Source organism: Haliotis asinina, chromosome 12 (genome assembly GCF_037392515.1).
Source record: "Haliotis asinina isolate JCU_RB_2024 chromosome 12, JCU_Hal_asi_v2, whole genome shotgun sequence".
NCBI lineage: Eukaryota > Metazoa > Mollusca > Gastropoda > Lepetellida > Haliotidae > Haliotis > Haliotis asinina.
In genome coordinates, this window is record NC_090291.1 from 14758825 (window position 1) to 14868919 (window position 110095).

The 110095-nt window shown below is 40.3% G+C and overlaps 1 protein-coding gene and 1 pseudogene across 1 annotated transcript; one reads left to right on the forward strand and one right to left on the reverse strand.

The window, feature by feature from the left end:
* The first annotated feature begins 17753 nt into the window (after positions 1–17753).
* On the forward strand, positions 17754–37630 carry LOC137258413 (alpha-protein kinase 1-like). Its single transcript, XM_067796087.1, has 2 exons — positions 17754–17856; positions 32983–37630. The coding sequence occupies exon 2, from the start codon at positions 32995–32997 to the stop codon at positions 33964–33966; it is 972 nt and encodes a 323-aa protein (XP_067652188.1). The 5' UTR covers positions 17754–17856; positions 32983–32994; the 3' UTR covers positions 33967–37630.
* An 18200-nt stretch (positions 37631–55830) lies between these two features.
* Positions 55831–70553, reverse strand: LOC137257390 (protein wech-like; annotated as a pseudogene).
* Positions 70554–110095: the final 39542 nt, after the last annotated feature.

A 110095-nucleotide genomic window follows, 5' to 3' on the forward strand; every position in this document is an offset into this window, starting at 1 on the left:
TGCCCAGCAAGAAAGCAGGTCATGCTTACCTAGAGCTCTTTAATGTACGACTGTTATCAAATGGGCTTTCGATGAATAAAGTAAGCGTCACACACTCATGCAAAATTGCAAACACGCATGTATGCACATACACACTATCATATTCACACACGCACGGTCGCATACACACACACAGACACGAACATGAACACACACAAGCACATCGCTACAAGTGTAATAACCCTGGACGCGATTTCAAAGAGTATTTCTCTCTCGTCTACATAACCTGTCATTATTTTTATCTTTGCATAAACATGCATTCTAAAACAGTTTCTGAGTTGGTTGTCACAGACTTTAATTAGTACACATTACGATAACTCATGCCTCACTCAATAATAGATACCTTACGCCCGCATCACCAGGGATCTGGTGACATCGTCTCGGAAACACCCAGGACCGCTTTCCCGGGAAACGAAATATGATATTCTGTGTTCTCCTTATCATGTGCCCTTCTCAATTCACCGCCCCACCTAAAAGAAATGTCAAAACTTGTACATTTCGTACAAAACTTGTACATGTATGTGTATAAACATGAAGACTAAAGTTGTGAAAGAACATTTACGACTTACATAGAACGTATATAGGTGTCCGTATCAAACTTTGTTTAGGCTCTGCTTTGAGTGTTTCTTAATAGCAATAAAAGGAAAGTTCAGCATGACAAATCTCGGATAAGTGAGTTTTGAATTTCCTCAAAGCCGCATTTTCAAACAGAATATCCAGAATATCATATGTCAACCTTTACATGACCTTGTTGCTTTGACATGAACGACAACCCTCCACCTTCATTCATTAAAAAGACAAGATGAACTTTAATATCCTCTTCGCCTCACTTCATGGGCTACAAACAACGGCCTATGAAATACAGCTTGTCCCAACTAGATTGTCAAACGCGTTAATGGTAATAATATCTCCCATAACATTCTAAGAATATCAACGTCCCAACTGAGAAGGTAAATAAAGATACTGAAGAGAGATTTATCCTACTATAGGAACTTTCTATGGCGGTTTAAATCAACCCCTGCTACAAGGCATTAGCATCCATATACCATCTAAAAGCTTAGATGTCAGGATGGTATATCAAACACAGGCCATGCGTATTTCATGCGTTTCCACTTTGAAGCAGCAAGAGAGGTGAGGTCGACCTCCACAAACATAAACATTTAATATAAACTGTTTTACTTGCCGTTTGGCTAATTTACGAAACTTTAAAATTTGGACCGTTTGGTAATAGCTTTTTCTGATTACATTATGCAACACTTCACAATTTATTTAAAGAAATTTATTAAAGAAACTACTTACAGTACAGAACTGTGGCCAGTTTTTACTAGGGATTTGACAAAATTCAACGTGTAGTTTTCATGAATATATGCTAAGGATGAAGAACATAAATTCAAAGTAGCTCGGCCATCGTCCGGAACATGGCCGAGAATATTTACTTTTGCTCAGTTTGAAGATTTGTTCGTGTTTTCACGTTGTACACGATCAAGATGTGAAGATCGAGTCGATGAACATTTTTTTATCTAGATAAAAGATCTCAAGCTGACATTTATTTTTTTAGTGTGCAATGGGACATTTTAATAGTTTGCAAGGGGGCATTGATTTATACGGTGGCGGGGAAAACCTTGTACTCGTAGTGAAAACCCAGGGCAGGCGGAAATGAGAAACAAAGAAACAAATACGGACGGTGTATCACTTTACATTTTTTGGCAGTCAGGTGACATTCTGAAAATTGTAAAGTGGGTACAGTTACTTTCCGGTACAGCACTTGCCCTTCAGACGGCGCTTGATGCATGGCAGCATGTCGAAAGTGTCGGTTAATGAGTGGGTATACTAAGCGTCATTAGCAACGGGTCACATTGGTATATTGGGTGTCACACCTGTGCGCATGCCATATAGGACCTCTGAGTATATCCGCAACCCGATATACTTCTCAGAACATGTTGTGTATACACTTTCATACTGACTGGATGCCTTCAAACTACAACGACTATCAAATTCAACAAAACCTTTGTTTGCCAATATTTTAGGTGAGGGATAAAGTTACCATATACACAAGCCATAACCTATGACGGTGTTGTACTCTAGAAGACCCCGGTTGGAATTGATCTTCAACAACCATGCTTGTCGTAAAAGATGACTAATGGGATAGGATGGTCTGGCTCGCAAACTTGATTGACATCGTATCTCAATTGCGTAGATCGATGCTCATTATGTTGATCACTGGTTGGTCCGGATTCGTTATTTCCAGACCGCCACCATACAGATGGAATATTGCTGAGTGCGGCGTTGGACAACAAACCAACCGACTAATAAGTTTTCGAATCCATGCGTATGTAATTCATGACAAGTACGCGTCCATGTGGATATGAAATAGTTCAATCCAGACTCATATGAGCCCCACTCACGGAGATGAAGTTACGACGTTTGATCTCTGATCATGTGCGTGTTCCCACTATAATAACCCTGAGTATATGATCAAGAATGCGTCTAAGATATGATCAGTGTGTTCAGTTATGGTTGTTCTTATCGGCAATCTGCGTGTGCTTGAAAGAGAAGGGACGCCTTGGTTTTCTGTAACCTGCACCTCGATGGATAAAATCACGTCATCAGGAACTTCAAACACCTACATATATTTCGACGTCAGTAAGAAGTTTTTATTTGTTTCTGACTGTGAATCAGCTGTGATGATGATGGGACATTGTTAAAAGCGGCGTAAAAATAAACTCACTCACTAGACTTTGACGCTTTTGCTTTAAGGTAAGCCATTGCAGCAAACAACCTTTGCAACAAACTCTCTTAAAATGAACTGACGGATATAAGGAACTGTTTGGATCCCGTTCACTTGCTGTTAATTTTATTTGAAACGCTTGTGACAAACTACGTGTATTACGACGAAAAAAAAGGTCCCTTGCTCCTTTGAGTTCGTTATAAGCGTAGTGTACTGTGTGTTAACATTGATGGAATACACCGAAGAAGAGGATCATAACGGGAATACACAAATGCGTTTCAGTCAGTTATCTCCTTATGTGAGTTTGTATCACTAGTTGTCCACACAGGGACGGTGGGTTAGTCTAGTGATTCAAGCGTTCGCTCGTCACGCTGAAGACGCAGGTTCGATTTTCCACATGGGTTCAACGTGAGAAGCCCGTCATGATATTGCTGGAATATTGCAAAGACGGCTTAAAACTAAACTCACTCACAGTTTACACCGGTAAGGTCTCAAGTAACTGTACTATGCATGAACTCATCACTACAGCAACTGTTTAAAGGGGAATACTAACGTAAAACAACTTTTTGACATATTGAGAAAGGCACCCTAAAGACCACTTTCCGTATCAAAATTTCACAAAATTTTGTAAAATCGCAATAAAAACGAGAAAAACGTCCTCGGATTTTCGTTTATTAGGGAAACACTCGACAGTTAATGAGCAGAGGCGGTATCACGTGACATGACGTCCAATGTGACCATAGTCGATGGCTTCCTCTTTGTTTGTATTTGACAACTTGACAGTAAGCTGTAATATATGTTCCCGACGTCATGTTTTACCTTGAAGTTAGACCGTACCAATGCACGCTGATTTTTCATCGTGGAGCAGAAACTACCAATGAAGACGCATTACAACATACATACATAGTGCATACAGGAATGCTTTCATTGGTACAATGTTCTTTTTCTCATTAAATCAACTTTGAACTAAAGCAATTCAATAGTTTACGTAATTTACAGAATGCACAAATCAATGTGTTATCACTTTGTACTGAAAGGTATATTTCAGGCTGTAATCATGATTTAAAAGTCGAGTAATTCCTTAAAACTGTGGATATACAAAGCGAGTCATGCCAAATCTGGGAATATATATCACGGATTCTTTGTACAAAAGTGCTGTTATTTGTATTTTTCCTGCATCTTGCTCTATCCGAACATATAAAACACCAGTTGTGAAAAATAAGTGACGGACATCTGAATCCCATGTATGCCTACCATTTCCAGCAAGTTTTTATAGGAACAGATAGCACTGGTGAGGAAGGCGGTGTGATTCCATTCTTTACCAAAACGTTATAACACGCCTTTGAGTAGAAACGTACACGTATCTACCCACCCCCAACCCTTGAAAGTAAAAGGCTCCTGACTCGGAATGATCGGAACATCTGAACATTTCTCTTGCTTAAATCTGTCTTTATACATAGAATGGTGGCTCTTTTCATTGTTCGATCCCGCTGGTCGCCTCTTACGACAAGCATAGTCGTCTTTTATGGCAAGTATGGGTTGCTGAAGGCCTATTCTTCACGGGTAGGTTTTTAGAATAAAAATGCACACCTTTGAGAACGGGGAGGGGAGGGGGATGTAGGGGTTTACAAGTCAATTTCACGAGCGTTTCAATGGTCATGTAATAATCTTTCAGGACAAAAGTGGGGTTGGGGGTGCGGGTAGGGGGTTGCGCACTCCTGCGCCCTCCTCTAGATCCTCCTATAACTAACTTATCAAATAATGACACGGAGAAACTCTGGAGGTTGAGTGGGGAGGGCATAGCAATCCGCACAAAGAGAGCTACAAACATTGATGGGACCATTGCCTGTACCCCCAATCTGTGTCTCAAAGGTTTTTTTCATAATCCATCGTCTTTCAAGAAAAGACCCTTCTTTATAATAATATAAGGTATCGGAGACATTTGCAATTTATGACATGGGTTCTCTCCAACGTTTGATATTTTTAAACTCCATTCTCATCACTGTTTGAAAGAGAACTGTAACACTGTAAAAAAATCATTGAATGAACACCACTTTTAAGAGTGAGTGAGTGACGTTTACGCCACACTCAGCAATATTACAGCAATATTACAATATTAATATGGCGGCGGTCTGTAAATAATCGAGTCTGGACCATACAATCAAGTGATCAACTACATGAGCATCGATCTGCGCAATTGGCACCCGATGACATGTGCCAACGAAGTAAGCAAGTCTGACCACCCGATCCCGTTAGTCGCCACTAGTAGAGCGTTCTGCTAGTAATGGTAATGGTTTTGTTTCTTTTAATCATTACACTCTAGCCAATATATCCGTCATTTCATGCTGAAGACGACATTTTACAAACTCTACACCTATCGGGAAACGAACTTGGATCATTAAGCCTGACAACACAATTTCTGTTACCTCTGTTTTGCTTGAGATATGTGTTCATATAACCCTTGAGCAATTGCTCAAAGGAGAAGGACTCTGATATATTGGATTTTTTGAGCATGCTAAATACCCCTTACATATAAGTACCGTGATCGGAGAAAGCGCTGGCATTGTTACGATTACCTGCTACAAATTGAGCTTGGTTGCGTAGGTATTCTGAAGAACGAACTTAATGTTAATCTATACCTGGAGACTTGTTTAAACGAGACAAAGAAGCCCATGTTTATTTTATAATCTAAATCAAGCTATTTTATATATGAACGAGTGTAGATAACACTAATTCCAAACGCCTATTATAACATTTTCTTTCGTGCACTATTTACGTTACTTTCATCTCTGTACGTACCGCTCTAGACTGCTTTAATTTCAATATCTCATGCCACAGATGAAACTTTTGTGTAAATACACGGGTTTTTTTCTAATTAGTCAGCGGTTATATCGATTTCTTTTCTTGACTATATACTTACATCGTATTTGAAATGTGTGCTCGAATAGTGTTTAAATAATAATTTTGACGAGGAGGGTCACTGAGTACTAAAAGTACATATTTTTGGACCCAAATCGATTTATAACTAACCAGTAGTAGTAGGGGTTTTATGTAGTAGTTTGTGGAATTAAGGAATAGTAGCGGCAGAAGACTTAATAGTAGCCATAGCAGGTGCAAAACGGGACGGCGAGTACAACAGAAGCAGGACTCGTTGATGTAGGAAAACCAATAGTGTAAGGAGAAGTAGTACAAGTACATAAGATACAGAAAAAGAGGAGAAATGGTAGAGATTAGAGGAGGAATTGTAGAAGATAGAGGCGGAAAAGCAGGTGTAAGCTAAAGAGGAGATACAGTAGTCAAAGAAGAAATAAGAGGAGAACTAGATGTTGAAGAAGATACAGAAGTAGGGAGAGGAATAGTAGAAGCTAGAGGAGTAATAGTAAGGGGAAGAATACTCGAACTTAGAAGAATAGAACCATTTAGAGGAGGATTGCTAGAAGTGAGTATGTTTAGTTTTACGCCGCACTCAGCAATATTCCAGCTATATGGCGACGGTCTGAAAATATTCAAGTCTGGACCAGACAATCCAATGATCAACAGCATGAACATCGGTCATTGGGAATCGAGAACATGTGTCAACCATTTCAGCGAGCCTGACCACCTGATTCCGTTAGTCGCCTCTTACGACAAGGGTGAGTTACTGAAGAACAGTTGTAATCCGTGTACCTTCCGCGTAATTCGTTATAGTAGTAGCAGTAGTAGTAGTAGTACTAGTAGTAGTTGTAGTACTAGTTGTAGTACTACTACTAGTAGTAGTAGTTATTGCTGTTGAAGTAGTAGTAGTAGCAGTAGTAGTAGTAGCAGAATTAGAAGTAGAAATAGTACTCCGAATAGTCAACGCTGATCAACGCATGTCACGTGCTTATACACGTGACTCTAACTAACAATATTACCAAATGTTATAACCATTTTCAGAGCCTTACTCGATCTTAACTGAATACACCAAAAAGACCAATTGCTAGTTTGCGTGGAGGAAGCTACAAAACATATGTAAGGGTTTACGAGTGTGTAGAACTAAAAAATACTTCTAATCCTAACTTGTTATGAATTCGAAAACAATGGTATTTCAGTCTAGAATGACGGATAACGTGGCCTTTCTTTGTCATTGATGCAGCATCACAAATCTTTCTAATTCCTTGTTGCTCCTAATTTATACAGACCAAACAATAGATAGGGAAGAAGGACGATTTGGAATGATTTGGGTTAATTCATTCATGATGTCAGCGTTATTGCCAATAAAGAGAATTTCCGTCACCAACTGGTCAATCCTTAAACGCTTATACTAGCAGGAACATATGACATCAGGAAATATTTTTGGTAATGATGGTTTCGTTAGTGTATCTGATACCCTTTACTGTGGATTAAGGGCTGTGGGGTAGCCTTGTGGTTAAAGCATTTGCACGTCACGCCAAAGACCCGAGTTTCATTCCCTAAATGGATACATTGCGTGAAGCCCATTTCTGATGTCCCCGCAGTGATATTGGTGGGCTATTGCTAAAAGCGACGTAAAACCACACTCTCTCGGGACAATGTGTTGAAGGTCCACTCACATGTACGACATAACGACAGTTTTACTCTGCCGGAAAAGAAATAGTGTGAATAATGCTAGGGCACCATGGAGGTAACAGGGTACCTCTCTTCATCCTCATTCGAACAATGGCCAGGATCCCGATCTATTTTATCAAAAGCTAACGAATGTCATAACGCTATGAACGCTTTGTGGATCGGTTGGTTTCTGGCGAACAATGGCCATGGTCCCGATCTACGAAGAGTTCGATTGCATAATTTGTGTTGACGTTCATGTTACACAAGAAACATCCAGCCCCTCCACCTGAGTGAGATGTGCAAGTTAGCAACAACCCAGTGATCAATGACATGAACATCTATCTATATAACTGGGATACGATGACATGTTAACCAAGTCAGCGAACCTAACCACCTGATCCCGTTGGTCACCTCTCACGACAAGCACGAGTTGCTGAAGACAGCATCCATGTAGATGCGGGTTAGAATAAATGTTGATCTTCAGTATCCGATGTTTGTTGTAAAAGACTACGAACGGAATCGGGTGGTCAGGCTCGCTCAATGACACGTATCATCGTATCCTTTTAGCGTAGATTGATGTTCATGCTGTTGATCATTGTCTGGTCCAGACTCGATTATTTCCACACAGACGCTGAATACTGCTAAATGCTGCGTTGAACTCACTCAGTCACTCACTCACTCACTCACTCACTACTTCAAGGGTTCCGTGTTGTACAGTCATCTAGTTATAGGAGGGCGTAGGATTTTGATGTCACTGGAAAATCCTATGCTACAAGTGGAGGAAGTAAACTTCACTCATGGAGGAAGTAAATATGGACGATGTCAGGAGGAAGTAAGTGTTGAGGAAGGGAAATACAACGTACTCTCTCAATGAAGGCTGCAGCATTTCGTTCGACTGGCAGTATATTGGGGTGGTGGGGTAGCGTAGTGGTTAAGGTGTTCACTTGTCACGCCGAAGACCCGGGTTCGATTCCCCACATGGATATAATGTGTGAAACCCATTTTCTGGTGTCCCCCGACGTGATATTGCTGGAATATTGCTAAATGCGGCGTAAAACGTAACTCACTCACTCACTCGACTAGCAGTATAAGTAAAGCAGACCCTGTTCAATGAGTCATGTGCTAGCACACATTTGAAATCCAATCAGTTGAAATTATGTTTATTACAGATTGAGTATTTAATCATCAAAATTTAGTAAGTAGCGTGGGTGTGAACAGCAATGATTGAATGAGTTAGCAAGTGAGTTTAGTTTTACGCCGCGTAAGCAATATTCCAGCAATATCATGGCGGTGGACACCAGAAATCGTCTTCACAGACTGTATCCATTTGGGGAATCAAACCCAGGTCTGCGGCGAACGAGCAAATGCTTTAACCACTAGGCTACCCCACAATTAACATAAATATCTATGATAAATATGTAATTGTAATAACGTGTATAATATGTGCCCAAAGAGCTACAACATTAAAATCATAAGTGATTCAAGACAGTTTCCAGAGCATCAAAGAATCAAGTGGCTAAAGATTTAGATAGACTTTAATATTTTCTAAAAAGGAATGCTATAGAAGATTTTAAATAAACTGCAAATGTTAGAGCTCTTAGGACGTCGAAGGGTGAACGAATTTTGTTCGACTCCCTTCTGAAAAAAGGATGGTGTGTGCATGTGTGTGGTGTGTGCATGAGTGTGTGTGGGTGTGTGTGTGTATGAATGTGTGAATGTGTGCATGTGTGTATGTGTGTGTCTGTGTGTGTGTGTCTGTGTGTGTGTGTGTGTGTGTGGCTATGTGTGTCTGTGGTGGTGGTGGGAGGAGGAGGGGGTGGGGGTGATGGATGGGGCGGGTTAGGGTCGCTGTCTGGCGTACATTAGTCAATAAGAGCACCAACATTGAATTCAAAGGCTCATACGATATTAATAGTTAAGAACTTAAGGTATTAAGATACAAATTCATATAGCTGTATGTCATGAATTGCCCATCAGGTTTCAACAGTATTACCACCTAAAGCTATTACATGGAGCAGATTTGACAACACATTGATAATAGTGTACATCGGAGATACCCCACGCCCCTGTCTAATCGCTACACTTACCACATGTGCCGATAGTCGATATGAACAAACATGTATTTCATTCACACCTTACACGCTTTGAAATTGACATCGAACAAACCCAGGCAACGCATCTCCACCTCTTGATCACACATAGCGTTTTGTGTTATCAAGAGGCTAAAAGTTCACCAACAGGTTCTCATTCAAATCTTCAAATCTTTGGCATTAAATGAAACCCGTTTCATCAAACCAGTAAACCTGCTGTGCGCGGGTTGCGTGTGTAGCAACGAAGAAGCAGAGATAAGTGTTGACACATCGTAAGTCATATAAAAGGGCGATTTGTTGGTGTGAGCGTGTGAACCAGCGTTATTGCGTCCGGGTTGCCAGGCCACACGGAAGTGGTCAGCAATTAATTTGACCATTTCTATCTAATTTGACTGATTTTAAAAACAGGGTGAAAGTATGTGTGAACGATGCTAGTTTCATAGCATCCTCTTTTATCTCATTCAACCCTCTTCCCTTGTACCTCGTCTCTGCCTTCCAACAAAGACAGTCCACCAACGGGTTAGGGGGGTGGGTCGAGGGGTAGGGGAGGAGGTCGAGGGGTAGGGGAGGGGGTTGTGGGTAGGAGAGGGGATGGAAAGGTGGGGCGAGTGGGGAACATTTTAGCATGTATGCATTTTAACAGAATCTTTAATATGCTAATCTGCGGTGTGGGGGTTCTGTTGGTAGTGTTGTCACAGGCGTGCCAGTCTGCCGTTTCCAGGGAGTCCATTAATCTTGTGATAGTTGGATTAAAAGTGTAATGGATCCCTCGCATAGATTTTTTATATCTGGCTACATGCATACTACAAACGCTACACTGGTGCATGGGAACGGTGCAAGTACAGATCGATTCTCTGTTGTCTTTTTGCTGTGCAAAGGGACGCTGGGCTCTATTAAAGACGAAGCTTGAAAATAACAACAAAAACATGAAAGTCTTTGTAGAGGTAAAGTCACATGAGTGGTAACGCTCTACTGCGCCACAAGAACGTCCTTGATAAAATGAGTGAGTTTAGTTTTACGCCGCTTTTAGCAATATTCCAACAATGTCACAGCGGGGTGCATCAGAAATGGCATTCACACATTGTACCCATGTGGGAATTTTTGGCAGTGGGACGAGTCAACGCTTTAACCACTAAACTACCGTCCATTGATACAATAGCAGTGCACAATACTATTGTGTGGATGTGACGAATTATGCTTATAAATGACTGACGCTCAACAACTCTCTCAACAGCGTCAGCTTGAAAATTCTGGCCATGTTCAGGTGTCTTCGAGGGTTTGAACGGGTGGATATATTTGCGAAATGCTGGTCATATCCATTTTAATTTTGTTGTGAAGTTAGGATGCTTTGCAATTCTTTTGTGCCCACAGATACCCATCGATGTATGAATGCTGTATTCCCCCTAATGCAAGTTCCAGTAGCTCAGAAATCAGTGCCGCTTAGAGTACTGAAAAGGAGGGTCGCCGAAAACTAGGAGGGAGCCTATAACATTCATTGAGAGTATCGCTTAGAACATTTATAAAGAGGACCGATTGGACAAGTGATAATGAGGACCGCTTAGAGTGTTACTATAGAGGTACTCTAAGAATTTTGATAAAGAGGTGGAAACTTAGAAACTCGATAATGAGGTTCGCTTGTCAATACCATGCAGGTATATTTAGTTTCAAAGGTAGTTTAGTAAACAAACAGTTCGAAAGTCCTTGAATATACCACCTATCCGATAATAGCTACGTTGCCGCATTTACCCCGTTAAATTTGCATTGGTTTCAATTCTGTGTCAGTTGATCCTCAAAGGGAGAACATCAACCATAAAGATTTCTTATATCTTATCTGATCGTTCCGTTACACAAAGCGGGGGATAGACAGGATCCCAATAACTACAGGGGTATTGCCCAACTTGATATACTTAGCAAAGTATTCACAAGTATTCTAGACACACGTATAAAACTCTGGGCTGCAACACAGGACATAATCTCCGAATCTCAAGCAGGCTTTAGAGACTACAGTACCATTGACCAAATATTCGTATTAAATGGGATTGTCCATAAGTATATAAGGAAAAAACGCGGAAAATTTTATTGTATTTTCGTTGACTTTAAGAAAGCCTTCGACACTGTTGACAGAAATAAGCTTTTATACATACTCCTCAATAATGGATTACATGGTAAAATTAGCTCTCTTTTACATTCTATGTATACTTGCACAAAAGCAGCGGTTAGATGTACGAAGTACAGTATGTCTGAAATATTTAACCCAACGACTGGAGTACGACAATGATGTATCTTATCACCAATTCTATTTAATATGTACATTGATGAATTAGTCAACGACATCATAAATAGCGAGTACAGCGGAGCTTTTATTGATGAGACCATAAATGCACTATCAATCCTTCTGTTTGCGGATGATGTAGCTATATTTGGTGACAGCGTTGTGAACCTGCAGAAAAAGATTGATGTCCTAGAAAAGTATTGTACTAAATGGGGACTGGAAATTAACACAAATAAGACAAAGGTTATAGTCTCCAAAAAAGGTGGCAGAATAGCTAAAACAGAAAAATGGTCAATTGGAACAGAGAAACTAGAAACTGTCTCCTATTTTAAGTATCTGGGATTAACGCTGTCTAGTAGAAATGTATTCACAAAAGCTTGCGATGTTTTATGTAAGCAAGCAGAGAAAGCATTGTTTCCTATTAAGAAATTCATGTACAGATACAAATGAATACCGTTTGATCTTCTCTTCAAAATCTTTGATTGTAAAATCCAACCTATATTATTGTATGGAGCAGAAATTTGGGGAACTGTTATCCGCCATGAAATAGAAAAAGTACACTCAAAATTCTGTGAAAACGTACTACACGTGGGTTATCATACACCGAACAAGGCGGCTTTAGCCGAATGTGGGAGACATCCTCTGCGTGTAAACTACATGTCACGAGTTGTTTCATTTTGGGTACGTCTGCTCCGGCAACCGGATTCACGTTACTCGCGTCGCGTGTACGATATGCTTAAACGTTTAGACGATAACGGGGATGGCAACTGGGCTTCGGCAGTACGGTCAATACTATTTCAACATGGCTTTGGTTATGTTTGGCTATAACAAAACGTTGGGAATTGTGAACTGTTTCTAAATATTTTCAAACAACGTTGTAAAGACATATACTACCAGAAATGGGCACAGGATATAAGGGACTCCAAATCACTGCACATGTACTCTACTTTCAAATTAGACATTGCTCCAGAACTGTATTTGACTGCACTCTCTTCTCAACATCTGCGCAGAGCTTCAACAAAATTTAGATGCGGCTCCACTAATCTGAAAGTAGTTGGGTATAAAAGATCTAAAGACACTGACCTGAGTTTAGCCATGTGTGACTAATGCAAATATACACCAGAGGATGAGTGTCATGTGCTGATGAAATGTCCTCTTTATGCAGCAGAAAGAACCGGCTATATACCAAGTATCTATTCCATGAACCCGGATATACATAAATTTATACATCTTCTAAATACTAAGAACCATAACATTATGCTCCGTCTTGCAATTTTTGTAAATAAAATCTTGTCCAGGCGCTCTGCAGTAATTTAACACAAGATGTCATTTTGTACTATTGGCCTCATGGCCATATCTACGAAATAATATGTCTGTCTGTCTGTCTTATATTCTAAGTCAGGTCGTTTATTAGAACAAATATGGTAACATATTTAAGTGTATAAATGCATCATCGTAACTTTATTAGCATAACAGCCCAAACGTAAGGTACCTTTGGCTTTGACTAGATGTTGATAATAAATCGCAATACTTTCATTTCAAAGGTTGTATTTCTACCATGTATGTTTACATGTTCAGAGCATAATCTCTTTCCTTGTCATGACGTCAGAAGTGTACTTCCGGGTAATCCCACACGTTATCGGGTCTTCTTTCCTTTCACATGCAGTGCCATATTTATCCTGGTCACGTGTCTCACTGCCATGTCGGTGTGGTATACAAGGGGTTGCGATCTTACACCTAGAACACTCATATCTACATAAAGTGAAATACTACCAAGATTGTGTCAAAATCTCGCTTAAATCCATTTTTTTCACTCACCAACGCAGTCACTCATCTAGGACTCATCAACCTGATCACGACTCAGTTCCTCACGGATCATCCGTCTACATACTCACTCTCTCTCACTCCTACCCATCTCCTCGCTCGACCCAACCAAACATCCGTCCTCTCCCTTCCATCGCCTCTCTCTCTCACTCAAACGCTCTCCCGTCCACTTACGTCCACACCGGTCCTTCCAACCAAACACCTGTCCTCTCCCTTCCATTGCCTCTCTCTCTCACTCACACGCTCTCCCGTCCACACCGATCCTCCCAATCCAACCAAACACCCGTCCTCTCCCTTCCATCGCCTCTCTCTCTCTCTCTGTGTGTCTCTCTCTCTCTCTCACTCACACACTCACCCGTCCACTTACGTCCACACCGGTCCTCCCAATCCAACCAAACACCCGTCCTCTCCCTTCCATCGCCCCTCATCTTTCTCTCTCTCTCTCTCTCTCTGTCTCTCTCTCTGTCTCCCTCTCCCTGTCGCTCTCTCCCAATCTCTCTTTCTCTCTCTCTCTGTCTCTCTCTCCCCTCTCTGTCGCTCTCTCCCTATCTCTCTCTTTCTCTCTCCCTCTTTCTCTCTCCCTTTTTCTCTCACCCCTCTCTTTCTCTCTCACCCCTCTCTTTCTCTCTCTGCCAACTCTCTGTCTCTCTCTCATTCCCTCTCTTCCCTCTGTCTCTTTCTCTCTGTGTCTCTCTCTCCCTCTCTCCCTCTCTCTCTCTCTCTCTCTCTCTCTCTCTCTCTCTCTCCTGCTTACCTTCTTATCCCATCCCTGGTTTCCCCACTGATCGAGATCGATGCTCAAATGCTCATGTTGTTAACTGCTAGACTGTCTGGTCCAGATTCCAATACGTATAACATATAGTTATACGGCAACATATGACAACAACCAACATTCACGCATACTCACTACATTGTTTTCTTGTACCTGTTTTATAGCTGCTACTTTAACAACAGTGTCCTATGAATAAGGAAAACATTTTATCGGTTTAAATAACAAGAAATTCCAGGGCAGATTACAGAAATTTGATCTTGGCGTGTGTTATGTACACCGCTTTCCTGACTCTATTCAGACGACCATTTCATGGACTGTGGTAATAGGTGCACAGTCAGCTTTGTCCATGGGCTGAGCAGGCCCTACAGCGTTGTGATCGATATCCCGCCTTCAGACGTTTACAGCCGCTTGATAGAAAAACCTTAACTGTGAATCATTAATACAAGATTCATGGAAAAATCAGCAGCTGGTGCACGTAATGGATGTGTGTGAGTGAGTGAGTGAGTGAGTGAGTGCATGTATGTGTGTGTGTGTGTCTGTGTGTGTGTCTGTGTGTGTTTCACAGTAACACTGTATGCTTCTAGTTATGCTTCTAGTATAGCGCTGCACTCAGCAATATTCCAGCTCTATAACGGCGGTGTTGTTAGTTTGCTTTTTAGCGGGGGTGAGTGGTGGGGGTGCGGGTTTAAGAGGGAAGGAGGAGAAGGGGGTAGGAGAGGAGTGGGGATAGCGTTGTTTATACTTATTGCCGTTATGTTCTGGGCTTTTGTTTTGTTTCTTTCTTTCTTTCTTTGAGGGTGGGTTGGGGGGGTCTGATAATGATTTAGTCTCCACTACACAATGACCAACGCAATCAGCATCTACGTGAGTGATTCTTTTTTGACTTGTATCAACCAAGTCCGCGAGCCTGTAACATTATATTACATGCTCGTGCATTCACGTCTTACATACAGACTGAAAGGTCTTACATCACCCAGCCACCCATAGTGTCACCGCTGTTTCTGTTTCACCTTATATCATTATACGTTCACCTCATATACTCATCAACGTATCACATAACAAGTTCGGTATGTGGCCTGCCTGTATCATACTTGTAAATTGTTACTCTTCATTATGAATCTGTTCCTCTATCGCCTCTCTCGTGACATTTTCCGGATCATATGATCCCAAGTAATATATCCTATGGTCGTCATTCATACCACGTACATGGCGTGGCTTAAGTGTAAGCGGGCATTCACTCGTGCACAAATACTCCATTATGACTCAACACAGTTGTTGAAATGAACAACACCAAATGTCACTCATGTGTCGCCATGGATGCATGTGTATACTATATTACATACTTGCTGGTAGTTCATTCATGTCTTAAACCTCGGTTTTGTAGTATTAGCTGGGCGCTTTAGGATAGGCAATTTGTGAAAACGGTCGATCATTTACAGGGACTTGTTTACTTCTGGTATGTTTTAACATAGAGTTTGACTTTTATGACGTGCGAAGTTCACTTGATGTGATATTGCTGAGATATTTCTTTACGCGGCGTTAACAGTCCTTCATAAGAACAAAAACACAATACGGAAATACATACATATAATGACAAACATACAAACGCACACAATCATGAGATCAAATACATGTCACACATACGCACAATAAAACAAAAACAACCCATTTCTACGCCTCACGAATATGCACACAAATGTGTTTAAACATGCTGTGCATCACGCATACACTGAACATCTACCCATCAAAAAATAACTATCGCCCTTATCACGATGGGTAAGTCAAAATGTTAAAGAGTTTGCTTTGCACAAACATCTTTACGTGAAACCCGTGATGCGTGAAACCCGTGATACGTGAAACCCGTGGTGCGTGAAACTGGTGATTTGTGAAATCTGCGATCTTCTTTGGTTATTGCTCAAAATGGTTTAACATTAGTATAACTCGCTTCCACAAGGATAGAAATGTACATTTATGCTGTCCTATCCCGTTTCACATCTAGCTTTACTGGTTAACTTTCCTCCAGTTTCGCAAATGTTGACAATTTCTTCACTTATACAATGTCCTTAAAAATCATTGTTGGGGGGGGGGGGGTTTAACTTTCACGACATTCTCAGCCTTTGCTAGATACTGACCACGACATTCTGTAAAATAAAAGTACCAAAGCTGATGTTCATCTTCAAAATACGATTGAAAGCGACTTTTTGTGATAAATAGAATATCAAATATATCGACACTCGTTGTTAGTCTACCCATGTCCCTGAAGTACTTAATGTTCCCTTCCACCCAGCCCTTCCTTTCTGCGATGTTCGAGCCCCAAATGATGCAAGCAGAGGTTTCATCTGGTTCAGGCTCAGCGTCTCCCATCTTACTGGGGCTAATTGTCATTTTAAGTGGAATTATTTGTTTTAGCAAAATTGTATATATTTATAGACTAACGGTCAGTCCAATAGTGTTGGCGTACATTTGTTCGCAGACTAACAACTAGTCTCCAAAATGAGCACAATTTACAGGGGGGAAATAATATAATGAAAAGGAGCCCTGAAACTTTTTTCATTTCAGCTTGAAGCTGTGGAAATCTAGACTTGCCACATTTTCTAGTCTCGCGTGGGCTTTTTGGATATATTTGCTTCGGAGTCTAGATGACAGATTAGGCGCACTAGGCTACACCATTGTGTTCCCGCTCTTTTGCACCCCACCCCCTCCACCACCCCACCAATCCCTTTTACACTCCCATTAATTCCTTGTTACGGAAAATTCTCAGACTGACCATTGCCGACTGATGCGCCGCCACGTTTAAATTTAGTAAAAGTCCCAGATGCCCTGAACTGTGGAGGTTTTCATTGGTCCTTGCCAGTTCTAGGAACACACACACACACACACACACACACACACACACACACACACACACACACACACACACACACACACCACATACACACACCACACACACACACACCACACACACACACACACCACACACACACGTGTGTGTGTGTGTATATACCTGTGTGTGTGTATGTGTGTGTGTATGTGTGTTCCCAGAACTGGCAAGGACCAATGAAAACCTCCACAGTTGAGGGCATCTGGGACTTTTCCTAAATTTAAATATATATATATGCGTCACAATGTCCAGCTACCAGCTTCGGTTAAAGCTTTCAAGTTCCTGATATATGATTCCTGATACTCGTCATGCATATATATAAGCATTGTCTTAATCGGTCGACACGTGTACATATTCTCCCAGCGCACGTACATATTTTAATAATATACACACGATTTTTAGAAAATGATGTGGCATAGCCTCATTACACTGAAATATAAGCCATCCGATCTCTTCACATGACACTAACCCAAGGGAAACGTGGTCCTGTTTCAACTTTCAAATCAAAGCGTACTTTCGCGAGTTGACGCTCCACGCGAGAACCGGTATTCCCGAATCACGTGACAGACGCGCACATAACAAAGCCCGTCACTGAAGGGAATCCCTGTACTATTTTTGTCCCCATGTGATCGCGACTCGTCTCAGCTCTCTCCGAGAAGAATTGAGGAAAGTACTTCATTTCAGTCAAGTTCAACGCCGAGAGAGGTAAGTGAAGATATTTTTAAGATAAACGCACGTTCATAATGTGGACTGACGAAAGAAAATCTAATCTGGAAGTAGCAAGTAACAGATGTGTTTTTCCTTGTAACGGCTGATGGCTTCGAATCCGCCGCCTCGCGTGTCCTGCTCTACTTCAGCCCAGAGGCAGCAGAGCGTTTTATTTTAAAATTCAGGACATTTCAACATTCTCTTAAATCTCCCAGGTTGTGTTTAAACTAGCTGAATTACAATTTCTTATGATGAATATCCATTCTCTCTTTCCCGCGTTCACAGATAAGACAAAGCGTGGTTTGGTTGTTTGTTTTGATCGTTTGAAACGCTTCAGCAAACGACTGGGGGCAGACGACATGTTATTTTGCGAATTTATGACTTATTATTTGGAGAAACGTCATCAGTGAACATCATATTAATGAACATTGATGAAAATTACATCGATTAACATCTTCTTTCGGCTTGTTCTACTTTCCGAATTTGAATAACCCGGTATTTACTTTGTTGAGAGCCGGTTACCCTTCTTGACATAATAGTTAGTTCCGCTGACCTAAAATGTTGACTCAAAGCAAACGTGAATGGGTTAGTCCGGAGGGGTGTTGGGTTGTCGTGTCGCTGGCAGATTTTCAGTACAATGCCATTGTGAGACTATGAAAAGGACAGTGAAAGTCAGTGTTTTGTATAAATGAGATTTACAAACCATTCGCTGATGACTAGATGACTAATGTAGTCAGTGTTACTGCTGTCATTTACGCCTGTTGGGTTCTGGTAGTTTCTATTTCTTCAGAGACATCTGAATTTTTTAAGCAGCTGTCCGCAAATTCCAGACTGACAGTATATCAATCGTGTGACATAAAGTTTTGCCGGGTTTTTTTTCAAAAGTACAAAACAATTTTCAAGTATATGATGAGGTCTTAACTACATATGATCCCACAATAAATCAAATTGCATCTTGCATGTACAGATATGGTAATAGCTAATTTATGTCCCAGTAACTGTTTTGCCTTGACCTTATCTTCCTGAAAGCCACCCAACAGGAAAAGCAGTGATTATCATGAAATAGCATAGGGCAGAGAGTATATCCTTGCATTATCCTACTCAGTTTTATGTGCGTACTTTGAATGTGCGCTTCAGTTTTCATGTAAGATTTCATACACGGGTGATTTCGTTTAGTTTCATGAATAGATAGATTCCTTATGAAAGCGTGTTCTTAGACTCCAACTCACACTGGGATTGTCATTGACTTGCGCTGTCATTACGTTCTCGGAGACTGTAACCAAATTGTTTTGTTAAGCTCATGTTTTGAATGCGTTTTGGTTGAATACTGAGCAAGTAAGCGCAGCAGGGGTTATATGCATTTATAAAAGTCACTGCGTCGATTGCCACGCCGAACATCAAGAAACACTTTACAGCATATATGTCCACGTGTTACAAAATTGAGTAAACAATTTTTTTTAAGTAGGCGTTTGTGTTTGCAAGGTTTTGATAGCCCCGTTTCATCTAACTGATTTTCACAAGTATTTGGCCTCCAAACCGCAAGAAATGCAAATTAATTCCAACACCTGAAGCAAATTTACGTACATGCTGCTCAACTTAAAGTGTTAAAAGGACACCATGATACCATCGGTCCTCAATCCGTGATGTAAAATGAAACCAGTGCATCGATCAAAGGCACTTATAACAAAAGTGTGTACACAGAAATTGAGCTATTTCCCGACAATGTCACATAACCAAGGGTAATTTCGTAAGCAGCTGTTAAAATACATTAATTTTGTAACTTATAAATGATCATATCAACATAGAGTAAAAGTCTTAAAGAGACATTACGCGTTGACCTGGTGTGGCTTTACACCAGCTAATGTGTTGAAGGTCGAGTCGTCTTTGATTGTGGATGCACGGAACCAGCCACGTGTTAGATGATACTGCTAGAACATTGCTATCAAAGTATGGTTTTAGAAAATATTCAAGCAATGTCACGGCGGGGGACACCAGAAATGGGCTTCACACATTGTACCCATGTGGGGATTTGAACCCGGGCCTTGGGCGTGACGAGCGAACGTTTTAACCACTATTCTGTCCCACCGCCTCGTCCATTTGAGTTAGTCCAAAGGACAATAGTCTGATCATCGCGTTTGTTCACAGTTGATACCCTGGTCTGTAAGTAAAGAAAGGGCTGACACTGAGATTCGACAAGCGGTAGTGGGTGGTCGGGCTCCCTAGCTTGATCATAACCGAATTGCGTAGATCCAACGAATCCTTGATGCCGCCCACCATGATACTCTTGAATTACCGATAAAAGAATGTCCTTCGGTCGGTTCAGTGGACTTTTCAATTCAAAGTACAAATACATTGTCTGGCACCGGTTAAAGAGCATCACCTGAACCCTTCACATAAAACTGAAAACTCAACTTTCCCAAAGAGAAACCGTGCCCAAAGAGCCGTGAAACATCGGTCTATAGCTCTCAAGCAGTAACTACATAACAGAGTCTGGATAAGACTTTAACAAGATATTTAATACCTTCGACAATTTACGTCTCTCCCTGGCCTATAATCACAGTTGTTGTATATACTATAATTGCACGAAGCGTATAGAATGATCAAAAGGGTATTACCAGACCGTCTTCATCAACGGCACTGTCGTGGTTGTCATAATATGACATGAGATGAAGATGACCTACACTGACCCCACCTTGCCTTTCAGTCCGAAACATCTAAGATTACTCTCACCTACAAAATCCTGTCAAAATGCCCTATAATGATTTTTTTCAATTTTTTGAAAGTAAGTCTAGATGCTCTGTCAGATAATTCTTCGTATCAGTGTGTACAATGAACAGTTTGAATGTTATTCTACGTACACCCCAAGGTGGATGTATTTTTTTTCCCTGTGTGCTTTAATGTCTGTGAAATATTTCAGATGCATTGTATGCTTGGATCGTAAACACCAGGTGGTAGAATAGGAGCCTATATGTCTAAGAATTTTAAAACTTAAAATTGCAGGGTAGTTCTTTTTGGGCTCACAAAGGGAGAGATTTATGGCGACCCCTGTTCAAGTAGACAAGCTGTTTATACATAGTTCTTACTCATGGACAGAGAAATAGATGTCATTTTGACAATTTTGTCATTTTAACTACATTTGATAAAATATTCGACTTACTACTATCAATTTAGTTTGATTGAATGTAGTTTAATACCGCACTTGGCAATATTCCAGCTTTAAGGCGACTATACGCTATTGGAGACATTCGAAATTCAAAAGACATTTTCAAAACAATCGAAAGTCGAAACATCAATAACATAAACCAAGGAACGGCAAGAAAATCGAAATTTCCCAAAAATATCTGAAATATCAAAACAACGAAAATGAACTTGAAATAAAGAGAAAATGGTAACTAGGAACGTAGGCGCGGAGCTAAGAAGACAAGGTCGTAACTGGACGAACAACTAGTCTCTTAAATGAACATATTTTACTGAAAAAAAGTTCAGGGTGAAAATACAATAATATGATGAAACGGAGCCCCGAGACTGTCCTCATTTTCAGAAGCTAAGGAAATCTAGACTTGTGTGGGTTTTCTTGGATACATTTGTTTGGCTTTCATGGATACGACAGACTAGGTCGTAACTTAGAAATACTCGTACGAACTATAACGTACGAAATACTCGTAATTTCTTAAAAAAAAGTTAAGTTATTTGAAATAAAGAAACTTCGGTCCAAAATATAACATCTGTTACCAAAGAAACACTATCAAGCTTTTGCAGGAAGCATTACACAGATATTCGTCAGGTAACAGGTTGTTTGCTAAGAAGACGGGAAAATAGTCCACCTCCCCAAAGTTCCATATGACTTCCCAACTTTTGTAACACACTTTCGTCAAGACACCGCACATAATATAAAATAACATAATAAACAATACATAGGGCAGTGTAAACGTCCTGTACACGTCGCTTCTTAACATAAACACGCTGCGATTTAAACAACGAAATGCATGAAGGACAAACTATATTTGACGCCATAAGCAAATACAGCAAGATAGTGTTTAGGAATATAACAGGCCTGAAGTATCGTTATGTAAATGTCTGACATTCGCTGTTCACCTCATTCGGATGACGTCGTGCGTAACGCCATTCTAAGTCATAGTTAAAGCTTCGAAAACCCAAAGGCTTTTTATGACTGAATTCATCGGCTAGGACTTGTTGAGAAATATAAAAAGCTTTTTCTTCACAAGTGCATCCTAAAATTATGGTAGGAATGTTTAACAAGACTTTCGTCGATATGCTGGCGTAGAAAAGAAAGTACTCAGCTGAGGTTATGGCAGGTTTGCAGTTGGATCCCCCAGGATAGAGGAGAAATCAATCTTCGACTTAACCGTGTGTGTGTGTGTGTGTGTGTGTGTGTGTGTGTGTGTGTGTGTGTGTGTGTGTGTGTGTGTGTGTGTGTGTGTGTGTGTGTGTGTGTGTGAGTGTGACATGTAATGAATGTTTTTACTGAGTGTGTACTTTTGAAAGTAAGTAAACTGCATGTTGACTTATGTCAGACGCTTTGTCAAAAACTGGCCACAGTGCGACGAATTTATGGACTCTGGGTTTCCAGGACTATGTTGTAACCCTGTTACTTTCTTTTGTGTGTCAGTATATATCCCGAATCAAAAACCCCTTTTTGAAGTACTGCATATCACGGAAACTAAGGCAGCCAATCGGACGGTGAAGTCTTATCATATAACGATGGCGTGAATAATTGTTTTCCATAAAGAAAATATTTGTCAGTTATTGGCGTTATCAAGAGTAATGAAATAGAGAGGCTCCGAAACATAACAACAGTCACCCTTCACTCACGATATTCACAACGTAACAATGAAAAAGAAACTGTTTTAGTCATGGATACAAAGGATAGTACAGTAAGTGACATTTATTACGAGCACGCATATAACGAGCATACATATATTTCGAACTGTTTTACCCCACCACTTTCTGTATATATTACTCGAAGTATATACCCAACGAACTATGACTATACTGAGCTGAATTTTGTCTCTTCCAGTGTAAATGCATTTGTTTACGGGTGTATTATACGGTGTGGTTAAAGAGCAGACAAATATCAGAAGGTATCCTTAGGTCATACACGTTCAGATTATATGGAAAAGAGAGTCTCACATGCGTCATTTGAGGTAAGGGCTAAAAATAGAACTGACGCATCTGGAATCAAGCAACACTATCGTGTAATAATGAAGTTCATGATAACGGTAACTGTTCAAAGCGGTGTCACAGAAGCTCAAAGGTCACTGAATTGTCTCTTTGTGTGACTTTCTGAATCATAGTCGGCCTCGTGTTACACACCCACCCGTTCTTCTTCCATTGATCCTCTTTGTTCGTGAGAGCCTAGCAACCGATTGCTATTTCTAGCATTCCAATTTCATTAACGGCTTTGCAACCTGATATTCAAGACTACACAAGTGCCGTATTCCCCGTCAAAGGGCAGATAATTTATAGTGGTGTGATCCACTTTTTAGTGCCAGTATAGGCGCCTTAATACCACGTGCGTTGTCTCTATATCGTTGGTAGAACCATTTCCTATCAAATCCACAAAACTTTAAACATTACATGACATGTCACTTCGTTATTATGGATGTTCTTCCCTCGTTATCCCGAATGGTCGGATAATTTACGTTTCTACATCTTCATGGCCGCGAGATTCGAGATAATCGTTCATCGATAATCGTTTGATCGTTCATCGTCACTTGTGTCATCGTATCCCAACTGCTTAGATCGATGCTCATGCTGTTAATCGCTGTCTGGTCCATACTCGAATGTTTACAGACCACCGCCACACAACTTGATTATTACTAAGTACGGCGTAAAACTAAACTCACACACCGTAAAATATGAACTGAAAACTGACATGAAAGTGGGTTTTTTTCGAACTTGATTCTAATTTACTGGTATAAATAGATAGATTAATGTTTGTGCATTGTTTAACACGGTCAAGTTCAACTGTATGACACACGGCGGTCTGTCAGCTTTCGAGTCTGGACCAGACAGACCAATGTCATACATCATAAGAATCGATCTCTGGGATACTCTGTATAGGCCGAGAGAGCCGATCGCAGCTAATCTCTTCTTAGCACAATCATGGACTGACAATCAATTCTAAACGGTTCACCGGTGACAAAATCATATATGTGAAACACCATAGATGGAAAACAGAGCATATATGAACGATGTGACTGAGGCAGTATTCCAGCAGTCTCACGCTGTGTGGACACCAGAAATGAGCTTCCCACTGAACTCACATATGTTGACGTGAAAATGGTCACGTTTTTTTCTTTATTCTTTTGTTCGATAATCATATTAAAACAAAGAAAGTATTGTTATCTCTGTTTACTTTCATAAATCACCATAATCCCTTGTTATTTCACCCCCGTAAACCCTATGCCCACAGCAGTAATCAACACGGCAATATGACACTACCTTGCCGGACACCAGTCTCTAAACTATATATTATCATTAAGCAGATAATCCTCTCGAGCACTGCAATTCTAATATTCCCTCCCGCTGTATATTCGGCACGTGTTTTTATCAAGCGTGAACTTTGTCATACGAGAGCATTAGCCCGTCCGTCTCCCAAATGCGACCGCTTCGCCTTGAAAGCTTTGTTCCGTCTTCGATAGCGACGGCTGGGTAAAACCAGCGTCGTCAAACACAAGCCTGCTCGGCGTCGGGGCTCGCTGGGAGCAGCTGTTCGATTTCTTTGTCAAGTATTTTGAGTATAAAATAGGGGTATGACACACAGATTGCATAGGGGGATGTTAGTGGAGATAAACAAGACGCTACTAAAACGTTTCTTATCAGGAACGCTGAAAATAGATATGATGAAAGGTGCTACGGATGTGACTTCTCAAATTTTAAGATTTTGCATGATGCGGAATATTCATGAATTTCATTACTTGATTTCAAGATAATTTTTGTGTTTGTACATATTTTAAGTGTGAAAAATATTCACATTTTGTTTTTCAAACATTATGCATGTTCAATGATAAACGCCCTGTGTATAACAAAATCGAGACAATAGTTTAACAGGATGTAACATATTTCCCTCAGTGTGACTGAGGAAGAGTGAGTGAGTGAGTTTAGTTTTACGCCGCGTTTAGCAATATTTCAGTATTGTCAGGGCCAGAAAACCAGAAATGGGCTTCACACATTGTACCCATGTGAGGAATCGAACCCGGGTCTTCGGTGTGAGGAGCGAACGCATTAACCACTAGGGTATCCCACTGCCACTTTCTGACTGAGACGAGGGACGTATATATCTATGCTCAATGACCCGTAATTGTTAGCACAAATATTGCTCACAGTATCAGTGGCATTGCAAGCAGCGTGTTGTTTTGTTAAATGCTTTCAACATTCCTTTGACTTTTCACAACCTGCCAAAAGGTGAATATGAAAAAACACATCTCTTATCCACCGTACCGACTCTGCAAAAGATATACCCCTAAAGACTGACGTGATATCACTTAAATATTTTTACAGGGGTGACGCTCCTTATAATTACCCTGGTTCACAAACGTATCTGACCCCAGTTTGAAAAGGAAATCCTAACCTCATTTAGAAATTGAAAAGGAAACGTGTCCTATTTAAGGCATTGTATCTTGGGGATGGTCGCGAGAACCTTGACACAAAATGTTTAAATGTATAACCTACGCTTCACCGTTGGGAGGCGGACATACGGGTTAGTAAACTACAGACACTGACATGAAGTGCATGTTTCAAATTTATATGGGAGGCGTGGGATCAGTATCGTAGCAGCATGTGAAAATGTCAGCCGCTCGGTCCCGAAAGGAAGGTACATATGTGTTGCTCACAAATCTTTAATACAAAAGTTACTTATAATAGCTTAACGATATACATAAGGATTATTACAGGAAGCTTAGGTTTCTTTCCATTACGATTAACACAATTGATATGAGTTGTGTCAGCTGCGCTTAATCTCTAAGGTAATATTTTATACTTCAAATGATAATGTCTTAAAAAATAATAAATGTCAGAGTGAGCTCCATTGCTAATCTAGGTATGCCTCTTCGAAGGGCAGAATTGCTCACCATCCATGTGCTCAGCATTCAGTACAGCCTTGGAGCAAGACTAAGCTTTTGGGTGATTTTAGCACTATTCCTGAATTATCACTAGAAATTAGTTTCACAAATTCTGCCCATCAGGACTCGAACCCGTGTCTCCGGCGTAACGCGCCATTGTTTTCACCACTACACTACCTCGTCACCCATAAAATATATGTGACTATTACAGCAAAAGAAACGCAAGTCTCGAACAAAAACAAATGAAATGTTTGAAACTAGGCATTCATGTTCGAATTCACGTCCTCTACTGAAAACCTTTATTTAAAAAGTTTCGTTTCTTTTGCTGTTCAGTATACTACGTTAGGATACGCTTTTTGGTTTCCCGGAGGTTGTAGCGTTGGTTCACCTACCAAGGACCGGGTTCGGTGTGACACGCTAGTGCTAGAAAAACGATAGCGGTGTCCACCTTTCTAATATGGCTGCCAAATTGGCCTTAAATTTCTGTTTGTGGCTCTTACCTGACTATCTTGTCTTAAGAGATGGTTAGTCATTAATGACTGTGGAAAATGGGCATCTATAGACATTACCAAGGGGATGCCATCATCACATGCACAAGTTGTGTTTAGTTCCTAGGCAGTTGCAGTAGCAAACTGCATTCCCAGTGAGTAGTAATACAACATGGCCGTAACGGTGGCCATCTTGATATTCGTGCACTAATCGTGACAGATCTTGTTCACCATACACCATCGACTACGGTACTCTACAGCTAGGTTCGTTGATGGGAACATGCATGGAACTATAAAATGTGCAAAATGATATTAGATACAGTCTTTCTGTAAAGTAGTGATGCTACCCAAGACATCTTCGTTCTAGCCAATGAGACATGCCCGAATTCGTCAACTTGTGACGTGGAACTGATTGTCGACTATTCACCGCAAGAACCCAGTCAACCATGGTTGATTTATTGCATGTATGATAAATATGAACAGCAAAAACCGCAAGTTTCGGAAAATCAAATCTCATAAAAGTAAGCGCTCATATTTGTCGTCTATTTAAAATCTTGACAAAAAGACACAGTTGCGTTTCTTTTTCTGTTCAGAATATATTCGTTTATAGTCGCAGCGGGCGTATTCTAATATGATGGGGCGGTGAGGTAGCCTGGTGGATTAAGCGTTCACTCATCACGCAGAAGACCTAGGTTCGATTCCCTCATGGGCACAATGTGTGGTGTCCATTTCTGGTGGCACAGTTGGAATGCTGCTACAAACAGCCTAAAACTAAACTCTTTTACTCTGTATGGACATGCCTATGTGTTCCGTCTGTTGTGACTGCTCAATACACTCGCATCGTATCATTTAGTCTGTAAATATTTTTGTCTGTGAGTCCTATGTCCACCCCCCCCCCCCCCCCCGCCCTGAATTTTTACTCCAACGTAAAATAATAAAATCGTTTTCTCGTTAAAACTATCACAGCGTTTGTAGAAATACACACCCTCATTTGATTTAAAAAAACACATTTACACCTGCAAAGACTTTAAGTCAAAGGGGAAAACGTAAGAAGCCTGATCTTTCTTCATCTTAATTTTCTGTAAAAAAATCCGAATAATATTATCAGCAGCACAGCAAGTCGATCTGCATCATAAATTAGTCATTGACTATTTTTAAACGATTTCACAATTATTAAAAAAGCATAATTTTCGTTTACTGGTAATTAAAAAAAGTCAACATGCGGGACATTCATGTCTACTTCATTGCAACTGAAATTTTTAAAATTAAATGATCATTGATTTTAATATACTGTAATAGCATGAGATTAACAAACCACTTCGACTCAACCGAAGTTTCTCTGCCATACCATTATCCGATATTTCGATTTATCCTGCATCTTAATCATTTCTATAACAATAATCCCAATCTACTCGGATTTTCCTAAACCATAACCCTCATCTATCTAAATTACTGTCACGACCCTCTTTGTGCAACCCCGAATAAACGACGACCAAATCCCGAGTTAAGATTTTGCAACTTAAATCAAGTTACCAACTTCAGCCCCGAGAATTACCGAGACCCGTATTTTTTGTAATTAATGGCGTCGGGCGACAGTACCCTACCACCATAAGGGACGGCTGTTAATCCCCTAGCTAGCTCCTTTAAGGGGCACAGAAGTAACTCAAACACCCCGAGAGCACAGACTATCTTGTTATCAAAGCAGTACCCCCAGGGTTGCGACATTGCACGCAATGCGAGGCATTATTTGCCTCCACACAGCGTTATCGCTGTTTACCAGATTTGGCTATTGTGCACAGCTTCCCTTGCAGTAAATCTCGTGGTGTCAAGGTCGCGCGTGTACAAAGACTTATTTCCGTTTCATTTAGACCCGCGTGTAACTCGGAGCATCGTCCTCTCCTTCCTGAATGCTTACTTGGGCATTTCATGAGACAAAGCATTCGTCATCGCTCGTCTCTTTCCGTAAATTGTTAACCTGCCGTTGGGTTGTTCCGGAATGACACGAGTTGTCACGATCGAGTTTGATGATTACAGTATATTGTGTAATGGTGACAGACTTAGTTTAATAATGTTAATATAGAGACAGTAAAAGAACAGACTGTTGTAATATTAAACAAAGAATAGGGGAGGTTCATTTTCCGCTGCATTGTTATACTTGACACTTAGAGAGTGTTTTGGCAGCCTTTTTAGAAGTAAAGGGTTCGCGCCAGACAGCTGGCCTGAGTTCGATTCCTTACGTGGTCGTAATGTTAAAAAGAGGTATTAAGTTCTCCGTGTTTTACTTGTCTTCGGTTTGTACCAAATCATTGTATTTGTTATATTTTTCTATTAAAGAAAACTATTTCTGTTTATTCAGGGAAAGAAACCTTTCAAAATTTCCCAATTAGACCACAAGACCAGTGAGTGAACAGTACTTAGTATTCCTGTCAGTATTTCACTGGTTCAAATAATATTCATCGATTTACAACAAAACTATCAATACAGAACAATGTGACCACCAGGGCCAGTGCAAAGGTATCATTTAGTGGTTCTGATTCTGTTTTCCTAGCCGGGGACCTCAGGGCCAGTGTAAATTTCGCAAACTGTTTATTTTGTGGTTTTCTCACCTGACGCCCAGCAATGTTCCAGGTATATAAGCGAGGTTTGTCGTTATCGTAGACTAACATTTACAAATTACTAATTTTAAAGTCGGATTAAATGAAATTAAAGTAAATGACGTAATATCAGCACTTGCTTCGTGTACGGTTTTTTGTGTTACTGATAGGGCTCATTAGGAGACATTACCGTTTTCTGTCTCCCTGTATTTTCCCCTCTGCCCAGAACCTTCCACTATGCGTTTTACGCCTCACTAAGCATATATGGCTTCTGTCAGTAAATAAAGCATCAATTTAAGCGGGGGCGGTGGGGTAGCCAAGTGGTTAAAGCGTTCGCTCGTCACGCCGGAGACCCGAGTTCGATTCCCCACGTGGGTACAATGTGTGAAGCCCATTTTCTGGTGTCCCCCGCCGTGATATTGCTGGGATATTGCTAAAAGCGGCGTAGAACTAAACTCACTCTCTCTCACTCAATTTACGAAACTGGGATACGATGACGTGTCATCCAAGCAAGCCTGGCCACCCAGTCCAGCTAGTCGCCTCTTACAAGCATGGTTACTGAAGATCAATTCAGATTTGAAACCTAAATGAACCGTAGTGTGTGAGTTTTGTTTTACACCGCAATATTCCAGATATATGGCGGCGGTCTGTAAATAATCGAGTCTGGACCAGACAATCCAGTGAGCAACACCGTGAGCATCGATCTGTGGAATTCGGAACCGATGACATGTCTCAACCAAGTTAGCGAGCCGGACCACCCAATCTAATTAATGGGTTACTGGAGATTCTATGACCCTAAATGAAGCCTGAAGTCCTAAGTGAAGTTTTACTAGGGTTCTCCCATTTCACTGGGGCTCCTTTTAAGTTTTTAAGGAGTTGTTTACTTCTATAGAAATTGCATATATTCAGAGACAAAGCGTTACTCTACTGTGGCTGTTGAACTCCATCCGAACTTAGAGTACGCCATCGTTATTCGTGCATTATGTTACCCTATATCATTTCAAAGTTTACCGCCACACGCATATCGAGTCACAGAAACTTGCGTAATCTGAAAACCAGAGCTCTAAGGGGTCAGACGTCTGTGTTTACACACCACCCCCACCTATCAAAACCGTATCCCACGAAGCCTCCTGCGTTCATCTCCCCCCTCGCCAAACCCCGGGATTGCACCACGCAACTTCAATATTATTTGTCATTTTGTCAAGCTGTATTTCAATGATAACGATTCAGGCAGGCTCCTTTTGGACGAATCTTCCAACCTACCCTTGACATTCTCTCACCTGACACACCCAAGCAGCGTCGATATGCACCTGCAGGTTAACCCCGACTAGCCCCCTACCCGGATCACCGAGAACAGTCGGGTAGATTTAGGAAAACAGGGTACAGTATCCTATGATATCGACTTCGCTTGACATCTGGGAATGTTTAGCAAATTTGTCTTCCCTCGCACGGTGAAATGTTCACCTTGAGGTCGGCATCATTCTTTTAAATACGCGAACTCTATTTTTTTCTTGCTAATCCCGAAAGCGAACGACTGAAATATTATTTATCAAACCCTTGATCACTTGAATCCCATGTGAATTTGACAAATGGATTTTGCGAGTTTGATACTTTGGCAACAGCTGTCAGTGATGTGGCAAGTCTGAACAATACATGCAGATGTTCAATCGCAACTGCTGGGAGTCCTTGTTGGTAGCTAATACTAGTTACCACGAGTGAGTCAGTTGCATTTAACTCCCCTTTGAACAGTACTTAGTACCTGCGGCAGTTTGAGGTGGGGAGATCGGAGCCACGCAAGTCTCTTAGTCTCTTTAGTGAATGAATTTATTTTTGCGCTCAACAATATCTCAGGTATACCTCTGAGTTTGAGGTATTCATGCCTAACTGCGCATCTCATCTCAGTTAGCTTGGGCTTTATAAACCAACTTAAGTAAACTAACTGCTAGTACCAGCAGCCATGCATACACATGCAAGCCCGTCATCATTTGAAAGAAATAATCTGAACCGCGACGTACACTACATTTCACCTCACCTCACCACTCACCACACCACACCTCACCTCACCTCACCTCACACCACACCTCATCTCACCACGCCTTGCCTCACCTCACCTCACCACACCTCATCTCACCACGCCTAGCCTCATCTCACCACACCTCACCTCACCTCACACCACACCTCATCTCACCACGCCTTTCCTCACCTCACCTCACCACGCCTCGCCTCATCTCACCACGCCTCACCTCACTTCACCACACCTCACCTCACACCACACCTCATCTCACCACGCCTTGCCTCACCTCACCTCACCTCATCTCAACACGCCTCGCCTCATCTCACCACGCCTCGCCTCACCTCACCACACCACACCTCACCTCACACCACACCTCATCTCACCACGCCTTGCCTCACCTCACCTCACCTCATCTCAACACGCCTCGCCTCATCTCACCACGCCTCACCTCACCTCACCACACCTCATCTCACCTCACCACGCCTCGCCTCACCTCACCTCACCTCACCTCACAAGTATTGGAGCATTCTTGTTCCGATCAAGGGTCGTATCTACAAACAACACAACTTATTACACACGTTCGTTGGGTCAGAAATTATTCCAAATGTCAAAAGCATTTTTTTCGTTTTGCATAGGTTGGGGGACGGAGTATTCTGTCGACCATGAACATTAAAAACGTTTTCAAGAGACTCTGTTACTGTTTATATAAAATATTGATGCATAATTTAAAATAATCTGGTTATAAAGTATTGAAATATATTGTTTACATTTCCAAAACAAGTAATTACAGAAACCTCTCGAAACCTCTGAAAGATCTCGGTCGATGAAGGAAGGGAGGTAACACGGAATTTGATTCGTTCCCAGTGCCCCTTTACTCGATTGGCACGCGACCTACTTTCTTTCTGTTCGAGATTAATGGACCAGCTTCATATTTATTTATTTATTTATTTATTTATTTATTTATTTATTTATTTATTTATTTATTTATTTATTTATTTATTTATTTATTTATTTATTTATTTATTTATTTATTTATTTATTTATTTATTTATTTATTTATTTATTTATTTATTTGCTAGTATGTCGTCGTGTCGGGACAGAGTGGCTCGTCGCTGAGACATTCAATAACCAAGCTTCCCTGTCTCGATTCAACTCCGCGCGGTAATAAACAACATTCACTCTCGTAACCAACAGCCTCGACCTTCCACCCTGACCCCAATCAGTCGCTAGTTACCATACAGGGAAAGAGGAAGTTTGTCCAAATCTTTTTTGATACGTTGTCATGTTTATAGAGATATCTGTGTCTTTGTTTAAAATGTCCACCAGTCTCAGTAAGATCCTTGTTTTTCCTTCGTGTAGACAGAGGGACGAGTGGGGACATTCTAATGTAGTTATCACTGAATGTATTTCCTCGTGACTTTGTCGAAATCCCTAAACTTCCTGATGTGGAAATGGTTTGAACAGTATTTTCTTTGTGAGACACGACCCCTTGTGGCTGACAACGTCCCCATTAGCTTTCTCCAGGCACCCAGACTTCCTTGTTTACCCACTTCTAATCAAAGATCAAAGAAATAGTTTATTTTCCTGACAATGGCATATATGAATTGTTGATAATCCATTCTTATTCCCCCTTTTATAAGATGTAACTAAAACTACATATATTTATCATAATGTTTTGTACTTATTACTCTCAATCATATTGTCAGAAGATATTATCACAACAATACTACAACGTTTTAGTGGAGCTAGAAAATAATCTGAATTAAAAGGAAGATATATTTTTCTGAAATTTGGTCCAATTACAAATGAACCACGCTGCGTGGAGAAACTTTTCTTCCTGAAGAGAACATATTGACTTACTTGTGGAGATGAACTTTGTTTATCCTTAACGTTGCTCTCATCTGATTTCTTCCTTACGTTAATGTTCGTTTCTTTCGTTGCAGTTGAGGACTTTAATGAGTTGCACTTCTCGCCTGACTGACGTGAGCTGTCCACAAGGATACGCCATGTTTGCCAACACCACGCTGTCATCTAGCCCGGATGAGAACGGCTGCTGCTATTGGTCCAGCTTCGACCTGACGTCATTTGCCAAAGGTCAACGTCTGAAGGCATACGTTGGCCTTCTGAACGGCAAAGGACCTCGGAGTGGGGACCACACCGTCATTAAAATCTTTCGGGATGAAGCCGGGACGGAAGCAATGTGCAATACTGAAATCAAGAAATCCAAAACAGCGCAGTGGTTTGCAGTGCCATTCTCGGGCATGATCTGTCAAGAGTCCCCAATTCACTTTACTAGTCTCCTGAAGGCATGCATGGATGATGTATGCCTAATGAAGAACGCCTTGTCCAGCGGCAGGAAGCTATGTAAGCAGGAATGGGTTTTGATCGAGGAGAAAATTGGCAAGAACTTTCAAAACTTCGTTAGCCATTCCGGAAAAGCCAATCCGACAACTGCTACCAGAATCCTTGAAGCGTTTGTTCACTTCACGTACCACCATTCCGGCGGGAAACTTGTCGTCTGCGGATTGGAAGGGAGCTCCGAAGGGGGCAAGACGTATCTGAAGACTCCGACCATCCATTCGGTTACCAAAGAATATGGTGGATGGGATCTGGGAGAAAAGGGAATTAAGATGGTATTTGGAAATCATGTCTGTAACGACCTGTGCAGGGGATTCATCACGCCACGACACTTCTCAGATCGCGCGGAGCCTTCCGCCCCGTTCGACCCCGATCTTGTCAATGGCAGCGAGTTTGAAGCATCCCAGACGCCAAGATACGACCAGTTTTCTCCCTACACATTCGGGCAGTATTTCAACTTCCCTTCCCCTCCGCCCTACCAAATGTATCCTGATCTCCGCCTCGCCTGTGCTTTCAACCAAAACGCCACACCCTATCAACCAAAATACCACCATCCAATATCAGCCTGAAAATTCATCCGACACATGTAATCGCCTCATGAACATCTCCAGAGACACGAACTGCAACGACAAAACCCGAAAACAGAATATGACACCGCATCGCACCACTACATCACCTTCGCAAAGTACTGGACAGTTCCGGAGAAGACGCGAGGTTTTGCGACGTTACCAGAACATGAACGGTGACCAGCGCTTGCGTTCAACCACTATATGCGATCATATCATGTAAGACATATCATGTATATTTCAAGATTCTTATACGTATAGGCATAAACAAGACGCAGCTACTACCGAAGCACAATATATATATTTTATATAGAATTCAACTATGCAAGATATCAAAATCACCGCTCTTCATTTGTGCGTGCTCAGCGTGAATTTCTCATAAGCATTTCAAACCCTGTTCGGTGCTTCTCTTGAGAAGTACTCATTGCCATTGTTTATCCGACGTGGAAGTCTGTGGGACCTTCGTATAAATCATCACCGTCAATGTTTATAGGTCCCTTTCGTCTCGTTTAGATTGGTCTATATTTTCAGAGTAACAACCTCTATTGAGGGAAACTTTCTTGTCACATTGGCAGCAACGTATATTGGTTTGTAAACAACTCTTAATACTTCAGTCTTCACATGATGTATGTGTTTGTCTCAAATGAGTAAAACTTAGCGATAGGGAATCGCTTCAATGAGGCATGCTAATATTCAGTAACTGATGCAGATCTTATTGTCAGCTCCGATTGTCATAATCATTACCATATGCATTATTTCAGAAATTTCTTTCGGGTTCGAACCCGGTTTTTAGGTTTGACAGCAAAGGATTAATAGGATGTAACAAAATGAACTTCTGAAATTGGTATTCTTTCGGATTTTTCTCCCAAATTAAGCAGATATGTCGTGAGTAAACTGGAGCGGCGTCACATTGCTTTAATATTTTGAAGGCGACAGAAAAAATTCAGAGTGGCTACTCAGTAAACAAGCGTTTCAATGAATCCAAAACTTCTCGCAAAATTTGCACGCCGTGGGACATTTCTATGCTTACATTCTCGAATTCATTTTGATTATAATGTATTGTATTCCATAATGTTTTAAAGTAAGTCAACATTTCCATGTTCTTTTTTCAAGTGACCTACAATTGGTCACTTGTGGCCTGCAGTTGGTCAAATGTAAATGTCTTTAAACGTTTCAGCGTGGTAAAACCAATTGTGTCTCGCGATACGGCAAAAATAGTTGGCTATTATTCGCCAACATCACTGTGACGATCTCAGAGGTGTTTTGTCATGGACATGTCCGAAACTATTCACTCAAACAACACAGAACCTTTTGTAGTCAAGAATCGTGACGCTTAATTTGAAGCTGGACAATTTACCCAAATCAGAGATAATACGCCAGGATGAAAACGTTTTTCAAGTGTTCCGCTTCTTGTTAACGTCAAATGTGTATATTTGGCAGCGTAAGATCTAATTTTGTATTAAGATCCAAATGACGTTGTGTATTTTATTGTTATACTTTTTGCTTTATTTACCAACATAAATGTGTTTCATGAATTATGTCCATGACATTTCGATATGTCATTCACGACGTTTAAACCGTGTCTCATCTTTAACATATTAACTATTCTAACCGAGGATTGGATCTCAGGCCTTGAGAATAGGCAGTTGGAAGAAATCTCTATCTTGTATTACGAGATGTATGATGTCATTTACACGTGTATGTGCCCGCATGTTCATGTAATTTGTTAATACTTCGTTTGAATGCGATTGATAAGTTTAAAATTCGTCATCGTCGCGGTATACAAAGACTTACTAACAGCAAACCCTCGATAATCTGAAACTCGTTTAACCGGTAAAACATGGAGTGTAATAAGCATGTTCTCTGTAATCCAACGTTTGATAAGGGTGTCATAACGTGGACACTAGTACTAGACCGAATAATTCGAAGCTCAATGAGACCTTTTTTCACAATAAATCTGCTAACATGAGATGAGTATCATTATTTAGTTTCGTCTCGCTTCCGCAGCGTTGATGCTACCAACCGTCATAGTTATTACTGAATTGTTGAAAAATGTCTTATGACCGTTGTTTTGTCCTGACCTTGTTTAATCTGGCTACAGTAAGACTCCATTATTCTGGAAAATATGGGCACTTCAAGTTAAGGCTCTTTTCGTACTTTAATCCAGGCACTGCAAAATCCAAAAGTTTGCAGATCCGTGCACTTTATTGTCTTGATTAATTTGTTTCAATATAACATTGTCTTGATATCAGCTATTTGATTAGACAATGTGGTAAACCAGTTGAGCAATAGTTCACTTATGTGATCAAGATGATTATGATAATAATTGCTGTGGACCATAATATGTAAATGTGATTCAAATTATGGTTATTCAGAAATGATGGCATTGACATATATAGATTTTTATGTTTTAATTTTGTGATAAAGTGACAGATCAGTTCTTCATTGAAAAGTAATTGATTTTTAGCTTCATAATGGCAGAAGGTATAATTTTATCAAAAAATCAAAATAGTGCTATTTTATCTGTGATTTTATGTCATTTGTATTGTCTTACTTCGCTAGTTCAGCATTTCATATATATTTAATTGAAAATAAATAATGCAACTTTCAAAACCAAATAATGCTGGTAAATCGTCGAGCCAGCAGTAAAGGGAGATAAATCCTTGAACGATTTGATCAGCTAAAACATACACAATTACCTCCCATGCACAATATTCGGTTGTCCTTTTTCAATGTGCAATTGTTTAAAGTCTTTTATTTCTGTAATGTTTAGCAAACTATCATGTCCGTGGATTGATACCTTAGTAGAGTTTGTTGTATTTGTGTGGTTTGTGCGATGTTAATGATTCTACAGATTGTGCCAAATAATCCTTAATTTTGTCATTCATATCATATATATACTTTTGTGACAGTACTTACACTTCCTGTTTTTGCAGAGATTGCGGTAGAAATCCATTTATATTTTATCACTTTGTTTACATTTCCAGATGAGGACAATGATCCTTCCATAGAGCAGCTAGTGAAAATGAGAAACTGTTTTGATCATTCTGGCATGTTTAATAGGAGATCAAAATAAGAGCCTACTTTACCATTCTCTGTTTTCCTATCAATTTAGTCATGTCTGTTGGTATCCATGGATCCCCTTTAGGTAATTGTTACTAGAAAAATCGTTAGCTTATGATACAGTAATTAGATATGGTTATGGTGTGGCCTAACCTCCATTTGAGACGCGGCAATTCTTTGGCAAGATGGATGAACTATTTGCTTGACATGCCACTAAGCAGAACTGACTCCTTAAAGTCTTGAATTCATTCATGAAGAATATTCACAAATCTGTTTCCACATATCATTGTTTTAATGAATCCAATGGTTACGGGCACATCGGCACAATTGTCATGTTTTACTGTTATTTCATTTAACATCATTTTTAGTAAATATTACAGTTAGAATTTTAATCTGACCTGTGTTTTTGTCAGTGATGTTTTCACCTTGCTCATGTGAATTCAAAGTGTTGTGTACTTCATATCATTCCGTGTTGTCACGTGATCACTCACGTGTAGTGTGTTGTGTTGGACATGCTTTCACTGCCTTGACTACCAATGCAATGTCAGCTTCTGATTACTGGTGCTCAAACTGTACATAACAGTAAAATAAAGACTGGCTTCTACTGCACTCCTCTTTGTCGTATTTCGTCCTGTTTTAAAAACAAAAAAGTTCCCGATTGCAGCTTGCAAATACTTACTGAACCTGACAAACCCATGATTGATATAATGAACAAGGATTCATGCCCCCTGTGTAAGATGCAGTGGTGATAACGTTAGGACGCTTGGTCCCCTGGTCCTTTGTGATCTGCATAACTTGTTCCAGGGATAACCATGAACGACCGGGGTAGATTAGACCTTTAGCAACCCATGCTTGCCATAAAAGGCGACTCTGTTTGTCTTAAGAGGCGACTAACGGGATCGGGTGGTAGAGACTCGCTGACTTGTTGACACATGTCATTGGTGCCCAATTGCACAAATCGATGCTTATGCTGTTGGTGACTGGAGTGTCTGGTCCAGACTCGATTATTTACAGACCGTTGCCATATAGCTGGAATATTGCTGAGTGTGGCGTAAAACTAAACTCATTCACTCACTGTTTCTCGGAACCGATCAACGTTGTCTGTGAATCTGTATGTGGATGGATCAACGTTTGCAATGACAATCCACAGCCTTTAGCAGCATTGGACTGGACACAGCAAATAGAGGTTGAAGCAGGAACATCCGGGTCATCATGTCCAGGCTTGACCACTGAATTCCATGCAAAGTAAGATACAGAGTGACAACTTACACCAATCTTCACACGAATACATTGGCTTAACCTTCATATACGCTTACTGCTTCGCTCACACAGCAGCATTTCAGCTGTGGGGCACCGCCTATAACTGGCCCAATGAAGCCTTGGTTAATTTATAAGGTACTATGACACACGCTATCAACAGTCATCGTGCATGAGCTACCCTACAGCTTGTTCAGCCTGACCTCAGCTACTCTACTCTAGGTCAGTTGGAGCAAACGACAGGTCGAGTTAACTTCATTAAATAGTGGTCAGAGAATGTTAAACGGCGACCTTGTCTCGGCTGTTCGGACATGTTGATAATCAACTGGCAAAGTTGCACCCCTTAACAATAATAGACCCTACCAGCTCTGACATGGTCACGCAATGCTTTAGTATTCAGTTGATCAGGTCAAATTGGTAGTCATGCTTCTTGTTGTTGTTAAAATGTCATAAGTTGTAAATACTCACGAAAGCGGTCTGATATAATTCAGTCAAGTGATCAAGAACATGAGCATCGTTCTACGTTACTGGGATACGATGACATACAGCAGTCAAGTCAGCCAGTCTGACCCCCGACACCGTCAGTCGTTTAATACGACACCCAAGTTGCTGAAATATAAATCCGACCTTCGGTCAGTTGCTGCAACTGCTAAATGAGTTTAAGGACTTCTAGGTAAGGTAGCACTCAAGCACCATATGTAAAAGTGGTCGATGATCGAATCTGTATCAGACAAACCAACGGTTGATGTCGTGAGCAATGACATCCTCGATATCTCCAGGGCTGGCTTTTAATCCAATCAGGTGTCTACGCTGGGAAGTTGAGCGGACTAATCACAACTCACTTTCCCTTTTTCTAACCGATTAATCTACGCTGCTCAAACCATACAGAGGTTCTCTGAAAGAGGTAAAAAGGAGTTCGTACATACATTTTGTTTAAAGTCTCTGATCTTTCAGTTTGTCTGTATGATTTCCCACAAGTCTGAGTCGCACAGCAACAAACCTTCGCAACTGAGATCGCTACCTTTGTTCACACTGGCACCTCGGTTGTAACGGCGGCTAAGCGGATTGGCTACTATCGGGTAGATGCATCCAGGGTATAGTGGAGACTTATCAGAACGTATGCCCTGGAGATATCGAGGATGGAGCAATGAAGGAGTTAGGTTTGTTACTTGGGGTGTCTAGACCTTCAGCTGATCGATCAAGCGCGGTTTTGAACATAATTAAGTCATTGCATGTCAGTTTCAAGTGTGTGAATCCGCCGTCACATAGCTGGTATAATGCTGAATGTGACATTAACAACAGACAAACAAAAACGTGTGTGTGAAAAGCACTTTGTGAACCTCACATGCGCTCCATATGCACAACTCCTGACGAACAAGCAAACAATTACCAAAAATAGGGGATCAAACTCATCATAGGATCCTGGTACATCTAGGTTACGCAACTCTACACGATGTATTCCTTTGGCTTACACGACTGGGCTACACCATCAGCATGAAATACACGATAACTTTAGTGTGTCAAAGTTACACAAAGTAGTCTCAGTCAAGTGAACATAATATTTTTTATTTTACAAATTGGTCGGGAAAATATAGCCCTCTCAAAAAGGTGATGAGTAAAGTTTTCTTTAAAAAAAGCTTAACAAGATTAACAAGAGCACAGTAGCCACGTGCACAGTCTTCTGCAGGAATGTGACCTACCATAAATGCAATAACCACACTGGTCAAGGACGTATTGAGAGAAATGACAAATTAGGAGTTTATCGATCGATCGATCGATCGATCCACCAAATCAGCTTGCCTGACCATCCGAACCAGTTTTTCGCTTCTTACTACAAGTATGCGTTGCTGGAGGCCAATTCAAACCCGAATCTTCAGTGGGTGTGCATCCGGTCGTTTTGATATATGCCTATTTCACTAAAACACCATGGGGACAACTTGCCAAAAAATGACATTACCGACCTTTTGAAAGCTCAGTTTCAGCAACTTTGTCATGCCCAATATTCCTGCTTATCACACGTACCAATCAGGCCTCAGGTAGTAGCTTATCTAAACGGACATCGTCCCTCTGCGACATGGGCTTTATTCATGACATCATCGCCTTGCCGTCTCGCAGCTGAATTTATTGTCTGGTTGAATATAGACTAGTGTCCAAAAGAAACGATACCATATGTTTGCAATGACAGGAAATAAAACCACAACAATGCAGCAATTTTAAAGTTGTACAAAACTTCATTTCAATCAAATCTTTAAAATCATTAGCACAAGCCTGCAAAGATGAACATCTCATTAAATTATTGATCAAAAAGATAAGGGGAATTGTCTCAAAATCACGTCAGTAACGGGTATGTCCACCATGTGCATCTATACACGCCGAACCACGCCTACGGCCTGACGACGTCAAACGTCTGATGATGTTCGGGGTGATGCTTTGCCATTCCTCGAAGAGGCATCGTTCCAATTCTTGGAGGATGACCGGAGGCACAGGACGACGTCTGATTTGCCGATCTAGAAGGTGCGTAAAAGCTCGGTGGGGTTCACATCCGGTGAACATGCGGGCCATGGCAAAACCTGAACGTTGGCGGTGGCGAGGAAGTTCAATCTTCCTGTGTGTGGCCTTGCATTATCATGCTGAAAAGTGATTCCACGAGATCTTTGTCGAAGAACAATCAACCACAACTGACTGTAAAATGCCATCACGAAAACGCTGTGCATTCAAGTCTCCTCGAATTACGACAAGCCTCGTTTTGACGTCACCACATATCTCACCCCAAAACCACTAGCCCACTGCCTCCAAAAGGTCGGACATGGTGGACACACTTGGGAGCCACACGTTCACCAAATCGTCAGTACACAAGCTGCCGACCATCGTTCCTCAAGATGCAGAATCTGCACTTGTCAGAGAAAAGAACATGAGCCCACTCCCGCTGTTGCCAACGTCGAACTCGCCTGGACCATATCAGTCTGTTGGTCCGGTGTCGAAGTGTCAGGAGCGGTCCGCGGCAGGGATGACGTTACCGGATGTCGGAGTCTTCTGTACAAGGTCTGTCGACTGATCCTGTGACCCAGTGCTGTAGCCGCCATAGACGTCGCTGATGGGCCTGTCTGATAATGTTTGATTTAACATGATACTGTTTATCGACGCAATATTAACGACATCGTTTAATTATATTTTCCATGTCTATTTCAATTACACTAAAGCGTGGAGCATATTTTAGTTATTCTTATAACGTATGAACACATAAGTGTGTCACTGTTTATGTCCTGTTTGTAGGTGTTATAAACGCGTGATAGATACAAAATTATTAATACGGTTTCATTGCCAACCTATTCTAAATTTATGTCAGGATAAATTAAGATTTTCTACATACTGCCTACTACTCTTTTGAAATGCAAGTGATCTGTATGTTGACTCTACCGCAAAAATACGTTGGTTATTGAAAGTATGATGCAAAATATTCCAGCTACACTCAAACAGTCGTCCTGTAATGTACTTTTACGGATATTGGCAGTCACTCGAAACGGACTTGTATTTTACCTTTACAGATGCAGCAACATGGACGGTCACTTGGGACAGATTGATTTCCACTTCCTGGTTGACGCCTCCAAGGGGATGATAACCTGACATGATCTGTCCAGTGTGAAACAATTCGATCACATGACACATGATATAAATGTCAGCTGTGAGCTGTCAGCAGTTTTTGGCAGCATATTTTGAGAGTTTATTTTAAAAACAGCATTCACCAGAGATGTACATTGTCTTCATGTATGAAATTTACCATACGTTACACTGTACTAGGTGTGGGACACAAAAGGTTATACAAGAAAAAAGTGGTGATTTCCAAAAATTTACAATTGGGAAATATCTTATTTCGAAAAATTTCAAAACTTGGAAATATCATATTTACAAGGCTTGGAAAATCTTTGGAAATTTAGGAAGTATTTTACAGCTGGGTTTTTTTCAGTTTCTCCTTTACCCAATGATACCCATAAGCGTATAGACTTAATTACTAATATTCCATTCATCATTTTTTCTGTTAGAGTTCTTACAGGATAATGTACATAGGTGATCATGCATTTGACATATTTATTCATGAGAATGTACTATGTGTGGGATACAAGAGGTTATCTGTACCATGTCGGATCCAAGCAGAAACATGTCTCCCTTAATATTATCAAATATACATTAGTGATCCGATTTTTCGATAGGATTGGAAACTTATATACTCCTAAATGTCGAGTTAGATTATTAATGCTTGTATATTGTTTCTTTATAGCATAGACATCATGATAATTTACATCAGCTGGGCTTTGAAGATATAGTGTATGCTGTCTGTTTGGTTTGTTGTCTTGTCCTGCCGCCTTTTTTTGCGATAGCATTTTAAATGTACATGGCAGGGTGAGTGAGTGAGTGAGTGAGTGTTTAAGTGAGTATTTTTTTACGCCGCTTATAGCAATATTTAAAAAATATTCACCTGAAATGCGTTGAATCCATGTTAGGTATGGAATCTTTGTCTTCTTGGTGACGTAACCACTAGCCCACTCCACCGCCAACTCATGGTAGAGAATATGAAAACATTCGCTGGAACAGTTAAAGCATTACCCCGTGTTCAGTTGGGACTACATTCAGTGCCATAATTATTATTAATATTAATATACAAACTGTATAATGTCTTCATTATGTCTTTTTGAATAAGCTTTTAATTAAAATTGCTTTTGTAGCTCCCGTTTGATCTACACATAAGACAATCATACTATTATCATAACCATTAAAATCTAACATGGATACTTGCACTTTAATGATTAGTTTCACAGCTGACAGTTAACTACCAAATGGCATGCGGAGTTTGCCAACGTTTCACATCTGTAACTGGAGTAGTCGTCATTTCTCTATAACATAACACTGGCATTCATCTCTGACCAGTTTGGTGTTTAATTGCTTGAAATAGATTCAGTTTCAGAGTCTCCAAAATGCATACGGCTGCTACACCAGAGTGGTCAGTGCATATACAACCAAATTCTTTCAACCAGTTCAAGATTTGATCTTTGTTCAACTGCATGTTTTAGATATTTTCTTCTTTCTGGCTGCCGCTTCCTTTTACCCACTTTCACTATCTTACTGTTCTCTGTCCACACCTGGTGCTTCCACTGAGAGCCCTGTCTGTGTCATTATTGTGAATGACACCAGGTGTGCGCGAACAAAGTGGGTTTTCCCCGAAATCATCACGGAGTTTACGGGCGATTCTCTGTTGGAATAGGAGGAAATATGCCTGCGTTAGACGTGTGTAGTTGTTATAAATCTTTACCGATTGCATCAGTGATTGCAACGCCTAGTTTACGCCCATTTCGTAAATGTCTACAATATTTCCTCATCAGACATCTTGATATCTCTCGATAGTCAGGTGGGGAAACAGCGTCCTTTACATATACTGAACAGCAAAGGAAACGCTATTCTGGCTTTTTGAAATGTTTAGGGAACCGAAGAAATAAACATTTCATGAGATTTCATTTTTTCGAAACCACTTTTGTTCATCAGTCATCTTTGTATGAGTATGAGCCTGGCCTCAAACAACAATAGCCTATATATGCATGTAAGTTCTGTTTCATGAGGTCTCTAAATAACAGCGTGAGTATAACATTCTTATGTATACAAATGTGTTTTCCGACTTTTTGAGCAACCTGTGGAAATTATTTTGAAATTAAAACTATCCTCAAAGTTACACATGGTGATCACTCACGTCTTTACTAAAGAGACGAAATTACGTCCCCTTTCAGTAAATCATTGCTGCCTGTTTTAACAAGGCGTGTATCACTGTATGGAATACCATACTCGTGGACATTACTCATGGCTAAGTCCATGATGTTAGGTCCATGCTGGTCCCAAGCTGCATCTATAGAGACACAACATTCACAACAATAAGGACGAGCGCCAGCGGATTGTGTTTATTATTCAATGCAATTCATACTTGATTCTCTGCTAATGGTGATCTTATTTCTGCATGGATATGTCTAACCTCATGGTATGAATGAGAGAAAAATACATACTTACGAAGTTTCTCCACATATTATCACCACTAGTTGTGATAATTGTAATTGTATTTTTCAAGATATTAAGGATACTTCGTCTCTACTTGGCATTGAAGAAGGTGAAGTGGTGACGCATGCTTTTTCATGGATATAAACGTCTTTTATTCTGAGAAAGGTAACTTTTTGACATTGGTATTGACAGTAATGAAAGACAAGGGAGACATCAAGCAAGCCAAGTATTTCTTGCTTAAACTAATGCACCCCTGACAGGAAGCCATCTTTATGAACATATCTAGCACGTTTTGCACTGTCATGTTAAATATAGGTTATCACGCTTGTGTGTTTTGGGGATGTTAATATCCTGCATTAGCAATACACCTCATCGTTTCCTTGTTTAATTTGTCTTGTTCACAATTAGTATCCAATCAGTATCCGGACGATGGTAGAGTCACCAGACCCAGATGTCCTGCTCAAATTCTCCTGGCGATGAACCAGATGTCTCAAGTCTCCAGGACCATTTGTGGCTCAAGCGTTAGATCTGTCTCTGATGACAGGCTGGCTACTGGTGAGTCAGGGAACTTCACATTTGTTCGAGCCACTCTCAGGATGATGTACTTCATTGGTGTCGCAATTCTTCTCCAAGGAGAGGTCTAACTGCACAGTAGTTGTTTGTATCACTTATGTCCTTAGCCATTGGCAAATGTTTGCTCCTCCTTTTGAGGGACTGATGTCATACTTACCCCATGCCAAGGGTATTGATGAAATCTTACTCTTTCCGAGATCCAACCAAACATGGTATAGGGCTATTACAAAGGAAACATACATGTTAAACCCAATATAAACAAAGAACTTCTTTCTTTAATTTGGAGATGCAAAAAGAAATGTCCCTCCTAAAATATACATTGGAGAGAAAGAAATACCTTCCAATACAATTACAATTTGCTAATCGCCAACTCTATTCATCTGTTGGCACAATAAAACATATGCAGTTTGTATGTGAAAGGCTTTGGTGGACCAAACCCACTCTGGTGTGTCCACATTTGTTCGTATAATAATGGCATCATCGGAGAAGATGTGACTGACGAACAAGGGACATGTTTAACCAGAGGTATTATTAATAGACAGGTTTCCATTGTTGGGGTTAATGTAGGTAATGTTAGTCTTAGGAATATGTAAAGCTGTGCTGTTGAGACAAACGAACCTGGCTTAAATCATTCTGTTACCCCTCATGTTGATGAAGTTCAACAACAGCATCCACCTGCTCTCCCTAAGCACTTACTGGAATTGTCTGAAAGAAGCCTAACCTTTCCCCAAGCAAAGTCAGATGCCTTATCAGAGTTACTTACTAAGGTGCAAGCTGTCTTTCCAAAATTATCCAAGGATTGTGGCAGACCAGTCTAGCTGAATACCATATTCACAGATGCAATGCAAGGCCCATCAAATAGTATCCAGGGTGTAAAACCATTTGGCAAAAGGTAGACTGAAGAAAATGTTCAAGATATTGGAACATGGAGTTATCAAACCACCAAACAGTCCTTATGTAAGCGTTATAGGTTTACGTGAGGACGTCTGATGATACCTTGAGGTTTTGCATGACTACAGGTGTTTGAATGAAGAACCAGTAAAAGATGCATGTTCCTATACCAAGGATAGATGAATGTCTCAGTGCTCTTTTGCCTAAATGCTGTCTAATTACATGCATCTAAACTCTGACTCTGGCAGCTGGACGTTGTGGAAAGTGACAACAAATTGGTCTGTATCACTTTACAGTAGTGCCTTTTTGTCTAATAAATCCTCCATCAACACTTCAAAGAATAATTGGAAATCGTTGACATGCAGTGCGTTGAATGTTTAAATCATATAGATCATGTAGCTGTTCCATGCAATGGTGCAGCACAGTGATAATGAAGCTGATTCTGCGCAAGGCAGCATCAAGTTGGTGTGGACATTTCCAAAATGGTAACTCAAGCAGCAACGTTTTTGCTTCATGAACTATTGCACGACAAATATCTCCAGAGAATGAATGCCTCACCAAATCCGGTATTTGTCTGCTCTGTGGATGGAAAACTGAGAAAAGGGCATCTGCTGGACAAAAACATAGGCATTCTTCGCACCGCTTGTCAAGACCCAAGTGGGATAAAATTTCTCATCTGAACTCTTCCCTGAAAACTCTGTTGAGGCAGTGGGAAAGATAATCATATGGGTACACTGTATCGTTAATGAATACGACTAGGACCAAGTTCTGCAGCTCAGATTTAAAGAGGGATACTGTCCTCAGACGCTGCCATGGTATTTCCTCCTCTGAAACGACTTTGGGTAAAGTCAGACAATCGTTGTATTGGCCATACAGGATGATATATATTAACATACTGCTCCCTCTCTCTGTGATAGATAACCTGCTAGAAAGTCTCCTACCATCCAGAGTTCACCACTGGGTTACTACTACTAATGAGTAGCTACTGGTGTTGTTGACTCTCCACAAATTCCAAAATGGTAACAAAAAGTCATTCTGGCGACGGTAGGCCATTTTACAAAGTGGGTAGAAACCACATTACCTGATCAAGAGGCACAGACAGCCGCCAATGCCTTCACTGACACCTTTATTTGTCGGTATGGATACCACTGCAAGTGCACTCTGATCATGGTCCGAATTTTGAACCTGCTGTGTTCAATGAATGTGTGACCTGTTCCACATTAATTAAACAAGGCCTGCAAGCCTGAAATAGAAAAGAATATGTTTTTCGCATTAATATCTACAATTTATGCAGTTAATATATAAAATGTTAAATTTCTGTTAAACCCAGTTCGGCCTAACTGCAGTATTAGTGGGAGGAACATGGAAATGTAGAAAAGGGACTTTACTGAAGAGAGATTAGTGCAGATAATAGCACTGGAACAGAATATGGCTTTATCCAAATTAATATCTAAAGAAATTGTATTACAAAGGAAAAATTTTAAATGCCCATTTTTAAATTAAACTCAAATAAACTTAATCAAAACTACTTAAAAAATAAATAAATTTAAGATTGAAACTATTAAGGATGTAGATACCGTGTGGTCTCGCTATCAGTAAGAAACAGGTATGAAGGCTCGTCTTAGTAGCAAATCCTTTTGGCTAATTTGCCTGGGAAAGCAAACGACATATCATAACAATTTACAGATAATATCCAGTCTTGTGATCTTCGAGTAGTCAGGACACCTATATATTTTGAGACATTTAATACAGCTGAAAATTTGGCTGAAAGCATATTTTCTATTTCTGACTGCACTTTAGGCTCATGGCTGCTTGTTGTAAGCACTTCTTCAGTAAACATTATTTCTGCTTGATGAAAGTCTCGAGTCCCTTATTTAACTCCCCCTTGATTATTTCATGATCTGGTTGTTAACATATCTGAAAGACGTATGTTGACACTAAGATGAGCTGGATATTAAATCGTCATATGTTCCTGTCCGAGACGTTGACTGAACTGGAGAAGCAACGTTTCTGTTGTATATACTTTGGACATTATACTATATGTGTCTTGCTGTCTGTGCCTCCAAGAGCCAATTGAAAAACCATACTGTACGCGACAATCATGGTGCACTGTGGATGTGGTGCAATGGAGGACGATTGTGGAGGCAATCAACTGTTCTTTGTTAAAGGAATCCGCCGTGTTTCTCTTTATGCCCAAATAATTATGGCCAGATGATGGACTACACCCCTGAACCAGCGGTCAAGGCGGGGGAGCTGGTACATCAACGATTGGATCGGTGGGTGGAACTTACCATTGTGTGTCACTACGTTATTCACATTCATGAAGACTCCTGTTACTGATATGGCTGAAATATTGCCGATGTGACGTTAAATATTAACTCACTCACTCACTTTTATTACTGATAGTATTCTATACTATTATTGCACAGACGAAGTCAGCTACCACAGCCAAGACACCTGAGCTAGAAGAAATTGACATCAGTGAAGAAGAATCAGTTCTTCGATCCACACATCCAGGTCCTCAGCGTCAACTGACAGTGCAGTTTATTGACCAGGCGGGAGAGAGCGTCCTCAGCATCAACTGACAGTGCAGTTTATTGACCGGCTGAGGAGGGAGAAGCGTAAACGATATTGAAGATTTGGACAACGTGGATACAGGGGACTGCACAGGATTATTGGCAGGAAGATACCCGTTCACGAGACCTTAACTCAGGAGAGGAGAAACCCCCAGATACAGACATCCCTGTTGTTCTGGATTCTACCCCGAGACAACACACAGACGATGATTCATCTGGAGATGTTCCGCCTGCATCACTGCCCTCAAGATCCACAATGGAGAGACATAAGCCAAGATGGATGAGAAGTGAAATGTATGTTTTGTCAGCGCAGCCACAACCAGAATGGATGACAAGAGCGCATTATCTTAGCTCTCTATTGGGTGAGGGTATGCTTGAGACTGATCACGATAAGGTCATGGATACACTTCTAAGCATCATAGTTTCATCAATAAAGTTTTATATCTAACATTTCAAGTTGTTCTTTTGTTCATTAGTTTTTTATTCCTTTGTTACATATCCAATCACTGGCTCTCGACAGTATAGCAGTATAGAGACACACCACGGTGTCACCCACAGGGTAAGTACTTAATATTTTTTATCATGTGTATAATTATCTATGTGTGAGTAAATATCCTCTCTGTGATCATTCAAGTTGATCACCCACATGATGATTACAACCATTATGTAGTGTGTTATACATTAGTGGTAATGATTTACTTATTATGAACTAGTTATGTGTAACTGTACTTGTTGCATGTTTAGATTAATGTAAAACATTCCTTCATATATTACAGGGTGATTGACTGATCATTTGAATGACTCATTATATATACATGACTACACCCCTGAACCAGCGGTCAAGGCGAGGGAGCTGGTACATCAACGATTGGATCGCTGGGTGGAACTTACCATTGTGTGTCACTATGTTATTCACATTCATGAAGATTCCTGTTACTGATATGGCTGAAATATTGCCGATGTGACGTTAAATATTAACTCACTCACTCACTTTTATTACTGATGGTATTCTATACTATTATTGCACAGACGAAGAAAGAAAAAGGACTCTACATAGCAATTCCAGTAAGTACCATATCCAACCAAGAACCATCAATACCGGAAAGAACAGCCAGGCCAATTCCAGCTCCTAGGAGAAAGTCAGCTACCACAGCCAAGACACCTGAGCTAGAAGAAATTGACATCAGTGAAGAAGAATCAGTTCTTCGATCCACACATCCAGGTCCTCAGCGTCAACTGACAGTGCAGTTTATTGACCAGGAGGGAGAGAGCGTCCTCAGCATCAACTGTCAGTGCAGTTTATTGACCGGCTGAGGAGGGAGAAAGCGTAAACGATATTGAAGATTTGGACAACGTGGATACAGGGGACTGCACAGGATTATTGGCAGGAAGATACCCGTTCACGAGACCTTAACTCAGGAGAGGAGATACCCCCAGATACAGACATCCCTGTTGTTCTGGATTCTACCCCGAGACAACACACAGACGATGATTCATCTGGAGATGTTCCGCCTGCATCACTGCCCTCAAGATCCACAATGGAGAGACATAAGCCAAGATGGATGAGAAGTGAAATGTATGTTTTGTCAGCGCAGCCACAACCAGAATGGATGACAAGAACACATTATCTTAGCTCTCTATTGGGTGAGGGTATGCTTGAGACTGATCACGATAAGGTCATGGATACACTTCTAAGCATCATAGTTTCATCAATAAAGTTTTATATCTAACATTTCAAGTTGTTCTTTTGTTCATTAGTTTTTTATTCCTTTGTTACATATCCAATCACTGGCTCTCGACAGTATAGCAGTATAGAGACACACCACGGTGTCACCCACAGGGTAAGTACTTAATATTTTTTATCATGTGTATAATTATCTATGTGTGAGTAAATATCCTCTCTGTGATCATTCAAGTTGATCACCCACATGATGATTACAACCATTATGTAGTGTGTTATACATTAGTGGTAATGATTTACTTATTATGAACTAGTTATGTGTAACTGTACTTGTTGCATGTTTAGATTAATGTAAAACATTCCTTCATATATTACAGGGTGATTGACTGATCATTTGAATGACTCATTATATATACATGACTACACCCCTGAACCAGCGGTCAAGGCGAGGGAGCTGGTACATCAACGATTGGATCGCTGGGTGGAACTTACCATTGTGTGTCACTATGTTATTCACATTCATGAAGATTCCTGTTACTGATATGGCTGAAATATTGCCGATGTGACGTTAAATATTAACTCACTCACTCACTTTTATTACTGATGGTATTCTATACTATTATTGCACAGACGAAGAAAGAAAAAGGACTCTACATAGCAATTCCAGTAAGTACCATATCCAACCAAGAACCATCAATACCGGAAAGAACAGCCAGGCCAATTCCAGCTCCTAGGAGAAAGTCAGCTACCACAGCCAAGACACCTGAGCTAGAAGAAATTGACATCAGTGAAGAAGAATCAGTTCTTCGATCCACACATCCAGGTCCTCAGCGTCAACTGACAGTGCAGTTTATTGACCAGGAGGGAGAGAGCGTCCTCAGCATCAACTGTCAGTGCAGTTTATTGACCGGCTGAGGAGGGAGAAAGCGTAAACGATATTGAAGATTTGGACAACGTGGATACAGGGGACTGCACAGGATTATTGGCAGGAAGATACCCGTTCACGAGACCTTAACTCAGGAGAGGAGATACCCCCAGATACAGACATCCCTGTTGTTCTGGATTCTACCCCGAGACAACACACAGACGATGATTCATCTGGAGATGTTCCGCCTGCATCACTGCCCTCAAGATCCACAATGGAGAGACATAAGCCAAGATGGATGAGAAGTGAAATGTATGTTTTGTCAGCGCAGCCACAACCAGAATGGATGACAAGAACACATTATCTTAGCTCTCTATTGGGTGAGGGTATGCTTGAGACTGATCACGATAAGGTCATGGATACACTTCTAAGCATCATAGTTTCATCAATAAAGTTTTATATCTAACATTTCAAGTTGTTCTTTTGTTCATTAGTTTTTTATTCCTTTGTTACATATCCAATCACTGGCTCTCGACAGTATAGCAGTATAGAGACACACCACGGTGTCACCCACAGGGTAAGTACTTAATATTTTTTATCATGTGTATAATTATCTATGTGTGAGTAAATATCCTCTCTGTGATCATTCAAGTTGATCACCCACATGATGATTACAACCATTATGTAGTGTGTTATACATTAGTGGTAATGATTTACTTATTATGAACTAGTTATGTGTAACTGTACTTGTTGCATGTTTAGATTAATGTAAAACATTCCTTCATATATTACAGGGTGATTGACTGATCATTTGAATGACTCATTATATATACATGACTACACCCCTGAACCAGCGGTCAAGGCGAGGGAGCTGGTACATCAACGATTGGATCGCTGGGTGGAACTTACCATTGTGTGTCACTATGTTATTCACATTCATGAAGATTCCTGTTACTGATATGGCTGAAATATTGCCGATGTGACGTTAAATATTAACTCACTCACTCACTTTTATTACTGATGGTATTCTATACTATTATTGCACAGACGAAGAAAGAAAAAGGACTCTACATAGCAATTCCAGTAAGTACCATATCCAACCAAGAACCATCAATACCGGAAAGAACAGCCAGGCCAATTCCAGCTCCTAGGAGAAAGTCAGCTACCACAGCCAAGACACCTGAGCTAGAAGAAATTGACATCAGTGAAGAAGAATCAGTTCTTCGATCCACACATCCAGGTCCTCAGCGTCAACTGACAGTGCAGTTTATTGACCAGGAGGGAGAGAGCGTCCTCAGCATCAACTGTCAGTGCAGTTTATTGACCGGCTGAGGAGGGAGAAAGCGTAAACGATATTGAAGATTTGGACAACGTGGATACAGGGGACTGCACAGGATTATTGGCAGGAAGATACCCGTTCACGAGACCTTAACTCAGGAGAGGAGATACCCCCAGATACAGACATCCCTGTTGTTCTGGATTCTACCCCGAGACAACACACAGACGATGATTCATCTGGAGATGTTCCGCCTGCATCACTGCCCTCAAGATCCACAATGGAGAGACATAAGCCAAGATGGATGAGAAGTGAAATGTATGTTTTGTCAGCGCAGCCACAACCAGAATGGATGACAAGAACACATTATCTTAGCTCTCTATTGGGTGAGGGTATGCTTGAGACTGATCACGATAAGGTCATGGATACACTTCTAAGCATCATAGTTTCATCAATAAAGTTTTATATCTAACATTTCAAGTTGTTCTTTTGTTCATTAGTTTTTTATTCCTTTGTTACATATCCAATCACTGGCTCTCGACAGTATAGCAGTATAGAGACACACCACGGTGTCACCCACAGGGTAAGTACTTAATATTTTTTATCATGTGTATAATTATCTATGTGTGAGTAAATATCCTCTCTGTGATCATTCAAGTTGATCACCCACATGATGATTACAACCATTATGTAGTGTGTTATACATTAGTGGTAATGATTTACTTATTATGAACTAGTTATGTGTAACTGTACTTGTTGCATGTTTAGATTAATGTAAAACATTCCTTCATATATTACAGGGTGATTGACTGATCATTTGAATGACTCATTATATATACATGACTACACCCCTGAACCAGCGGTCAAGGCGAGGGAGCTGGTACATCAACGATTGGATCGCTGGGTGGAACTTACCATTGTGTGTCACTATGTTATTCACATTCATGAAGATTCCTGTTACTGATATGGCTGAAATATTGCCGATGTGACGTTAAATATTAACTCACTCACTCACTTTTATTACTGATGGTATTCTATACTATTATTGCACAGACGAAGAAAGAAAAAGGACTCTACATAGCAATTCCAGTAAGTACCATATCCAACCAAGAACCATCAATACCGGAAAGAACAGCCAGGCCAATTCCAGCTCCTAGGAGAAAGTCAGCTACCACAGCCAAGACACCTGAGCTAGAAGAAATTGACATCAGTGAAGAAGAATCAGTTCTTCGATCCACACATCCAGGTCCTCAGCGTCAACTGACAGTGCAGTTTATTGACCAGGAGGGAGAGAGCGTCCTCAGCATCAACTGTCAGTGCAGTTTATTGACCGGCTGAGGAGGGAGAAAGCGTAAACGATATTGAAGATTTGGACAACGTGGATACAGGGGACTGCACAGGATTATTGGCAGGAAGATACCCGTTCACGAGACCTTAACTCAGGAGAGGAGATACCCCCAGATACAGACATCCCTGTTGTTCTGGATTCTACCCCGAGACAACACACAGACGATGATTCATCTGGAGATGTTCCGCCTGCATCACTGCCCTCAAGATCCACAATGGAGAGACATAAGCCAAGATGGATGAGAAGTGAAATGTATGTTTTGTCAGCGCAGCCACAACCAGAATGGATGACAAGAACACATTATCTTAGCTCTCTATTGGGTGAGGGTATGCTTGAGACTGATCACGATAAGGTCATGGATACACTTCTAAGCATCATAGTTTCATCAATAAAGTTTTATATCTAACATTTCAAGTTGTTCTTTTGTTCATTAGTTTTTTATTCCTTTGTTACATATCCAATCACTGGCTCTCGACAGTATAGCAGTATAGAGACACACCACGGTGTCACCCACAGGGTAAGTACTTAATATTTTTTATCATGTGTATAATTATCTATGTGTGAGTAAATATCCTCTCTGTGATCATTCAAGTTGATCACCCACATGATGATTACAACCATTATGTAGTGTGTTATACATTAGTGGTAATGATTTACTTATTATGAACTAGTTATGTGTAACTGTACTTGTTGCATGTTTAGATTAATGTAAAACATTCCTTCATATATTACAGGGTGATTGACTGATCATTTGAATGACTCATTATATATACATGACTACACCCCTGAACCAGCGGTCAAGGCGAGGGAGCTGGTACATCAACGATTGGATCGCTGGGTGGAACTTACCATTGTGTGTCACTATGTTATTCACATTCATGAAGATTCCTGTTACTGATATGGCTGAAATATTGCCGATGTGACGTTAAATATTAACTCACTCACTCACTTTTATTACTGATGGTATTCTATACTATTATTGCACAGACGAAGAAAGAAAAAGGACTCTACATAGCAATTCCAGTAAGTACCATATCCAACCAAGAACCATCAATACCGGAAAGAACAGCCAGGCCAATTCCAGCTCCTAGGAGAAAGTCAGCTACCACAGCCAAGACACCTGAGCTAGAAGAAATTGACATCAGTGAAGAAGAATCAGTTCTTCGATCCACACATCCAGGTCCTCAGCGTCAACTGACAGTGCAGTTTATTGACCAGGAGGGAGAGAGCGTCCTCAGCATCAACTGTCAGTGCAGTTTATTGACCAGGCGGGAGAGAGCGTCCTCAGCATCAACTGACAGTGCAGTTTATTGACCGGCTGAGGAGGGAGAAGCGTAAACGATATTGAAGATTTGGACAACGTGGATACAGGGGACTGCACAGGATTATTGGCAGGAAGATACCCGTTCACGAGACCTTAACTCAGGAGAGGAGAAACCCCCAGATACAGACATCCCTGTTGTTCTGGATTCTACCCCGAGACAACACACAGACGATGATTCATCTGGAGATGTTCCGCCTGCATCACTGCCCTCAAGATCCACAATGGAGAGACATAAGCCAAGATGGATGAGAAGTGAAATGTATGTTTTGTCAGCGCAGCCACAACCAGAATGGATGACAAGAGCGCATTATCTTAGCTCTCTATTGGGTGAGGGTATGCTTGAGACTGATCACGATAAGGTTATGGATACACTTCTAAGCATCATAGTTTCATCAATAAAGTTTTATATCTAACATTTCAAGTTGTTCTTTTGTTCATTAGTTTTTTATTCCTTTGTTACATATCCAATCACTGGCTCTCGACAGTATAGCAGTATAGAGACACACCACGGTGTCACCCACAGGGTAAGTACTTAATATTTTTTATCATGTGTATAATTATCTATGTGTGAGTAAATATCCTCTCTGTGATCATTCAAGTTGATCACCCACATGATGATTACAACCATTATGTAGTGTGTTATACATTAGTGGTAATGATTTACTTAATATGGACTAGTTATGTGTAACTGTACTTGTTGCATGTTTAGATTAATGTAAAACATTCCTTCATATATTACAGGGTGATTGACTGATCATTTGAATGACTCATTATATATACATGATGTCGGAATAGACGTCACCTCACAAACGTATCCACAGATCGCCCCCCCCCTGCAACACTATATTATCGCACAGGCTTATTTTTTCATGTTACCAATGGATATTCTAGTATTTATTCCCTGTCTGGAATCAGTATGTATTTAGAAAGGTAACAACGAGGTTTCCTTTATCATGGCTACAGACAGGCACAGAATACTAGTATTCAAAGCCAAATATTTTCACACATCCTGCTGAAGTGACATACAACAGCCCGTCATTATCCCGACAGATACCACTAGGATACCATAGTCCATCCTTACGAGTGAGGACGTCTTTGACAAACTGTCCCGATGCTGTCAGCAGAATGACCTTGTGGGAGCCACTGTCTACAAGCAGGATGTCTCCTGTGCTGGTTGTTGTGATACCACAAGGACACATCAAGGACATGTCTTCTCTGGGTGTGTAGGTGAAAATAGTTTGTCCGTCAAGGGTCGCAGATACCAAGGATTTTACTCCCCCTTCACTGACTACCACGTTTTTTCCCCTCATAACATGAATATAAAATGGGTTCCTTATCACACCTGTGCTGACTAATTTCAGAACATTTCCTTCCATATCCAGTATATCAACAGAGGCAGGAGAGTCGAATGTTCCTGTTACGAGCTGTGCAGGGTTCAGGAAGGCTAAACCACGATACTTCCTCTTTGTTTTCACAGTTGACTGCAATGTAGGTTCAGGGTCAAAGTTGATGAACGCTATTTGATGTCTGTCTGGCAGCGTAATGGCTGCCTTACTCTCACCCACCTTAGCTATTCCCATTGGCTGAGAAGGTAGTTTAAGGTGTTTTTTCAAGGATGGTGTCTTTGGAACATAGCGTGTGCTGAGTCTGCAACTTACATAATCTATCACAGCAATTACCCTCATGGCGTTGTTAACAAATACTACATCACGCAAATCGGGAAACATGTCTCCTCTAAAATCAATTCTTTCCAGAAGAATAGGGGAGAACCTCCGGTCACTGAGACCACCAACGACTTTGACCTCCCCCAGCTTGACACTATCCACAAATCTCATCAGCCTATATGTGTCGTTTACGAAGATCATGTTGGGTGTTTCTGGTCTCTTGTCCTCTAAGATATCTTCATCTATGGAAGCTCCATCAACTGACGTATACACAGCAAGCATGTCTGCTACACAGTCTGACGTCACAGCTTTGTCTATGAGCTCAAAACGCTGCTGTTCCATATGGAGGTCACTCTCCTGGGCCGTTCTGTAGGCTTTCCTTTCTTGGACAAGGTTTTCAGTAAGTTTGTCAATGCGATCCAGAAGATACTTTTCCTTTCTCAAAAGAATGTCCGTAGCTAGCATACGTACTCTCCTCACTTCATCTTTCATTTCTTATGCACTAGTCATTAGTTGTTCGATTTTTATGTTCGTCGATGAAATATTGTCAGTGTAAGTTTGCATCTTCTTCTTTCGGATCATTGTTTCATTGACCAGAGCTTCTTTGACCAGCGGCATCATGGCATCAATGGTTTCAACATGATCACACTTCCGGTGTTTGATGCTGCAGCATACGGTACATACGGCCACCCTGCAGTCTTTACAGAACAGTTTGATCTTTTCTTCTTTGTGAATTGTGCACATGAAGCTCCGTACCTTTCGTTTTCTGCTGCTATGGATGCGTACATCAAACACTTCATGGTCACGCAGCAACGGCATCTTCTTATGGAGCTTGAGACACCCACCACAGAAGACTTCTTCACAAGTGGTGCACCACATTGTACCTGGGGTTGTCTGTCCATCTTGTTTGCACACGCTACACGCATCAGCATCTGAAAATCCAAAACCTGTTTGAATTTTCCGTGTTATTTATTACTCATGTGTAAGTCATTGCTATTACACACATACACATACACATACAAGTACACACTCACACACATACACATAAACATACATACACCTACACACATATGCAAATACACACTCACACAAACATACAAATACACATACATACTGAAATAAACATACATACATACATACACATACACACACAAACACATATAAACATATACACTCACACATACACATGCACATATATCCTGACATACACATACACACTCACAAACACAGACACATACACACGCACACTCACACAAACAGACACATATACATACACATACACACACATACATATACACATACACACACAGAGAGACACATACACACACATACACACTCACATACACACACAAACACACTCGCACACACATGCACACTTACACACATACAAAGACACATACCCACATATACACATACACACTCACATACAAATACACATACAGAGTCACATGCACAGACACATACGCATACAAATGCACATACACTTACACACACTCAGAGACACATACACACACATACACATTCACATACACAAACACACATAAACATACATACTCACACACATACACATACACATGCACCCTGACATAAACAGAAAAATATACATACACTCACATAAACAGAAAAATATACATATACACATACACACTCACACACACATACACAGACACATACACACCCACACACATACACACTTACACATACACAAACACATACATAGGCACATACAAATATACATTCGCACATACACATACACATACACACATGCACAGTCACATACAAATACAAACGCACATACACATACACGCACATACAATCATGCATGCTGACAGGAAGGCAGACAGAAAGACCAGACCCTAGGCATTCGCTTCAAGTAGTACATTTACTAGCCACCAAATGTTTAGACTCACTTGCGTAACTGTAGCCACTTACTTCGAGCACATGTTCCAAACTAGATTTTACAAAATATTTCATACTGTTTAAAGTTTGATGCATGACCCTCGTGCAGTTCACCTGCATATGGTTGTTTCAGTTGTTTCACCAAGTTAGCTGAGAAATTCATCCTCGATGTAACTACATACATATACATAACATATAGTGAATGTTCTAAGTGAGTCTAAACATTAGATATGTAGTGTATATACACTCCATAGGCTACAACGTTTAATTAAAGACGTTCTTTATGCAAAATCCTCTGTTTGATAAAAATCTAGCTCAGTTTGAATACATTTGAGACATCAAAAACATAAAAGGGTTTCAAAATATCCCACCTATAGATTCCCCAAATTTGTCCATCAGACTATGTATCACGTGGCTTGTTTCAGATGTCTGACCCACTCCTCTGCTGGACTGACCCACTCCTCTACTGTCACCTTAGTGTACAGGACGGACATGGGATGGACTTGGCTTGTATTGCTTCAGACTGTGTTTCGGTGTATTTCAGAAGACAGGTCTTATAGAAAGGGTGATTACGCTGGGCCTGTGAACACCTCTGTACAGAATACACGGGTCAGACGATCATCTCTCAGCTTCAGTTCTGTTAGAGTGATATCGTCTCAATAAACAATTTTATCAGCCAAATTTGAAATACACAAATGTCGACATTTGTTTACTATTTTCAGCAGCCATATTCTACAACATATGTCATATTTGGGATTTCACTTTCTCAGTAAAGTACAAATCCTAGTACTTTTTTGGTTGAGTCCCATCCGGGATTCAAACCCGCACCCTCAGAGTCAGGCACCTAATCGCCTAGCGGCTGACTTTGTGTGCTGGCGATTAGGTGCCTGACTCCGACGGTACGGGGTTTGATTCGAGGATGGGACTCCACCAAAAAAAGTACAAGAATTTGTACTTTACTGAGAAAGTGAAATCCCAAACATGACATATGTTGCATTTGACCACTTTCTAAATGGCATCGTGTAGTCGTAGCCATATTTTAGTGAGTACCGGTTATATAAAGGCTTTACACATCATTGCGTATCACATGAGACGACTTACATGTACGACTTCGGGATCGGGTTGGTGCAGTGCTGCTTGGCAAGTATTAGATGAGCCAGCGCATGGAACGCCTTTGTGACAAGCAGGCGGGGCAAGTAATATACGTGCAGTGCATGCTGACGGTGGCGTGAAATCAGTGGGGCTACTGTTTAACACGTGTCTCGTGGAGCGATTTAGTTCAGCAAGACACCATCACGACACGAGTCATTTTTTTAATATTTGCAGATTTCAGTTAGATTAGCATGTCCATGTTAGGGAAGCATGGACAAATTGTTCATGCTCAGGCCAGTGATAACAGTGTTAACATTTATATGGAAAAGACATGTGCAACAAAAGCAGACGCTATTTCAAAATGTGGCCTTGCTATTGGTCTTTCCCAGGCACCTTTAAAACGCATTAAAGCGGGAGGTGATAGGGGTGCGAGTAGGCCTACAGTTACTAGTCCCACAAAGTTGCGAAAACCCAAAACTTTAATGCTCAAACTTGATGGTTTGACCGGCGTGCAGTCCGTCAATTTGTACAAAGTTTATATGGAGTACAAAAGCCAATTGCCTACTCTAAATGTAATATATGACATGGCAAGAATTCAATTGCACTACCAGGATTCAAAGGAAAGTTTTCGAAAAAATCTGAAAAACATGGAGTTTACGTGGCACAAAACGCAGTCAAATCATAAGGTTTTCACAGGTCAAAAAGACATCTTTGCAAAGCGTTTGAAATACTTGCGTAGAATAAAAAAATACCGAGACAAAAATCGTACAATCATCTTTATCGATGAAACATGGTTTCATGTACACCACATTGTCCCAAAATGTTGGCAACTTGATGGTGAGGTTGTAATAAATGGGGTTCAGCCTCCATCTGGCACCGGACCTCGGCTTATTGCGGTTCATGCCGGGTTCGAAAATGGTTTTGTACCAAATACTTTACTTGTATTTGAGTCAAAGCTCAAATCAGCAGATTATCATGACGAGATGAATTTTGAATGGGAAATAGCAGTAGAAAAGGAAATTGACAAAATCGTGATCGATCTAGGACTGACAAGTAATTCAGACACCGAGACCGATTCAGAAAGTGACGACTAAGGCCCCAATTCAGTCTGTCTAAATCAGTAAACTCTATAATGGATCCAATCAGTATTTGACCCCTCTGTGGAGAGGATGCACCAGACCACCTGTCGATTATTAGGGTTATGCAATATTACCGGGAAACCGGTATATACCAGTACAGTATCTCGAGATACGATTATCGCGATGTGGCTCCAGTTCTGCAATATATTGGGTCATCCAGAGTTAGCTCCCTTTGAAATATCTGCCCTTGATTTCCGTAGCAACAAAATGTGCTCAGGTTTCATGTAACATTTTACAGGTGGAAATGTCTTTGTAACTGCCAAAATGCACATTCTACCAAATGCTTTGTTTTGTGCGTTTAAGTGGTTTTATATGTTGGGGAAATAAGTGACCTCAAATGGACCAATCTTTTAAGAAAAGCGAGATTTATGGATGTCAGCTTCTTGTGAATAACGCGACGTTGCGGAGCGTATGCTTGTTCCCTCATCGTCATGTAGGAGCAAGCATACTCGTGTTATTCACAATAAAGAAATTGACATCCAGATCTCTTGCCTTTCTTTCCTGCATTCCACGTCAGAGAATTGACCAATGTTGTATTTGGACTTATTAGTAAAGCCACTGGTTCTGAGTGACCATTGCCTGTTTTATAATGGCACAAATGTTATCATATAGGCCAAAGTCTTATACATTTTATAGACTATGAGGACATAGTAGTTAAGGATCCTAGTTACTTAGGCTCACATTTCAAGCGCAAGCAGTTCACCTAAATCGTGTTTTGTTGTTGCTGTTGTTGTTGTTTTATTTTGCAATTGTTCATGTTAACACATGTTTATGTGGGAGTGAAATGAGCATGAATCTCTGAAATACAGTAACAAACGTTACACACGTATAGTTTAGCACTGAACGAAAAACGCTGATCATGAAATTCATGTCATACTACTAACTTTATCATTGTGTTCGCAAAACTCTGTTTGCAATACAGTACTTTAATCAATTATTCTGCATTAAGGCTACGTATCATTTTATTTACCTGTACGCCATTAACTCTGCGATGATCGTAACTCCGATACTTTAACATAGACTTACTAAAGTCGTAGGGCTACGATCGCCTTGAGAAACGGGGCCCAGATTACTTGCCCCGCCTGCTTGTTCACTGTACTGGCTTATCTAATACTTGTCAAAAAGTAGTATAATATAACAATCAAGCCACGATTTGCACGACGAAACTGAACTTCTCAATTTTTAGAAAACAACCTGTTTCCCTCTTGTTTCAAATGGAATGTTGTGGAGGGCGTTCCCATGTGTTCAAATTGGGATCATTTGTCAGGTCGTGACTCATCTAATATTTATCAAGCAGTAGTTCATCTAAGCGGACAAACTCACATAGGATTGTTCATGCCCTCAACCACGTGTCGTCACTCAGCTGAATTTACAGGCCATTATTATATATTAGGTGTAAGGCACAATTCATATACCATACACGTACTTGTATGCGTACATTAGTACATAAGTAACTGCACACATACATTTAGAACCGGATATAGCTTTTTTCTCACATTTCATCCAGATATACGAATATCAGACCATTTTGGCGTCACTGGTGCTACATTGTGGGCTCATTCAAATATTTGATTTAAATGTTATTGTTATCGATGTAACATATTATGAGGTAGACAAAGCTCAAGGTTTCTTTTTGCGACAGGTGACTATGCTTGTCGTAAGAGGCGACTAACGGGATCGGGTGGTCAGCCTCGCTGACTTGGTTGACACATGTCATCGGTTCCCAAGTGCGCAGATCGATGCTCATGTTGTTGGTCACTGGATTGTCTGGTCCAGACTCGATTATTTTCAGACCGCCGCCATATAGCTGGAATATTGCTGAGTGCGGCGTAAAACTAAACTCACTCACTCACTCACTTTTTGCGACAGGAAGAATAAGTAGTCAAATGGACACAATATGTTTGCCCGCCTTGGTGTTCATAGGCAGATCCAGAGGGGACGTCCAATGGTGCGAACCCACCTTTTGCTGAACTGTTGTTCAAATACCATTGAAACTCGTGTGAAAATGAAGAGTGCACCCACCTTTTCTCAACTGTGTGCACCCCCATTTCAGGCTCGCTGAAGTCTCTCCAGTGACACCTTCTCGTACACGTTTTCTTTCTACAAAGAAGCTGATGACCAAAGATTCAAATGAAGTCGCCAAGCCTTGGAACACATCAACATAGTCACTTTTGTTTTGTTTCAGCGATGTGCTCGTCACTTCTGTCAGTTTCCCATGTTTTTCACGAGTTCTCTGCGTACTTATTTCAAGGCTTTGTCATGACTGTAAAGTTGCCAGAGAGTGAATTCCATATTGGGCAACGGTTTTTTTTTCCTGTGCGCTTGCAATATTTTTTTCAACGCTGTCCAACGTTTCTTTGACGCATTGGGGCATGGCGTCTCCGGCAGCGATATTGTCTAATCTGGTCGGGTGAGATTTTGGGCCGCTGTAATCTCGGGAGGTTCAATTCATCGAGAAGGATTTGACTGTGTTTTCCCGCCAGAGTCGACAGAGAGAGTGGTTTCCTTCAGATCTGATCTCAATCACAGCGTGACTTTCCAGTCAATAAAAACCTTGAATGGTTGACATCTCATTTTAAGTCGTCGTAATAATTGTCAAGGGTCTGTTCCAAGAGTTGATCGATCATGAGATTGCTTGTGTTTGAGGTGTTCTCCGATGCTACTTCGTCAAAAATCGTCCATCGGAATGTCATCCATTTTTTCATATTGTTTATATATATATATATTATATACGTGGATATATATATATATATATATATATATATATATATATATATATATATATATATATATATATATATATATATATATATATATATGGCTCCATGTTTAACACAAATGATGTACGGACCAAAGCTTGATCCTCTGAGGGAATCTCTTTCGTCAGTTAGTAATTGTCACCAACAATTCGAGCATGTTCGATCAAAACTAAACACTGTTCGTTCAATTTCCAAACATGGACGAGAAAAACGTCGAGTAGCTGAGCTCTTTTGCATTAGTAAATCATAAACATGTGTACTATTTATATTTATGTGAACATTTTGTACAATGACACAATTTGCAAATCACCTGTCTGTTTCTGACTACAAACAATTTGAAAGAGACAGTCAAACGTTTTTCAACCCCTAAGATCACGGAAGTGGAGGTGACAATCGAGGATGTTCCCAACCAGCTGTTCAGCCAAAGCACGAGGGTTCACCAGCAGAGGGTCGAGATAAATAGGCTGCCGGCGATCAAACGCATGCTGGAAACCAACGTGGTGGTCAAGAATCTCCATCTTGTCGATGGGTCGCTCAGGGTGTACCTGACCTACACGGAGTCGACCCCAGAACTTATCTGCAGGACTGGTTGCACGTTTACCACGGCAAACTGAAAGGGGAATTGACGCTGTTCCTTCTGGACGGCTGCAGTGCCAGCAGTGAAATCTTGCAATAGAGAGGCTGTTGTACCTAGCCTCCTCTGGCCAAAACATGAAGCACAACGTTCGGTTTGCTGATGCAGAAATTCTATTCAGTGTTCAGAAACCTGAGGGAGCAGCCGCGATGTATGGCCCTGTTTCACGGCAAGGACAGAGATTCGTTGCAGGAATGCTTGCAAGACATTTGATTCCGAGCAAATGAGAATGTGACTGCGTGCAGAGACAGCTCGCAGAAATGAAGCATACCAAACTCCTGTTGAAAACCCGTGGTGTACGAAGTTTGCTAGCTTATCCAAAATCGCTAGCAAAACTCGAGCCAAATTATAAGAAAAGTCAAGCGATATTATAACAACACCCTAGCAAAAATGTATGAACTTCTCGTCATGTGCAACTTGACTTTCATGTCAACGTGTTTCGCGTGCATCAGAGTTCATTTTATTAGACTCAAAAGTCGTTTGTTACATTACATGATGAAGTGCAACAACCTTCTTGCACAAATGACTGCAAAAGATCATACTAAGCGACACCAAGCGATAGAGGCTGTGGCGCTCGCAGTCAACAGCAAACCCAAACACTACTTGGGCAGCCTCGATCACATTCCCGATAAAATTCACAAATTGCCTGCCAAAGACATTGGCAAGCTGTACGCAAGATACGAAGCCAGACTTGGTGTTGAAATGATGAAAACCATAGGTTTGGTCCTGACACAGGTCTACACCGTCGTGCTGTCGAACAGATGCTGCCACCAGAGGAGGAGGAGGAAGAAGAACAAGGAGTGACTGATACTGTAACCTGAAAAAAGAACAATCCCGAAAGAGTAACCAACGGTCACAAAAGCAGGTTAGTTAAACAGAAGAAGAATAAAAACAACACGTTTTATCATTGCTGGACCCACACACGATAGTCATCACTGTGACGAGAAGGTGTCACTGTGCTGGTGTTTCACATGGATTGATGACAGCCACCAAAGATATGCTCGTCAAGCAAGGCGTCATTCCGGAAGACATAGAGAAGTGAAAAACGACATTAAATGCATAACATCATGGCCACAATCACAATGGTGGCTTGAAAGTTCGGTTACAAGGTTGTCCGATGAGATGAACGGTGAACGAGCACTCCCACCATCGCAAAAGTCGACGGCATGCATCCCCAACAAAATCCTTAAAAATACGTCTCGTTCTCCTTGGACAGTTTGAAATTTCAATTCCTGCTGTCATCTCTGCACTGCCTGGAGAAAGCCAACCACCCAGCAGACTTTGCCATCACCAGTCGCTACACCGATTAGACTAGACATCTGCTGCTGAGAAAAGGCGTCTATTCAAATTTTGCATACACCGCGGTAGTAGTATTCAGGACTCGATAAGGCTTAATTTTTTCAAAAAATTAAATTAAGCCTTTGGGAGGACCTGTCACAGTAACGCTACCGTGTATACTACTGAAGTTCACATGTCACCCAAAACATTGATGATTTAAAATGTGTTCACCAGGAAAAGTCGACTATGTAAGGATATAATCCTTTCTTTAATCCCTTAAATAAACATCAATAAAACAACACTAAAATCTAAGACTGCCGCCAGCCGCCAGCCGCCTGAAACTAAAAATCGCCTTAACGTGAATACCCTCGCCATCCACAGGAACGCCAAGGTGTGCAGGGGTGGATATCGGAAGATGTCGACCTGTCTAACTGGAATTCAGCTTCAACTTAACGTGACATGGTAATCATTAAGCTACAAATGGTCGCCTAATACTTCAATGAATAAAGCGCTGTCAAATCGCCTGTAAAGCAGAATTAAGGAGTAATCGTTTTGTCTGTTCTTTTTCTTCAAATTCTATTTCTTGTCAGCTGTAGTCTCATTTAAATGCTAAAGGTACGACTAGAAGTAGAATATACACCCAGGCGGATATTTCCATTCACAAGTTACTATGCTTTGGAAAAAGTAGTTCCAGCCAATGTCTAGCTGGCATTTATGTTGGTTAGAACATGCATCAAAACAAAGCAGGTATGGTCTAAATGTTGTTAGTGATTATGTTGGGGTTTTTTGGTAGGAGTTAACTCTTGTTTCTGATCTCGCAATACAACTGAGGTATCAGACCACTAATCATATACCCCCAGACTTAGTTGCAAGTTTGATCTGTTGCTACTGAGGGGTGAATGTTAACATCACTGTTAATCTTTATGGCGAAAATCACCGTTCTTGTCTGATACTGTCTCTGAATTTGTGTTGTCACTCAACTTTGTAATGTCATAGTGAGACTCCATTGATTTGTGAACTAGAGACTGTACGGTAGCCTAATGGATAAAGCGTTGGGTCGTCACGTCGAAGACTTGTGTTTGGATATACCTACATGTGTACAATGAATCCCATTTCTGATGTCCCCACCGTTGGAATATTGCTAACAACGTCACTTAGAGAGTTTACACCTAGATCTAGGCGGACATCGCAGCTTGAGCTGGCAAGGTACAAAGACCATCTCAAACCTATGGACCCGATACAACAATACTGGGAGTGTTAATGCCAGACCTAGGTCTGGTCGACCTGTAGCACGACAATGGTCGACGTGGATCACGACAATGGTCGACGTGGATCACGACAATGGTCGACCTGTAGCACGACAATGGTCGACGTGGATCACGACAATGGTCGACGTGGATCACGATAATGGTCGACGTGGATCACGATACTGGTCGACGTGGATCACGATAGTGCTCGACCTGTAGCACGACAATGGTCGACGTGGATCACGATAGTGCTCGACCTGTATCACGACAATGGTCGACGTGGATCACGATAATGGTCGACGTGGATCACGATACTGGTCGACGTGGATCACGATAGTGCTCGACCTGTAGCACGACAATGGTCGACGTGGATCACGACAATGGTCGACGTGGATCACGATAATGGTCGACGTGGATCACGATAGTGCTCGACCTGTAGCACGACAATGGTCGACGTGGATCACGACAATGCTCGACCTGGAGCACGACAATGGTCGACGTGGATCACGATAATGGTCGACGTGGATCACGATAATGCTCGACCTGGAGCACGACAATGGTCGACGTGGATCACGACAATGGTCGACGTGGATCACGATAATGGTCGACGTGGATCACGATAATGCTCGACCTTGAGCACGAGAATGCTCGACCTCACGTTGCAGGCGTTTGACAGAACTGTTAAATGAAAATCAGCATATAAAGCTCTAGCTAGATGGCATATGGTCTGTCATATGAACTGTTTTATCAACAACATGTTAGAAAACAAGAAGATGCGAGCACATATGTCATGTAACTCTATCATGCACATCCTCTTGGGTGGTCAGAATGATGTCTCGTTTGTTGAGACAAATCCCTGTAAATGACTGTTTATGTTTAGAGGTTAAGTGGCATAGCAGATCAGCAGTAGGTTCAATGGGTCAATAAATGGACATATGTAATGACTGACAGCAGTTACTGATAGGCACATTCCACAAGGGCCAAATCTTTCATTTCAAAATATGATGGCAGGAATTTATGCTACAACCGACTAATAAATAGTGTCAGAATTTTAAATCCAAATGTGTGGGGAACGGTTGATCAAACCGTACTATTCACGTTTATACCTAAATGTTATATTCTACTGGGGATTTCTCAGGGATGTATAACAATTTCACACGTGCGATAAAGGCCGTCCAAGGGTTTCAAGTCCGTTGGTTGTAAATGTGTCTCCGAATACGTTTTTTACTTTGAGTTCGATGGTAGTGTGAGGATTATTTGTTAATTTGAATGCGACAGTAATTGAAAAATTGCCATCGTAAATGAAAACAAGAACAGGGCGGGCATTAATATGGGTTTTCATTATTTCACAGATGCTATGACGCCCTAGGCTTACACTGTCTAGTGTTCTGTCGAAGATAATGCCGTGACAATATACTGTTTTTTTCATAGCGTTTCCCTGTTATCTCCTATCGTCAGTTCGTATTGCGTATGGAAATTAAACTGTGGACGACAGCCTTTGACCCTTGGCGGAAAACCTTCAAAAATGCGACAAATGCAGTTTTGAAGAGCTGAGTTTTTGTTGCATTATGACATTGTGACCCAGTGTGACATTTTACGAGGCTCTATTTAAAAAATTGTAGCATAACCTGAAGAGTCAATACAGGCATTCTTTCAGAATTTCATACAGTCCTTCAATGGAAAGTAATATGGCTAACGTTTTTTTTTCTCTTTTTTATATCCTTTTCGACCGATCGCCTCTAGTCAGCGCCACTTTAGAGAGGAGAAACATGTGGATGCCGATGGTGGTCACACAAGATACCGGCATTTTACTCTCATCAAGTGGTTTTAACGGCGCCTCTCTGATTTTACCTAACACTTACTCGATAATAAGATTTTGGAGTTTTGTAAATTGATGGTTGTACTGTAACTGTGCTATGATGCCATGTTTGAATCAGATATACGAACTAAGTAGGTAAACTACAAAACAGCATAACAAGTTTCTTTTCAGGAAATACTGAACTGTCAAGGGGACATAACTCTTAGAGTCATATGCAAACACCGTCAAATGTCGCTGCATACACTTTTCACATGTTTATACGTGATGTATACATCTTGATTGTGGTTTGCTTTTCCTAAATACTTAAAAGATGTTATCACGTCGCTGACTATCCCGACATCAAGTGAGGACACATTCAATGGAATTTTCCATCCACTTTCGGTTTCGATGTACAAAGAGTAACAATGTTATCAGATGTACAAATACCCATGTCATCACATCTATTTTTGAACGATGTTATGTGAAGTAGTATGAAATTAAAAGATTCAAATTACGTTTCAACAGTGTTTTCGTTATTTACCTCCACCGAGACCACAACATGGACGGCCACCCGGGTTTGACAGCGTCACACTTCCTGATGGCCTCGACGATGATGATCACGTGACACGAAGTTGACAGGAGTGAATCAGTCACGCAACACGCGATATCTTGCAGCAGATATGAGAACCGCAATGTCTGCTCTGTACCGTATATGTTAAGCTGACTGTGTGCCGGTTTACTATGGACCAACGGACCAAGCGTGAAAAACAATCAGACAATCTTCAAACTTGAGAAAACGAGCCATAAATCCACAAATAATGCAAACGTAACAATGACATAATTAGTAAACGTTTATTACAGATGAGTAATGTAGAAACACTCAGTAATATTCGAGCTTTATACCGAGGATCTGCAAATAATTGAGTCTGGACCAGAAAAACCCATGATCCCATGCAGTGACTTTTGACAATCAAGTTATTTCTGAATTCTTAGCAGTTGTCATGCTTATATGGTGCATAGCGTATGGTGACACTAACATGTAACACGTGAGCGTAGGCCATTGCATGTAGCTGGAATATTTCCCTCATGTATTGCAGCCCCTCTCTTATACCGAGGATGAACAGACTGCGGTCTCTGTGGTTTCATGACACTTCCGGTGTTTGATGCTGCAGCATATAGTACACATTGCCATCCTGCAGTCTTTACAGAACAGTTGTATCGTCTTATGACTACATATGATGCCTTGCCATAGAAAGTGCCAGGTTCACTGTCTGTTTGGACCCTTGCTTCGTTCACCAGAGCTTCTTTAACAAACGGCATCATGGCATGATACGGAACATCCCACTTCCGATGTCTGTTGCTGCAGCATACAGTACACATTGCCATCCTGCGATCCTTACAGAAGAGTTTTATCGTCTCGTCTGTGTGAATTGTGAACATGAAGCTACATACTTTGGGTTTCCTGTTGCCATGAACACGTACATCACTCACTTTTATGATCACGTGTTAGTAACAACCTCTTGTGGAACTTAAGACACTCATCACAGAAGACTTCTTCACGAGTGGTGCACCACATTGTACCTGGGGTTGTCTGCCCATCTCCTTTGCACACGCTACACGCATCAACATCTAAATATCCAAAACTTGCTCTAATGATTCGTGCTAGTCATACAACAAACATCCACTTAATTCGACTTACAACTATATTTACACACATACATATATACACATATACAGACCCTAGCTATTCGCTACAACTATGAAATGTATACACTATTGGGCTACAACGTTCATATAAAGATTTTGGCAGTGCAAAGACTTCAGTTCGATAAAGATTTGATACATTTTCCATGTACTCTACACAGGAGACATGGACAGATCAACATGAAAACATGTTTCAAACATTTTTCAACTGGCGATCCCCCCAAATCGTCCTTCAGACACTGTATGACATGGCTTGGTTTCAGATGACTGACCCACTCTTCTACTGGAATATCAACGTTGGTCACCTTTGCCCACTGTCTACAGGAAGGACATGGGATGGACTTGGCTTGTATTGCTTCAGACTGTGTTTTGGTGTATTTCAGCAGACAGTTCTTACAGAATGTGTGATTACACTGAATTGTGGCAGGTCTGTGAACACCTCTGTACCGGTGGCACATTGTCTGTCAGCTTCTTGGCGACAGCCATTTCTGTTAGAATGAGATCGTCTGATCAAACTATTGCTTTAACCGAAATTCTTAAACACGTAATATAACAATATCAGTTATACTTCTATTTTCAGCAGCCTTATTCTAGTGCAGTATTTCTGCTTATCACACGGACCACTCAGACATCGGGTAGCAGCGGACATCGTTCCCCTGTGACATGGGCTTTATTCATGACATCATCGCCTTACCGTCACTCAGCTGAATTCATTGTCCAGTAGTGTCCAACCGATACCACATGTTTGCAATAACATAAAACAATACAAAACAATGCAGAAATTTGTGTAATTCCTTTGAAGGACCTTTCCACAACATGTGTACAAATCCATTTCATTTAATCTGTAAAATCATTAGGACAAGCCGGTAAAGATGGATGGGGTCCAGAAATGAACATTTCATTAAAATACTGATCAAAAAGATGAGGGGAAATGTCAAACCACACGTTTCAAAGTCACGTCAGTAACGGGCATCAATTTGACATATTTATTCATGAGAATGTACTATGTGTGGGATACAAGAGGTTAATTGTACCATGTCGGATCAAGGCTGAGCTATACCCTGTTGTTGTCGAAACTAGAACTTCTACACTAAATATTATACTGAACATCATTGAAAACGTACCACCTGTAAATTTTGAAATAAGGCAATAGAATCTTTTGGAAATGGAAAATTAATGGTGGGAATTTTGATAATAACACACTAGATCGTAAATAACGCTCTACAGTAAAAAACGGATCGTTCGAACACATCATCGAACACATCACATGAAAACAACAAAATTCATGCACATCACACACGAAGGGCACAAATTGCATGCAGAAAGCATGCTGTTCAGGGGTATAAATGACCTTCGGCACAAAACCGTTCTCATTTTCGCAGTACTTTCGTAAGTAAAGTTTTTTCGCCATGCCAAGATTGTCACCAGAGGAACGAGAACAGGCCTTGGGTATGTTGCAGGTCGGCGCTTCAAGCAGAAACATTGCACGACGATTTGGGTGTCATCATTCGACCACTCTGAGGCTTGCTAACAGATACCAACAAACAGGAACCAGCAGGGACCGGCAACGCCCAGGTCAGGCACGTGTTACCACCCCTCGTCAAGATCGAGACATTGTACGGCGCCATATTCGGGATCGAACCTTGCCCGCTGCCAGAACCGCCAACGCTGTCCAGGGTCGACGTGGTTTGATCAGCGCTTCCACCGTCCGACGCCGTCTCCGTGCGGCAGGGTTACGTTGTCGACGCCCTTACGTTGGACCCATCCTGACTGACAGGCATCGCCGTGAACGCCGACAATGGGCTGAACAGCATCGTGTGTGGTTGTTACGACGTTGGCATGGTGTGGTGTTCTCCGACGAGTCGCGTTTTAACTTGCGAAATGCTGACGGGCGTCTACGGGTATGGCGTCGACGGGGTGAACGTTATCATCAGGATTGTGTTGTGCAAACCGATCGGTGGGGTGGAGGCAGCATTATGGTGGGGGGGGGGAATAAGTTACCACAGAACCGCTCTGATTGTTTGTCGTGGCAGAGTGAATGCCGTTTACTACCGTGACAACATTCTTCAGAACAACGTCGTTCCCTTCTTTCACCAGCATCAAGATCTGCACACATTTCAACATGACAATGCACGAGCCCACACTGCACGTGTTTCGATACAGTATCTGGCTAACAACAACATTCCTCTACTTCATTGGCCTGCATTGTCACCAGATTTGTCACCCATCGAACACTTGTGGGATTACATCGGCCAACGCCTCGCACGTCGTCCGCAGATCAACAACCTTGGGGAACTCGACAATACCTTGCAGCAAGAGTGGAATGCAGTGCCTCAGGACGTTATTCAGAGACTTATCCGTTCAATGAGGAGACGTTGCACAGCTTGTGTTGCTGCTAACGGGGGTCATACACGCTACTGACTTTCCATTTTGACCCCATCTTTATTTCATTGTCAGCTGCATTAAATCTTCACTGTTTTGCTTGATTGTTTTTTGCTTCTTTTCTTTATCAAACATTGGTCTACACAAATATGTAAAATTTACATAGATTGCTCACTTCTGCTCTTAGAAATCCACAATTTTAGGGGTGGTGCGTTTTCAATGATGTTCAGTATATATCGTGGCGTTTTGTAACCTTGGGCGATGTAGAAACCGTGATAACGTCAGTTTGGGACCAATAGGGTCAAGTAGTTTGAGACTACATTATTCCCTCATTTTTTATCACCATTTAAATTTGGTATTAAGCAATTTTGTTTTCGAATCTTTTTTATAAAAATGAAGCCTGTGTGTTTATTTCCAGGTAAGATGCGTTTGTTCTGCCTCATGCTGCTCTGATGGCATATCAGGGTTTTGTCCTTCGCCTCTTCTGCGATAACATTTCAAGTGTGAGTGAGTGAGTGAGTGAGTGGGTGGGTGGGTGGGAGGGCGTGCGGGCGGGTTGAGGCAGTCAGTCAGTATGTCGAACTGCAAAATTGACAACAAATGTGTTGATATTCCAGCTCACTATTAGGTAACTATTTGATTATTTCATATCTGATTCTCTGCTGTGGTGATCTTATTTCTACAAATATGTGTCTAATCTGATGTTTTGCATGAGAGAAAAATAGGTTACTTAGTTTTTTCATGAATGTCGCTAATAGTTATACCACAAAAGGTTGTAGCACCCCAAATAATGATGTTCACCTGTATTTTTCAAGGGCATGGAGAAACAAGGTTTGTTATTGTAAACAAGATAAACAGTCAAGTTATAAACTCAGACAAACATATACGGGAACACATGACACAAATGTTTCTTTATATTTTTTCAGATTTCCTTATAAATTGTGCACCGCACTATGTGTGAAGAAATCTGAAAAAATATAGGAACACTTGTGCTGTCATGTGTACCCTTATTTCTTTCTCTAAGTATACGTTTTCCACTGAGGATAGCAACTACAATCACTTGGTGTGTTAGTTCAGTGTCTGTACTACCTTCAAAATCAATCATGTCTTGTACTAAGCATTTTAATCATACTCTTCAAAAAGGTATGGGAACTGTACTTTCAGTGTACGATTGTCGAAATTGGGAGATATATGGGACTGAATCAATGTTGATACAACAATAATGGATGTCTTGAGAATGCATCACCACATGGAATTCATTCAAAGCAAAACTGTCCGTTCAGTTATCCCCCTTGTTAGGTGACTAGAGTATGACATGAAAATTTCAGGTCCACAAGTTTTTGTCAGTAGTGTGTGATTTGACCCTGAAAACCCTGACCACAGACGCAAGAAAATTATCGGACAAATTTCAGGAAGTCTTTTTTTTCCAAAGTCAGACATAAATTCACTGTAAACTCTTCTTAATAACTAAAACTGTAATAACGAAACATAAACATATATTGTTTATTTACATTATTGTTGTTTGTTGTCGTGTTTACATGCAGGTCTTATTTACTTTTGAAAATGTTTAACGTCTGACGTTTCAGGAGAGCAATAACCCAAATATTCAACGGTTATTAATTAGGGTTAATGTGTACCCATGTTTGCCTCTGTCAAACTAACCCCAGAAGATCCCGGTTAGAATGTGTCTTCATCAACCCATGCTTGTCGCAAAGGACAACAAATGGGATCGGGTGGTCAGGCTCCCTGACCTGGTTGACACATGTCATCGGATTTTGGTTGTGTAGATCACTGCTCATACTGTTGATTATTTACCACCCGCCGCCATACAGCTGTAATATTGCTGAGTGCGGCGTAAAACGTTAACGCAATCACTCATTCACCAATATGAAATACTTCTTAAACGACATGAACCGTTGTCGTTTTTTTCCACGAAATAATACGACTTGGTCACGACAGACTTGGAGTAAATCTAGGCGATCACGAGAGCATTATGACGTGAATGTGAATGTAAAATGTGTTTATGGTGTTCCTAAATTTGTCTGTAGAAACAATATGTGAAGACTATATGTGAAAATGCTGCTTAGTCTCTTACATCCCTTGATGTTGACATGTTCACTGGTATATTGCAGGAAAGTATTGACTCTGCTGTGGAGGTGCTCACTGGAGTGATGCAGCGTGGTACTGTCACGTGTGATCTACAGTCTCGTGGTAGTAGGTTTAGCAGTGGATCAGTGGATAAGTGTTTTGATAAGGAGTGTAGGGATATGAAGGCTAGTTAGATTGAGTTTAGATTGACTGGAAGCAAGGCTGTTGTGCTGGAAACTAAGAAATAGTTACATAGGTCGTTATGTCGAAGGAGTCTTGTATTCGTTAGCTGGGGATAGTCAGTGATTTTGGAGAAAACTTCGCAATCTAACTAATAAGGTGAATGTTGAGCCGTTAGTCACAAAGATTAATAATCAGAACTGGTTCGATTATTTCCAGAGGGTCTTCATTTTAACCGAGATAAAAGTAAATAGTGATCTCATTGAAGAGTACTTTTATCAAGACTCATGATGACAATATTTGTGATAGATGTACTGAAGAAGTTGCCACTGCTATACTAAATTCTGCTATTACACAGGGAGAGGTTGAAACACCCATAAAAGATCTTAAATGGCGTAAAGCGGCAGGTTTGGATGGTGTCTTAGCCGAGATGATGTCTTGATGTGGCAGTCTTCTCGCACCTTATCTATTACTTTTGTTTAATAATATTCTGTGTACAGGTACTTTCCCTACTGGGTGTTGTTAGGGTTTGGTTGTTCCACTGCATATATGGGACGGTATGATTGTATGTATCCTTCATAGATTCTTTTGGGAAGATAAATTTATTTTCGTCCATTGTCGGTAACCGTCAGCATCAGTTTGCTGATTTCTATGACACTATTCCAGAATCGCAGGCGGGATTTAGAAAGGGATATTGTACCATGGATAATGTGTTTACTTGTCAATGTTGTATGTAAAAATATCTATCTAAATGTGGGGGTAGATTTTTCTGTTTGTGTATGGATTTCAAAAAAGCTTTCGATTCGGTTAATGGAAATTTGTTATGGTATTCAGTCATTAAAAAAAGGGCTCATGGAAAGTTGCTGCTGGTTTTACAAAATGTGTACTGTAAAATAAAAGCGTTCGTTAGGATATCTGCTACTTCTATCACAAAGTATTTTGATTTTTTGAGGGGAGTAAGACAAGGATGTGTCCTCAGTTCAATTTTATGCTTTTGATGCTTATCTCAGAATTTCAATCTATGGTATCTAGGTGTATTTATCAGTGAAGATTATTTGTAGTTGTTTATATTATTGTATGTTGATGGTTTATGTATTTTTTATGATAGTGTTGTTTGGTTGCAAAAGAAAATCAACATCTGTATTAAATGTGTAAGCCTTATGGGTTACGGGTTAATATGGATAAGACAGAGATATTAGTATTTCGAAGTTGGGGATACCTTCGCAATTATGAAAAATTGTTTTTTGATGGCGTATAACTGAAAACAGCCACATATTATAATTATCATGGTATCGTGTTTTCTAATAGCTTGCCTTGGACTGTTTGCATTAAGACGCCTGTGGCCCAAAGCCAGTAATACCTTATTATTTATATAACAATTACAAGATTATTTTAGAAATATTCCTATTCATTTGTTATTTAAATTTTTAACTGTAAAGTTAAGCCAATACTGCTGTACGGGACAGAGGTGTAGGGATTTCAGGAAAGAGGTGTTGTTGGTAAATTTCATAACAATTTTGGTAAATTTATTATAGGGGTAAGTAGACATACATCAAGTAATACAGCAGTAGCTGTATGTGGAGGATATAGTATGAATGTAGATTATCATCTTAGACGCGTTACATTTTGGTGTAAACTATTAAGAATGTGTAATGATCGTTATCCCAAACTATGTTAAAATCATATACTTAGACTGGATTCTGTCGGTAGGATTACTGTGGTTTCTCAACTGCGAAAGCTCTTAAAGATCACATATACTAGTACTCTAGTAGGGTACAAATACAAAATCACTTGCTGACATCGTTACAAATGAAACCCCACCATTAAAACTACTCACTCATTTCGACACTTAATTAACTTAAATCGACCCTTTTGTCAACAGTGCACAATTCTCAGCCGCAAACGAAATTTCAACCAATCAGAGCGGCGTGACGTAATTGTAGGTATAGAAATGAGGGTCTGTGCAGTATTCATCTACATTTCAGGGGTTAAACTATTTTGTTTAGAGTTTTGTACAAACCTGAAATCGCGAAAGCTGTTGAGAAAAATGAAAGCTATATGTTCTCACAATCTACTACAATTTAGCTTTGTCTCCTGCTTTGCCTAGTTTTCAAGTTGCAACCCTTGTTTTCACAGATGATTCTGTCAAAATCACTTGGTGTCGCTAGGTTGTAAACAATCCGTGTTAGGTGGTATAAACCTACATGCTATTTGTCATCATTCAATTGATGCTCAGTTAATGAATCTATAACAGGTATAATGAGTGGTAACGCCACTCAGATTACCCGACAAAGGCCTCCATTTGGCATTTCTTGTGTCTGGATCGATCAAAGGATTAACCGATAACACGCTGATTGATTAATTAGTTTTATGCGGATTTAAATGGGGGATTTGTCAAAAGGTAGCGTTTATGTATGTAAATTTATTAATCTATACTGAATACACTCTGTCGTGTCTGTGTCTATGTACAAACAACACCCTTCTTTCAAAGGATTAACCGCCAATACATTGATTGATGGCTCATTATTGGCTAACTAAATAACTTTTTAAAACGAATGACGCACATTATGCAATTAGTTGCCAGATGTGCTATCTTGGGTAACCAATGAAACTATACAGCAATGTGAAAAACCTGAAACGATACATCACGTTTAAATTAATTTGTCGTACAGTATTTTCACTTCGACCCCGACCTCGCTTAGGTTATGTTACAGGTTGTGTCATGCAAACTCCTTTTGGTAATGATTCAAAGACATATTTATGCAGTTTTGATTTTCTAACTTGATGAAAACAAACCATAATCTCATTAATTCAAATGGATTTGACTTCACGATTTTCAAAATGGCGGCGCCCTGTCTTGGGATGAATGCTATTTAAGTTTGTTTTAACCGACTTACAAAATCAAAATTACTTTTCACTGGTAGTAAAATATGTATTTTACTGATGGGCATTAAAATTTTACATGACATTGCTTATAACATAACAATTTCACTCTTGGAGGCGGTCAATATAAGGGGTCAATATAATATTGCTTACGATAATATTGTCACTTTGACCACAACCTCGTTTCCGAGGAAGAAAGCATTATATTCATGCAAAATCCTTTTGGTCAGCAATGTGTAGTAAGCAGTCTTGATTTTATAAACTCGATGAAACTTTTTCCATTTTCTACTGGAAGCGTGGTAGGGGGCAAACCATCCAATTTAGTATATACCATATATTTAGTATATACTTCGCAGATACTAACAACCAATTTAAGCACAAACTTCGGGGTCCGGTGGAGATCTGTGCATAGTGACACCATCACCCGACCCAAGGGACAATTGACGGCAACACAATTCGGCATGTCTTCGGGGACGTTGAGAAATCAGCAAACTGACGAACTTCCTACACATTTTCTATACTGAAAATCGTTCCCTCTGTGACGTCACTATAGCGCTCGGGCGACAGAGTTACGTAACCTGTCTGTGGTTTCGTTTGCGGTCGAGAGAGAAGCAGACGGCCTTTAGCAACTTTTGAGCGCTTGGTGTTAATTAACCACAAGTTTGTTTTTTTTAAAAAATAGTGTTCCGTTTATGACTAACTAGAAGTCTTTCATATGCAGTGATAAAAAGAGTTTAGTTGTTCTTTAAATGAGTATGGATTTTGTTATGTTTGGCTTTCCCAAGATATCGGAAAGGTGCCATTACTTTTATCATTATTTAACCAGAGGTTAGTTGATTGTTCAAAGCAGAATATCAGTCACTGTAGCTGTATCATGAAATCATCCAGTCTTGTATATTTTAAAAGGTGTTCCATCATCATTGCTGCTTGATAATCACATCTTAATAATTAATATAAGAGACTTGAGAAGATATTTATGTTTGTGAAGATTCTATGCATTACCGTTACGATGTAATATTACATGGAAGGAAACTTTGAACTCAGATGTAATTTGTAAGATGTGTAATAGTAACAGAAATGAAGATGAGGTCCACTTCCTATCTGAATGTAGTAAATATGCAACGCTACCAAAAATATATTTACCTCTATGGAATAATTTAACAAATTATTGTAAATTCATAAATTACTGTACGGTACGCCAGAAATGGGATTCACTCTCTCCACCCGTGTGGAGAATCAAACCTGGTCTTCGGCGTGACGAGGGAACGCTTCAACCACTTGCCTACCCCACCGCCCCAAGTCGTACGAGGCTGAATGGCCACATAGAACTACACGAAACCACAGTCGGGACTCAAAGGGACCAATGCTAATTCTTAACAACCGTAGTTCGTTATACGCATTGCGACATGCATATACCAAGTAGCCGAGAACTCACTTCGTAATAGCCGTCAGTTCGTTACAAGCATGTTCGTGGCAAACGTAAATGTGTGACAGATGACAGATTTCGAGTTTCGAGAGTTATTCCCTACAATGTAAACTACGTGAAGATATTATTTTTGGTAGATTGTCCGAAACGTGTAGACATATTCGAGTTAGTCTGAATCGGAGGTCCAACGACAGCCTATGAGTTAAGTCTTCTTTAATGTATTTTAATGTGAACTGTACAGAAAGGAGATCGGCAATATCAGACAAATGCACGACAGCAAATATATTACTTGATGAGTCTTTGTTTGACTAACAAAACTGCGCAACACGACTTTCATCTATGGGAACTAGTGTAATAAAATACTGATTAAAGCGTTCGTAAAATGTGTCAAGTAAAGACGACGATCATAAGTAAAGTAGCTCCCAAACCTCTGTAGCGGTCACTAGCCCGTTTGGTTCAAAACCGGACCGATGAAATGCCATCTTACTCGACAACTAATAAACATATAATACTCAGTGAAACTATCTTCATAATCAAACCTTCAGGCCAACTCCGCGAGATTTTTGCAGAATTTATGTCCTAAAATATAAAAGTTGTTTAACATACTACCAGTAAGGTTTTGACACAGTCCACTGTTAGTTACGAGGGAAGAGTGCAGAGAAAGGGACAGCCAGGGGTGCGAGAAAGGATGGCACAACACAGGTAAATGCATAATTATTGTCGGCTTTTGTGCATGTTTCGCGTACATTTGGCTGTTCCTCTGTTTGCATTCCTCCCTCGTAACAAAATAGTGAACTGTGCAAACAATATTTTAATAATTTTATGACTTTTATATTTATATTTTCGGGACATATGTTCGGAGGAAAAACCCACAGAGCTGGTCAGCGTTTCATTGAGCATTATATGTTTATTACTTTTCACGTTAGATTTCAATTCATCAGCTGCTTTAAAGCAAACAGACTGTAGCATGATGGGTGTTGAATCTGACATTTTTTTCGTTCTCCATTTAGTCAATGGAGTTTGTTGAAGCGGTCTTAAAATCTGCAGGCAAATACACTTTTCTGACGTATTCGAAATCTTTCCTTTGATGAAACATTTTCAGCTGTTCGCAATGTATAGCCTGTTTAGAATTGTATCGTCATCTACAACTAAACTGATTTATATTTGCACACTACTTATATATTCATATCTGTGATGTCCTAATTGTTTTACTGTCCCTCATTGACAGGCGTTCTTATGATCTATGTATGGTGACTTTAAAACTTACTTTAATCATGATATGGCTGAAATATTGTCGACATAACCGTAAATCGTAACTAACTCACTCAATTACTCGAATTCGAATCTGACCCTCCTCAACTCATCTGACAGTTCCAATTTTGTTCCTGTTTCGCTTTCTACCAAATGTCTGTTTGAATAAGATCGTTAATATTTCTGACTTCGACTTACGTGGGCTTCAGGCGTTACAATTATGTGCACCGTGCTCTGTCCCGTTTATTTGCCAGAATCGCAGTGGTTATCATCTTTCGTTGCTTCACCACAGGACCTTTACTTATAGTTTAACCCCATAAAAGGCGACTCAGCTTGTCGTAAGAGGCGACTAACGGGATCGGGTGGTCAGGCTCGCTGACTTGGTTGACACATGTCATCGGTTCCCAACTGCGCAGATCGATGCTCATGTTGTTGATCACTGGATTGTCTGGTTCAGACTCGATTATTTACAGACCGCCGCCATATAGCTGGAATATTGCTGAGTGCGGCGTAAAACTAAACTCACTCACTATAGTTTAACCAAACCGGTAGAGGCTGAAAACCTGAATCACTTTACTTCCTGCTCTTTAATGTAAGGTGAAGATGCAGTGGAACGTTGCGTGTGTGCGTGTGTGTGTGTGTGTGCGAGTGTGTGTGCGTGTGCGTGTGTGTGCACAAATGAGTCGGAAGCCATATCGTCTAGTATACTGACTAGAACAAACAACAGTCCCATTTTTCTGCCCAGAGGTTTAAGCGTTCGCCAGTAACGCCCAAAACCCGAGTTCGATTCCCCTCCTGGGTACTATATTTTAAGCATATATGTCTGCTGTTACTCGCCGTGATATTGCTGTAATATTGACAAATGCGACATAACACCATACTCACTCACTTAGACAGGTCTGGATCCGGCAACGTTGTTACAAACGCTTTGCTCATACGGTCCATCGCAAATAAGCTAGACAGTTACATTGAAATCTTGCCTAGTGTCACACATCACATCATGAAATCACACATTTATTTGGTTGGTTGGTTGGTTAATATCGCACAGAGTAAATATTTCAGCTATATGGCGGCGTTCTGTGAATAACCCGAGTCTGGAAGGAAAAATCAAATGATCAACGGCATGAGCATCGATTCACGATGACAGGGGTCAACCAAGTCAACGATTCGGACCATCCGATCTCGTTAGTTACATCTAACGACAAGCATCGCTTGTTGAAGACCAATTCTAGCCCGGCTCTTCACGAGTACACACATTTATATCACCTGTTCTATGTTTTCGCGACTCCTTTCTAAAAGTCTGTCTCACAGTCCTTAATTCTGTTGTTTCCCTTCCTCCAGCTCTGTCTGCAATGCAAAACCTCAAATAAAACAAGTTTCGATTTTACCTAGTTCGGTCCCGAATCGCTCAGCTCTCTGGGGCCCCTATTAAATCGATTTATTTGGTACAAGAAAATTATGTATATTCTGACAGACAGAACCTGACCCTACCTCTCCGACAGTGTATGCACAGTGACACATTTGCATTAGGGTCCTACTATGACCTCTGTAAACACGATTCTACTCTAGTTCCCTGCAGCATTTGTCTGACGTGATTGATATAGACTCAGGAGAATAATTGATTGCAAATTTGCCCGACCATTAACAAGGCGAATTGTGTGGAGACTTGAGATGTTCCTGTCAAAGAGATGTAAATGATGGATCTATTATCATCTCATTATCTCATCAGCATCTGGTTGTGCTGGTAATGAGTCCTGAGCAGGGATGCTGACTCCAGTCAGCTATTGTTGTTACGCAATATGTGACGTGCATGTTGAAAGGTAATTTCTACGTCATCAATAAACTCCTACAACTTGAAATGGGCCGACAAAGTATTTGACTGGAAGGTGGATATCTGCTGGTGGTCAGTCAGCTCTTTTAAATAAGCAACCCATGCTTGTCGTAAGAGGCGACTAATGGGATCGGGTGGTCAGACTCGCTGACTTGGTTAACACATGTCATCGGTTCCCAGCTGCGTAGATCGATATTCATGATGTTGATCACCGTATTGTCTAGTCTTGAATTGATTATTGATTATTGATTATGAACTGAATCAGTCAGTTAAATATTTGTAATAATACTGTAAACCTAGAAGCGACCTCTACATTTAGCTCGTAAGTAAACTTCGGTTATAATGAACCAGTCATTTAGTTCGTATGTGAACCTCGGTTATTACGAAGTGGGGCCAATGATTTCGGTTCGTAATTGTCAACTCGTTATACATGCCAACGAAAATATACACTAAGTGGTCATAACTAAAACAATGTTTCGTCATATCCGTACGCGTCATTTCGTTTAAACGGCGTTCTTTGTAAAGAAGTGTATTGTGTTACTATTGGTTGTTGTTATTGTTGTTGGTGGTGGTGGTGGAGGGGAGTGTGTTGTTGTTGTTCTGTTTTGTGGAGTCTATATAGTCCAGATCAACTTTTACTATACATGTATATTTGTTAAGAACTGTAAAGTTCCGTTTTAACGAACACGAATGAACCGCTATTTATTTCATTATTGTTCCGTTACGTAAACTGAGAGGTATGCATTACAAAATTCGATTTAATCAAACATTAATAAAACGTATTAAATAAATTTAGCCTGAAAACAGCATCTGAAACATTTATGATGCCCGTTTCAGTTAAATGTCAATTTTGGAATAATTATGACATCGAACTGAAATAAGTCATGACGAAGAAATAATATCTAGTTTTAATAAGAATTCACCATCCAGTATGGGAATGTCTTTTGGGGTTTTTTTTGTTGTTGTTTTTTCTCGGTAGATACGGATACAAAGATAACTGGAAAAATGTCAACTGTATTCCGGGGCGATGGTTGGGTGGCCTAATGTTTAAAGCGTTCGCTCGATTCTCTGTAAAATGTCATGTCATCGCGTCCCAGCTGCGTAGATCGATGTTCATGATGTTGATCTCCGTATTGTCTAGTCCTGAATCGATTATTTACAAACCGCCGCGTTACAGAAGAACGTCACTGAGTGTGGCGTAAAACTAAACTCGCTCACTAATGCTGAAGAAAGGACAGTCACACATATTCAATATACCTTGATCTGACAGGTATACATTTGAAACTGAAGTTTCCGCTGGAAAGTTGTGTTTCTGCGCCTGTGCTTTCACAAGCAATTCAGTGTAATTTATATCAGAATTCAGAATCACTGTAAAAAAAGCTCTAAAGTATGCATTCTAATACTTATCATCTCTTTGCTCTCTTTCTTATCAAAGCTGAGACATCGTTGATATTTGTTAATAAATGGTGTTATTTGTCAAACAACTAAAACATATTTCACTTACTTGAAGACAAGTATTCTACAGCTCACCGAGTTTGAAAAATGTTCACATTCTTTCACGTATACACCAAATCATTTGTTCATGTAACAAAGACAGCAAACACAAACCCATTCCTCTAAGGTTTAATTCGTTTTCATAATTCAGATGAATTTCAAAGAGACCCCTTTCCTATTTCAAGTGCAATGTTCCTTAAAACATTAAGTAGCATTTAACTTGTACCGGGATATATCGTGGCTATTGTCATGAAATATTTGATTTGTTCCGCTTTTGTTTTTTCATTCCGCTTACCATTCCCTATTTTCAAAAACAAGTTCTTGTTTTCGTAGAACACAATATGGCAGCCTCCATATACTCATTGCCATGTGCTCTGAAATAAAACCTTGAAGCATGAAACATACACTTCTTTTCAGCTGTGTATCACAGGAACCCGAATCGCACTCTAGGTTAAACATAGACCATAGATATACACTCATGTCATGTATATTAATAGAGTAAAGGAGCAGCAGCTGCCATACTGGATTGTCGTGCAGACATCGACTCGTTCCGATTTCAAGCTGAACAGTTCGCTAAGAATTCGGTGACATTCAAAACTATGCACACGTACCTCTCAATTATACATGTCCCCACACATCCTGCCTGATTTCCACGACATACCACCTATTTTATTAACTTTAATACTTCCTCAAACTCGAAAATCAAACCAAAACACCTCTGGGGTGAACGTTATCCCGCACTCGCAGCCTTTCAAGCGATCTCATTGGTCCGCTGAACGTAAGTAATTTTTCCAGAACAAATTCATTACATTAGCACGAAATTTAAAAATCGTTTTGGGGTTTTTTTTCGTTGAAACTTGATCGGGTGTCAAATTCATAGTTCATCCAAAACTTTTCACTCTCAAACCATGCCGCCTTGTTTACCAATACTATAAATACTTCGGTTCAGCGATCAAGCGAGAGGCTACGAGTGCGGGATAACGTTCACCCGAGAGGTGTTTTGGTTTGATTTTCGAGTTTGAGGACGTATTAAAGTTAATAAAATAGGTGGTATGTCGTGGAAATCAGGCAGGATGTGTGGGGACATGTATAATTGAGAGGTACGTGTGCATAGTTTTGAATGTCACCGAATTCTTAGCGTACATTTCAGCTTGAAATCGAAACGAGTCGATGTCTGCACGACAATCCAATATGGCAGCTGCTGCTCCTTTACTCTGTTAACATATGTGACATGAGTGTATATCTATGGTCTGTGTTTTGCCTACAGTACGATATCGGGTTCCCGTGCTATGTATCGATGTATCATGGCGGATCACGATACCAATATCCTGATATATGCCTAAAAGTGTTTTGTATCGATGCATTCGTACCGCGTAGTTGACGATGTAAACAACGATGCTGTCGATATATCGTAACACCATTAATGAGGTGGGACATTCCACATTGTGATTTTATGATCCATCATCTTCAAGTATCAGTTAAGACGTCCCCAGTTTGAATATTTTAGATTCAAATGATTGTGAAACGGTTCCTTATAATATAAAACCAATCATCATATCTCATGTTCTTGCTGTTTTGAAATCAGGCGGAAATGGAGTCATACAAACCACAATAATTGTACGGATTTCACTATGGTGGTGATCATTAACAACTGGTAACAGACACTGAAGCAAGTCTGATATGTCTACAGGATATTTTTGCACGCTCTGCGCATGCACACTGCGAGTCTGAAATTAATGTGAAACACACGAATTAGCAACCGGTAACAGACACTGAAGCAAGCTGTATTTACGCATATGGCTTACCACTGGCTGTCGTAGCATCAAAAATATCTTGTATCTATTAGTTCAAAAGATTTAGGGAGATGTTTGACAAAACTTAGTTGTAATGTACATGAGTTTAATGTTAATTCGTGTAGATTCTCCAAAACCTATGAAACTGCTTTTTGTAGTTCCTGTGTGACTGAATTAGAAGATGAATTCCATATTACATTAGCATGCTCTCTTTACAATAAGTATTGTGCTAGATATGTACCTGAATACTGTCAAACAACCCCCATGTTCAAGTGCTCATTGAATTTATGAGAACCAGCGATAAGAATATACTGTCAAGATTTTCCATCCTACTTAAAAAGTGTTTGCACTACGGTCGAAACAGAAAAAAATATCCGTGAACAGACAATCATATCTGTGGTACTAAGATCTACATTCTCAGTGTGGCACATATGCATGTCTAAATCTTACTGTTTTACATATGGTGTACTGTTATAATTAGACTCATGGTTCATATGTTATGTCAGCCTTTCTTAACACAATACAGTCAATGCAGTCAATGCAGTCAATGCAGTCAATGCAGTCAACAATCATCTTATGGTAGTTCTTCTCGAACATAAATATACAAGTTGAATTTCTCATTGTTACAAATATAAACAATGGTACACAAATGAAATCGAAAGCATCAATTCCGTTTGGAATGAAAAACTTATAAATTCGTAAATTCACATTTAAAACAATTCCACTGAACAAATTTTCATTTAGAAATATTTCATATAATATAGCTACCTAACATGTTTACATTATAGCGTGTAAATGTGATAAAATGTACCTGTCACCGTGACGCAGCCAATGCTATTCAGCCGTAGCGAGCCGTTACTCTGTACAAAGCAAATCGTAACGGCCAATAGCAAACCTCTTATCGCTGGTGCGAATCGCAAGCTGTGAGCAATCGGTGTTTTATTATCGTCTCACACGTGTACATGTTACAGTTCGTAAAATGTATACAAAATGTTATATATACAAATGTTACAAAAAAATACACAACCAATCGCTCAGCGCGACAAAATACTAAAATGCTGAAATATTTTAAGAAAATGACATAAGCGTATCTATAAAGGTAAGAGAAGACTTTAAATATACATATAATAAAATAGGTACCAATACAAATAAAAGTTTAAGTATATAATAAAATGGGTACAAATAAAATTAAAAGTATAAGTATTTTATATATATATATACATACATACATACATACATACATACATACATACATACATACATACATACATACATACATACATACATACATACATACATACATACATACATACATACATACATACATATATATATATATATACTCTTTCGTTTAAAAAGTGTATTATGGCGGGTTCTGGAAGCGTGAAAGACAAAATCCGGGTGTCCTAAAATATTATCAAGAGATTGGCTGGTTTACAGATAATCTAAGTTTGGCCATTTTTCCTTGCTGGCTTTGGCGACATCCTCCCGTCCTTCGTTGTAAAATGGGCAGGCTAAAGCACTCGCATCTCGTCATCTACACAGTCTGTACAGTGGAAGCAGAGTCTCTTCTACGGGGGAATATTTTCGCACCGTTCTGTATCCACTGTCAGCGTCTCAGCTCCACATCTAAACCTGAAACTGCAACATAACTGAGTGGCGCTAAACAACAAACCAAACAAGCATAGATTGTTAAACACAATGTCAATCACAGGATTGTATGGTCCAAGTCTCGTGTAATTTCATACCGCCGTTATAATATTGCTGCGTTGGGCTTTAAAGGTCACATGCAACGTAAACCACAACTTTGCAGATTGTGGTACCTTTTGGTATGCAATTACCGAAACGAACAATAAAAAATGACAATTCAATCTATAAAGTTGAAAAAAACGCGATGAAAAAAAAGCCCGCGAAATCGGAGTTCAAACGTCTCACTAAATTCCCCCCAGCGCTGGGGGGAAAACTGGTTTCAACAGCTGTGCTGCGCTGCGTCCATAACGCATGCGCAGTGAATAGATTCGCGGAGCTTGAAAGAGTATGCATACTGAGGTCGTGAGCAGTAGTCTAATCTTGGTTGTGTACACAAACAAGTAAATAATCTGCTCGTTGCGTAAAAAAAACATGTTGATTGTGGTGAGCAGTCTCTGTCACAGAGAAAGCTCAGTGTCTGGTTTATTCACACCTATATGTCTGCCTGCCTGTCTGCTAAAGACAACATGCAATACACAGCTTCAGTCATTGACCACGTGCGATTTGAACTTTACACCTATCAGACTATACGACATAAAGAAAATAAGCTGATTTATGACTCGTGCACCCGAGTCCCGTGTCTGCCACATTATGTAATTAGGCACGTGTGATACACATGACATGTTTTTATGTCTGTGGGTTGCAAACAAACTACATCCATTTTTTTCGGATGACTGGATCTGACGGAAACTGGTGCAAACTCTTGTCAGTTTCAAGTCCTGCCTTGTACTTGGACGAATGACAGATTCCAGCCGCGCAGTAGTTTACTATCTCTACTGACATGATTTTTTTTATTGGATAGAGCGCAAATTCAGAGAATATGTATTTTCCAAACCCAACATCTCTATATACATTCTTCATGGATAACAACTTCTTTTAGTGTATATGATTTTGTTTGACAATTGTATATGAATCCATACTGAAACGACGGATCAAGTACACTAAAAGAAGTTGTTATCCATAAAGAATTTTACTTTCTGGTGACTGGCTATACTTCTACAATGCACATCAAACAGATCATCTTTCTGTACACACAATGAAACCTAGCATATCAGCAAATGAAACAGCCAATCGGAAGCCGTCGTTTCACTTGAGTGCATATCCACCCGCTATGGCTGGGTTCGGTCTCCCGAGGGCTTCGTTTCGGGGGAAGTAAGCCCAAGTACAAAATATTGCACTTTTGAATCGCGATTGTACGCTTATAATTGTGTTTATCTGTTTTTTTAAAAGGAGCAGTGTATATTATATGTCATGAATAAGTGATATATGTGTTTTAATTATGTTTGATTTTTTGGTTGCATGTGACCTTTAAGCAACAAAACAAACAAAAACACATAAATAACACTTACTCTGAACTCTCTCTTCACTTTTCCAACTTCGTCAAGATTCTGATGAAAAGAGGAGAAGGAACTCAACAAGCTCATCAACTGATAATGGTATCTTTGCAAAGTCCATGAAATTTATTTACATGCGTATTTTGGAGGTCCATTACAGTGTAAAGACCTAGTCAGGAAGGTTTGTTATCACTGATTGGACAGGCCGTTATCTGCCCAGGGGGGAGAATGTTGACGTCCCTCTTCCTCATTCTTGGTTAATTGACGTCGTGTTTGAAACTTGGCAGTTTTGTGTGTTCGTTTATATCTAACAGTATCTTTGTTAGACTGCTTAGAGAAATAATTACATTTAAAAAAACACTTATCGTGACGATACCTTTAAATTAGACAACGCCTGACAGGTCTTAGAACGTTGTAGCAAAATAATTGAGATATCTTTTATTTAGAATATTTTTTAGAATTGCAAACGCTAGTTTTTTTTGCCGGATATAATTAAGGAACCGAACCATTGCTTCAGAATCAGTTAGGGATTTTGGTGAAGATATCTTGTCTTATAAGCTGATTGGGCGCTGTGGTAGCATAGTGGCTTCGCTCGTCACACCGAAGACCCCGTTCGATTCCCCACATGGGAACATTATGTGAAAATTGCTAAAAGTGTCGTAAACCCTTACTGAATCAGTCGATTAATGTGTATCGTATGGTCAGAAAAGTGATCAAGTTGATCGTGTGTTACCGATCCCCATCGTTGCTGTCAACCACTACTCTTTCAGGCATCGACTCTGTCAAGGTTGTACGATATAGTTGTAATAATATGACCATGACATAAAACAACATTCACTCACTGATGGAAAAGATCACGTCGATACCATCTGGACGGGTGTATTATTTAAACACATAAGATGACTGTCTTATATCAGTAGGCATTTCCATTAAAAAGCATCATGTGAGATTTTCTTGTAAGATCATGTCTTGTGAAGACACCTGGTGGTCATGAGGTGAGCGTATTGGATCTAAACGCTGAAACAACATAACGCTAGTCCAACCAGAGAGTACAGCCCCATTCACTTCCGAGTAAGGTTGGTTCGTTAGTTGGTTTGTTGTTTAACGACGGACTCGCAGTATTCCATCTATATGGAGGTGGTCTATAAAAAGTCTGGACCAGACAATCCAGTGATCAACAGCATGAACACCCGTCTAGGCAAATGGGATACGTGGAGTGTTGTCAACAAAGTCAGACAGCCTGACAACCTGATCCTGTTAGTCGATTCCTGCGACACGCATGGGTTGCTGAAGACCAGTTCTAATCCGGACCGTCACTGGTTTCCGGTTAGAGAATGGTTGACACGAACCCATTTTCGAACCCATAAATCGATCCCATAAAACGTTCACAATGGTATGTGGCCGGAATGTACGGATTCCAGATTAACGTATTCCGAGCAAAGAGGTTATCAGCACTGAAACATGAGGTTTGACATAGAAGACCAGCGTCACGTAGCCATGAATTACCCCAAAAGAAATTAGAAAATACACTTAGGATATATTGGAGATTTAAAAAAAATCCACAAATGCCGAAGAAAAATGTTATTGTTTTAGGTAGTCAATCCCTAGCAGATCAACTGCAAGTTGCAAGCTTCTTCAAATACCTAATATACCCGAATATCATTTGTTTACCGTGACCCCACCTATAAGTAGGCAGTTGGACGCCGTCGTTGCATTGCACAACGCAGCACGACACACTCTTCAGCGACATTCATATTTGTCCTCAAACTGGCATGTGCGGTAACCCAATGAGCTCCATTCCCTTCACTTTGTCTATGACGAGGTCTTTACGCTTGCTTGCAGAGAACACTTTTGAGGAGAACAATTAGACCTCTGTTTATTCATCGTGTGTGAACTTCCCCGATGAATGGATTATCCTTTAATTCCCCTTTAACACGTACCCTCTTGAGGGGGATGGTCTTTGCCTATTGACGATACATTACCTAAGGATCGGTCACGAATACAGCCTTTGAGGACACTACATGCCATTTGTAATTCCATAGTGGTCTGGTTACGAGATTATCCCTGGATTCCACTGCCATCGAGACTATAAAATGGCGAACCGGAAGTGCCCCCTGCTGTCGAAAGGGTAGTTAAATTTGTATCCCGCAGGCGGATTTCTTTTTCACCAAGGGTTGTCGGGCTGAAATGATTCATATTAAGAAACATAATCTCGTTTTTATTCAGGAATTCACAACAATGAGTTGTAAGCGCAACATGTGAACAAAGTGAAGGTTTGTTGTGAAGTATCATATTTATGTGAAGGTTGTCTCTTTGAACAAATGAATTATTCAGGCGATAAATTACTCTCTGATTATGATGGCAAAATGATAATAATCATCATATTTCGTGACAATTAAATGTGTCTGTTGGTGTGTTCAGCCCTCGTTAATTAATTACTTTTTGATTGTCACCCGCTTGTTCTGTGAAATCAAGCATGATTCTTAAAGAGAATTGTGGACATACGTAGGTTGCTGATAAGATCTAGCTGGGCCAGAAAGCCATAAACCTCCACGGTTGACTTGTTTTGCATTTGTGACCGACGTCAGAGGATTGCATCTGCCTCTCCATCAGCTGAATAAGAAAGCTTGAAAATTTACATGTGGAGTTTTTTATACGAAATGTTGAAACCTAAAAAGCGAACGCAATATTCTGTGCTAAAGGAGTGCATAAAGATTACAGCAAAGAAATATGAAAGCGTCTTATATCTATATGTACAACAGAGCCTCATATATAGATATGCAGAAATATATGTGCAAAGATTTGCTGAAACTAGCAAATTCTATATCTGTATTGGTAAAATAAACTCTGATCATATATATGTGGAGACATGTTTTGGGGGGGGGGTGTTCTTATTTCGTCGTAATTTCAGACTTGTTATATTGTTGGGACTTTCGATAATGTTTGTTATTTTTAGGATATTCAGTTTTTCTATTTAACGTTGACATTTCCGATGTAAGAAGAACCTTGTGTAGCCTTACTTTAATCATGTAGCCTAAAAGACAGTAAATCGTTCACCATGTAGATATGTCATCCTGGATTATATTAAGTGCATTAACATCTAGGACGGATTTCTACATACAAGAGTCCAATTTTCAGAAACAAGTTTGAAAAATAGCCCAATGGAAGTCCTTGCTGTCACGACGTTTTGCAAGGTAACTTCGTCAACGGTGACACTGACGGACAGCTACATGGTGTTTATAACGACTTCACAGTCGACGGACCCGTGTTAATCAATCATGTTACTTGCTTCAGAGGGTGACCAAATGCACAGAGTGCATGCCCTCTAGTGCCTAGACAGTGTGTCATGTACCAGTCACTCCAGTGATGATGGCAGAGGATACCTTCCCCTTCCCCTTCCCCTTCCCCTTCCCCTTCCACCCGTCCCCTTCCCCTTCGAATCAACGAATATGGTTTTAAGCTACTTTTAACACAATTCCAGCATTATTACGGCGAGGGACACCCGGAGTGGGCTTCACACGTTGTATCCATATGGGGAATCGAACCCAGGTCCGCGGCGTGACGAGCCAACGCTATAACAATTGGGCTACCCACTGGACCTTCCCCTTTTGAATCTCAATACTGGTTTCCAGGGGTAGCGACACACACACCCAAGCTCGCCGTATGTTATAACAGCGATACACAACGACACGATTAATTGTTTTTTACGCCGCAACGAGGACTGTGTCAGCTATGTATCATGATAGCCTTTGGATCAGGAATATTGTATAACGCCAAACCCCAAGAAGTTACAGCAATATCACAGCGGACTGTACCTATCGTGTTTTTAGTGCCTATGTAAGTGACTGAACCCCCTACTCAATACGTAGACAAAATTCAACAGGAGACTTTTTACAAAATATTTTTTGTCAAAGGGAAACTGTCACTAACTACGAATACAAGTCCCTTCTGGGTGTAAAAAATACTCACCTGACAATGAAACTGCAGGAAAAATAGAGTCAGCTACACGGAATTCTTGCCAGAACACTTGCGCTCGAGCGTCAGGCAAAATGTTATCTCCTCCTTGCATTCAGGATAAGACTTGCTGCGAGACTGTGATGTCCAATTAGTGTATCTAAGGCGTCGGTTTATGCGCGAGTCGTATCAAAGATGGAAAGCATTTTATGGAACCTCGGTCTTTTTTTTATTCAAGGATATTAAGGTAACGAGTTCGCGGTACCCTCCAGGATTGTGCTTGGTGCTTGTAGAACGTCAACAAGTCTTGTTGAATCAATTTCCACACTGATGCTGTCATTCGGATGAAATGCCTCCGGTGTAATACATCCGGTGGTTTAGTTATACAGTAGAAAAAGTTCCATTAATTAACGAAACAGAGGCTTGGTGTATTTTTTCGAACTGGCTTTTTTGTCCATGTCAGTGGAATTTTAATCATCACAAATCATCATAAATGTATTGTTCGACGATCAACCACCCGCCTTGAAATGATGTGTTGCAGAACTATTATATCCCGGTAAGTCGAACTGCTTTATGGTGACGTTTCATTAACACTCTTTCCGTGCATGTGTTGTTTCCATCTTCCTTCGACTGGACGTATAGAATTACTATACCGTACCCTGGGGACCAGCATTCAGTACAGCCATAGAGCAAGGCTACAGGGCCGCATAGGCCTGGAAGGGGTGCAAATTTTGTACCCGGGTACCCGTTATAACACTAACTGCGAGTTATTCTCCTTCAGTAAACCAGCCATGGCAGAGATAAGAGCGGCGCCTGGGAATATTGTGAATCCGGTGCATTTTGTGCATAGTGGAGATAAGTCACATCTGAACAACAAATATCTCTCCTTGAGAAACAACGAGCTACAAACAACTATCGTTCCAACAACCCACAGACAGTTTACAACTGAAGGTATGAATCAATAGTGATTATCATTTATCTTACAAGTAACAAAGCAATGCAAAGAGGCCCTGAACAATGCAAAGAGGCCCTGAACAATGCAAAGAGGCACTGAACAATGCAAAGAGGCACTGAACAATGCAAAGAGGCACTGAACAATGCAAAGAGGCACTGAACAATGCAAACCATCATTGCAATGATACCATGTCATATATTATTCTTTGAAAAGCATACTGGATTAACCAGTGTTGACATGAGATATACACAGGTGTGTCAAATGCTTAAATTTTATCTGTATTCATATTGCTTTATTTGATGTATGCCAAGTTCCCCATTAACGAACCATTTCAAGCAATACATCAAAGGTCATCGAGTCATTTGTAAAATTATTTCACATTCAAGGAGACATTCGAGTCAACACTATCAAAGCAACATGATTGCGTTTCGTTTTCAATCCAGATATGTTAATTGAATAATTCAATTTATATGAACACTGAGCGTTTTTTCTGTGCAACTAAAGTTACACGTGACGTGCTTAGGTGTCGACAGTTGTTATCGAGAGAGTTTTCAGTGCACGTATTGTCCACAGTCTCAAATGAAAGACAACAATCTCGTTTGAAATTAAGTTAACAAAATAATTCAATTACTTCTTTATTTATTTGTCACTTGATCAAAGCAGGTCCAGGTATTGACACGGGTACCCGGGTCCAACTCGTTAGCTCCAGGGTTATTATTGCCACGGCATAAAGAAATATATCCTGGATGGTCGATCGAAACACTCAATGTAAACTATCGTACGCGTATTGTCGAGACTCCTTTGAGTAGAAGACGGTTGGTTCGATTCCATGACTCTGGCGTTACAAAATGGTGCTTGTTGCCCTGGCTGGTTCTCAGTTGTAAGGGGATAAAACTGATTCAGTTTAATGTTTCTGATATAGAGAGCCAATGTTAAACATGGTATCATAGCTGACTGGACACTCAAGAGACCTCTCTCTCTCTCTCTCTCTCTCTCTCTCTCTCTCTCTCTCTCTCTCTCTCTCTCTCTCTCTCTCTCTCTCTCTCTCTCTCTCTCTCTCTCTCTCTCTCTCTCTCTCTCTCTCTCTCTCTCTCTCTCTCTCTCTCTCTCTCTCTCTCTCTCTGCCACCTGACTGTGAGATGAACAAGGGAGATAGGGCTATGCAACAGGGAAACCAATATGGTTCACTTACTCTAGGTATACATGCGCATTAGTCATGGGACCTTTGTTAAACTCCAGTTAACCTCATCTTATGTCCTGATGCTAGAGCAGGTGATCACCGCTTCCGACAAATAGATATCACACTGCATCGTCATTCAAAGTCACACAGGGCACATCAATTTCATCTGTCAGATACATACCTGACAAACACTTTGTATCCTGGAGCTGAATTTATCACACTGACCGCCTTCCAATGGCTTCCGTGCTTACCCTCAAGTGAGTGAGCGAGTTTGGTTTTACGCCGCTTTTAGAAATATTCCAGCAATACCATGGCGGGGAACACCAGAGATGGGCTTTGTCCATTGTACTTATGAGGGAAATTAAACCAGGCTCTTCAGCCTGACGTGCGAACGCCTTCACCTCTAGGTTACCCCGCCGCTCCCACGCCTGTGAAGTAGACACACACAGTGTCCGACCTGTGCAAAAGTTTGAACGATGCCACTGATCCAGTGTATGTTCTATTATGCCGCAGTCTACGGGTTGAGTTGAGGTAGGCTTTACTCTGCATCGGCAGTATCTCAGCCGCAATGGGACCGCGATCTACGCTATTCATGTTGTGTCAGTGTATGGGCAAGTGTACCCGAATGGTTAAAGGTCACATGCAACCAAAAAATCAAACATATTTAAAACACAGTTATCACTTATTCATGATACATAAAATGCATTGCTGATTAAGAAAACACAAATAAACAAGATTAGGAGTGTATAATCCCAAATCAAAAGTGCAGTATTTTGTACTTGGGTATACCTCCTTCAAAACGAGGCAGCCGCGATACCGAACCCAGTCAGAGACAGTGTGTGTGCAGTCAAGTGTAACGCAGCTTTTTCATTGGCCACTGGTTCTTTTTGCCGATACTCTTAGCCGGCTCTTTAGTTTGTTTTTAGCGTACAAGCCCGATAAGTTTTAATTTACATGTGGTCAGTGATTGAAGTTGCCATTAGCAGTCAGACCGGCAAGCAGACATATAGATGTCAATAAACCAGACATTGAGTTTCCTCCGTGACAGAGTCTGCTCATCACAATCAACATGTGTTATATATATTCTTGTTCTGTATTTTTTTCTTTTTTTTCATGTAACGAGTAGATTATTTACTTGTTTGTGTACACAACCAAGATTAGACTACTGCTCACGACCTCATACTCCGGGCAGACATACTGTTTCAAGCTCCGTGACATGCTCAGCTGCATGTGAGCGCTTGTCACACCAAAGACCCGAATTCGATCTCCGTCATTGGTACAATGTTTCTATTTCTGGTGCCCCCAGTCATGATATTGCTGGACATTTGTTATTGCATGTCCTCTTTTCCCGACAAGGTTGATTGTTGCTCATAATATCAATCACTCGATCACCGCCATTTTAGATGATATATTGTAGGGATGGCTAAATGGTCAAAGCTTTCGCTAGTCACGTCGGGTTCGATTCCCCAATGGTTACAATGTGTGGACCCCATTTCTGGTGTCTCCCGCCGTGATATTGTTGGAATGTTGCTAAAGCGCAGTAAAACTAAACTCACTCGCTCAGATGATTAATTTTGATTTTCATAAGGTAATATTGGGTTTTTTTGGGGAAATAAAAAATATTTTGTCCGTGATGTTGCAGTATTCGGAAGATCAGACATCATGACTATTACTCTGTCTTCAGTGTATCGCAGATGTCTAGAGTTATTCATCCGTAGATTTTAAACGTGAGTGATAGGAATCTGTCACGGTGTATCTGGCCGTGGCAGAGGCCACGACTAAAGCACTATTTGCAGTTGTAACCGTGACTGTGATATTAATAGTCAATGTATTCTTTGATATATTTAAAAACAGCGACGCCTTTGATATTGGCATTTCAATTTGTTATTCAAATTAAAAATAAACCGTGCATTTAGATGATGTACGTTTAGGTGGCCTTTGTGTTGGAACCTTTTTTGGTAACCTCCAAGTTATTTAAAATGGATTTTTGGCTTTGAAGCTGAAGTTAATAGCTTTGGGCAAATGGTTCGTAAAAGACAGTAGGTATTTATATCTCTTGCTTTTCGTCTTTCATCTTTCGATCACGCCTACTGTAAGAGACAACATGCTTCTCATTCTCGTGGTTTTAAATTTTACGTAAGTGAGTGAGTTACGTTTTACGCTCCGTACAACAATGTTCAAGCCAGCTACGTGTATAAACGCCGGTCTACAACTCATTGAGTCTCGACTAGACAATCCAGTGATCAACATCATGAGCATCGATCTACGCAGCTGGGATAGGATGGTGTTTCAACCAAGTCATCGAGCCTACCATGATGATATGAGCAATATTTGATACTGTTTGTGATACTTGATGATATAACTAATACATGTGATATTATTTGTGACGTATGTAAATTTTTAATGATACGAGGAATATTTTATCATATTTGTCGTGCTTGAGAATATGGGAACTATTTTATATTATTTGTGATGCATATGTATAACATTTGATATTTTTGTGATACATAATGATGTAAGTAATATTTGATGTGCTGCATGATGCATGGTGATATGAATAATATTATTTGTGAAGCTTAATGATATGAGTAATGTTTGACATCATTCATGACGCTTGATAATAGGGGGAATTTATGGTATTATTTGTGATACACCCTGAGAAATATTATCCACTTCATTCCTTCATTTATTATCTTAATTTGTGAATGATAACACGATGAGCGGGTATTTAAAAATGTAACTGTCGTGTATATACATCTGGTTATCTGTGAGAGGTCCCAACTATGGAGAAACGGGGTATTCCTAAAAACATGTTTCGCTTGTGTATCAATTTTATCAGTTAACGATGTCAGACGTTTATCTGTGAGACTCCAACGAAAGATTTACCGTATGTTTAGAAAAATGTTTCTTCAACTTTGGACAGCGATGTCGTAAAGCTTCCAATGTTTGAAATTTACTGCAGAAATGCATCTGTTATGTGTTCTATCGGGATATTTAAAGGGATACTACATCAACGTTGTAATTACAACATTTCGACGGATGGTCACGTACGCTTCTACCCTCAGTGCGATGCCTATAGACGTTATGCATGGATAAGGAAAACGACAAAAAGTTCACTTAAAGGCGGACTTGTCGTCACCACTTAAACTAGGGTGATTTATGTTAAGTATTAGTCGTGTCATATATGCTCGGATTATTCCGATGACATCGGTATGTTCCGGAAATATGAGGTGATGGACAATGGTCATATCATGAACCGTTTGTGACATTTCGTGTCACAAGGATTGTATAGGTTACGAAAAGATACGAGAAGTTCTGAATGTGTGCCAATGGACAGTAGGTATGGATGATGCATTTTGTAGAACAGAAAACGATTTCATTTTTCTATTCGGTTGAATTAAAAATATACCCCAGTCTCTGAGTAACCAGACAGTAACCAAGCAGTAAATATCAGTAACCAGTCACTAACCTGAAACCAATGAATTACCAGCAAGTGACCAATGAATTACCAGCAGGTAACCAATCAGAATCCAGAGATACCAATAAATTACAAAGACAGAAACCTGTCACCAATCAATATCAAGCAAGTAATCAGCAAGTACAAGTTCATTAACCAACTCGTTTCTAATTAGTAACCAGCAAGTAACCATTTAATATTCTGAAAGTAACCGCAGCAAGTAACCAATCAGTAACCAGCGAGTAACCAATCAGAAACCGGCCTGTAACCAATCAGTAACCAACAAGTAACCAATCAGTAACCAGCAAGTAACCAATCAGAAACCGGCCTGTAACCAGTCAGTAACCAGCAAGCAACCAATCAGTAACCAACAAGTAAGCATTTGGCCTTCGCTCGTGATTCTTTAACCATATACTCCGTTGGCCTTAAGGACTGACCTAACCTCTCTGAAAAGCTTTTACATTTACTCAGCTTTAATTGATATTCATTCTGTTGATATGCTCTACTATCAGTTGGTTAAGTTCCAGATAAACACAATTTTGCTTATCTCTTTCTGGAGCAAGGGGCCGATTTCTTATTTCACGGTGGAAAAGAAAGTTTAGCCCCACAGCTTCAAGTCACTATACATGCCAGTGTCATGTTGAATTATCAAGTTTACGCAGAAAGAATGGTCATAAATGTCCATTATATGTTGTTTATTTAATTCCATTGGTTAAAATAACATCATGGAGATCTACTGCATTGTGGCGAGATTTGATCTGCGTGGGTTCGTTGGGTTCAACTCCGCTGTAAAAAGTTGGATATGGGTGGAAAACCCAAAATGATACTGGGATCTGATGTTTATCACTTTGATAAAAGATGCTGTTAATTCTAGTAAACCAGGTACAATAATCATGGAACACGAGAACCAAGACATGCACTCGCGATGTGACGAGACACGCATACACTGATGGTCGAAAATTATTAAACGTAGCACCCACCTTGTATCTCAATGAGCTGAGGTCATATGGGGTTAAACGTCTTACTTAAGAATATTTCGCTCATATGACGACGTGCATGCATTTGTATGGGTGGGTGTTTGTACTAGCCCATACTTAATAGTCCTACCTCACTGAGACACCATGCCGCAGTTAAACATATACACACATTATACTGTCTCCAAGCCGACCAGTCTTTGTTTTACCAGTTGATGCCGTGCGCCAGACAGGCACCAACAAGTACCATATTTAATCTTTGGGTATGATGCACCCGAGGATCGAACCGGAGGGGGGGGGGGGAGGGCGGACGCTCTAACCACTTCACCATCGAGACGGTTTGAGCCCCAGTGTAATAGAAGCTGTGACGTAGTAGCGGTTGTGGCTGCATAGATAGTTGTGGTGACAGTTGTAGTTGTATTATTGGCGATACCATCAGTGGTAGCAGTTTTGCTGGTAGTGCAAATGTAAGCATTTGTGCTAATATTGGTGACATATATCCCCGTAGTGATAATGCATGTATAAAAAATGGTATCCATTGTTGGTAGTCGTTTCTAGTGGCTGTGGAAGTAGTTGATGACGTGGTAGGAATGACAGTGATGAAGTGGCTTTGTGGTTAAGGCGTTTGCTAGTCACGCCGAAGATCAGTGTTCGATTCCCCACATTGGTATAATGCGTGATGCCCATTTCTGATATTACAGTCATGATACTGCTGAAATATTGCTTAAATATTGAGTAAAGAAATATTCACACACTCTCACTCCCTCAAAAGAAACTGTTACAGGTCCTGAGTCCTGAGTGTCCAATCGAGTGCTCCGCAGCACTTCATGTCGACAAACACTTTAGTGAGAATTGTTTAAACACACCAACTCGTGCGTCTGAACGTTCACCAAGTTTTCCGACATTTTGCATTTATGAAAATTAATCTAAAAGCCACAAATGATGAAACATTGTGCGCGAGCTGGTTAAAGCGCCAGTTTAGTCATCCAGCGAGCTTCAGGTCCCGGGATCGAGCCCACCGGTGACCGCGTGTGAAAACCTTGGAGTCAACTTTGTGTGCAGACTCTTTCAGTGTTGTCACAACCCCTAGTGTGCAGTACAGAACTCTGTGCACTTAAAAGAACAAAGGAGTCCATTGGCATATGACCAGAGGGTGGCCACATGAATACATGCAAACACCTAGTTGCGGGTACAGCAACGTGCAGTAAACTTGGACAAAATGCTGTGACAATGTCCCAGTCCACCCAGCTGTGAATGGGTACCTCGTATAGGACAGCCATATTTACTCCGTGCGCCTATTGGCTGCAAGAATTGTATGATCCTCAGGGAGTTGAAATTGATAATTGTGCCTTTCGAGAGTGACATCCAGTGATCGAGGGGTAAACAAAGCCCCTTTGAGCAGGTTATCTGGACGCTGACGCTGAATAAATAAATAAATAAATAAATAAATAAATAAATAAATAAATAAATAAATAATACTCAGTTACCTCGAGGTTGTAACTGACGGTAACAGTTGGTTTGGTCATCACAATTTTAATTGATTGATTATTGGATTAATGGATTCCACGTTACTCTCCAGCAAGGGTTACTATCAATTGAGGGGGAAACAACTTTTGCGACAGCTATAGTCTATTGCAAACATGCTTTGCGATACCGATATTCTTTTGCGATATTTTATGTCCTACTGCAATACATGTAGTTTTGTTCTCCTTGAATTGTCTCTTTTGACGTCATTTCCCAAATTAATGTATAGTTTATATGAAGCAAAAACAAGTTGAAGTAGGTTGCTATCGGAGACTCAACAATTGCAATCCATCGATAGATCGATGCATCGATACAGTACTGAACAGTAGCTTTATCACGGTCAATCTGATTGTATTAGTGGCTTCTGCCCCGTTTGTCTCCATTGTTTCAAAATTTACATCTCAGTAAATTCGAGTTCAACATCGGAAAGCTTTCTCAACTTCGGACTCTCTTCCCTCATTGAGCTAACATCCCGCTATATGCCTGGGACACTTAAAACGGCGTCAAACCCATCTATTCACTCAAGTATTTAGAATGTGGGTCGACTCCTAACTTTGCAATACCACGAGATGCACTTTCAAAAAAGTCAAATAAAACATTTGTATGAAGCCCAGCTGCTTTGGTCCTTCCTCAAAACCCAACAGCACGGTCGAACGACATCACTTAATTCAGATCTCTTTACATCTTTAAAGATCTGAAGAACTGACTTGCCAAGCTGTTTTGTAAAAAATACAGAAACCGTTATTTCTTTAAAGACTTAAAACAGTAACAACAGCATTAATCGCACATTACACTTCATTTGTAAATTGCTGGAATATTTTAAAGGCGATGTTACCAAGTTAATTCCCACTTGATTGTTTCCAAAGAGTCAGCATGGCACGCACGTGTGCTAATTATCTCGTGATTTATCGACACCGTTAGGTTTGATATCGTACACGGTGCCTTTATCGCTCCTTTAGAAAGCCTACGAAGGGCTTGACCCCCACTCAAGACCACGGGAGTTTACGAGACCTGAATTAATCTATATCTCAGCAAGCCACGAACAAGGCTATCGGTACTTCATTACGTAGACGCCAAGCCGTCCCAGTGGTTTATGCACCTATATATCACTGCTGGTGAAAGCTGGGGAAAGGAAATATACAAAGGCAACAATGAATTAAGTTTTATTTCAAATTTATTAAGGAACTGGTCATTGTAGATATGCTGATTATGTAATTTCGTGCGAATGGTAGCCGCTTCTGAAAGTCACGAAGAGCTCCAAATTTCTAAGACGTTTTTTTTTTTTATTTTGTGTCTGTTTTGTCGTTGGTCTTTTTGTCGTTTAATACTAGTCTTTGAACTAGCTTAGGTTTCGCGGGCACATGGTGCCAACATTGACTTTTAATTACCATTCTTAATTTACACCTTACATTTACCTTGTACACCCAAAGGAATCTGTTTAGGATTTAAAATCGAGATTGGTGCAGTGGTAAGGAGTCTACCTAACACGTTGAAGGCCAGGGTTCAATCTCCAGTGGCAGCACTTAGGTTCGGGTCCCGATTACAGTCACACACATCTCAATAGATATCTGAATGTTTATTCTCACGATTTGTTAAAAGGAATGTAAATAACAGGCAAATGTTACTACAGACAAAGTTCAGTATAGAGAGACGTTACAACAACCTGACTTTGCATTTTTCGTTGATCATCGAGAACTGTTGGTTTTAACAATATTATTATCGTCGTGATATTACACAAAAGTATAAACTGTGTTTTTTACCTCTGGGATGGTGTGTATGTTAAATCGTCCCCACGCCCGCCTCACCTACACCTACTTAGCGTAAACCATCTATGTAAACTGCGGTATTACTGGATTAAAGACTGTGCATTTCAAGTTACTTTTATCGTTGATCTGACACGTTTTTAGTCTCGCTAAGCGGCTGCCCACAGCCGAATAGGTGTTGAGGCATGTATCAGTTACAAATCGTGTTTGAAAAGCTTGCACGTTACCGTCACCCGATATACCGGCCGCATAAAACATCGTAAGCATTTAGTGTAAAAAGATAGAGAGACAGGCCAGCACTTTGCATAACGCCACTTGTGCTGTTACCGTTATTAATACGGTGGTAATAAAGCTTCATGCAAGATATCTACAAACTCAGTGTTGGTGGGACATAAACCTGATGAATATAATGAAATAATGACTTTAGACTATGTTTTCAAGCACATTTAAGTCATCCGAATAAATCATGTTGCTATTTCCCTAACACACGGTGTATGTATGGAGAATAAACGGCATTGATTTTTGTATGATTGGAGGCGGACTATCCATTTAAATAAACACCTGCAATACTTTAAGCTCGACCAAATGCTTCAATAGCTACGTTGTACTAAAGAAATGAATCAGATCTCATAATCTTCTTGAAATGTAAAGGTTTAGTCTGTACCTTCCTTTATGCTAGACTTTCTTTATTTTATGTCAAAGCTAAGTCACTATTCCCAATATCTGTGTAAGGTGTGATCAAATAATGTTTCAAAACTGAATACACGTCAATGTTCTGTAAATATGAGAAAGCGCTCAGTCATTCCAGCTGGACAGGTTTCATCTTACGAGGTTCAAATAGAAGGAAATGAATGTACTGACTGACTTGCCGGGAGCATGTATACCGGAAGAAAGGAGCGGGGCAGTGTTTTCTTCTCTCCATCTGGACAACATTCTCGACTGACCACCGCAGTTGATGATCTCGAGATGGCCGAAACATGGCCTGTTCCCTTGTATACAATATGACCGATATAACGAGCAGTTAAGCGGTTTCAACTGCCATGCTGGTCAAATGTTTACATTTTATGACCTTTCACCCTAAACACCTTTAGCCTATTTGTTCATGCATATTTCGGCCATCGCATTGTCTTTTAATGTCGCGGAATAACGATAAAATGATCCCACGAGTGTCCAAAATATAAGAGAAAATATCATTACATCTGAATGTATTTAAGCATTTTCCATAGACATCTGTATCAATAAATCAGTGTGGTCAATTTGAACTGACCAAATACATACTGGTTCACTGATGTGTTTCAGCTGTAAATAACATATTGGTATTTCGTATGGATTTTATTTTATTTTATGTTCATTAGTTCTTACAGGGAAACATCAATTAAACGAGGACACCTGCTTCTGTGTGTGTGTGTGTGTGAGACATAGATTTGTTAGCCTAGTGATTATAGAGTTGGTTACAGAGTGTTTGTACATCAATTCAGTCGTCTATATTTATGCAATATGTGACTTCCGTTTCTCTCTGAACGGGAGACTTTATCTCATTAGACCGTTGGGTCTGTTATCTGTGTTCTTAGTCTAGATTTTGCCTACAATGGCATGGATAGTCTGAAGCTTTGTACCTGTTACAAGTTTACTTTTAGTTAGATGAAACATCGAAAACTTTATTTTTCAGATACATAACATGGTGCTGAATGTGTTGAATCATACTTACTTTGACACAAGCAAAAAGTTCAAGTCATAATGACATGTGACGATCTCAAAGGGAACTAACCAGAATAGCCAAAATTGAACGGATTTTCTCACGTAATAAGCGTATAGAAAGGTTTATATCATTTGCATCAAGAGTTTACGAAAATATAATCTAACACGTCCAAACCAAAGCTTTACGGGTCTCAGAAACACACTCCATTTTCTCAGAGGACAAAATAGCGGTGATTATGTACATCTCTGCTTGAGAACTAATATTTTCCATGTGGAAATGTGAAAGTGTATAACGAGAGCATAAATGCTACATGTACACAAGTCAGTCAGAGTGATTTATATTTGTGTTTGATCCAGTCTTCCAAAGCTTTGGAAACAGAAGCTGCTTTCTGGAGGATTCATTCTCAAGGATGTCCACTTAGTCCCTTGGTGTTCTCCATATTTATCAAAATGTGGACCGGGCCATTCATTAAATAGGGATGACAAGCCTGGCCCTTTGTATTAGTGTTCTGTGTATGTTTAGAGATCTGCGTTATAGGACCGGGAGCATTCGTTTGTCTCGCCGATTTCTGGTGTACCCGCCTTGATATTACTGGGATATTTGCTAAAAGCGGCGTAAAATTTTACTCGTTCTCATTATGCTCTGCTCATTATTGAAGCGAAAGTGTCCTAAAAGCGTAAATAACGTGAAAATTACAGATGAAATAAACCCAGTTATATTCGACTATTACATGGCTGTAATGTATAGTATCATTACTGAGTATTCATTTATCAGTGACATGTTTGTACAGTATGTACATACACATTAAAATGGTTTGCGGTGGACACAAATATACGCCGTAATGCATGGGGTATCAATATGTATTATGATTTAACCTGCGAGTACACTTTTTCTCTTTTCTTTGCATCCTGATTTGTTTATTATTGCTTCTTGTTGCTGCTGGTGTTGTACGCCACAGTTAAGAATATTCCAGGTGTATGGCGAGAGTCTGTAGGTAATCGAATCTGCACCAGGCTAGCTATTCTCGAAACATTCGTAGCCCTACGAGCTTCCTAAACCCATTCTTAACACATTGCCTACAATAACAGTTAAGAATTCTTAGGGCTACGATCGTTTCGAGAATAAGGGCTCAGGCGTTTTAGTGATTTCTTATCAGCTATCCACGCCGTCACTCGTGGAGATTTCATGCAGTATTTTGAGAAATATCGCGGGTAGGACAATTGATAGTCCAACCTGACAAAATCCCTGAAAAAGTGTCTGCGCACTGAGGACCACATCCCAGCAGTGTAAAAAATGACTTATAATTTATTTGTAAACAGATATTTAATATTATTTTTCCTCATAAATCCATGATATCTGATTAAATGTTTGAAACGATAATTGCTAACTTCAGAACGCTTGTTGGGTTTACTCTCATAAGAACTAATTTCATTTGAACTACATCACAAATGGACCACAGGGATCAATTAAGGATTAATTAACTGAGTTGAGACACCCCTATGGCATGTAATGGACACAGCCCACCAGGTGTCCCAGAAGAACTATATACTAAGATTTACAACAGTAGAGTAGCTTGATACAGTCTAATTGACCACTATATTATATCAGGTTAATTTGATAACCAGAAAGTGGATTACTTAAGAGAGAATGCTGTATTGTAGTTAGTGAATATTCTTGTATTCAGAGAAAAAAACGAGCCAAGTTTCGTCAAATTCTTCTCTGTCGTTTGCGCCTGCACTGCAGTGATCATTAATGATCTCACATGTTTGATAGATGTTGATGGAAACACCAGCAAGCTTTAAGGGTTCTTTCAATTATTAGATTTCATATTAAATACTTCTTTCAAAATAACATAAGTATGTATGCTATTCTAGGTCAGGATGAATCTTCATCACAGTATGCAAACGAGTTGATAATCGTCTTATAATTTCTTAAACGATACCAAACGTTTTCCATAAAGTTTGGTACCATATGCTGCACTTAGTTTGAAATTATTGAACTTTTCATTTCCACAAATTTGTTTATATATGTATTTATAAGAGTTTCCTTTATTAATGTATAGAACGTCTTTCGGAACATAGAATACTATTTAAATCACCGTTGGAGATTACCTTAGGAATACCTCTGACATGAAGATGAAAGTGACACTATATTATCACATGTCTATAGGTAAACTGGATGTCTCAAATTTATCATTTATGATTTTGTATGTGTGATATTTATTTGTTTTCTGTTGGACAAATCCATTATGCAGATGCAGGTGACAGCATGTAGTTAATCTGTGCACTGGACCATAACATTTGCTATTTTACCCTGAAGTTCATATGGGGTGTAGTTCTTACGCGAGGACACTGATTGTTGGTGCGTTGCTGATTGTTCATGGTCTTATCAGGGACATCTGAGTCGTTCTTACTTACTTAATGAACTGAACTGAACTGAACTGAACTGAACTGAACTGAACTGAACTTTATTTACACTCCGACCGCAGTCTGCGGCATAAGAGGTACAAGATTACATCACAATGTATTACTTTAACACAGTTATAAAACATAAGATGCAGGCATTTCCTTTCTAAATGTATTTTGTAAAAACAAAACTCATTTTAGATTTAAAAACATTAGATCACTGATTTAGATGTTCCTTGCGAAGATGAAGATGGGAATTACTACCAAATAATACTCACGGTATAAATCTAAAATATGTCGGTGTCTGATATGCAAATAGGTACTAATATAAACTTCTCCATGGCAACCACGGAATGGTATTCCTTGAGTGGAAACACTTAACAACATCGCTCCACAATCAACACGGGAGATATTTGATATTGCATAATACACTTGATAGTGTTATAACAGTGATTAAAATGACATATTTACAATAGTGAGTTAATCGCATATTTCCTGTTTACGCGATGGTCTTATGGCGATCCGTGTATACGCAACAGATTTAAATGTGATGTAAGCTTGCACTAAAACTAAAACGTTTAGGTATTAACGCAAACCGTTGTATTCAGGTGAAATTGGAACTTAAATACCCTACGAACACGGAACACGTTGCGGTAAAAGGGCGTGAGCCGATTTTCCGAGTGCGAAATCGGAATTACTGGAAGCAGCCGTACAATGTTTATGTGTATCATAGGGGCGGTTGGGTAGACTGGTGGTAAAATCGTTCGCTCGTCACGCCGAAAACACAGGTTTGATTCGATTCTCTACTTGGGCACAATGTGTGAATCCCATTTCTGGTGTTGCTGGAATATTGCTAAAAGCGGCGTAAAACCAAACTCACTCACACCAAACTAGGTCCACCAGCATTGCACACCCGATTTCGGTTGTGTCTGTACATTTTGTTGAGTTTGTATATCGGCAAATTTAAATCTAATATCGATAACCCGGAGGTACATTTGTTTTAGGATTTTTTTATTTTTTTATCATTTTTTTTTTCACTTCTTTATTTTGGTGAGTACTGGCACGTCAAAGTTCCTTGGGGTGAATCATTTAAATATGAAGCTTGATGGGCAATACATAAATATTCTTTTAATTGCTTTGTATTTAGTAGTTAATAGTTTATCGTCCAACAATCTATACACTACATATCTTCGCAGTGAGTTAGTGAGTGGTTTTGCTTTCCATTTAACAGTACAGTCCAAGCATTATAACGTCATGTTATCTGTGTATGTCTGTCAGACGAATTGCTACAAAATTATAACGGGCCAGTTTAGGCTAACGTGTAGTTCTTGAATGAACATATTTTACGAAATAAACATAAAAAAAACTTTCTTTATTTTCAGAAAATGTGGAAATCTAGAACTTGCCACATATTCTATACTTGCGTGGACTTTCTAGGATATATGTGTTTCAGGATGTGTATGACAGACCAATGGTCAGTTGTATAATCAGGTATATAAACAACCATTGTTGCTTGTCTGACAAAGCCGTCCCCTAGGCGTTTATAAAGCAGAATAGATTCGAACATAATATAGCTTGGTCTCTAAAAGTCAGTGATATTCACATAAAGGGTAAGATATCTACCCATCAGGTAACACCCCGATCCGTAATCTATACATAAACAGTAATACTATTAATTTTGAAAAGATGATAATAAAATTTCTAAACATCAGTGTTTGGCACAGTTTCTGGTGTTAGATGGTAAATGTCAACACTGTTAATCTTAGGACTTTATAGAGGTACCTCAGCTATGTTAATACATCGTTGCTATGATACATTCCCGGAGTACCGAGGTAAATACCGTATAAGTTTGTACCGTATCAGCGAGGCCAGTTATCAGTAACCCCGCAAAACAGAGCGATAATTGCCTAGCTTGAACGGCGATGATCAAACCCGCGGATAACGAGGCCGTGAGTGTCCCTTTTGTTCAGCAATGTTCCTCGCAGAGAATAATGTACCGATCGGGCAAAACTGTGGAAACAGGTTGTTTCGTGTGTTGGGAAGATGGAGAGAAAGAGCGTGACTTTAGCCTTGGTACAAGGCTAGCTGAAATACAAACGCTGTCATATCGTGTTATGATTTATGATATGCATCAGCGAAGAATATGCACGGTGTATGGGCATATTTTGACCATATGTTCCCATGTACTGTGATGCAAACACTTGACATGCCTTTGCGTGCCTTTGCGACCACGTCTACCGGTGGGGCAGGATATTTTCTAAAACTTTTGGTATCTTCAGAGGGTGATTCTAAAACACATGTTCATAACACAGTCGGAATCGAACAAAGGACTCGTCTTATTGTGAAAAGAATTTTATCGCTTCTATTCACAACCTGTGGCAAGTCTAGGATGACCCATCCAGGGAATACGCATAAACAGCGATCTGTATTGGGTTGAAGTATGTCCACAGGTACGCTCGGATGAATGGTACGGATGAAAACAAGTGATGTAATGACCGTAAAGGGGTGGGGATATGTAACCAAGAGGGATGAGGATGTGACATAAGGGTAGACGGGTGGTTCGTCAAGGAGGCGGACAGTGTGCTATCGGGACAGCCACGGATAGCTTACATTGTCCATCACCCTTGAAAGAGACCCGGGTTTAAGTGAAGAGGACCGTTTGGTTGGGTTAGACAGTGGAGAGCAGGTGCGTGTATACGAGAGAGTATGACATAAGACCTGGGGGTGGGGGTGGGGGTGGGGGTGGGGTGTGTGACAAACTAGCTATATGTGTGAATACAGGTGTTGGAACATATGGAAAGGATTTCAGTCAAGTTTTATCGGATGCGGTGTTAGGATGGATGGGTGGTACGTGTGCGGAGCGTGTAAGGAAAGGGATTGAGTCAGGTTTTATCGGAAGCTGTTATGGGATGGATGGATGTTCGGCGAGAGGATAGGGTGTAATCGCGTAGATATGATAGTAGGGAGAAATGGGAATCCACCAGGATCGGAGACAGATAATGATGCAGGTGTAGTTAAATACCATTTAAAAACTAGGGAATATCCCCTTTTGCGAGCTTACCATTAGCCAATGCCAGTTCACATGAGAACCAGTAATATACATCCACACAGACGAAACATTTCCAAAGGAATGTAAATACATTGTCACATTTTCCCTTAATTTTTCTTCATCGCCTCGCCTAGGGTTGATGCGGGTTTTAACGGTGAAGAAAAGAGTTTGAGATAGAAGCGGGTTGAATATAGGTATACTTTCGGAGAGGAGAGGGTTGAATAAAGGTAGCATGTGTGGTTTTTGAGAGAACACGATTGAACACAAGATTGCGCTCGTGGTTTGAGTTGGTCAGAGTTATGCGGAGAAGAGGGCTAGAGATGGATAAAGTGAGAAAATGATGAAGATGTGACATGGGTGGATGAAGATGATTGGAAAGACTAGTTGATGAAGAGTTAGTAGAGACTGATTAAAGTGGATATGAGAGAGAGTAGGGAGTGGCAACTACAGTTTATGCTACTTTTAAAACAACTCTATCACATCACGGCGAGGGAAGAAAATGGTCTTCACACATAGTACACAATGGAGAATCGAATCTGGACCTCCCGCGAGTCGAGGGGAAGCTATAACGACTAGACTAGCCCATAAACTGGTTTCCGGCTCCTTCTGCTAACTTGCGATATGCGGGACGCAGGGCAGCTTAGATTAGCTAACTAG

Bases quoted from the DNA above. Each gene is read 5' to 3' on its own strand.
- LOC137258413 (XM_067796087.1), top strand. From the start codon at position 32,995: ATGAGTTGCACTTCTCGCCTGACTGACGTGAGCTGTCCACAAGGATAC.